At 43.3% G+C, this 115,790-nt stretch overlaps 3 protein-coding genes across 11 annotated transcripts; all 3 read right to left on the reverse strand.

Moving 5' to 3' along the window:
* Positions 1-17,270: 17,270 nt before the first annotated feature.
* tet3 (tet methylcytosine dioxygenase 3) lies at positions 17,271-58,444 on the reverse strand. 5 transcript variants are annotated; one of them, XM_071482068.1, is made up of 11 exons: positions 51,706-52,206; positions 50,937-50,996; positions 34,020-36,975; positions 31,301-31,391; positions 28,449-28,542; positions 26,953-27,161; positions 26,109-26,259; positions 25,838-25,927; positions 25,366-25,503; positions 24,831-25,185; positions 17,271-24,614 (listed from the first exon to the last, which is right to left on the reverse strand). In XM_071482068.1, exons 3-11 carry the CDS (start codon positions 36,925-36,927, stop codon positions 22,801-22,803), a joined length of 5,850 nt encoding a protein of 1,949 aa, XP_071338169.1. In that variant the 5' UTR covers positions 36,928-36,975; positions 50,937-50,996; positions 51,706-52,206; the 3' UTR covers positions 17,271-22,800. The 5 variants fall into 5 exon arrangements, with proteins under 5 accessions (XP_071338169.1, XP_071338166.1, XP_071338170.1 ...); XM_071482065.1 differs by lacking the exons at positions 50,937-50,996; positions 51,706-52,206 and adding an exon at positions 57,786-58,444; XM_071482069.1 differs by lacking the exon at positions 50,937-50,996 and having other exon boundaries at positions 51,706-52,205.
* A 3,490-nt stretch (positions 58,445-61,934) lies between these two features.
* Positions 61,935-69,631, reverse strand: ap3m2 (adaptor related protein complex 3 subunit mu 2). Of its 2 annotated transcripts, none has more exons than XM_071482070.1 (9): positions 69,472-69,631; positions 67,665-67,957; positions 67,380-67,551; positions 66,345-66,482; positions 66,087-66,172; positions 65,447-65,580; positions 65,021-65,228; positions 64,633-64,777; positions 61,935-64,094 (listed from the first exon to the last, which is right to left on the reverse strand). In XM_071482070.1, exons 2-9 carry the CDS (start codon positions 67,935-67,937, stop codon positions 63,994-63,996), a joined length of 1,257 nt encoding a protein of 418 aa, XP_071338171.1. In that variant the 5' UTR covers positions 67,938-67,957; positions 69,472-69,631; the 3' UTR covers positions 61,935-63,993. The 2 variants fall into 2 exon arrangements, with proteins under 2 accessions (XP_071338171.1, XP_071338173.1); XM_071482072.1 differs by having other exon boundaries at positions 67,665-67,949; positions 69,472-69,594.
* A 2,809-nt stretch (positions 69,632-72,440) lies between these two features.
* Positions 72,441-102,531, reverse strand: kat6a (K(lysine) acetyltransferase 6A). 4 transcript variants are annotated; one of them, XM_071482076.1, is made up of 17 exons: positions 102,393-102,531; positions 99,358-100,944; positions 89,617-89,725; positions 88,300-88,415; positions 87,647-87,728; positions 87,233-87,347; positions 86,708-86,982; positions 85,633-85,745; positions 83,458-83,573; positions 82,534-82,675; positions 81,686-81,847; positions 81,129-81,222; positions 80,741-80,972; positions 79,463-79,661; positions 78,667-79,362; positions 78,260-78,521; positions 72,441-78,156 (listed from the first exon to the last, which is right to left on the reverse strand). In XM_071482076.1, the coding sequence occupies exons 2-17, from the start codon at positions 100,150-100,152 to the stop codon at positions 74,768-74,770; spliced, it is 6,897 nt and encodes a 2,298-aa protein (XP_071338177.1). In that variant the 5' UTR covers positions 100,153-100,944; positions 102,393-102,531; the 3' UTR covers positions 72,441-74,767. The 4 variants fall into 4 exon arrangements, with proteins under 4 accessions (XP_071338177.1, XP_071338176.1, XP_071338174.1 ...); XM_071482075.1 differs by having other exon boundaries at positions 78,260-78,518; positions 86,666-86,982; XM_071482073.1 differs by having other exon boundaries at positions 86,666-86,982.
* Between the last annotated feature and the right edge of the window lie 13,259 nt (positions 102,532-115,790).

The following is a 115,790-nucleotide window of genomic DNA, read 5'->3' on the forward strand; positions in this document are numbered from 1 at the left end:
CTGGATCGCCTATGGTCAAATCCTGGTATAACTATGACAACGTCTGACAAAATCACCAAACACATAAATTAAAGACGACTGTGCTGTGATTTCACCCATATATACTAATAAAATGATCAGCTCAGACAGAAAGTTAGAAGAGAGAGACTATCTTTCTCTTTAAAGTTATTTTTTCAGGCTTGACTTCTCTCTCTCCTGCTTTCTCTGCTCGTGTTTCATGGTTAGTTCATGGTTAGTTCTTCTTCTGCCTCCCTCAGTTATAATGATACTTGTAATGAAAGTAGTTTATTTGCCATAATGGAGGCTAGACTCAGTTTATTAGAAGGGCTCCTCCACTTGCCTGCAGTTCCTGAGCAGCCAGGAAACCACTGTCCGTAAAAAGAAGTGTAGCCCTAAGGCCCTGGTCGGCATCCATACACGGTTCAGTCATGTGCCAGGTTTGTACTCTGTTTTTTTTTTTAATTCTCTAAATGTAGTGAAAGTGTGCTAAGTTGGGAACGCTGCAGGCTATAAACACCCCACTAACAGAACCTAAACAACACACTCAGCTGTCCAGTGGAAATCAGTCAGTCAGTCAGAGTCCAGATCATGGGGCTTCCCCCCTGTTGTGGTCCAGCCAAAAACTTATCAAGGTTATGATATGGTAGCGGAACACGGCCTCATAATTAAACAACACATTTAATGGTTTAAACGTGGATGTGTTGTCTGATTGATCACCCCCATTGACATCATTTATCTGTGCCTTCCAAAATGTGTTGATCACTTTTAGTTAATACTATAACATACAAATCTGTTTTATGATCTGACAGCATGATGGTTAATGTTTGATTTCACTTATGTGGTTTGAAGAAAAACAAAAAAATAAATATTCATAGCTTGGGCTAAATTTAAATTTGGGATAAAATATGTTGTCATGATTACAATAACACACATGTGGTTAAGGTTAGGGGATGGTGATTTAATAGAGAAGTGTTAGCTGGACTTTAGTCTTGTTGAAGTATTGGTTGTCCTCTTTAGAGGATGAAGATGGAGGTTAATGTTGTGTTTGCTGTGGTCGTCGCTGTTGCAATGTAAAACAACATCTCCTTGACCAAGATGAGGGCTTGGGGGGCAGCACATTTCACATTTCATTAAGCACAAATTAATAATTGTGGAGCAAATAACAAGTGCATTACAGTTTCAGTGCTCTGTTCTTATATACAGAATATACATATACATATATTGCCCACACCATGCCTGTAAATCTGTGTCTATGGAGATTTGTTGTGCAATGACTGTAATACATATTCACAGCTATAAAAAAGAAGCAACAATGCAGTAAATATATGTTGGAAGTGTGGTACAAGTGTATTCTAAATGGCTTGAGCCTGTTTCGAGCATCAGTTTGCTCTCTAGTTTTCCTCTGTGTTTGTCTCCCCCTTCCTGTGTTTCTGTGTGTTTCAGTGTCCGCTCTTGGGTCCTAACCTGAAAATTCTCACCGATCATAACACTAAATGCCTTTCCAATCCATTATACTTTTGTTTATTTTGATAATATGTCACCAGTTGCATCTGACCTATTCTATATTCAGTACTGTACTTCAGTCACTGTGTACTGTCCTAACTCCATTTAATGCAACGTGCACTGTGTCTGACATTGGGTCACAATCACATGTACAGGTCTGTGCTTCTCCTCATGTTCTGCCTTTTAGTTGCTGTTATGGATGGATTAGCATGATTTGGTGCACACATTCCCAGACAAGACGTTGGGGCTCCAGACTGCGATCCAAATTTTGTGCACGAGTTAAAATTTCGCCTAGTTACGAGCACATAATCATTATTAATCAAGTTGTTTTTGTGCCCTGTTTAGTGAGTTGAAGTTGAAAGCAGTAATTATTCGGTCTAACTACCTGCACTCTCCCTGCCTGCACTTTCATCAGCTACATATACACACATGGAGCACTGATGAAACAATCCAGTCACTGTGTTCCAAAGATGAAGCGGTCTATAGCCAATTATTTTTAAAACACAAGATGAGGATAAAAAAGAGGAGGCAGGTGGAGAGGGGAAGCCAAGGAGAGGCCCCGACTCAGACACAACCGATGATGAGAGTGCAGGCTGCAGGGAGAGTGGAGGTGCAGACTGCAAGAGTCGCTGAGGCAGATAATAGTACCTGTGGTTGCACTGCGATATGCTATGTTGTGTGTGTGTACTGAAAGCAATGTGGCAAGTCCATACGGGTGGTGTTTGAGGCAAAAAAGTGGCCTGGGAATTTGTCCTTGGTCAGGTCGGGGTTTGGAGCTAATTAACATCTGTTCACATGGAGGGTGATATCCTGCCATGGGGGAAGCTGCTGCTCTCCGAAAAAAAAAAAAAAAAATCCACCTCCAAATTTTGCCAAAGAGCACCTTGACACTCCACCATGGAGTGTCATGACTTATGTATTAATGAAACTAAGGTCGAATTGTTTTGGAAGAACATGCAGCACCATGTGTTGTGTAAAAAGGGCACTGCATACCAACATCAAAACATCATCCCAGCAGTAAAGCATCAGGATTTGAGGCTTTGTTGCCTCTGGGTCTGGACATCATCAAGGGGAAAATGAATTCCCAAGTTTATTCAGGTCTCTTACAGGATAATATCCAGGTGGCTGTCCGCCTGCTGAAGCTTGGTGATGCAGCAGGACAATGACCCTGAACGTCAAAGTAAATTGACCTCATGTAACATAAGACAGAGACAGGGACTTCAATGAAGAGGCCACAGCAGAGTACCTCTCATGTGGAGCTTCAATCAGGAAAATGTTAAGCACAAAGGTGAAGTCAAGGTTTGGGTCCATTGATTGGACTTAGGCATAGGTCTTTCAAAGTGAATGGAAGTTGCCAGGAGAAGTCACTGTTGTGTGTGGTGCAGTAATGCCAGTGCCTCTGAATAGAAAACTTGACCAGCCTCCCATCATCTACTTGTCTCTGAACTCTCGTTTGATACAGCAGAGCTATTTTTCAAAACTCGCTCTTCAAACCTAAGGTTACATTACCTAACTTAGTCAATGGCCTTAAGTTACAGTAACAGAACCTACTGTTGGTTAACTGTTGCTGTTGGAGCCAGCAGATCAGTAGAAGATGAATTCATTTACACCACAGAACATAATTACACATTAACATGTAGTTCAATGAGTGAATTACTGGTTAATGTTATGTGAGTGTTTCTTAACAGCTGTGGGTCGTGTTCATGTCATTGTTGTTGACAGGAATGAAAACATCTGTTAATGATTCTTCGTCTTTCTTTCAGAATAAGAAACATAACTGAGAGCTGGGCTCGATCAGGACATGTGTACCCACACAATGTCACCAAATTAAGTATCAGTTACTTTTCTTTTGCTATTTAATGTGGAGAATAATAAAGCAATAATAAAGTTATTTTTTTAACTAAGCTGAGGAAATGATGTATTTTCAGATAACTGTGTGGAGCTCATCTAATCAGAGAGCTGTTTATTTAGCTTTTTCTCTGCAGTCTACGACATGATGCCTTTCTCACTATTACAGTGTCCATCCAGCTCCAGTAATAGTCTGGATCACTGGGGACAGCTACAACCCTGTCACAGCAGTGGAGAGTGACCTTCCCCACCTCCACCTGCAGTATCCATATATGCAGATCATCTTCTCTGGCATCACCCAAGAGATGCAGGCAGATGCTGATGACTGACAAAGCACAGTTTAGCGTTCTCATATGTTCCCTGTTCAGACATCACCCTCACATAAGGTTTGATATTCCTGCATGGGCTATTTTTTTAATCATGGAGTTCAGGGGAAATTATATTTTTAATTTACAGGCCAACTTCAGCAAAGATGAAATATTGTGACAGTTTGGTTGAGTCTTAATGGATTTTTTAAGCCTCAAACAGCCCACAGTGCCTTATGTGATGAGTGTTGTTTTTTTTAATACAGTTTTTTTTATTTAACACTTGTGGCCATAACACTGCTCTGTTTAGTCAGTCTTATCAACTATGCTCTTCCTTGTTTTCCTTATTCCTTTACCACCAGTCTTACCACCTCATGGTCTTTGACACTCTCTGACTGTCTGAGGCTCAAAGTTTTGGACCCCACATATTTTAAATTACTGTAGTTAATATCAGTGTGCTGTTCCAAGAGCATGATTTATTCATTTATTGTTTACTCTACTTTTACGTTGCATTCATACGTCAGTGCTCATGCTCATTTAAAGTTATGATATAGAACTTTTCCACATTACAATGTCCAGAAAGAACTAGATCTATGTATTTGTTTAATTGTGTACTTACATTACCCCAGATGTTTTCATTAATTCTCAAACCTAGTGAAAATATGTGATCTTACTCATGGTAACGGTCTGTTTCATTTGGTCGCCTGTCAATGATGTCACACCCCTTATGCTCATGCGTCAGTGTTGTGGTTGCCTGTCAGAAGCTCTAAATTGACTTTTAGGCCTCATTTTTAAGAAACGTTATTTTTACACCTTGGTCATCTTCAACTATGTATTTTAAACGGATGAAGGGTTTTAGTCATCGGACGACTGGATGTTACGTTATCAGAGAAAAAAGCTGAGCCACCCACTCAGAGTGTCACTGATTTTTAAAGTGAAACAGCTTTATTTGTTTTTTGTACTGGACATCTCTGAGGAGTGTTTGACTGCTAGTAAAAACCTCCCAAACATCTGGTCTATAAGTTATCAGAGAAACAATCGTAACAAAGCAGCAATCTCATGTCTGCTTTATTTAGTGCTTTTAACGGCTATTATCACCAGGTCTGTTTGTTATGGAGAGGAGGAGACCTCTGTAGATAATTCAGCTCCAGATAAAAACCTCCAGAACAACTGACACTGAAGGACTCCAAACTAGGAGAAGCTTACAGCAACGGTGGAGAAGACAACAACTCCCATGATTCCACGCTATTTTATGATGTCATCCAATGTCATCTTTTGTTTTTGTTTTGATTGAGAGACTCCTAGTGGTAGATGTTTTATACTGTGCTTTTAAGAAGGGCAGGTAAGTATCAACTAGTGTGACTCAGGTCAACTCAGCTTTTGAAAAATTATAATAAAGTGCATATTTTACAAAATAAAATAAAAAAGCATGGCTCTACTTTCCGTTTTTCTTCTCCTTGGTTAACCCCAACAGTTTATCAGGGGTCTATTCCAGAGAGCAGGTCGCACGTCAGTTCAATCAATTCAACTCTATGTTCACTGAACCACATGCACGAGGAATATAAAAAGTCGTCATCAATGGAGCTCCAACTCAACAATTCAACATAGTACCACGTCATTGAAGAGCAGAGCCTCTATTTCAATCCAATAGAGCCAGAAAGATTAATGCGTGAGATTAAAGTACATTTATCTTTTAAAAAAAACAGCAGCAGTGAAAGAGTCTGAGCTGGAGAAAAGAGTCAATACGTTCAAACCATTACATTTCATTCAGCCTCAGTAGACCACATTATTTATCAGATTTTTATTTCTGTAGTGAATATTGTGCTGGAATCTACAGTTTGTTAGATTAAATGTTTCAATATATTTATTCAGCTGGGACCTGATGGGAAAAAGTTCTGCTGCAGCACAAGATGAAAATATAAATGAAACAGACCAGACAGATGTGTAGGAGCCATGAATGGTTTTCAGATAGGAATGGATTATATGATTTATATGTTGGTGTTGTTATTTATTAGTGTTTGTGATAACAGTCATTCATGTTATCGTCTTTTTGTGCAATCATGGTAATTAATGGAAAATTGGGTCACATGGACATGTGTGGTGCTATGGACATTTGTAGTTAATGTTGGCACCTATTCATCTGTGTGTTGCAGGTGGAGAGAGGGTGAGGGGGTCATTTCATTTTTCTCTACTTTCTTTTGATCGCGGTGATTATTTCTTTAATTTTTTCATGTTATAATAAGTTGATTTTCTTTTATTAATAAAAGTTTTTCCTCACGTATTTTGGACTGCGAGCTGATCCTTTTTTGTTGGCATGTCAGACAAAGCAAATCAGACCCAACATCAGCCTCTCAGCAACTTTAAGTTTGTTTCCTGAGGTCGCAAGATTTTGTCCAAAAAACAAACAAAAAAATTAAGCCTATTAAGCTCCACATGAAAAGGAAAGAATAAGTCAAATAATTGCTGGAGTTGCTGAAGTGGAGTGTGGTAAAAGAGAAACTAAACTCTCTGCCAAGGCCTTGGTGAATAAAATTGAAAAACTTAAGAGGGAAGGTAAAACCATTGTGAATAAATGAAAAGGATCTGAGGAAACACTGCACAATGACTCACCTGATTTTGCTCCAATTAAGGAAGGAGTGCCTTATTTTCCAAGCATGGATGAACCTCACAGCAGAAGAGATACATATGAGGTAGAACCAAGTGACAGTTTATCAAATGTGTGCAGCAGGTCAATCAGAAGGATTTTCTTCAGCTGCTGGAAGAAAATCTACTGCTTCTTCTACTTCTACAGCACATCTTAAGGCAGAGGCCAACTTGGCAGCATTAATGGCAAGGCGGAGATTGTTTAAGGATAAACATGAACTGGGAAAAGAGGAGGAATGACTGAAGAGAAAGAAGGAGCAGCTTCAATTGCAGGAGGAAATTGCAGCGCCTGTGGCTAAATTGGATGTATAGTGATCTCAGAGCATTTTGAGTGGAATAAAATCTGTAACAAATGCATTCAGGTGGAATGAACTCTTATTTGGAAAAGGAAAGATTAAAACCACAAGCTCTCAATTCGGATGCCAATTGATTTGTTTGACAAATGTTAATAAAACAAAACAAAATCAATCATCCAACGACAAGGCCCAAGGAGAAGACTGAACCTCAGTTCATCGATTCTGTGCCTGTGTCATTTCATCAACCTAAACAACATGCAGTGTTATTGAATGGCTAATGAGAAAACACAAAGGCAGCTTAAAGATGTTTTAAATTCTGAGTCAGAAAGTCAGAAGCAGAACATTATCGGCATTATGAGAAAGCAAAATGAAATAACTATGCTCTTAATACAACAACAAAGCCTCTCATCTTTGCCAAAGAGAGAGATTCCAATTTCTGATGGTGACCCATTAGTAGCTTTTCTCAGCATGTTAATGAACCCACTCACTCTTTTAACCATACCCTTGATCTGGTTCTGACTTATGGGATTGACATTGAATATCTAACAGTTTCTCCCAGAACCCCTCTTTTATCTGACCATTTTCTGTTAACATTTGAGTTTTCAGTCATGGACTACACAGCATCTGGGAAAAAAGTCCATTACAGCAGGTGTCTGTCTGACAATACCATTAGCAAATTTAAAGAAAGAATCCCATCAGTACTTAGCCCACTGCCATGTATCAATGCAGTAGGGAACAGCTCTCTTAACTTCACATCCACACAGGTTGATGATTTTGTTGATAGTACTGTAGCCTCACTGCGTGCAACTCTAGACACTGTAGCCCCTCTGAGGAAGAAGGTAGTGAGTCAGAGAAGGCTAGCTCCATGGTACAACTCAGAAACACGAGTTTTAAAGCAAAACTCAAGGAAGCTAGAAAGAAGGTGGCGTTCTACTAACCTGGAAGAATCTCTAAAGGCTTGGAAAGACAGCCTATTGGCGTATAAAAAAAGTCTCCGTAAAGCCAGAACATCCTATTACTCATCACTGATAGAAGAAAACAAGAATAATCCCAGGTTTCTGTTCAGGCTGACAGACAGCCACAGCTCTGTTGATCCATATATTCCTTTAGCCCTGAGTTGTAATGACTTTATGAGCTTCTTTACAAATAAAATTGTCTCTGTTAGAGAAAAAATTCACTATCTCCTCCCCACAGCTGACTCAGATGTACTGTCCAGTTCAGCAGCCTCAGAGTCCACTGTAACTGGTTTATATTTTGACTGTTTCTCTCCTGTACATCTCCCTGAGCTCGCTTCAACAGTTTCTTCATCTAAACCATCGACTTGTCTTCTAGACCCCGTTCCAACAAGGCTGTTCACAGATGTTTTTCCTTTAATCGACACCTCTATATTAAGTCTGATTAACTTATCTTTATCAACTGGTTATGTACCGCAGGCTTTTAAAGTTGCAGTAATTAAACCTCTACTTAAAAAGCCTACTCTTGATCCAGATGTTTGAGCCAATTATAGACCTATATCCAACCTCCCCTTTATTTCCAAAATCCTTGAGAAGGTTGTTGCAAACCAGTTATGTGATTATTTGCACAGAAATGGTTTGTTTGAAGATTTTCAGTCAGGTTTTAGAGTCCATCACAGCACAGACACAGCTCTGGTTAAGGTTACCAATGATCTCCTCATAGCCTCAGACAATGGACTTGTCTCTGTACTTGTCCTACTAGATCTTAGTGCCGCATTTGACACCATCGATCATAAGATTTTATTACAGAGACTAGAACATATGGTCGGCATCAAAGGAACCGCACTAAGCTGGTTTAAGTCATATCTGTCAGATAGACTCCAGTTTGTTCATGTTAATAATGACTCCTCTATCATAACTAAAGTCAGTCATGGAGTTCCACAAGGTTCTGTGCTAGGACCAATGCTCTTCAGTCTATATATGCTTCCTCTGGGAAACATTATTAGGAGGCACCAGATGAATTTTCATTGTTACGCAAAACACCTCAGAGATACACTATGTGATAATATACTGACTCTGGATGACATCACCTTGGCCTCCAGTGCTACAGTCAGAAACCTTGGTGTCATTTTTGACCAGGACTTGTCCTTTACTTCACATATAAAGCAAGTCTCTAGGACAGCCTTCTTCCACCTGCGCAATATTGCTAAAATCAGACCCATTCTGTGTCTAAAGGATGCTGAAAAGCTAGTTCATGCATTTGTTACCTCAAGACTGGACTACTGTAACTCTTTATTGTCAGGATGTCCCAAAAATGCAGTAAAAGGCCTCCAATTGATCCAGAATGCGGCAGCACAAGTAGTGACAGGAACTAGGAAACGAGATCACGTCTCTCCTGTGTTAGCCTCTCTGCATTGGCTCCCTGTAAACTCCAGGATAGAATTTAAAATCCTCCTCCTCACCTACAAAGCCATTAATGGTCAGGCACCATCGTACCTTGAGGAGCTGATAGTTCCCTATTTTCCCAATAGGACACTTCGCTCTCTGAATGCAGGTCTACTTGTGGTTCCCAGAGTTTGTAAGAGTAGAATGGGGGGCAGAGCCTTCAGCTATCAGGCTCCTCTCCTGTGGAACCAGCTCCCAGTGTGGGTTCGGGAGGCAGACACCCTCTCTACCTTTAAGATCAGGCTTAAAACTGTCCTGTTTAGTAAAGCTTATAGTTAGGGCTGGCTCGGGTATGTCCTGACCCATCCCTTAGTTATGCTGCTACAGAGCTAGACTGCTGGGGGATTCCCATGATTCACTGGGCGCTCTCTCTCTCTATTTCTGTCTCTCTCCCTCTCTCTCTCTCGATGACTTCATGCCATTAACTTTGTATTTTTTTCTCTCCCGTAGTTTGTGCTTCTCCTCTCTCTCCCTCTCTCTGTCCTCATTCTGCAGGTCTCTCTACCTCGGGAGAAGCAGGATCCAGATCCACCACTACTAATCTTTACTATTAACCACTGTTACCTGTCATTATTATTGATAACACCATTACCTACACAGCTGTTCCTGGTCTCTCTCTCTCTCTCTTCTCTCATCTCTCCTCCCTCCATCCCCTCTTTTTATCTTCTCCTAAACCCAACCGGTCGAGGCAGACGGCCCCCACCCTGAGCCTGGTTCTGTTGGAGGTTTCTTCCTGTTAAAAGGGAGTTTTTCCTCCCCCCTGTCGCCAAGCGCTGCTCGTTGTGGGAACTGTTGGGTTTTTCTCTTTAACAAAGTAAGGTCTTGACCTTACCCTGTAAAGTGCCTTGAGATAATGTATATTATGATTTGGCGCTATACAAGTAAAATTGAATTGAATTGAATTGAATTAAGATATTGTACATTTATGAATGCTTTTTAAATGGTGTTGAAAGTAACTCTGACAGCTGCAGTGAGAGATTATATTTTTTGGAGCAGCACACTAAAGGTCATCCAAAGGAACTGGTTAGAAGCTGCCAGCACATTGACCCGGGGAGGGGCTATGTGGAGACTAAAGCTTTGTTAAGGGAGCAGTTTGGAAATGAGCAGAAAGTTGCATCTGCATATATGAAAAGAGCTTTTTCATGGCCTCTCATCAAAGCAGAAGATGTAAAAGAGAAAATCACAAGTTTATGGAATTGGTCACAAACTCAGCAGAAAGTGAATGGTCTCTACCAGAGTGTCATGCCATTGAGGAAAAGGGAACTTAGCATGTCAAACAACAAGATAATTATTGAGCGGTGTGCTTTGCATTTGAAGAAAAGACTTCAGAAGGATTCATCATATCATGTGGATTACATCGCTTTCATGAATGATCTTGTTGCAAATGTTATGCTGAAAGAGTACCTGAAGATGAAGTGGAACGTAGCGATGGCAAGGTCTGGTACATCCCGCACCATGGTGTCTACCACCCTACAAAAGGGAAGATCAGGGTTGTTTTTGACTGTGGGGAAAGTTTCCAGGGAACGTCTCTTAATGCTCAGCTCCAACAGGGACCAGATCGTACCAGTTCATTGATTGGAGTGGTGACCAGATTCAGGAAAGAACCTGTTGTGATTATGGCAGATGTTGAATACATGTTTCATCAGGTGAAGGTACCAGGTGAAGATGCAGACTTGTTGAGGTTTCTATGGTGGCCCAGTGGAGATTTAAATCAAGACCTCACTGACTTTAGGACTTGGATCTCTTTGGGGCAACATCATCTCTCAGCTGTGCCAATTTTTAATTACATTTATTTACAGTAACTGACTATCAGACTATCTGCAGCCTATATCCAAAATGTTAAAGAACTTTCAGCTGTAATCCTCACTCAGAAATATCACATCATCGACAATATGAGATGACAGCCATGATAGGTCTGTTCATCAGTGAGACCAATCAGAATATGACTATTATTATTATTCATAGATCAGAGTTTTGCGTGTCTAAAGCTTGACACAGGTTTTTGTTCACAGTGATGGATGCATAATAAATGTTTCAGTGCAGAGGAGCTGAGACAACCTGACAGATGTGTTAATGCAAGTCTCAGCATTATAAAATCCATATTTGATTTAATGATGAAGCTGTCTCTGTCCTCATGCCATCATCATCATCGATGATGTTAGTGAAGGCAGGTCTCAGGTATCAGGATTAACATAAATTCTTTATATGAATGTGCTCTGATCTGCACATTGATCTAGACGGACTGACAGAATGTGACATACAGAAGCTCAGGGTTTATTGAAGAAAATCTGCCAGCAAGCATGTTAGCCTCACAGAAGTTACCATGGCAACTGAATCATACGCCTTGTTCAGAGCTGCTATTAACATCCATCCTGAGTGCTCTGATCTCAAGTGGACAGCTCTAAGTACAGGTGTGAATGCGCCCAGGACACATTCAGGTTGACCTGTGGACTGCAGGTCTCCCAACTGGAGCAGGGGCTCCATCGAACAACTCACAACTCATGTAATTAGTTGGCTAAAGTCAATCACACCGCAAATTGCTTCCAAATAAAGCACATTTCATTCATAATATTGTGAATACAGGCCTATAGTGTGCAATTTAATTTGTGTGTTTCTTATTCAAAGTGCAATATTGTAATAATTAGATTCTCTTAAGTGTGTTATTCTATTTGTGTGATGAAGAATTTGTGCAATTTAGACATTTCATTCTCTATTTTATTTGTATTTTATCTTATTACACTAGTTTATTTCTATTCTTGTTAGTTTTTGTATTTATAATTGTATATATATTGTATAACTGTACATGTTGTTGTGTCTTTGTGGTTCTCTAAGTTCTGATGTATAATAAAAAGTTAATATGTGCGGAATGGTGTTTTTTGTTGGGGTAAAACAGTAAACCATAACAATGTGAATATTCTTTCCACAATGAAACCTGTGGTGCAGAACTTCTGTCTCCCTCTTCTGGCACTGAGAGTAATTTCACAAACAGCGCGAGCCAACAACAAAAAGCCACACCAATGGTAACTCTTTGTTTGTCTTTGCTGTTGACCACTTTGTTTTTTAGACTGCAATTCTTCCTCTGAATGCTGAGATTCTTTCCTTGGACACTTCCTAGTTTTTGACTCCACTTTCTCCTTGTTGCTGTTGCCTACTCTGTCTCCATCACCTCTGTGTTTCTCCATTCTTCAGCTCTGGCACACTAATCATTGCTGGTTGATGTAAAACACATTGCAACTGGTGTGCTGGCGTGGGAAAGTTTCCACAGACACCAGCTTTAAAACTCCAGTATACTGTGAAATACAGAGATTTCTATTTCACAGTATACTGCTGATTGGCTCAATCAGCATTGTGTGGACTGAACTTTGACAAGTCCTGCACCCCAGCTTTAATATGTAATTTGGAGAAGGGACATATAAAGAGCACTTAGGTACCACTGTTGTTTGAGTCCTTGCCCACCTGCCCTGGAAGAGCCGATTTAATAGGCAGACTGTAAAAACAATTTGATGAATTGTATTATTATGATTATTATGATTATTATTATTGGAGTTGTATTTTTTTAAATCCTACGAAATGTGCATCACCTTGACCAGTTGCACCCGTTGAATTCTGCAGCAGAGCTGCTTTACAACTTGACAGGACTCAGTAACTTGTTTTGATGGTGTTATGATCACTAGTTGAATATTAACGGGTTGACGACTTACATCACTAAAGAGTAACTACATCCTGTTGTTTATTGTGCTGTACACACTATCATATTGATGTCATATCATATTTGTTGGCATATGGTGTTGATACAGTCAAACTTTCCAACAAAATTCATATTGTGCCTAAAAAGTGGTTTGGCTAGTTTGTGTTGTTTGGATTTAAAGGTTTGGTTCAGCCAAACCCTCTGGTGTCTCCTTAAGCAATCAGTCAGCGTCCTGTGTGTCCCCTGACCCACCACATCATACACTGTATCGCCTCAAAGCCTTGTGTCCTACAGTTGTTGCTCCTTTAAGCTGAAAACACACAGGCGCCACAGTGCCATGGCGTGTCATATGTCCAGTGATGAGTTCCCCCTCCAGGACCAATACAAGGCATCATGCTGCAGTGTGCAGTATTTCTATATCAATAAAACGTCTAGCATAAAAATGTTTTCAACCTGCAGACATTAACTTACATTTACATTTAGATTTGGCTGCAACTTGCAAGTGAGGCAACTTGGGGTTCAGTGTCTTTCCCAAAGACACTTGAGCACGTGGACAGAAGGAGCTGCCCTTTAAAACCTAAAACACGTAACAATATGAGTGGACACCCACTGTTCGCCAGACGGGCCCTTTTTTTTCCTTTATAATTTTGTCTTTATAATAACGTGATTGTGGGTTGTATGGCTTTTTATGTTTCGTGAACTCAACAAGTAGCTTCTCCTCATCTATTATATGCAACACACACAAGAGACAATAATAGAAACTGGAAGAGGTGAGGAGAGGAAAGTCAAGCTGGGAGCCAAGAAATACAAAACATTCATTTTCTCTGTATAAAAGGTTTTTTAGTTGCAGTGAGGCTGAAAATACAACTGACGCGAGGTGTCTCAGGGCAGTGCATGTGCATGTACCTGCCACTGGTGTGGGGGTTGTAAATAGAAAATAATAGGGGCAACTGTTTTCATGCATTTTTCAAATATGGTGTGAGGGAGGCCTGAAGAGTATAGTTATAATTAAAATAAATAAATAAAACACACCAACAACCAATTAATCAATCCAATCAAGGGTGCATGGGAGGACCATGGGCCCCAGGACAACAATTCATTCAGTCTCTGATCCTACTTCTTCTTCTCTAATCTTAAATTGGAAACTGCTAAATGATTTTTTTTTGTGCATCTTTCCCTACTGTGCAACAATCCACTGTTTTCAACAATACAAATACAAAAAAAAGAAAAAAATCATGTCCTTCTGAGTATGTTGTAAAAGTGTCAAAATAGCAGTGGATCAGAACAAAGATGTGTGAACTAATCATATAAATACTGACTTGATCATGTTATTGTGAGCAACATGCTACACCCGCAGTAATTCATCCACTAAGTGAAACCATCCTGAATCATAGCATTACTAAAGTATGTGTATTAATGCATGATCTAATATATCTATCATATCTAATGCTAGGCAGCTAGGTTGTGACTGTGTGTCTGGGATGCTTTTACATAACATTTGTTAGCTTTGCATGAGCTAATGTTAAAGCTCAAACTATCTGGAATTGTGCGTGATAACATTAAGTAGTTTTTCATCATTTGTTTGCTAAACTTGCTAAGGTTGTAGAGTTAGATTAGGTTACCTACCGAAAACCCCGCCTGCTCATCTTTTGAAGCAGGTGTCTCATCAATGTTGTTGTTTCACTCACACTCTGCTGCTGCTAGAGGGTTTTCAGCGCAGCCTTGAAATATCCTTTCAGTTTGGGGATTTTTGCTAAAAGCTGTGACACCCACTCTCTGTGTTTTTTGTTTTTTCACACCAATTCCTGGTGTGAATTTCAATTTCAATTCACACCAGGAATCGGTGACATTTAACAAAATGAACTTCACTGAAGACTTTCCACAGTGTCTATTTTTTTGACAATGATTTAAGCATTTCATGTTTTTTGATTTTCAGATGACAGCAAAGACGAGAAGAAGAAGAAGAAGAAAAAGAAGAAGAAGAAGAAAAATAGCTGAGGGACAGGATTGTGTCGAGCCACAGATCTGGGGAGGGCAACTAAAATCTGCTGCATTTAAAGTTCCCAAGAGCACGGTGGCCTCCAGGTCTAGGTTCTATATTAATACTGTGAAAGTGTCTAAGCCTCAGTCCACAGAGAAATGCACACAACCTGTATTCAGAAACTGAGCCTTAAAACGAATCGTTTTAAAGCTCAATAATGAGTAACTTTGTGATGTCACAATAAAGCGGTCACTGCTCTCAGCCATGCCTCACGCCTGGACCCACCATCCAACCCTGCAGGATTTGGTTTCTCTGAGTATTTACCTGAAACCTGCTATATTTTTATTTGATCACTCAAAAAACCAGTAAATTGATTGGCCAGCCTAACTGCTGTTAATAAAGCTCCTGAGAGAGGAGACGCAGAGCTACACTGAGGCCCCTTTTCCACTGGTCAAAAAAACCCACTAACATTGGGCTTTTGGTGGCAACGAAAAAGGGTTCAATCGGCATTCACACCCAGGTCAAATGACTCTGCAGTACACGCCGGTATTTATCAGCTCCGGCTTCGCTTGGCTTCTATCAGCATTGATGTAAACACATAATTTTCAGCCTTTTGCAGCTGCACCGTCTTTCAGAGCACAGTCACTGTAGAATGACCTGTCACCTGTCCAGGTGCTGTTAAATCAGAAACACCGTGGCAATTCTGTGCACAGGGAGGAAATAGTGAGAGCAGTTTCAAAATAAGTTTTAAAAACACGCAGTCACTGACCGAAGTATCTCACACCAAGGCTCCAACACTTTTACAGAACCACTAATCTGGGGATGAGATGTGACAGATTCGTTTTCAAGTTTGCACGGCGGCTAGCAGCTCACTCTCTCTCCACTGCCTCTCTCTCTCTCTCCGTGTGTGTGTGTGTGTGTGTGTGTGTGTGCTCTGTAACTGCATGTGTGTCCTCAGTCCGAACAGACAGGCAAACTCGACTTGCAGTGGAAAAGGGGTCATCAGCTTTTATTAGCGATTAATGGTTTAAAAAGCCCGTTTATACATGCTAATGTAGGTGGGAAAAGGGTGAGCTTGTTTTTGGTACTTCAAACCACAAATATATCTTCTTATGGATATCAAAACTTCAAATAACACAACAGAAAAACGTCAAAGGCAAGTCATTTGCCTTTGGGATGGAGCAATCATCCCCTAGAAAACTACTAATGGGACAATTATGGCTCAAACACTTAATTATATTATTCTTTACTTTGAACATTTGATCCCATCACACCATGTATATTAATATTGCAGTATTGTGAATTATTTTATACATGTCTCAAACACTCACCCTAACTTTTTAAATATCTTGACTCTTGACAAGTGTTGAGGATCAGTAAAGCTGAGATTTGAGACGTAGGGCTCTAAAAACACAGTTTTTATGCAATTTTCCTCTGGTCTTTTTCTTTCAGTTTCTCATACATTTGCATAAACTGCTCAATTGTTTGCCCTATGGAGATGTCACATTTCCTGTTATCATTACTGACTCATTATACATGTTATTTAGCTCATGAATTTGGAATGATGTAGACACAAAAGGTTTTTGATCAGATATGGCATTTTCCTAAAACACAAACACAGAATGGATATCTGACCTTTTAGAAGCATTGCTCCAACCAACATATACTCACAAACCCACACATAATTAGATATGACAATCAGCCGTCTTCTTATTTCAAAGTAGTGCATGAGCTGATAACTGCACAAAAACTCCTTTTGGTTCAGTGTGTGCAAACCAAAATCTGCAGGTAAGTACTACATATGCAGTGACAATGACACCAGTTTGCACAAGCTCACACAGTCTGACCACTGACACACACTATAATACCACTGGAAATTAACATCCATAAATCTGCTCAGAAATCAGAGAAAAAAGAAGCTCCTTAATAAGAAATGGAGTGATAGTTGTCAGTACATTCATTGGTACATAACAAACAGGAACTTAAAATAGCTAATTTGATACTCGGAATTTTCTGAAATGTAAACAAACATGGGCTGTGTTGCCTAAAGTTTGTACTAGGCATCCATGGTTTGTTCACACTATATTCTCTGAACCTTTGGGTGAGCTACTCTGAAACAGGGGCAACAGGTAGCTTGTGAGCCACCTGTTGAAGACCCCAGATGTAGGCTGTTCCTACCCTCATATAAACCACAGGAGTGTCTCATCTTGTCACTGCACATTCTTTTGTGATACTGCACTTAAAATAAATTCTAACTCAAACAGAGAGCGGAGTCTTTCAGGACAGGAAACAGCCCTTTCACACTAAAGATCTTCACACTGTTTGAACGCACTGTTAATGGGGCATATTTATAGAAACCTTTTAAACAGCAGCTTCCATTTCTTCTCTTCACTGTATTCTTTTCTCACTGACAGGTGAAAGGTGTGGTGGTGGCAGAAACCCGGGACTCAATGGTCACAGTAATTTATAAGCATAAAACTGATGGAATGAATCAGTGACATTATGTGAGTTTGTCCCCCACTGGACAAAGTGCAGAGCTCCGCAGCTCTAAATCAGCCATCACTGAAATGTTATCCCTGCTGGAAATAAAGTCAGTTACCACATCGGTTTCCACTTCAATGTTTTTATTTATCGCGCAACATAAAACAATATTGTGGGCTTTTTTACCACATACACTATGTATTCACATAATACACCATACAGCTACAAAGAGAGAGAGACTGAACAAAAACACTTTTTTTACATACTGCATCCTTGACATGAAAAATAAAGAACCAAGAACAATCCCCAAACTCAAAAAGGAATGTAGCTGCCAGTTGTGTAGGTCTGTTTTCTTTTCTTTCTTTTCTTTCTTTTTTTTTCTTTGTATGGGCCAGGGTCCAAGTCTCTATCCCAAATTTGGAGAGTGTTCATTAAATTAGGTGTTCATAGATGTCTAAAAGTGGGCCATACACAGTGAGATGCATATGTATATATCTATGTTTGTGTGTGTGTGAGAAAAGACAAAATATACAAGGTGCTAAGAGAAAGAGAGGGGTTCAGTAAAGGAAGTGCGTGACTAGGCAGGAGGAAGAGGGAGGCAGTACACAATTGCTATTCTTGAATTGTTCACATATCTTAGCATTCATTTAACATGAACATATACAACATACTCAAAAGATAATTTCAATAGCCTTTGGTACTTGCGCTGTACCAAATGTCAACCCCAGATAACAGTCTTCATATAATATGATTTCTATATCTCATCCTAGTTTAAATGACTTCAAGTACAATATGGAATGAATATTGATAGAGGACGTGATCAACTGTTTGAGTGCCCCCCTGCCCTCAAAAAAGAGATGTAAATCTGTAGCGTTGTAACAAAAGACTTTTCGTAAAGTCAGCACCAGGGCAGCTCCCCATCCTATGAAACTGCCTGAATCAAAAGTATAGTTCTCTTGACATTCGAAGAGCTCAGAAAAATATTTGTGGTAATCATTTATCCCTCACATTTTTTTTTTAACACAGTGAATTTAAGGTGTAGCATCGTCATAGCACCAGCTGACCCACCTCTGCATCTTTGTGATTGGGAGGTGGCGCCTCACACGAGAGCAATCCACTAAACTTGTGAGACATTTAGAAATTTACAGTTATTAAGTTATTAAGAGATCATATACACTGTTATCTTCAGCACCGTTCCTTAGGCATGTGTGTATGTGTGTGTAATGTGGGCCATGCATCATAGTTTAAAAATTAAACGGGCCCTGTCCCAGCCCCTGCATCAATCCAACTACTGTTAGCCATGATGTGTGTGCCATATTGTTACCGTTACAAACTAAACACCTGGTGTCTTTCCACAGGGACATTGTGACTTTTATGCCAAGTGCAAACTTACTATCATGAGAACTAGATTAGATAATTATGACAGATACATCTAAACAAGCAGGGAAGCAACCTCTTACCTGATAGTCTAACACAACTGACAAAGATTGCGGTTGTTTTATTACTTGCTAAAACATCGCCCGCTGATTCACTTTAAACTGGCTCTGCAACTACCAGTATGCTCCTAAACATCCAGAACACGTGGCTCTGGTGGTTCAGCTATCGAGGGCAACTCTATTAAGAATACTTCAACATTTTAGGAAACAAGCTAATTTGAAGATTGATTGCACTTTCATGTTTGATAAATATGAAGCTTAACTAAAAATTGAAAAGGTGGAAACAGCTACCTTCCCTTTGTCCGAACATAAGAAAATCAACCTATGAGCCCCTCTACAGCTTACTAATGAACACACTATAGCTCATTGGTTTGATTCATAAAGTGTTAAAACAACATGTTGGGGTTTCAAGGGGGTTATGTGCTGAACTATTTTCTGGCCAGAAGCAGTAACTTCCCAAAGTATGTAATGTGTTAACCAGTGAGCTTTTGAGGCTACCTCTTTTCCTCTGTTTCTAGAACTTATGCTGGCTCTAGCTTGAGAGTGGTATCAATCTTCCCATTTGCAAGTAGGCAAATAAGTGTATTTCCCCAAATGTTGAACTATCCCTTTAAACAACAAAATGCACATACCAGGTTTATGGCTACCTATTTAGATTTGTCCTTAGCTTACTGACAAGAGACCATTGTTGAGTACCATATACTTGCAGTTTTTATATTCTTTAGCCTTAAATTTAAATATTTCTCTGGGGCTGTCGACCCCTGCTGTAAAATGTTAAAACAAATTCATTAATGTCAAGGAGACAAGCTTTTCTAAAACCACAATTCATACTCTATTCAGAGGTTTTCGTCAGACAATTGCAACGATGGAGATCTTGTAGTTGTTTAGAGTGTTGTAAATGAGTAAATCAAGCGCGGTGTCATGTTAGATACGTGGGCTAATGAATTTGTTTTAAGAAAGCGTCGGGTCTCTGTCAGTTACATGCTGACATGGGGTACAGTACTTCAGAAAGCAAAACAGCAGTGTTACTAAGCACACATTTACACACAACACATTGGGATCGAGTGTTGTTTCCTGTTGTTAAGGGCTGTCAGAGACTTAAAATACCCCCTTGTCATTCATGGTTTAGTTACTATCCTCACCAGTTAAATAATCTTACCTAAATATTTTAATATTTACATTTTTTCATCTCTCTCTTGAGAAAAATTAAAAAAAAAACAAAAAAACAAAAAAACAAAAACAAAAACCTAAGCTTCAAGTTGTCAATAATCGGCTCTTTCTTTTTGTCATTAAAATCAAGATTAAAAGTGCTTTTATAAATCTTTTCTTCTGTATGTACAATTTGTATTAGCTATATAAAAAAAGATGAAAAAAACCCATCAAAGACAATCATTATCATCATCACCATGTAGTAATAAATAAGAGTTTAAAAAAAAAAAAAAGCAGGTTAAAATGAGTGTGGAGATCTAGAGCACACAAAGGGACATGTGTATGATTCTCTGCCCTCAGTAGCAAGTTGTGATTGTGACCAGTGTCTCTACAGCGTGAGGTAGAGAGCTGGAGACCCTCAGGAGAGGTAACAGGGTCTTTCACAGATGACCAGGGCCTTGACCCAAACAACCACCCAGTAGCCAGGAGTCAGCCTGTGTTCATTTCTACCAGTCGCTCATTTTCATTTTCATCACATGTTGTAAGTGAAACACCTGAACTGATCAAATACTCACATGGTTTATGGAGAGAAAATAAAAATGACTGACTCTATCCAGGCTATCAAATAGTCTCTCTCTTTGGCTCTTCTCTTTCATGCACCCATGCATTTGTCATTTTTAGACACATACACACACACACACACACACACACACACACACACACACACAAACACACACAAAGTGAGAGATCAATTGACTCAATGCATTTGCATTAGGTGCCAACTCCCAGAGGCTACAGTGATTTTCTAAGATCTCCCTTTATCTCTTAGCACTATTGTTTTCTCTGTAAGTGAGTTACCAAGAACGACTGTGCTTTCTCTGCCCTGTACAGTGTACTTTGTTTGAGACAAAACCACTTTGCCACAGTAAACTGCAATAGCACCTCAAAAGGAACCAGTTCAGTTCTCAAGCCCAGTGACAGAGCTGCAACCATAGTGTGGCCGCTTTGATTGGCTACCTCTGTGGTGACAAGGTGCCTGTGGAAGGACCCACCTAGCTCTGCTCGAGGATGACAGCACCATGCAGAGGAAGGAGTGGGCCCTTCACAGTAAATCAAGTGTAATAGGAGAGCACCAGAGTGTGTCTAGGAGCACCGAAAGCACTGCTATCCCAAAACTGTTTCCTTCTTCTCTAACCCCGGACGGCTTCTCAAAGGCATCTCCAGGCTTCGTTCACATTTGTGCCACAATAGGACAAAGATCAACTTCGCCTTGAGCTGCTTTGGCGAGGCCCATCAATAGTCTGCAAACAGGGCGTGAGACCCCCCTCTACTGGCTATTGATGGTTAAAGCAGAAAGCTGAGGCTCCGCTGGCTTCTGCATGGATCTCAAGTGCTTGTGGGTTTGTTAGTACACACCACTTTGAAACGGCAGTCGCTGCTGCCCTCTAGAGTTTACACTGGGAAGTGCTCACCCCTACTTGAATGTGATAGGAAGATAAAGAGTGCCACCTGTTACATCTCTCTGTGGTAATAGCTGATCTGGGTCAAATGGCATTTGAAAATAATATCACTTATTTTAGCCTTAAGCCTTTATACCAAATGTGCAGTTCTCCACATAGGAAAACAAAGCATGTAACATAATTCATTACACTTGCATGACAAATTTCTTGCAGTTGTTTTGAAACAATAATTCTCATCACTCTGGTACGCTGACGTCAGCCAAAACAAAAAATATTTAACTTGCAAATGCTACTTGAGCCAGATTTGAGCACCTAAGTACAGCATCAAGTGCAATGAATAGTAGTGGAATGAAAATCAATCAGAGCTGGAAGTTGAGCACCAGTCGAAAGCTGGAGGGGTGTAAAGAGGAAGAGGAGCACATCGTCTGATGACATGAGCAGCAGCAACGTTTCATTGGGGTTAAAGTGTAATGTTGATTATTTTTATTATCCTACATTTTGCATCCGAATGATTGGATTAGTTTATAACTTTGGAGCTCGGTTTCAGCCTCTGCTCGTCTGCTGTTTTCAGTTTGGAAGAGTTTTTTTAATGTATGCTCTGCTTGTTACTGTAGCCGGATAAAAAATATATGATGTATTGTATCAGCACAAATACTACTGATAATTTGGACATACACCACACTACACTGTCTTTCCTTCCTTCCCTCTTCTTGTTTTACCATGTGTGTAGACATTTTTCATACTAGAAAAGTAGACTGTGGCTTGTGCATTAGGCAGCAGTGGTGTTTGTAAACCAGTCTTCAAGCAGAGCACAATCCTCATAATGGCCAAATTTAGGAAATTGAGGTCCACATTTATAATAATTGGAATTACCCTTTATGAAAACCTAAACTGGCCTATATAAAATTAAAGATATGTATCTGTATATGGCCAATATACAGATGGCCACATATGGAAAGCCTGCTGGAAAAGCTTTATAGATACACTCATATGGTTACTGTAATATTGATTTGCTGTCTTGCCAGGCAGACAATGGCTCCTCCTCTAAGCACAGCTGGAAAATTGACAAGAACAAAAAAAAAAAAAATCAAACAGAAGGTAGGGTACACATTTTCCAAACATGGAAAAAGCAACTGTTTGAGTCTGACTGACTCAGACTGATTGATTTAAAAAAATATATAACCAAAAACAATCACATCATTAATAACATTAATGAAAACAGCAATAATAAAAAAACAAACAAGTCTTCATTATAATAATACCTGTAATAACAACATTGACAGTAACAATAGCAATCATAATAATATTGATAATAATAGCAATAATTAGAATCATTAAAATTCTATAAACAAGAAAAAGCAATGGAGTTCCTCTCCAGGGAAGAGAGAGGAAGAGCACCACAGGCAGTGTGTCTGAAGCCCAAACCACTGCCTGACATGAGGTAAAAAACAATAAAAATGTCCCCTCCTCCAAGTGGACTGTGGAGGGGGCAGGATGGAGAGATGCCAGACTGCAAGACAGCTGAGAGACATTCATCCTGCTCACCGCTCTCTCCAGCCCTTCACTGCACCACCACTCTGTAGCTATCAGTCTGTTTGTTTCTGTCTGACCTCAGACAAAGTGGCTGTAGGGCCCAGTGAGGCGGGTGAAGGCATAGGGAGACACAGTAACCATAGAGGTGGTCTGGAACGTGGGGGCTAACCGCGTCACTGGCCCCTCCCTCTTGTCTTTAGATTGTCCAGGTCCTGGACTGGCACCAGCCACCGTAGCCCCCCACTTGCGTTTCTTCCCTAGGGCCTTGATGTCTTCCTGGGAGAGGCCAAGGAGAGCTGCTTCCTGCTGCCTCTGCAGCGCTCGCTCTGCCAGCAGCTTCATTTTGGCCTCCCACAGAGCCAGGCCATGCATGGGCTGGTTGAGGTTCTTGTGCTGGTAGAAGACCAGGGAGATGCGGGTGGGGTGGGAGCGATCTGGCCTTTTGAGTGGGGTGGTGGCATGAAGTTCCCGACGGGCACATTCAATCAGGATGGAGCCATGGGCTGGTGCAACCGCTACACCACCAATATTGGGATCCAGGAAGTTGTGCTCGCTGTCGGACCACACCTCATCCTCATCATCTTCCCGACCCTTGATGCTCTCTACGTCGCTGTCAGCTCGCCTGGGACCCCAGCAGGCCTGGTTTGACTGTTGCAGGGCATCAGGGAAGAGCCGGCCCTCAGGGGCAGGGGACGGGGTACTACCTGCCACTGAACCTCCACAAGACTTCCAAGCCTTCTCTTGGAGCCCAAGGGGAGTGGAACACCGACTCTCCCCGGTCTTGGACCAGATTTTGTCAGGGTAGGCTCCTGCAGGATTGCTGTGCTTCAAACCAGGGCTATATGCAGCAGGCCTCATGGCCCAGGGATTTGGCTGAGGACTAGGAGCAGGGCTGGCCCAGTGCCTCGGGGTGCTTGGGCCTGGAGTACCTGGCCGTGGTGTAACTGAGCCTGAGTGAGAGGTGCCAGGCTGTGGTGTTCCTGGGTGAGGGGTGCTTGGGCGTGGGGTGGCAGGGCATGTGGAGCCTTGGTATATGTTACCCGGGTGCGCTGTGCCTGGGTGAGGGGACGGAGATGGTGAGGGAGGTACCTGGAGTGATGGTGATGGGGCAGGGGAGACCATCAAGGCATTTGAGCCAGGGTAGGATGTCCACTGCTGGGGATAAGGAGAGGACTGCTGCTGCTGGGGGTGCTGGTGAAACTGCTGCTCCGGGTTCAAGGACGAGGCTTCAGGACTTTGCTTATGGTTTTGATGGATGTCCCAGTTTGTGGGAACGATACTTCCATTAAGCTTGTGCCCTGGCCAGGCAGCCGGCTGGGGGGTGGTGCTAGGTGTGTTGGGCCCAGCCTGGCTCGGCACTGTGCCTTCATAGACTGGCACATCCATAGGCTCCTGTTTGATTATTGGTGTGCCTCTGTTGGAGGGCTCAGAGGAGACTGAGGAGGGACGGGACTGGTTGTAATCTGCAGGCTGGGTATAAGCGCCGTGGTTTGGTTGGTTGGTTTGCTCTGGTTGGCCAGAGTAGGACTGGGCCAGTCTGGCCTGAAAGCTCTGAATATCAGGCTTTATGTCTACTTGGACGACCTTACTGCCTGCTTTGGGCAAAGAGCCATTTCGACCCTCATAGGTCCTCATCTTAGGGGGGAAAAGTGCATTGGGGGTGTAGCTGTAGTAGCCATAGTGCACTGCAGGCATATTAGGTGGTGGATGGTAACCGTTTACTGGGTCTGGTGCAGAGGGCTGGCCAGTTGGGGGGAGGCCTCCCCTTGCATAGAAGGCAGGGTGTTGATAAATGTTACTGAATGGGTCTGCTGCCTGCACTGGGTATCCATCTATTGACCCGTTGAAGGGCTCCTTCTTGATGTTGGGCTTCATCTCTTGTTTTATAATTGCTGAATGTTTGAAACAAATGAAAGGCAAATTAACTTCACAAATCAAGGCATTTTATTTTATTTTTTTTTTTTTTACCTTTATTTTGGAGATCTGTTACATATTGGTTGCAGGTTAAGGTAAATGCATTGCAGGCTACCAGACAATCTGGACATCTATTGAACACAATCAAAGTGTTTTAGGAGTGACACAAAAATAAACACAAAATAACAACTAACCTTTATTGCCTTGGGGTTGAGGGGATCCAGTGATGCAGACCTCAGCCTTGACCATTGTTTTCTCCGGCGTGTCCCCTGCTTGCTGCATGAGTTTACTTTTCTTCTTCTCTGAGGCGGCCTTCTTGGCCTCCAGTCGGCGCTGTCGGCAAGATTTGGCAGGTTCAGGCAACTTGCGCACTTCACGGCGGAAAGCCTGAAGTACCTGGATTGCTCCAGTCTGCATCTTGAGGCGCTGAGCCTCCTCACTGCCGAACTCATCAGTCGGGGAGATCTTGTATAGAGGCAACACATGAAGCTGCTCATCCTCAGGGATCTTTCCCACTGCCCGGTTGTCTTCTTTAGTTAAAGTGCACACCTAACAGAGAGAGACATGGAGAGCGAGGTGAAATATGAACTGTGCCAAGCTACAGAACATCAACACTTTTCATTAAGCTTATTTAGCTTCGCACACACACATGAAAAAACCAAACATTTCCTTTATTCACCTCAAGTTAGCCACAAAACACAAATTTAATATGATAGTGAGAGATCTTACCACTGTGCAGCCATTATGGAGGTTGTGCTGGTCCTTATGAGCATGGGCACAGAAGTCCATGCAAGCAGTGACTCCAGAAAACGGCCGGCCCTCCTTTAAGCCCAGCCTGCACTCTGGAGCTCTGAGCTCCGACTGGCACTGAGGGAGAGGACAGTGACAGGAGGGAGGTAATGTTTTTATGTCCTTACTTTCATCCGGGAGAGATACACACAGTAGTAAAGTTTGTTTGCTTTTGCCATTCCACCATTTCTCAGAGGCAGCACTTCAAGGGTGTCATACTGTAATAAAGCTCAGATCAGATCTGAGGCACTCTCCGCCAGTACATTTTTCTCAGTCCGCTTGTTAAGAAGAACTACAGAACCACTCATTGTAAATAAATTGAACTGAATTGCATTGCATGTGAAAAAGATGAGGTGTAGTTGGTGGTGGCATGAGGTTGTTATTGTGTTAAGACTTTGCTAGTACAACAGACCTGGTTGCTGTATGCCTGTGGGGCCAGCTTTTTGTACAAAGGAGCCACCTCAGTTGCCAGATGCTGAAAGTTATCCCTGAGTTTGTCCTCCTGCCGAGAAAAAACATGGATCACAGGTCAGAACAAAACACAGAGACACAGACCCATAAAATGGAGGCGTAAAATCACTCAAGATTACAAGAGTGAGTTAACTCTAAAATTAAAAAAAGAGCTAGTTCCTAGTTCCTAAACCCTAGTTCATTATTACAAGTGGCTTTGATGTAATGAGTACCTCTTCAGGGTGATCTCCTTGTAGCCTGAACTTGCGCGGCATTTTGCTTCGGGCGTACTTACAGCCATTAAAGTACATACTCCAGGAACAGCCGAAGGAGAAGGAAGCACCACAACTTTCGGGATCCTTGCCTTGACACGCGCAGGTACGACTGCAGGGGGAGACAGCGAGTGTGCTCTCAGTTTCATGTATAAATGATGTGTACCCCATGCATGTTTTTCATCATGTGAACACTGTGTCTCAACTGAGCTGAGTGGGATATGGAAACATGAATGAGAATGAGAGAAATGAGAACGAGGATATTTGGTGTGTTAATGTTACAGCACATTATATTCACCACATGGAACAAATATTCATTTTGTTTTACATTTATACTGTGTGTGTGTGTGTGTAATATGCACATACTGGGTCATGAATTGGTCAGTAGGCCTAAACTCTTAAAAGTACATGTGCACACATGTGGTGAGGACAATGCATAAAAAAAAGGAATTGTTGATTTTAGCTTCATGCCTGGAGTTTAATATTTTCCATATGAGCACAGATTAGGTCATGGACGCCCAGTTTATAGGATTTTGTGCATAAACCCAGCAGCATTTTTTATCATAGATTCCTTGGTCACATGGGTCGTCCTCAAACTACTGATAAAGTTGACTTAAGATAAAATAGTCTATCACAGGCTTTAAAAATAACTCCTTCTCCATGACAACAATACCAGGCACAAATGCATCAAAGGTGCGAAAATGCAACATAATGATGACAGACAATACGGACAGCCTGTTGTTTGCACATTCACAAACCTGTAAGTTAGAAAACCAGTGTCAAAGATCGCCGATCAGCTACTCACTCATCATTGAGGCCGCAGCGTCGGCTGGTGGGGTTGCCATATTTGGTGAGGGTGTCACTGAGCTCACGGTACAGCTTGTCAGCCAGCATCTTTGGGACACCTTCCCAGGCCATGATGAGGATGATGATGACAGCGTTGGCACAGTGGTGGCCTGCACGATGCCGCACCAGACAAAGCAGCTTCTCTGTCTCACTGCCACGACGGATCACCTGAAAGGAAACAGAGCTTATCGTTATTTTAGCTTTCACTTACACAGGAACACAGGTGAACACCCTGTTTCTTTATCAGAAATAGAATTTCTTAGCAGTAAACATTTGTGCTTACAGCGCAATCACCTTTAGATGTGAGGTTCACATACTCGGTTTTCAAATACTGTGCAAGACACAATCCAGTAAATGCTGCTTACACTGCATTTTGGATTATATTTAATACCTGTGCTGAAATCTGATCTGCTTTGGTTAAAACTACCAGCCCTAATTCTCCTGAAAATGCTATAGGTTCAATTCCTTCAGCTGGAGTCACTTCACATTCTACATACATATGTAGAAAATATGTATATAGAATATAAATATCCAACTATTACCTCCCACACCTTTCTGGTTTTTGTGACCAGAAAAAATACATATTGACAGGTACAAGCCTCTTTCACTTATACCCTTATTACACCAAAATTAGCAGGTATAAGAGGGTTCTGTTAAATGCTAAAAAAGGTGATTAGCACCTTTAACATTGCCGCACAAGTTTGCCTTTCTGTTCAGACTGAGGACACACACACGACTGCTGGGATGTCATCACATGCAGTTACAGAGCACAGAGACACAGTGAGCTCTGTATGAGATGCTTTGACTGGTGTGTTTTTTTTAAACTTATTTTGGGGCTGCAGCTCACTCTTGCAGGCCTGAGGGCAGTGTAGCCATGGTGTTTGTGGTTTAACAGCACCATGCTGGGCAGGAGACAGGTTAAATTAGCATGTTCTCACCCTGCTGTTAAATTTACATCATTGCTGATCGGAGTCAGAGCTGATAAATATCCACAGAGTCATTTTTCCGTGGGAGTGAATGCTGATTGAATGCTTTTCCATTGCTGACAGAAGCCCGATGTTAGTAGGTTTTAGCTGTTTTTTTGACCAGTGGAAAAGGGGCTTTATATTATCTCTGCAATTGCCCTTTCTCTCTCTGTCTCCAACACACACACATCCAAACACACCCTCCTTCAGTAGATAAAGCCATTAGCAGGATGTGTCAGGGGTGACATGGGGAGGAAGGACAGGCAGTTGTTACAGAGTGAGACCTCCTACTGATTTACTTACTGTGGGTAACAAACTTGGCTGAATGTCTCCCCTCGTTATAGACACACACACACACACACTGCATAAATCTGTTGTTGATTACCAAAGGTACTGACTGTTTTCCCATTGCAGTCACCTACTTGTACTGTAATGCTTTTCGTCACCTCCGCCATGTGATTAAGGCTTTTTCAAACATGATGCTACTTACCCACTTTGCAATAGGACATCCTCTTGAGCTCTTTCCCTCTTTGCCTGTGTACATCACCTTCTCAATCCGAATGGCATCCCCTTTCTCTCCATACCTACATAGAGAGAAAGAATTTAGTTATTCATCCAGTTCAGCACTTGGTGTTGCTTGGTGTTGCTAACTTTAAAGTTAGGCCCTGAAACCTGACTTTAAAGCTCTGACAAACCAAGCTGACATTCAAGTGTTACTACACTTGAAACACACACTCTACTCTTTTCTATGTGTCAGGGTCCTATGGGCCAAAAAAGCAACCTCAAAGAACTGATGCTGACAAAAATGCTTTGCATTGTTTCTTATGGCCTCGTGTGTTGAAAGTTGCACTGGAACACATCACAAAGGCCTGAAACACCTGAAAGCCAGCTGAGCACCAGTCTGGATGTGTGTTCTGTGCATGTGTTCACAATCCAAACACATCAAAAAGACAAGCAAAACTAGCCATTTTCATGCTTTCACATTTTCAAATTACTAATTTACTGGTGTGAACGAACTACTTCCAATACCACTTTGCAAAAACTATGGGCAACACATGGCCAGATATTCTCAGCCTCAGCAACTGCTGACTGTTGGGTGCATCAGTAGGTGTGTTTTCTTTAACCTGTTTAATGCATAATTTGAAATTTCAAACTTAAAAACATGCAATGGAGAGATGTTAATTTTGAAGAAACCCTCAAATAATGCAAAAAAAATGTATAAGCATGAGGCGGTTATTCAGAGTATTCAAGAAAACAATGTTTCGCAAAATTGAAATGGAAACACTTTTTTTGCATTCAAGTCGTGGCACCTGCCATATCATGCCCCAGGGATCCAGTTCCAGCCGAGAGGCAGACTGCTGGAAATCCATCATCATATTTAATTGGAATGATATTGCGAGAGGAGAAACCCAGCTTTATTCAAACATTATCAGTAAATGGAGACACAGACCACTCACATTTGTGTTTGTTCGACTTTTCTAAAAAAATTCTTGTATTTTGAGTAAAACTGTAATGGAAACCCAACTAGTGCTGTAATAGGAGACACAATCTTGTTTTGCAGTAATTAATAAATTATTTATTTTTGTCATGAGTGACCTCAAGAGATTTTGTGATTTTTTTGCCTGCTATTGCTTTTGCCTGTGTTTTTCTGGACCTGTGGTATTTTTTTGTGTGCCCACAGAAGTCTAATGGAGTAGCAATAACTGTCAACTCTAACAAAGACAGGCCAACCTCAGCAGTTCTGGCTGGAGAGGAGTGTTCACAAAGCTCTGCTGAGATTCACACAAGCACGTCAGTGTAAACCAGAACCCACTAGCATCTGCACAATGCCAGCCACGAGCTTCTCTTGGAGATATTACTCTGCTGGAGTTGTGTCCACATGTGCAAGCATGAAGTTATTTCCTGTTCACATTTTTGTGTCTGTTCTGTGTTTATGTGTATGTGTCTGCAAACAGAGTGCTGGGAGTGGTAGACTGCCCTTCTTTTGGTAGAGTGTGGAGGTGTATAGGAGAACGGAGGGGTCAGAGGTTGTGTTTGGGTGGGGGTGTGCCATCACAACTTGTCAGATGCCATATCAGGTCGCCTGGCTGCTTGATACCTGCCATTGTGAAAACTTCAGCCCTGAGAAGATTTGGCATGACAGCGAACACAAGGGGCTCTTGCTGAATAGGAATCACCCTGAGGGGGGGTAGGAGAGTGGGAGGGGAGTAGGCTTTAGCACCACAGGGGTGGCCTGCTGGGGTCAGAGGTGGGTCAAAGGTCAGCTAGGGACTATGGAGTCTCCACATCTTACATCATCTCTCAAATAACAAAAGGTGGTCTCTGGCCTAACATCCCCCCTCAACCTGCTCTCTCCCGGGACTAATGACTCATTGGTCTTATTGAAAACCAGCCTTTCAGTGAAGAACAGCCTAATATGATGCTCAGTGAGGCATCCACTTATAGACGGTTACTACACTCAGTCTATATTCACCATTCACATTCAATCAGTGGTATATTTTAGTAAGGCTGTAGCTGCACTTTGGTTATTAAAATCACCAGCAGGGGAGCTTCCTGGTGCTCCTTCCTGAACTGACTAAACAGTAATCCTGTGAACATCAAACTGCTGAGCTCAATCTGTCTTTTTATAACAGTGTCTACTGATGCATTGCAGACAAAGCAACACCAGTTTATTGATTAGTTTGGTGAGGCTGTATTGCTGTGATGCTGCAGGTCATCCGTTTCTGTATCTTACCTTCAGTTTGACTATGAGATTGAAGGCAGATTTGTATGTGCATTAACTGCATGAAAAGAGTTATCAGCCTTAATTAATAGTAGAAGGCTGTTATATAATACAAATGACTGAACTCAATCTTAGAGCACAAAAAATACTTTCTTCTAAAATTTTACTTTTTTTTATTCTTCCCTCCTGCCATCTTTCTCTGTTTCCTCTCTCTGTGATTGAATTTCTATCCTCCCTCATTCTTTTCATTCTCAGCTATCATCTGCTGCTACTCCTGTGCTTCTCACTGCCTCTGATATGCTGATGATGCTGATATTTCCTGTTCCTCCTACTGGATTCTGGGTCACAGATTCCCTAAGGACAAAATGTGAGGAGGAGGGAAGGTGGTGAGAGTGAGGGAAGGAGGAGGAGGAGGAGGAGGGAGAGGCATGGGAGAGGGAACGCAAGAACATGTGGGAGGAAGAGAAGAGAAGAGAAGAGGAGAGGAGAGGAGAGGAGAGAAGAGAAGAGAAGAGAAGAGAAGAGAAGAGAAGAGAAGAGAAGAGAAGAGAAGAGAAGAGAAGAGAAGAGAAGAGAAGAGAAGAGAAGAGAAGAGAAGAGAAGAGAGGAGAAGAGCTCACCTTGTCTCCATCAGATTTCGTATGGAGGCTACAGTAGGTCCAGATCCCAGGTGGTTGTAGTAGGGGCCTTCATCTTTCTCCACGATTTGTTCTAGAAAAAGAGACAGTACAGAGTGAGGACACAACACATGACTGGACCTGAAAAGCCCCATGATAAATTAGACATTGAAATGTAAACATTTATTCTGGGTCCCAAGAAACAATTCAATTTGGTATTGACAACTTACTCATTCTCTTACCAATCATGTATTACATAATATAACCACTCTGTGACAGACACTTTAGTCTGGTTGGTCTATTATTGTGGGCTAATATCAGAGGTAATACTACACTTTATGATTCATTTTCAGCTTCCTTATCTCACTGTCATAAGGGAAGTCACGTACAATTTGACTGACTACACTTGCATGAGTTTAGTTGCTAGGTTCAAACATTATTGACATAATAAAGAGGTAATGGTCACAGCCATTATGATGTGCTGTCTCTTCCTAAAATCTCTGAACAACACCGAAGAGATTATTTGAAACTACACTTCCACATTAAATAGATAATTTTTGTGTCAAAATTACGGCAGCACAAAAAAAACTCCTCTGTGGTGGATACTACTTAGGTTTTATAAATGTTCTTGCAAATTGCATTTATCAAATAAATAATTTCTCTGCCTTTTACCAGTGTGTCGATAAAGTGCTGCTTGAAGCTAATGGGTGTTCGCCTCATTAAAGTGAGTAATGTCTCACTCAAGCTGCAAACATTTAACAATAAAAGTCTGTTTACTCCAGTAAAGACTGAAGCCATGTCTTGGCATGTTACATCTCAGTTTCTGTATATTTTTGTACAAGGTCACAAGTACAGCTGATGTGTTTTGATGCATTTTTAGAAAAAAACATATACACTCACATAAGTGCAGGAATGCGCTACTGATTGCAACATCTAGTTCCCACAAACAAATGAAAACACACATCCCCTCCCGGCACACAGACAGTGGGCTGTGACTTCAGGGTGTGGAGATACTTTGCAAAGCAGAAGATTTTTGAGGTAGGCATGAATGACTCAGTTTATGTGAGTGTTAAGAGGGACTGAGGGTGTGTCTGAGTGCACTGTGTACATCTGTGTTTATGTTGCATGACCATTGTCCAACATGAATCTTCAATGCTAATCTGTGTGTGTAACACAGTGAGCTGTATGTATGCTACTATACTTAGACTGTATGGTCTGTGCACTGTGTAGCTCTGTAACATCTTGCTCTGTGTCTCATAGGGTTAGGGTTAGGCATGATTGTTTGGCAGCTAAAACTGTGTTGCTCTTGCTTTCTTTTCATGGCACCTCTGTATCATCTCTAGTGGATAACATAATTAGCTAAATGTTCACTACACAATCAGCTGATTATCTGAAATGTGGACATACACTCAGTACTGAGTGTGTGTCTCTGGCTCAAAGGCAATATGAGGTCACATTCCCCTGTTGGTGCAGGGAGGCACCAGGGCGTGGCTCAGGGCAGGAAGTGGAGGAGTTGTACTAAATTTGTGCGTGGGAATTTTGGGCTTGTTTTTATATCCCGAATACACACTAACCCAAGAGGACTCATGTCACCATGGGGACAAACATTGAGGTTCCCACAGGTAGAGACTTCTGTTTGGGGGTTAGTGTTTGTGTGTGTCTGTGTGTGTGTGTGTGTGTGTGTGTATGTACATGGTTGGATATTGTGTTGGAGGCAGTCTCATTCCAGTGTGGTAGTGTTCCAACAGGAGTTGACAGGACAAGTGTGTAACCAAGCTTTGCCATGAAGGCTGTTGTGCCTTAACAGCACACAGCTAGCAAGTGTTTCGCTGCAGCTGCTCTGCCCCTGCTGTGCACTCTCTTCAGTGTTTAGGGATAGCTCGGGTCTATTTACCAGGCCTCAACCCTTCATTGTCCTGCAGTAAACATCCAGTGATTACAGGAAAATGTTGGTAAATTCTTAACAGCTTCTCTGAGAATTAAATATTTCATTATTTCAGTTGTTGCACAAAGTCAATGAACTGTTACCAAGAGCAGCTACAGCAGCAGTATATTCTGATTTACTCAGTTATTAATTAATGGCTTAATGGACAGAGACAGACTGGGTCTTTTTAAATAATAAAGACCCAACCTTTCACACTGTAATAATGTGGGTGTAAATCCACTTATTCTAACTTTATCTACCTGTGGAGGCTGACAAACATCCATATCTGAGGATTTATTTCCTCATTTATTTTAAATATATAGTATATAATTTGGTCAATACATTTCCATAAACTTCTACTGTGGGACCACCTACTGTAAGTAAATACCCTGAGCACCCTGAGTTCTACCCAAACCACAGGACTGAACCCTTTCTGTCAAACAAAGAGTCTGTTCTGCCAGACCCAAACCCACTTTTGTGTGGCACTGTGTGTGTCACGACGCCATTGTTTGTTCTTGCTGCCTTTATTGCCTCATACTGTGGCTGTATGGACGGTCACAGCCACACAACCCGGCTGCTATAGGGTACTTTGCAAAAAAGCCTTTAATACTGGTAAGAGTTACTGTACTTTGAATTTATCTCCACTCAGAGATGAATAAGTACTGTTTGGAGTTGTGTGATATTTGTTTGAACATTACTGAAATTGTGTCTGAAAAGTGCTGCTGCAGTTTGTGGACTGACAACCACCTCATCCTGCTGCATACACACAGGCAGTGACAGGCGAACCCACTGACTTACCCACACAGGTGCAGGTAGGGAACTCTGGCTGTACATCCTTGGAAGGAGTATCCAGCAAGCTCTTGGTGGGGCTGTCCAGGTAGCGCAGAGGAGACTCTAGGAAGCCTCTGAGAGACGGAGAAGAGGGCAGACTGTCCTTCGTGGGCGTGTCCTCCTCAGAATAGCACGTGGTGGACAGAACTGCAATATCACCCGAGGCTTCAAGCTTCATGCGTTTAGGCATCGGGGAACATGGCATGCTGAAGTTATCCTCCAACATACTGGGCTGCTGCTGCTTGTCCACAACGCCTCCCTGATGCAGAGAGACACGGAGGGGCCCCTCATGCTGTTCCTCCACAGGGCTTTCTGTGGATGCCTGGTTCAAGGTTGCTTCACTTTGGGTCCCTGACTCATCCCTGTCAACCTCTATCTCCTGATCGTTTGGATGAGGTGTGGAGCTGGCTTGAGTGGTGAGACTTAAGGGAGCTGATGGGGAGGTGGATGATGATGTGGGACTGAGGTCCTGAGGACTGGTCTGGGACTGATTCCCCAGCTGAGGGGCTGTAGCAGTCGCCTCTATGGACTGACTGGCAGATGCATCTGGGGCTGAATCCCCAAATTCGGCCTCAAACTGGCGGATCAGCTCTTCATACTTCGGGTCTATGTTGATAAGACTCGGTAACTGTGAGGTGCTGGATGGAAATGTGGAGGTCAGAGGTATGGTGGTGCTGGTGTTACTGGAGGCTAGGCTGCCCGCTCCTTCTGACTTAGCATGGGCTACAGGGGCCACAGGTTGGGGCAGAAAGCCCATAAGGGCTGGAGTGTTTTCTGACAAAGCAGAAACAGTGGAAGAGGGAGTAATTGAGGAGTTGGAAATGGATACCTGAGATTGGGCTGGGGCAGGGAGGCCTGCAGCAGCAGCCTGAGTGGAGTTACTGTGGAGGGGCAGAGAGGGGAGGCCTGCTTGCAGGCTGGTCAGGGCCGGGGCTCTGTCCATCATGAGGACTGGTGGTTTTTGTATGCTGATCTGAGTCTGAGGCAGGAAGGTTGGCATGGAGGCTTTCTGCTTTGTCTTCTTGATGATTATCTGTTTGGGTTTGGGCAGGGGAGGGCCTGTAAGCATCCCACTCATAGCTTTTATGACAGGAGATCCCTGGCTGCTTTTTTTCTTCTTGGGTTCCTTAGGTTCCTGTTTGATGGCCAGATGTGGCAAACCTTCTGCCTCCATCTGTGGCCACCATTTTTTCAAGTTTTGGCAAGCCAGAGGTGGACGTGGGCCTGGTGCTCCAAAGCCAGGGGAGTGGTTAGAGAAGAGGTTCCTCTTGTAGTGAAGGTGCTGTTGCAGAGCTGCCTGAGTGGAGTGGCTGATGGCTGCTTGGCCAGGTGACAGGGGAGTGCCAGGGTAGTGCTGACCCTGCTGCTGACCATTAACCATGCCATAATGTCCCATGGAGGCAGTGTGATGGTAGTGCTCACCAGAGTCTGGCTCTTGCTTTACTCTGGGCAGTGCTGGGTTATCCTGGGCCTGGATACCTCCATTCTGGTTCAAGCTGAGCTGCTGTGTGACTGGAAGCTTGAAATAAGCAGTGCTGAATTTGCCACTGGTGTCACCAAGGAGCTGTTTGAGCTCTGACATAGGGTCTGAGCTATTGTGAGGTGCAGCGGCGAAGTGAGACTGGGGCTCAGACTTCACACACATCCATGGGTTCCTCTGTTCAGAGCCTCTGCCTGAGCTCTGTTGCCATTGCTGGGGATTGGGACTGAAGCCTGGAGGTCTTCCCTGACCTAGGAAGGGAGAGGTAGAGGAAGGGAGAGGCGTAGCATGGGGCGGCTGGCCCTGGGACTGGGGCCTGTGGTGCTCACAGGACACTGGGGCCTGCTGGCTGGTGTGTAGTCCTGGTGGGACGGACTGAGAGCGTGAGGAAGATGAGTGGGTTCCAGGAGAGGGAGAAATCAAGCCAGAGCCATTGGGGGACTGGGGTGGGAGGTTCTGGGTATGTTGGTGGTGATGGAGGTTACTGTTGTAGGGGGTTTGACCTGGAGAGCCAGTAGCTTGTGGACTGGTACCAGATAACTGGGTCAGGGCTTCTATGGCAATGGCTGTCTGAAGACTGATGTTCTTTTCCTTGGCTATGGAAAGCACCTGGGGAGAGCAAGGAATTGGGGGTTTGGAGCAGGGCACTTGGTCTCGGTGAGGGCCTTGAGTTCCCTGTTGCTGCTGTGAGTATGAAGCAGATAGATGGGGGCCACCGTTCACCTGGGGGTAGGGCTGAGGGTGATGCTGCAAAGGAGGTTGCTGTAGATGAGGCTGTAAGCGTGGGGGAGCTTCCGCCATCTTGCTGTCACCTTGATCCTCAGTGGTTGCCAACTTAATCTTCTTCTCCAGCCACTCAAGGTAGTCTGGACAGTCAGGCCCATCACAGTTGCAGTTAGGGGGCTTGTGTCCATGTTTGGCTTGGCTCAGTGCTGTCTGTAGGGTGTTCAGGTCTTCCGGAGGTTGGCGGCTTTCCTCAGGAGCCCCTGCAGAGAGTCTGGCCTGAGTTACCTCAGTACCCATCTCCTGGGTGAATCTCTCATATAGCTGGGCTGTGTTGGGCTGCACAAGAAGGCAGGAAGAGGAGGAAGAAGGAGGCAAGGAGCCGGCAATAGCAGAAAAAGCCACCAGATTGTGGGCATCCTCCACGTTTGCATGGTGGACAGGTTCGCCAGGGGTTGCACCACTCCTAATGTTCCAACATGGCTGCTGTTGTTGGGTGTCACTGACCTTGCCATGTCCTGTCACCCAGCACTGCCTTGGAGGCATGCTTCCTGCCCTCTGCTGCTCTGTTTCCATAGATGCCTCATCATCTTTATGGTAGCGATTCACCCCATTGGCCAGTTCCAGGCTCAGCGCGCCTTCCTGGAGGCGGTCATGTGACCCAATTTCCATCTGGCCTCCACTTCTGGGGCCATCCACTGAAGTGACTTCGCGAACAGTCTGAAAGACACATATGAAGAAAGGTCAGTAAGGTTAAACAAAATCAATAAATCCAGGACTGATTTACAAAAAAACATTATACATGATCACCCAGTGTTGCCCATGTGTATTTAATAATCATTGTAAATGAATGAAAAAAAATTCGCATGAATAATTTCACAGAGTATAAACCATCAAAGTCAGACTCCGTTCCCATATTCCAAGCTCTTTTCCAGGGTTTCCCTCCCACCTCTCACACATACAGAACATACAGTGCTGCAGGGTCAGGTCAGTAAGGCTAAGGAGAACTGAATTAACTATGGCTTCAATGAAGTGATTTCACAACAGGCATGTTTTGTCAAGCAAGTCACAGATCAGGTGACACAGTCTGACTGTTATCTATAAATGGACACTACTCCAGTTGGGCTATGCAAAGCAGGCAGTTGGGAGTTAAAACATGTGACCCATGGTATTGGGAGACTATGTGTGTGCTACATTTGGAGCATTAAAAACGGAAACATACTGCATCAGATTACAACATGTACATGCTCATAATACACTTTGAATTACTTTCAAGCCAAAACTAGATATTGATTTAGTTATTATGGTCTTTGTGGAGGTATTGTTGCAATCACTGCTGATTTAACTTTGAAAGAGAACTTCTGCTATTTTTTTTTTTTCATAATGGGCTTGTTGATTTTAATATGAAAAATTATTTTAGCAGCAAACTGCAGTGAAACTGAAAATGTACTCTCATGCACTGGAGCGATTATCATAAACCCAAGACATTTTCATCCAAAGCAAGACCTTAAATGGCAAACCTAAAATGACCTGAATATTTGAAGAACAGTATGTAATGCTAAGATAATCTGTAGCCTAGCAGACAGCACCTCATCTAATCAACTCAACAGAAACCCAGAAACCATGCCATGATTGGTAAAAGTACAGTCATAAGATCCTTTAGAGAACTGCACCAAGTGTAGAGCTAGAAATACTGAAGTTCTTCATCAAAAGACTGAAAGAAAATCTTGTTTGAACATGTGTTGGAACATTACTTATTTGGCCAGGACACTCTCACAGAGGGTTCAACCATGAATTGCAAGAGAATGAAATAGAGTTTGGTGGTGTGACTCTGCTCACATGGTGCTCTACAACAATGTGAGAAAATCCTCCAGCAAAGCCTGAGATACACAACATCTGATGAACATGAACACTTAGAGAGGAATTAAACATTTACAACCACATGCTTATATAAGAGGAGCCGGGGGGTAGAGAGACTTAAACTGCTGCAGAGAAGATGCAGAACTCATAGCTGGTGTGCACAGACAGTGTGAACATCTATATGGAAAGTTCTGATGTTGTGGACATGTATGACTTGAGGGTAAATGAAACACATGACTATAAAAAAAACTTGTGCTCCTGCATGAGCGTTAAGTGAAGAAAATTCTTCAACTTTTTTGAAAACATTTGAGGAAGGGGAAACACACTATAACACAAGACACCCTGTGGGATGTTCTGGCCCCTTTGTTAACCTTACTCTAGTCCTCATTTTAACTTACTTTGTATTAGTGAAGTGTAATCTTAAGAAACACAATTTGACAAAACATTCCTTTGTTTTCAATGATGAAACAAAAGAGCTCTTTGAAGAGTATGGCCCATGGAGGCCTCTTTCAGTACAAATGTTGTGGCCTGACAAACAATTCATATCTTTAAAATAATGCATCCAAACAAATATTTATCTTTCCTATTGTTGCTCCTTGCTCCTGATATTTGACAAAGGCTCACATTTTCCCACCCCATACCACCTGCTTTACAACAGGACAGGTAACTGCACCTGTTATAAATGGACACAGATGGTCATTATTAACCTGCAGTACTCTGTGCAGCCATTGCATCCCATAATACAATATCAGAAAATATAAAATACATAAATATTTTTATAAACACACTGTTTAAGTGTGTCACAAATGAGGGAGGAATTCTTTCATTTGCCTTTTTCATACAATGCACTTTATTATCAGCCATTTTAGTACATTTTCAGACTTTCTCAGACATGTGGTGACAGTAATCAGGAGCTGATCAGTGCAGCCACATACATGTATCTCACTTCCTCTCTCAGTCAGAATTGGGACAGTTTACCCATTCGTAGTTATACTGAAATAAATCACCTGACCCTGTGTCAAATTACATTTTCCAACAGTTCTGTTTACATAAGTCTGCTTGAAGCACCAGTTGGGTGACTATAATCACAATTGTGTAAAAAAGGTGTGGACAGTGACAAATATATTTTGCTACATTTGTCTAAATGAACACTAATCTGAGTTATCTTGGTACGTTAAAGTTAACTATGTGACATCAGTTCATCTGAATTCTGAGATGTTACTCATAAACAGTATTTAGCCCAGGTTAGCTCCTCATAGATTATAATTAAATGAGTCTAGAGAAGAACAGCAAACAAAGATAATCCAAGGGCAGGCTGAGAAATCATTGACAGAGTTCATGTTGTGGCTGAACATGCATATTCCAACATGTCTAATTGCACTTGTGAGAGGAAAACAATGGCAGACACACTACATAAATACATTTTCTGTAGAAGCCAACACTCTATTAATAACCTTTTTAGTGTCAAAGTCTTCTATCTTTGCTTTACTATAAAGAGAAAAGACACCCTGAACGAGCATCAACCACATGCTTCTGCAAAGGAAACTTCCCTCCATCAAGCACTACCCGTCCCTGCAAGAAGACATAACAAACACTGCACTACAATAATGTGATGGAGATATAAATAATCTCTCACACATACACACAACTCACACTAAAGTCAAGCCAGCTGACAGTCTCACACCCCAGCTTAAATGTGAACTAGTTCCTGATTTGGATCGACGTGAACCATCCAGTATTCCATCATCTCCAGCCAGGACAAAAAAAAGAAGATGGCTTCTGTTTGTAGATCCATCAGTGTGTGACAGTAGAAGTGAGCCTGACGTCCAGCTTCCCCATCATTTGAATATCATTGAAATGAGCCTTTGAAGTGGCTAATTACTGGCCAGGCAGTGTGCTCGGTGCTTTTCAATCCACCTTCTGCGCCGGGTGTCTGATGGGAGTCCCAGGGGGTGGCGGTAGTATTGATGAGAGGTGGTGTGGGGCTGGGGTCGGGGGGTGGTGGTAGTGAACAGCCGGCATGCAATACGTGAGAGGCCCCATGTCTGCACTATCAGTGGCATCAGACGAGAAAGAGGAAGGGTGGGGGGGGTGGGGGGGGGGGTAGCTCTGCACGGCAGTTATGAGAACTGCAGTGTTGAAACAGAGTGACTGCAACACTGCACAACCAAACATCCCACAATCATGCACTGTCAGTCACAGAGGCACTCTCTTTTCCTCTTTTTTCTCACAGTTACTTATACGAAACACAACAACAGACAAAAGTCACATGGGTTTAAAGCACCTCATGGTCAACATTTAGAACAAATTGATTTTTCTCAGCTGTGCCGGTGCAGATAACAACTACTACACCACACACAAAATGATGTTTCTTTGAATCCTCACATAATCTGAGCTTTGATTAACCTTGATTGTTTTGTTTGCGAGTCTATATACTGACCCCAGCTACGCTCACACCTGCAGCGCGCAACACCTATCCGGGTGCCTCGGACAGTACAGACCACGTGCTTTGACAAATATTTACACCGTGACAGACCCTACTCTCTTGCAAGGACTCTGTTCGTGACGTCTCGCTAACTATGTCACTCTTATTTCACACACAAACACACACATTTGTGCAAGCTTGACACAATACAAGTGTGTCAAAAAACATCTACACAACTAACTGGACCAGATCTTGCAAAACCTGCTAGACCAGGCACATGAGTCTGGGAGCCCTTTAAACAAGATAAGCCTTTACAGCTCTGTGTGTGAGCAAAGCAAGTGCCATTCAACACTGACACTGCGAAAAAAAACAACTGGAGGAGGAGATAAAGTGTGTAAGGATACTACTGGTGGTGGTGGTGGTGAGGGGGTTAAGTTCAGCTTGTGAACAGACAGCTGAACCTAAATCCTAAATACACAACACTCCCCATCCTCCCTCTTGTCCTCCTCCCTCTCCCCCCACCCCTTCCTTTGCTGCCGTGCTGAGCAGGAACATGAAGCAGAGACACTGACAATATGAAGCCGGCTGAGGGCTCGAGGAGCAGCGACGCATACTTACGTGATCCTAGACGTCCAGACGGAGCTGCCGGTCGGAGAGCGGAAAGCAGAAGAGGAGACAGAGAGGAGCATGAGACTTGCTTGCCGGCACAGCAGCCTACAAGCAGTCCAGCCTTGTTGGGTTGTTCCTTTTTATTTCTTCCAGTCTGTGCAGCGCACAGACAGAGCGAGTGCCGAAATACACATGCATGCATTCACACACGCACACACTGCCGGCCGCACACACACAACACACCTCCCCCCAGCACAGCACGCACGTTTCTCATTCTCTTGCCTCTTCTTATGGCCGATGCTTTCTGTTCTCTCCTTTTTCCTTTCTCATTATCTCTGTCTGCTCCTCCCTTCCCTTTTTCAATATCCTCTTTCTTTCTCTCGGCTACACATGCAGTCGGCTTCTCTTCGCAGCCCCCACCTTCCCCTCTCTCTCTCTCTCTCTCTCCCTCCCTCCCTCCATTCCCCTCCCTCTCACGCAGCCTCTCCCTCCATCTCCTCGCCTCTCTCTCTTCAGTGTGTGCAGAGCGAGAGGCCATTATCTGAGCCACAGCGGGCACGTACGATGGAATGGAGGAGTGTGCAGTGAGCAGAAACAGAGAGGGCTGTGAGGGATAGTCACTAGTAGCGGCAGCCTAGGAAACAGCACAATGCAGCATGGGGGAATGGGAATGGAAAAGCCTCTCTCTGTCTCTATCCACACCCTTCACCACTATTTGCTCTACTACATTCGATGATGTTACGTATAACGTCATCTAGAAATGCAGTGTCACTGTTTATCCACAAAAGCCAAAAGCCAAAGTATTGGCAATTTCAGCTATGACAGAGCTTGTCTGCTTTTGAGTGCAGAGGCGAACCAGCGGCTGCCAAGCGAATATACAATCTCAACTCACAACGGCATCATCGGGAAAAAGAAAAAAAGGACAAGCAACGTTACATTGCTTATTTATTCCTTCTGCAAACGGCATCTGCTTTTCTTTATGGAGATTTTGTTCCATGTCTGAGCATCTAGATTCGGCGCAGCCCTGGGCCAAAGGAGAAGCCACCGATAATGGTTCCTCAATGTCCATTTTCTTCCTCATCTACATTTACATCGGTTGCCCATTCATCGCATCAAACAAGAAGCTTCAATCTCACACCTGGGCTGACAATAGCTCCTCTAGCAAGGCTGCATGCACAAGAAAGGGAAAGGTTGGTAGATGGAGAGGGAGCTGGCTTGCTGGCGGTCTTGCTGGCCCTTCCTCCAAGATCCAAAGGATACAGGCGAGGTGGAAGGTTTCTGACTGGAGGAGGCTGAGGGTCACTTGATACACAATCATTCAATGAAACTCTATAATGACAACTCACTCACATACAAGTGGGGAGCAAATGGAACAATGATGGCAATATGGTTGCAACAGAGGTAAAAGAGCAAGACAACTACACCAGGCAATGGAGAGAGAACAGCGGATGACACTTCGACATCAGCAAGCAAGAGTGGCAGGATGAAGAGAAGGGAATGGAAGAGGATGCTGAGGAGGGGGACGACAACGAGAGGGAAGTCTGTGGAGATAACAGTTAAAAGCAAGAGTGAGTCGCTCAGAGTCGCTCATTTTACTGATTCTGTAACGGGAGGGAAGATGATGAAGAAGAGGAACAGGGTACAATCAGAAAGACGGTAGGCAGTTTGTTGCCAAACGAAGACAGCAACCACAACTAATCAACCCATAACAGTTCGCTGAGGATGTCAGACTTCTCTCTTCTCCTACGACAACGTCCTCTTGTTGTTCCTTCCTCACCGTTGTTCTGCCTTGGCATCACTGCCATTATCATCATCAACGTCATCATGATCGCTGGATGTTTCCTCTCACCCACTTGCTGGCTGATCGGCCTTGTGGTGTCTCCTCTCTTCTCTCCAACATTGCTGGAGTTTTGGAGCAGATTTAACCATGGAAGAGGAGGGGGGGGGGCATGGCTGTCTCCCCCATGCAGATCGCTGTCAGCTCCTGCGTAGTATTTTTCTGTTATATTTCTGAGCATGTGCCGGCTACACTGCGCTATGGCTGAATTAACTTCAGTAACCTTTCGCTGCTTCTCTTACTTTGGCTCTCCCTGTTTCTCTTGATGTCTCATTTTCTCTGGCTTTCTCAATCTGCCTCTGCCTCCCTCTCTCGATGTGCCTCTCTGTTTTGTTTCCTTTCCCCTCCTAGCATAGCTCATTGCTTTACCGTTCCAACACTTTCTGACGCACCCGCTCTCTGGTCCTGCAAATTGTACACTGTCTGTCTCTCTGTTGCCACACATATTCATATATACACACACACAGATGAGTGTCAATTCCAAAGAGAAACACAGCGCAGCCTAAGCTGTCTAAGGGAAGGAGAGGAGAAGTAGAGCATTAGGTCACATGACCAGGGAGTGCCAATGAGTGAGAGTGAGAGCAGTGAGCAAGAGAGGTAGGAAACACATGTGGCGATGACGTAGCTGCATCGTCATCATCATCAGTGGCTCCCACCAGGACGCTTGCCTCCACCACTGGGTGGGCACATGTATCATCTGACACATGCCCGCTCTCTACTATCACCACCACCACACACCAACGGGCACTCGAAAACATGCTCTTTCATTCACCCGACTGACTTGAGCTCGCGTACTCCCCTGGCTGCAGTGACACTGCATTTGTAGCTCAAGCCTCGACTTAACCCCTGAGTCACATGCTCTCCACGCACAGTTCCTCATTTCAAAGACTGAACAGAAGAGACTTTTCTGTCCTTTGTTCGCAGAAAAGTTCAACCATTCAGTCGAAGGAGTTCTTGAAGAAATACCAGCGATAGGACACTTGCCAAAAGAAATAATTTTTCAAAGCTAACGTGGTCATTGGGCTAAAAGAGATCTTTGCAGACTGGCAGTTATCACAGCTATATCTAACCTAAACAGTGTTACACAGAAATGACACAATATGGCTATAACACGTTCACACTTATTGAGTGAACATCAAGAAAACAGAACAGAAACAGAAGCTGAACTTGTGACCTAGAGACAGTACCGTACTTCAGCACAATACATTAACTCACTCACACAGTCCTGTTGTGAAAACAAGATCTCTGAGTGAGTTTGCCCCCTGTCCACGTACACAGCTGAGTAAAACAAAAAGTACAATTTGACCAAAACGTCAACACAGAAGAGGGAACCTCCACGGTAACAAATTCAGCTGTTTGACACATGACACTGTAGATACACTATATGACACACTTAACTGTAGTAGATAAAACCAAAATACAGTAACACTACTCTAGATTGAAAATACACAGTCTTCTTCTTTGATGAATAGTGAATTTAAATAAGAACCAATGACAGAAAAAGGACATTAAGTGTGTTCTTGGCTTCAAGATCTTTCTGTGTGATTAAAGAAGCAACAGCATGCTGCTACCATTCAGGTTTACCCAGGAGAGCTGTCCTGAAATCACCTCCTGAACACAATGAGTTACTTGTCAACTAGATAACAGAAAGAGACATGTTACATTATAACTGGAAGGCATACAGTCTGTAGCTGTGTCCTAGTTAACTTCTAATTCAACTCTTTCCTCACAGGACATTGAGACCTCAAGAAATTACAACAGCAGTACAAGTATGTTAACCTTTAAGTGAAAATGAAATAAAAAACACAACACTTACAGTAAACCTGCTGTAACCAGGCATTGAGGCAGACAGAGAGAGAGAAAGGAACAACAGAGACTCCAATTCTCACATCGATCACTTCATCTCACAATGTAGTCAAATTATCATCCAAATGAGTTGTTTCACGCCCTCGTCTCTCTCTTTCTCTCTCCATTTCTCTCTCTCTCCCCATCTCTCTCACTTCTCTGTCGCTTGCTCACTGTTTCTCAGCAGCACAGAGGAAAGGTCTTGTAGGAGGGATGACTGACAACAAAAGTTCGTCCTCAGCAGTGTGTGTTGGGTTGGCTTGCATATGACTAAGCCTGAGTCATCTTCGTCTTTTCTTCTCAACAAAGTCCTGACATAAAACCCTCACACACTGAAACAAGCTTTTTAAATCTTTACCAGCACATCGGTAGTGGGAGGTCCATGTGTGAAACACAAAACACAAAAGCCGGTGAAGAGCAAACTGTTTGGTTTCAAGGGCTCAGTGGGTGAACTGATGTGATTTCACTATCTCTGCATCTCCATCACCTTTAATTAGCAGGGAGATTTGTGCCATTTAGGGTAAAAAAAACAAAACACTTTCTCCAGCAGCCATTAAACAACTCACATGAGCATCACGGTCATGACATGAGGGTCCTTTCCCCTCCTCCCATCTCTTCCTGTCAGCTGACTCCACCTCTCTCCAACACTGCTCCCATACACACACACCCCCCCCCCTTTTACCCTGCAGTCTAATGGCATCAAGGTCATCTGATCTGACACGCTTACGCTCTCCTTCCCCCTCTCCGACTCTTTTCGCTTACTGTCTCTTTATCTTTCACTTTCTTTCTCTCTTCCTGCCCCCCCACTGTAACACACATGCATGTTTCTCTCACATGCTCACAGAGGCAAAAACACCAAAGACTCCTGCAAATGCAGAGGCAAACTAATGCTTTTTTCACCACACAAACATGCTAGCATGCATACAGTATTGGATTGTTCACTGAGGGTCATTGGGTTTAATGGTGGGCGGGACAAGAGGCTGCAGGGCTGCAATGAGCACATTAGAGTTAACAGAGTAGAAGCAACACAAAGTGTTTGAGCCTTGTTGAACAGATTAGGCAAATACCTCACTGAAATCTCTTTTTATTATGATTATTGTTATTTTTTAGCCTGGTTTGGTCTTTTTATGAACAAACCAGGCACAAAAGAGCTTTATTTTGGAAATAACTAATTTCATAGCAAAACTACTGACAGTGACTTTTTTGTACAGGTATGATCTGTATGAACTGTATCTTTCCTGTATCTGTGTCTCTATAATGAGTAACAGACTGTTAGCATTTATATATTCAAGCCATCACTTTATTAATTCATTGTTGTGTCTTTTTGTTTGGCTGTTTTTTTCATTTTGTCCTTTATCACTACCCCTAACACACACACACACATAAACACACACTTCTCAGGCAGGATGGTGTTAGGTTCGGGGTGTGTTTGGGTGTGGATCGTAGTAATGAGTGTAGGGTATCCAGTCTGAGTCATACCTCCTGACATTCGGCACGTGCAAGTCAGCACGAACAGCCCAGCTGGGGGAAGGCCTATCCCGCTCTACCACCCCCTCCCTCACCACTCTTCACAAAGAGAAAGGGAGGAGTGGTTTGGGAGGGAGAGGAGGGAAAAAAATGGAAAGGTAGTAATGGGTGGGGGTCTGTTGGGCAGGGTGGAGCTGCTAAAAAATAGCAAGGAGGGGGCAGAAGAGAAGAGGGGGGCGCTGTTTTTGAGAGGCGACTCTTTGTGCTTGAGGTTTGGGAAATGAAAAGAAGGAGAGGAATGTAATCAGTCTACAGATTATGTTAGAAAACGTTGGTTCTGAGACAAAGAGAGTGGGCAACACACACAAGGGAAATGGATAGGAAACAGGCAAGTTTAAAAACAATAAAAGAACACAGTGTACTACTACCTGCCAGGTGACTGTGTGCCAAGTCATTGAAAAGAGCTGAGCAGTCAAATCTGATTGGACAATGATGTAATGATTGACAGAAAACAGTTTTTTTAAACACTCGAGCAATTTTTGTGTAGGTGAAACACATCACAGTCTGAATGCCTCATGTGGTGAGTTCTTGGTAATAATATTTTGGGGTTAAATCATAAATTGCTCAGACTTGAGACAGAAAAAACACAGATAGAGAGAAAGCAAGAGAAACCTTCCCCAGCCCTGCACAGTGGCTGGTTGCCAGCCTTGTCTCTCTCAGGACTTGGGCTAAGATTAGCTTCCCATATGTTCAAGTCAGGCGTAGCCGGGCTTAAAGGGCCAGTACTCAATGTGGCAAAACAGAAAACCTCCATTGTGCACTGTGGAGCCATGTAGTGCTTTATATACACTAAACAATCTGGATTTAGAGTCAAGGTCAAAATGTATTTTTAATCATTAAATTAAAGGCAGGTTCCTAGAAGATGGTGGTTAGATGAGGTTTTGTCCTTTTAATAAGTACATGCCATACATTTCTGCCTTGCCTTACATCACAATCAGTCCAATCCTACATCTTTTTTATGAAGAAATCAGCCTCCACTGAATTCACATAAATATACTTCAGAAATCAATATTTTCATGAGCATGTTTCAATAGTGTGTGGTGAAAACTCTAACAGCTGTGGTGCTGCGTTACATAAAACCTGGCAGCGTCTGGCAGCAGTGGGATTCAGGACTGAATAAACTGCGTGCCCAGTGGAAGCAGCAGAGGAGCCGCCAGAGAGGTGAGAGTTAAAGAGCTCCAGCAACAGCTGAGGGCTCCTCCCCCTTCTCTTTCCATTCATTTTTTATTAACTGCGGCACCAGGCGGCTGACAACCTCCCTCCGACATCAAACACACATACCACCAACGATGCCAACAAGCCACCAACCACAACTCATTGTGCCACGCAGGTTATCGATCCAGGCAGAGAATCGATGTAGACTACAGCCACGCTCAGCGGTACATGAACACAGTGCAGCAGGACAGAGATGAACATCTGCTAATTGTTGTTAATTAGAAATGAAACATGACAACACTAAAGAGCTTATCAAGTCCCCATATATTACTGATTGCATATCAGTGAGGCTATTGTTAGTGACTGTATACTGTGCTTTAAAGTGTCACGTGGAATCCCACAAGGTTTTATGTATGCTGTTTTCAAGTCCTCGGCAGTGCCTTTAATAAAATTGTTCTTTTACAACTTTTAAAGGAAGCCTGAGTGGCAATCACTTGCACTTGTACACATGACTCACTGTTGTAAAAACAGTTGTTCATTGCCTGGTAGCAGCTGACTCTTCCTGGGTTTGCATGGGGGGTTGGAGAGGACGGTTAATAGGGAAATGTAGTTATTCACCTTTTTAATTGCAGACAGTGAGTCAGCTTAAACTGAATTCATATAGTAGGAATTATGAGGCTGAAGGATACAGTACTGTCACCAAGTGAGGGACATACAACAAATTAATGCTTTTCAGGACATAGAATTAACCTCTGTTCATATTTTTGTCAGTGTTGTGGTCAAGACAACACAGAGACATACTGTATAATACATTATTATTATTGTATTTTATTATATTCTTATCTTATCTTATGTTGTTATTTTATCACTTTTTTTGTTTGTTGATGTTATTATAACTTTTAAAATCTATTTTATTGTATCTCATTGTCAGCCTTCTTATTTGATTAGTCATCTGTGAAGCACTTTGAACTGCACTAACCTGTATGAAAAGTGCTATACAAATAAAGTTTGATTGATTGTAGATTATATTGTATAAGTGTATTTTTGATTTCACTTGTTCAGTTCTATTAGAGATCTCTAAATACCTTTCATTATAATCCAGTATCCTTAAACAAGAAGTAATATAGGAGCCTGAGATCTGACCCTCATTTTCAAAAAACATTTGAAGCCGAGCCCAAAGGAGGACCAAGAGATGAAGACCACATTACTCAAGATCATTTTGAGAACCAAAAAACCTGACTAATTGTTAACTGTATGTTACAGTGTCTCCACATATGGGTAGCGGAGCTGCAGTTCTTTACTGACTGAGTGGAAACCTTACAGAGCAGTAAATACATCGAAAGCCAACACTGAATGGAAGAGGTGATGTCAAACCCTCCACTTCCTGAGTCTGTACTATATATCAAACCACACATTCACACACACTTGTGTATGTGGTGCCGACAAGTTAGTCATGTGACCAACCTTGGATGCCGGACTTGGGCTAAAATTAAAGCAATGATGTCATCAGACATTCAGTGTTGCCACGGAAACTAGGTCAGTGTTAACCCTTTGCGAGTAAGGCTGGGGATTCCACGCAAGGCTGAACATATGATTAACAAACGTTCCATCTGCTGTCACGCACTCAGTGGTTTCAGTGTTTCTACCCCACTTCTGACTCTTTCCCACCAGTGCGCTGTGTGAAGTGCACCTCACGCATAAAGAGGAAATCCTGTGTATGGGCGTGGAAAAAAAAATCACGCGAGTGCAGTTTGTGTGTCTTGTGAGCTGTTGTGGCAATCTCTTCATTCCGTTTCGTGTCCTGAACAGAGAAGAAAACTACCAAACACTCTGCTGCTGTAAAACAGAAATAAATCATTCAAAGTGCTGCCGGACTCGCTTTTAACCATGTGTATTGTTACACCATGTTTTTATGTTGGACATCTTTGAAGCTGTTGCGTGGGTCCTGGAAATACTTAATGATACTGTATAACTGCTTATTTAAAATGTCAAAATAATGCCCTCAGTGTGTTGGGTGTAGACTGTGTTTGTCTTTGTGTAACCAGGGAAATGACTGACAAGGAAACAGATCTTCACGAGATAAACACTCCACTAAGGACACGCACAGCAACCAGGACCCTCTACAAACAGGAGCTTAGGAGAGCCACAAAGAAAAACAAACTTGTTAAACACAGTCAACAGCTTCTCTCACAAATGGACAGTTCAATGATTTTTTTCTCCCTGTGACCCAGATGGTCATATATACCTTGTGGATAAAGAGACTGTCTACACATGGCTGGGGATTAGAGCAGGCTTAGAGGTAAGCTTCAGCGTGTCAGTAGAACTGAGCTAAACCCATTCATGACATTTGAAACTGATTGACTAACCCATATTTCCTATCACTGTAGTGACGCAGGCGAATGGATATGTTATCATGTATCATCAAAGTCTTCAAGTCATGACTTGTCACTTCTGCTTGGTTAACAATACTGAAATGTTTCACTATGCATTTGACGGTAAGTCAAATCAAAGCTTTTTTCTCCCACTCGAAGAGGACATCACAAGATTCTTATAACATTACAATTCATATAATACTGAAACCTCGCCACCTCAAGCTTCCTTTCCACATAAACACACAAGTGTGCCCCGACTCGGCAAGCTGTAGAACAGCAGCTCTCAGCGGCCACACGCCACAGGTTACTACGCCCGACAATCAAACACGTACGCATGCGTGACCCACTAACTTTTACTCCCTTTACCTCATTTGACTCCAGAACCTAGGAGAAGAAGGACGGCCCCCTGGCTCCTGAGCCAGCGCATAGGGTTCCTCCTCCTCCCTCCTCCTCCCTCCTCCTCTCCCTGGTCTCTTGCATCTACACATGCCCGGCTCTGGCACCAATCAGTGGGCAGCGTGGGACGCTTTAAACTGAGGATGCCGCCACTGCATCACCAAGGCGCTCAGCTCACCGCGGCTTGGAGATAAAGCCGAAGTAGCTGACTTAATATTGTCAGCTTCCGATCACGGCAATTTGGATATGAAAGACTGATGCTGAAAGGTGACTAATGTACCTTTATTCCATCCTGCGATCACATCAGGGCTGCTATAATAAGTTAACGTCTCTGCTGGAGAGAACAGCAAATAGTCTGGGGTGTATCGACTACACAGAGGTGACAGGTGTCGATGGTAAAAAGCACCCACACAAATACATACAAACAAACATACATGAAAACAATAGTCACATTTGTAAAAATGCGAATAAATGCAGAGGACCTGGTCGCCGTGTTGACTAACCACCATGTTTACAACTTCCAAGAGCCTCACTGCACTGATGAAGCAACAGCTGAGAGTAAAAACAACATGGACAGAGATCACGCACGGATGACGAGGATGACACACAAACGCACACAACAACGCGCAAACACCAACCCGGTGTCCTCTCTTACCTCAGCTGCCAGTTTAGGGTTTCCCAAACAGCCTCAACTGTTGTCTTCAAAATATTCCACCTTTACAGCCATTCAACAGAGCAAGAGAGGGGGGAGTGGGAGGGAGACAGAGAGAGATGGGAGGGGGAGAGAATAACAATCAATAGAATAATGCGACAAGGGCCTGTTCAAAAAGACTCGTTATTAAGTACAGTGTGACGACCAGGTGAAACGTGCATGCCAGTCTATGTGCAATCTACTTATCATTCCTGTCATCCCCAGCAACCATCAAAAAGCAGCTGTGCACGCAAATCTCTTTTCTTTGATTTGTGCTCAAACAGTGAGCCGGCACTTCCCTCTACTGCTGGGACAGAGAATGAGAGACAGCAAAGCAAGGATTCAATTTCAATTATAGAATTATGTAATGTCTGTGTCCCGACCTGGCGCAGCCTCCCTAATATATGCATTAGACAAGTCGGCATAACCCATTTTTTTTTAAAGGGCAACTTGGCAAAACACACACAAGTGTCGATGGCTACGTTAGTTGAGAGTAAGATGTAATAGATTGAAGTGGTTCATCAAAGCAGGGCTGATAATTGTAAAGCAATAGCATTTTCTTATTTGGCACAGCATGTACCCCTTGTCTACATGGCACTGGCTGTCTCAATGTTAAATGATGTGTTTTGTCTTCGAGCTGTTCCCCAGTCCCGCCAATCTCATCTCCCACCCCCTCCACCCGCCACCCACCCACCTATCAATCTTAAAATAGTCTGGAGTGATGAATATTTACCCTCCAAGCCTCTGAGCTGCCTTGGTTTGTACTCCTCCGTCCGCTGGCCGAATCCCCATCAGAAGAGTCCGGCTCCCTCTCGTCTTCACCTCTGTCCTTCTACCCCTTTCTTCTCTCTCTCTCTCTCTCTCTCTTTCTCTCTATCTCCACTCTTCTTTCTCAGTCTCTCTCTCTCGTCTGTGTTCCAGCAGCCCATTCAGGAAGCCATCTTGTGTTTTTAATCTGGTTTTACATGAGCCCTCGTACGCACGTTCTCTCTCTCTCTCTGTCGCTTACTCTCTTGCTCTATCCCCCTCCCTCACTCGCTCTCTCTCTCCTGCTAGTATGCCAATAGGTCTACCGCACACACACACACGAGGGATTTTTTTTCTCTGTGATCACTATCACTCCTTCCTCCCACTCGTTCATTTTTTTTCTCTTCTCCTTCTGCATACATGCACGCGAATGCCCCTTCAACCGCCCCCTCCCCCCTTCTCTGTCTCTTCAAACATATACACTCATGAACAAATGTACACACACACACACACACACATACACACACACACACACAGCTTGCCGGAGAGACGTCACGCTAGAGATAGCACACAAAGGCAGTCCGTCCACCAATCAGAGGCCAGGCTGGGCTCTGCTGCTAGGGTGAAATTGAAGGAGAGCAAGTGAGGGCGGTGAGGGAGAGAGAGAGAGAGAGAGAGAGAGAAAGAGGAGAGTGTGTGTGTTAAAAGAGGAGGTTAAAATACAAAAAGAAAAAGACTGAGTTTGTTTTGCGAGTGTGTGTGTAGAACAATAAAAAAGAGAAAAAGAGGCTGACATAAAGAGAGTGGTGGTGGACAGGAGGTGTGCGTGTGTGCGTGTGTGTGTGTTGGGGGGATGGGTCCTCTCTATGCCTGTCAATTATCTCCTCGAACTCGCCTTCCCTAAACAATGCCTCTGGTATGTGGTATCGCTGAGCACCATCTGTGTCAGGGCTGCCTGCAATAACTGGACTGGACTGGACTGCACAGCACGCACACACACACACACATACACACACACAGAGTGAGAGACCCTCTCAAACAGCCATACAACCCCCCATCTGACAAGCAATACGCACAATTACACAGCAGAGCGAAACATGCTGACTCAAAGAAAGTGGAGACACTGAAAGTGAGCACTGTCCCACCGATATACATCAAAGCCACATAAGTTGTCGTGTTGTCACAAGATCAAATAATCATCAGCTGTGATTGTGTTCACGTGTGCAAATCAGCGATCTGCAAAGCAAACACATGCAAACACTACCTCAACTTTTCACTTAAAGGAAAAAGCTGCTGGGGGCTTTCCCTTGGATTTCCTTTGGACTCCATCTCTGCAAGAATGAACATACCAAGCATGTTTTGGAAGCTTGTGTTTATAGTGTTAATAGTGTGAGAGTGAAAGATCATCTCCAGCTTGTACCTTGTTAAAGCAGACAAGCGTACGTTCTTGCCAGACTGCTGCACATAACCACTAGAGCCAGAGGGGATATGTTACTGTCCAAATCAGCAACTGCATACAACTGCAAAAACACATTTACCTTTTTTAACGAAACCCTCTAAAAAAAAAGCTGTCACTGATCAGCTTATCTCAAATGAGAAGTTTAACAAAAAAAACAAATGGTGAAGTGAAGCATGTGAAAGAAAGCAAAAAAAAAACGTGCAAGAGTAAAATCGGTTGCTGAATGAGAAACCTCAAAAAAAAAAAACAAAACAAAACAAAGTCAGCGAAAGTTCAGGCAGCCCGGCGAAGACACAGCGGATCGAGACGAAAAAGACAGAAAGCGAGAGGCAGACAGAGACACAGAGAGGGAAACGAAAGGAGAGAGGGAGCTGAAGTGTGGCGTGGGGAGGTGAGGCAGCCGCACAGTGACACAGCATTTCTAGTGTCTGTCTGACGCTCTCATGTGGCATGGGAAATCCCCTCTGCTGACGTCAGATGGACCACGTGCGTGTATGAATGTGTGTGAATGTGTGTGTTTATGTGTGAGCGGAGGCGTGTTTGTGGTACGCTGGACAGCGAGAACTACTGCTAGGCTTCAGTGTGCTTCGTTACAGGTGGATGGGGTAGTTGCAGTACTTGAGGCAGTGGTCGTACTACTACTACTGTCGTCGTGGTACAAGCGTTTTAGTGAAGGCAGCAGTGATATTACGAATATCTGTGATTATGATATAAGAACTGGTGATAAAATTATATAATACTGTAAGTAAGAACAATAGAGATAGAAACACGGTGGTTGTAGTAGGACTATAAATAATAACAGTGACAGAAGAGGAAACAACACTTCCTCTGCTATATATTTATCTCACGCTGATATAATTGCCAAATAGCGGCTGTCAAGAGAGGGGTGCTAGAAATATCTACAATGTTAAGAGGAAGACACATAATCTAGCAATCTTCCATTTGATCAAACCTCCCTTACCCCCTCAGACTTTCCCAGTCTTCAACACACACCTGCCAAATTACTCACAGAACATAATCACACGCAGATGCAAATCCTGTCTACTCACAGGCAGCGTCATAATCCTGGTGTACACACTCCTTCATTTCATTTCAGTTCAGTCACACGTGTCCCATCTGTTGCTGTTACCCACTCACATTTAAGAAGAGATTAGGGGTCTCCAGAGCCCTGCAAAACCTGTAACAAACGCTTCCTCCTGCTCACCGTCACAATCAAACACACACACTACACTCAGACACAGGAGAGGGGGCTCCTTACAGCCTTTCTGATAGCAGGTTGTAAAAATTTGCATTTGGCTGCAGGAGGATGGACAGAGGAAGAAGAGGGTGCTGGGTTAGTTCGCCTGCAATTAGACTCATTGGTGTAATTAATGGTATTAATTAAGCTAGTCTGCACAGACCTACTCTCTATTTTACACATGTGGACACGCACAGTACTCACAGTATGGAATCTCAACCAGTCTGTTAAGTAAGAGAATGTTATGTGAATGCAAAGCCTCTTGGGTAAAACAAGCTCCAGTTAAGCTGCACCTTCAGTAGGTCGTTTGAAGTTGGATAGTTGTATATTTTGAACAGCCAGAGGTTAAAAGCTGCTGTGGTGCGGTTCTCAAAGGAGAAGATGGAGGATGTGGTTGCCAGGCAATAAGGGACTCAGCTGCTGCATCGATACAGAGGGAGAGATTGTGGGGGAGGGATATGGCTGGATGGATGATGGATGGATGGATGGATGGATGGATGGATGGACGGATGGATGGATGGATGGGTGGATGGATGGAAAGACATAGTATACCAATTAAGGTCTTTGAGGGCCAGTAGTAGTAGTTAGGAATGAAGCCATATGTTGTTATCATTCTGTAGCAATATTGAACAGCTGATTGATTATCAGTATCGACAGTGTTAAAGGCAGAGAGAAGCCACAGCATCTGCAATAACCTGTATTCTAACAGTTGGACAATATCACTGCGCAGTGTGAGCCTTGTGACCTTAGCTTTATGAATTGTTGGCATTTAATATCAATAAGAAAATTCGATTTTTCTCATAAATTGTTTTAACTAAGAAGTGACAGACAAGCTACATTACATTCAAAATGATTATTACTGGCCTGCTAACTATGTGACTGCATGGCCAAATGGATCTAGTTGGCTCAATTAGGACCTTTTTTCCTCATGTTACATTTCAGTTTATTTATTTATCTGAAATCCACAGCCCAACTTGATAGCAAGAGTGGAAAATCAACAACACACAATCAACATGAGTCAGAGCTACCCATACAATGGCTACAATAATATTCCTGTGTCACAATGTTCATAATAGATACTGGAGCTACTGGATAAAGAACTAAGAGGAAAGCGGGAAAAGTTTGGCTGAACAGGGAAAGAGTTCCCTCGGAGGTCAGGGGTTTTTAAATATGGAGGCTGTAAATTTCTATTACCCCTCAGCAACAAGAGAGCTTTGAAAAAGACAATGGTTACAATTAGGAACCCTCTTCAAACAAGACTGTTTCCCTCTCCCTAACCTTCCTAACCCTTCCCAATTTTTGTCCCATTAAACACTAAGTCAATTTGTTTTTGTTGAGTTATTACTGAATTGCATGACTTTAAATTGTGCTTCTTTTGCAGACCCCCATGTGTTGTGCTCTCACTTTAGAAGTCTCTAACCAGACAGGACAGGACAGGCCTGGAGTGTGCTGATGGAAACCCTGATTTCCTGTTTGTGGCTAAACAAACCTTAGGCATTTTCCTGTAGACTTCAGCTTTGTGCTCTACAACACCTACATGTCCTTGTCTGCAAAGGCATCTACTCCTCTGATCTACAACTGTAGACACGCTGGGTGGTGGGGGGGGTGTTGTCTATTGTTTTAGTCATGCAAACAGTATCTTCACAGCAGTTATGAAGTCATGCTTAGGTAGCCCATTCTGGTTTTTCCTGCTTCTCCTCCTCCAATAGTGCCGAACATTTACTGCGTCTTCCCATCCTCCTCCTTGACTTGCCCATCCCCCCCTCCTGTTTAAGACTCTGATGCAAGTACAAACGCACACATACACACTTCCATTAACACACGAGTGCACACTTTAAAAACATGCACTCTTTCTCTTTCTTCTCACACCTACACACACGCACACACACACACACACACAAAATGGCCAAAGGTTAACCCCCACTAACCCCAACTCTCATTCGAAGCCTCAGAGGTCAGAGGACAAAGCTCAGGCAACTGCAGGAATTCTTCACTGCTGCTGTTTGGTAGCCATCGCAGCCTCTAAGCCATGCAAATACACACACACACAGTCCACACACAACGTCTGTTAAAACAAAGTAAAACTTTTCACTGGTTTGGAATATTTAAGCAACTAACTATTTAAACAGCTCGCTTCAGTTCAAGAAACACATCTGTGTCCTCAGCAAACATACACAAGCATACACTCACATTAATTAACTATATTTAAGGTGAATGAATATATGTGGGTGCGTCTCTGTTTTTCTGACTATTAAAGGAAAAGTACATATTAGCTGCTTGAATTAGTAACTGAGCACTTTCAACAATGCTTTATAATCGGATATTCTAATATACTATAAGTTTTAATAGTTATAGTGGTTGTTTTATCATGTACGTAAAGCATACAGCATTGAGTCTTTGTATGAGGTGCTCTCTATAAAAATATTTCAGTTGGCAGAAAAATGACTTCATCAGGTCTGGCTCTGTTGCAGTGATTAATGTTCACAAGGAGACGCTGAGACACAAGTGGAGTTGTCATGAGAAGAATTACATATTAAACTGTCAGTTACAGTTAGGGAATTTAATTCCTAGTACGAGTGCCACAGGTGTTCACGTTATAGTGTCTGTCACTGGCTAATTGGCTTTAACATATAAACGCTTATGGCATATATGGCACATGTAAACTAACTATCTGTCTGAACACAGCCTAACAAGAGGCAGGTCTAGATCTGACAGTTAAGGAACGCCAACAGTAGCACCAGAGGCTGCAAAGCTTCAAGCAATCTGTCTGAATGGACATCCCCAAAAAGATGTTTGTGATTGATGGATGGATGGGTGGAGGGAGGCTTCAGCCCAAGTACCTTGATCGTGGGACTCCAATACCACAACCAGAACTTACTCTGCCTTAAATCAATCTGACTGTGTAACCTAACAACATGAGTGCGTTTCAGGTGGACACAAAGTACAAGCAAAGATTCTCTGGGTAAATAATGGTTTAAATAATAAATCACTTTGGGAGCAAAACTCTAAAGAAGTTGTCGGTAAACCTCCAACGTTAGCTGTCCAATCAACAGCATGTGGAATTCCTCTCTGCATTCATCAGTCAACGATAAACAAACAGACATAACAACAAACTGTGTTAGCTTAACATTTGTGAGAAGTCACTTGTCCAGGGTGTTGTCCTACTTTTTGTCTAATGAATGCTTCCATGTGACAGTAATGAGCAGGCACTGAAATGGTTGCAGGGATGGATGAGAATAGATGGCTGGATGTTTGTTTTTAAAGAATAAATAGGACCTACCATTAACAAATAAGAGTACAGCATAGCCCAGGCAATAACTGTAATATTATCAGACAATAAACACATTAGTGCCTCACTCGCCTCACTCACCTCCCACTCGCTCCGTCTCCTCTTCAGCTGTTCACATTTGCGCAGCTTGCAGATCTGCTTGCCCGTCTTGCGGTTCAGACAGTTTGCGCAGTCACCGCAGTTCTCTCTGCGCAGACAGGGAGTGCAGGTGCCGCACTTCTTCCTCCGTTTCTTCTGAGGGTCAAAAGCGGCATCAAGGGAGGCATCAGTGGGAGAAAGAGAGAAGAGCCCTGCTTGCTGGTGCTCAGTCTCAATGTATTTGCTGAGAGGAGATGTCTTCTCTAAGGATTTTCTGTACAAGTGGAGAGACTGAGCCTCGTCTGCATCCATAGAGAATTCATAAATGTCCTCAGGTGGCGGACTAGGCCCTGCTCTTGGCCTGGGCATGGTGACTGTCCTGCCTTATGCCTATTCTGTCTCTTGACAAACACCAATAAACACGTACGTTTAAAAAGTAGAGTTTAAAATCAACATCAGATACCATCCAAATGTAACATGAATACTGGGCTGGATTGAAGTTTGTCGGGTCCTACAGTTTAGCAGGTAGGTAACATGTCTTGGATCAGTCTATGCTAATGACTTTGTTTATCTAGATAGTAAGCCTGCTGGACAAAGCTTTAACTCTCTGGGCTGTTGCCAAAAAAGTTAGCTTTCTGTTCATCTTGTCTTCTAGCCCTCCATGGAAAACTTAATTGTTATTCTGTGCTCTTGGTCACCCGGGCGGCCCTGGAGAATCCAGGCGGCAACTTCCAGTATGGAGTCCATCTTTCCCAACTACCCTGAGGGATGGTTGGCGGTCCACCACAATCTGAGCAGCGTAGCTGGAGCCGGGATAGCCATGGCAGTGTCTGCCCAGTCTGGGCACAGTCTGGAGGAGTCAGAGACAGATAAGAGGGATAAGACAAAACATCTTAATTAAACCGAGAATACAAAAAAAATGTGTACCATTTTTTTTCAAGATTTACAGAGGGGCCTCTGTATGTTAATATCTATATCTCATGGTTAAATGTTGGTGTCAGTTAAATAAAGTGAGCCTAATGAGGTTAATTAAGAAACAAAGACAAAGCAAAAAATTGTGGATAAGTAATATGAAGCCATTAGCTTTCCTTATTAAAAAAAAACATTTGGTGACACTTCAGGTAATAGTTTAGACTAAAGTTAATAATTTGACTTGACCAAACATTATCTTGTCAGGTTTCAGACACTGCTCCAAATCACTGGAAATGTTTTTGCACAGTTAGTGAAACTCACTGTCTGTCAATAAATGACATTAAATGGTTTGCCCTACGTTAGTGTTCAGTCTGACACTCCTGATTGCTGTCTGGATACTGTCTGGTTTCCAAACACAGCTGTCAGCACTGTGCATCCAGCTGGCTCATAGCCATACAGGCTCACATGAGCAGGGGACTGTGTTCAATGGCAGGCCTGATATGGATGAGGTGTGGGGGTGGGGGGTGTTTGTGTCAGCCTGAATAAAAGAAGGGGGGTGATAAGTTGATGCCAGGGACAGTCCTCTTTGTCTTGCGGTCGCACGCTCCAGTCAACAGTCAATGAAGCGGATTGTGCTGAGAAAACCCAATGTTTCTTTGCTGCTGCCTGGTTTCACAGCCATGCTGTTTTTAGATATTGACTGCAAGGGTTAAATCCACCTACATTTGGTGCACCTTAGGCTACTTCAGTGTAGTTTAACAGAACCTGTTGCTCTGACAGGGCTTTTTGCAGCAGGGAAATCACAAACTGACTGTTATTTTGCTTTTTGCATAAGACCAACTGCTACTTTGTAAAAATAAATAAGAGACTTGTTCAGTAACAAAGCACTTGAATATAACAAAGTAGCTACACACTTTAAACTTTTAGAATTTATAAGTAGCCTAAAATTAAACGTTACAACTTTTAGCTTGTTTGCTAGGTTGCTAACGCACAACCTACATTTGACATTTAGCATTAGCAAAACAGCACTGCTTCCTTTCTGCTTATTATTATTGTACATTAGTATAATGCAAGCTACCAAACTCCTTTGAATAGTTCAGAACAAAAACCTTACCAAATGGGCGTCCATGGTGTAGGTTAGTTAGTCTGAAGTATTTGGTGCAACCAAGAAACTTACACCTGTGTGTCAGTGTAGATTCAAGGCTCAGGTGATGTGGGGTAGAAGACCGACATCCTCAGTAAATATAATGGTTCTCCCTCCACCTGTTAGCTAACTGCAAAACTGGAGCAGTGCATCAAGCATTAATTTTAAAGTGGTGTGGGATTAGCTGCCCTGTAACATAACATATAATAAATGATAATAAATGCCTATAACATGATAAACAGGTCCGACCCGTCACCAAACACGTGTTTAAACGAGGCGTCAGGTCCTCACTTGGGTGTGAGCCAGAGCCAGGGCTGTCCCACACGAGCCGGCTCCTCTCTGCTGCCGGTGTTGTTTCTGTTACTGTAAACACGTGGGTCTCCACGGTGGGTCCCCGCAGGAGCCCACTCACCATCACTGAGGTGCGGGGTCTGGCCAGCCCACACCGCTCAAAGCCATCAGATAAAAACTAACAGGCATCCGTAGATTTACATGGAGATAATGCTCGCTGTCAACAGTAGGATACACAAAGCCCATTAGGGGTGTGAGTTAGGGCACTCAGCTAATTGCCTTGGGTGACAAAAACAGCACTTTCCCCGGGTGTGACTCTGATTTACATCCAGGCGACAGTCTGAAACTCCGATGCACCGGCAAACAGCCTCAGTGATTAGGGCCACCAATAAAAGTATCAATATTTCATTTCAGTAAAAGCATTACTGATCGTCAAATGCAATATCTTCACACAACTTTCAGCTGTTTGATCATTCACTGAATAACGCGGCTGAGAAACATGTGTTACTCACAGATGTGCATGTGCATGAAAGCGGGACTTCGCTTGCCCCCCACCGCTGCATCCACATGTGCACAATAAGTGTGAAGAGAGACCACATACCTGAACGGACCTTTAAATGCCTCGATATTCCTCTGCACTTCCTGAAAACGCTTGCAAAATTAAAAAAAAAGAGAAAATCTAACAAAAGTCTTTAGACAGCATAATGAAAGGGTCTTAACTTGAGAGCAGGAATGCGCCTAGAAAAACTTTTCCTCTTTATAAAATAGTCGCGCACAAAAGGGGAGAGGGAGGAAAAAGTTTTGAGCCTAATGACCCAATGACACAACTTTAACTTCAGGCTGCTGAGTCTGGTCCATGGTGCTTTAGGTGAAGACAAGAGAGAGAGAGAGCGAAAGAGGAAAGTCTTGGTGAAGGGGTTAAAGTGATCAGTAAATTATGGAGTGGAGTCCTGCCAGCTGGAGCCAGGGGGAGGGGTGACGTCACACAGTGAAGATGAAGGGGTTAAAACTCGCCGTCATGCTCTGTGGTTTTATGAGATGATCTAAAAAAAAAAAACCTTTTAAAGACTCCACTGTGACATTTTAATTGGTAGCTCTGATGTCAAAGAGTGGGGTGTAAATAGGCTGATGTCACGAGTGGGTTTTAAACCAGATGTTGTGACGTCATGAAGGGAATGAGGATCGGGACCTTTTACGTCTGAAGCCCTCTGCCACCCTCCTGGACATATTTGGCCTGTTCTGTTCACATGAGGGGCAGCAGCGGCCCCAGCTGACAGAGTTTAGGTGTCTCATGATCCAGACCATCCTCAGCTGGTGGTGATGTCAGATGTAATCATCCCCTCCATCTAACAAAAGGAGAAGGAGAACTGCAGCTACTGCAGTTTGCTGTACATGAAGTTCAAAGAGTTTGACTGAAATAGAAACAACTTCTGTGGTTTCACTCATCCCATAACCATGATACAGACCGTTTTATAATGCTGTATAAAATCAAAATTTCCAGATGGTGGCGACCACAACGTCACCTAACTGATGTTGTTTCCCACTGTGCATCTGTTTGTGGTTCTTTGACATGAAAACATTGGTTTTCATTTGCAGTAAAGCATCTCACCATGTCTCCGTGTAATAAAGTACTAATAAATTACATAGCAAGAGACTTGTGTGACAATACACTTAAAAATGCTATAATGAATCAAAAATGTTTAAATGTTGAGAGCTGAAATTAACAGAAGTAATCATTTCCAAAGCACCTTTTAACAGAGAGCACACTATTTAACACGCAATTTGTAATCAGTGTTATCACTCAGTTATAACACATCAAATCTTTATTTTTACACCAGTATAACACTCCATTGGAGGCTGTTTAACAAACACACAAACAAAAGTCCATAAACACAAAATGCAAACCTTCAACATACTTCTGAGATACCTGGTACATAGCTTTATATATTCTTTTTATTTTGAGTTGTTAACACCACGTTCTGTTTCCAACCATGCCATGCACCTCTGTGCCATGAAATCAGAGGTGTGAATATGACATTGAGAGTATGTAAGCATCACACCTCCTGCTGGTTTACCCAGATCAACCCAGTTGGCATGGTGACATTCATAATGCTATGTTGGCATGGTGTACACAAATAGATATTAAGATGCAGGTTATACAGTTTCTCTGACTGGGAAGTGTTGTAATGCACTGAGGAAGTTCTTTATAATGTGGATCACAGCTATAGACTGCGACAGGGTCAAAAATCTATCTGTTGAAAACCCATCCTGTTTGGCCTTAGCATGTAGTTAAATACCAAGCTTCTCTAGAGTTAAAGCCTTTAAGGATTTAATGACAGGATGCAGGAATGGAAAACATTATACACAAAACATTTCTTCAGCAAATCCTGTTTTTTTGTTTAATAAATAATTATTTCAGTTGAATAAAACAGGTGAATATGTAACCTGAAACCGAGATGCTAATAAACAGCTTGAACAGCATCTCACTTGCATTAAAAGGAAATGTTTGTACCAGCAGATGTGAAAGTGCATGACTGAGGACGGCTCCAGTGTCATATTCTCATACATCAGTGTGTTGACTCCAGTGCTGCCGACAAAATCATCAAATTATTGCAACGAAGAGAAGGAGCACAAGAACAGGGCAAACACTGGACAGATGAATTCTGGAGAAGGAATTAGACTGGACTATAGGAAATACATTAGTCATTTCACGAGGAGTTCACAATGGGAAGACTTATTATTAAAGCAGTTCTGTCCTATAAAAGTTCGGGAGAAAAAAAAAACATTTCAATTTTAATTTAGAGCCTGACCTGCTGTTACAGCACATCCACCTCATCACTTGTTTGACTCTTAGTTTAATGTGTTGCTGTGCTGTAAGACAATGATATTGTTTCGTCTTGCAGAGGTCCTTTGACATGGGAAAGCACCGAGCTATTGATTTACAATTGGTCCAATATCCAATATCTAATATGTGGAAAAGTGGAGGACAAATCACCTTCAAAGCCGAGGCTACATACAGACTACTACGTTTTCATTTAAAACGATCTCCATCCAGAATCATCAGAAATAATCTCCATCCATACTAACACAGCTGAAAACGCATATCACAAGACCACTCACATACACTGGACACACATGTGCCGGTGTAAACAGGAACCAGATTGTCCACTCTGTTGTTGGGTGGTTGCAGAAAATAATACGAATGAAAAATCAGTGTAGCTTGTATTCTGTGACCACTAAGACCCAATCAGGGAGCGACTGTACGGGTCTGTGTCATCGTTTCCAAAGGTCTCTGTTTCTGCCCATCCAGACTACAGTGCAACCCTGGAGTTTTCAAAATAAAACTAAAAATGATGCGTTTTAGAACTAAAATGTAGTAGTGTGGACGAAGCCTGATACCTATAGGTGAAACACTACAGCATCAGATTGTGGCCTGTTGTTTATTTATTTGTTACATCTTAAATTTGATGTCTGAACTTGATGGAGCCTGAATTGACACAAACTAGCAAACTGCTTTTTATGAAACTGGGTTTGATTTGGGCTCAGGATTAAAATTATGAATTTTCATATAGGAAGCAGTTTACATTGGGACCAGCTGGGTTTGACCTGGGTTCAGCTTAGATAGAGATGAAAAGGTTTTGTTGGTTCAAACTCAGATTCGCTCAAAGCTCCAACCTGCTGACTGGACCTTTGATGTTTTTAATTTGACAGAGAAATGGTCCATTTTCAACTGCTACAAGCAGCCTCCAGTTTGTGTAGATCCTCAAATGCATATACACAGGGAATGTACCAACTCCCCTTCCCCCATCACATCACCCCTCAGTCTCATCGTGGTTTGGTCCAGTAGTCACAGAGCAGCAGTCTTCATGTCCGGACCTGGAACTTGCCAGCCTTTGTCATGTACTTGATGCCTTTGAAAGGTTTATACTTCTCCCCATACATGTCCAGTCGATTCACCTTCAGCCCTGTTAAAGGACACAAATATCATTCATTCATCAAAACACTAAAAACCACAATCATAACTGTCTGGCATGAATGTTAAAGGATGGTGGGTGGGGGTCAGAGTGGGCATGCTGACGAATCTACGAATTTAGTCAGTGTATTACCAGCAGTAGATTCAGATCCGTGTGCTCCCAGTTTAGAGAAGCAGACCATAGAAGCTGCACAGTTTACCCTCTGATATCATGTTCTCAGAGGTGTATTTATTGCATTTGGCACCATCTAGTGGTCATTGTGTCACTGTGCTCAGAGAATGGGACAGTCAGGTGGTTATCAGCTGAGCAGGCTGTCATGAAAACCTCTTTGTGTTTCTCAGTTGAATTGAGAATAACAACAACAGTCATTAATTATTGATAAAATGTGTGAGAGTTTAGTAGGAGGGTAAACAAAGTGTTGTTTGACAGAGAATCTCGACAATGAAACACTATTCCTACAAAAAACTGTGACTGCATTAGGATAAGTGGTATAGATGCCGTGTGTGTGTGTGTGTGTGTGTGTGTGTACCTGAGATGGCCATCTGTTGGATCTTGAATTGGATGTTGATGGTGGGGTTCTCGTCAGGTTTGGAGGCCCCGGCCTGCAGGCTCATGGTACCTTTCAGACTGGGAAGCTTCTGTGGGTTGATCTTACCGACATCCCATGACAACAACTGGATAAACATAAGATATCAAGACGCAAGTGTGAGGCCACCACTTCCTAAAAAGTCCCTTCCTCTCCAACACAATGACGACACAGAGTGAAAACAAGTAGTGGTGTCTTTGTTTTTAGAGAGGACTGGTGTGATTTAAGACTTTTTAAGACCTCCAGCCATAAGTTTTCATTCCTATGTACATGTACGCTCTTCACCCGTCTTTTAGGTGTATAAACAACCTTGGACACAATTTCTAAGTACCTTTGTGACTGGGTCAAAGGTGTATGTTCCCTGGGAGGGGTTGAGGTTGGCGTTGAGGACGCCACGGGGCAGCTGGCTGCTGACCAGGACCGACTCCACAGCTTTGCCCATGGTCTGTTTGGGGCCCAGAGTCAAGTCAAAACGTCCCTGAGAGCTTCCCTCACGGAAGGTGATGTTGTGTTTGACGTACACTGGGATCGCCACCAGGCTGAGAGAGAAGCAGGCCAACAAACGCCAGAGGTCAGAATCACATGCGCCAGTGGAAGAATATTGTTTGCTATGTTTAATGATGTTTGTTTTCTAATATTAAGACGCTGCTTGGTCAGACAGAACACATATGGTATATTAGATAAATAACACATGGATGATATGCTGAATTAGTGAGAAGCGTGACACGAACAGATCCTGACTGAAAAAACCACTGACTTCTGAGAGCTGACGTGGTAGGAGAGCAACCGGAAGTTTCCATCAGGCGGGATGAAGGAGAGGATCCGCTCGGCTTCCCAGCGCTTGAACCGAACACACGGATGGAAACTGACATCGTCAAGCAGCCGAGGATTCTGGGAGATGGAGACAGAGATCATTGAGTGGCAGGTAAAACAAAATATGTTTACTTGTAGCCGTTTCAGTAATTTTATTTTCACTGCTTGAGCTCAGTCAAACCCTTTCAAACCGCATCTTGGCTAAAGCAACAAGTGTTACAACAACTTGATAGGAAAAAGTCTCGTTTTCAAATGTGCAAATGTACATTGATCTTTGCCATTTTAGATCATTTTCAACCATTTTTAAATACATGAGGCTGATGTTGAACTCTCTGCTTTTCATTTCTCAGTTCCCATAAAATGAGGCACTTTCTTTAATAATTCATAGATGTAGAGACTAAGCTGAGGCAGAGCACCAGCTGGTCTCTGTCACAGCTGGTCTTTGTCTGCGTTTGTCATGTAATCTTTTGTACTACTTTCTTATGGACTATATTAGTCTGATAGTATGAATCCACTAAGAGCTGGCTTGTTGAAAATCCACAAGAGGCTTAAAAAAGGTTTGAAAAAACGAGTTGTGAACTCACCATAAAGGATAGGGTGAGGTCAGGCATGCCTGTCAGTTTTACACAGGCATCAATTACTCCCTGGATTTCTGCTGTAATAGTGGAGCCTGAGGAGACAACAACAAAGCATAACATTGCTTTACAAACAAGGATTTGACCAAAACTCATTCTAAAGACCAACACTGTTATTTGTAAGATGCTAGTAGCTCATATTTTATGCTGATGTCCAAAATATGTCTATATACAATATATGTCTATGTAAATAATGCAGAGCCATACCTGATTTATCAATGATAGCATCGATCTCCTCCACCACATCAAAATAAGCTTCGTTGTTGGTGTATTTGACCCCGGTGCGTCGCCATGGCACCACTGACAGCTGGCCTGTAGGGAGCTGTTCACCCACATTGGTGCTGCCTGGAAAACACACAATGAACTGAAATAACATGCATTTTCACAAAAACACAGAAATCTCATGTTATTATATTCTATGCTGTAACTCTGGATGATGAGTTTTAATTTGATGTACAGTGGGGTCCAAACAGCAAAACCAAAAAGTGAAAATGTTTTCCAAGCTACAACCTCTGGGGCTAAAAAATGAAGCCAACACTAAACTGCCAAAAACTGCAGTTCCTCAAACGACCACTTGAGGCTCAAAAGGTGAGTCAATCCCCATTGACTCCCATGTTAAAATGCCCCACTTTACAATAGAAATAAACATGTTTACAGCTTGATACAAAAAAGTTTTTGGTCTCTATATCTAATTCCCTCCTTCATGACAGCGCAGGGGTTGAATTTTATTTTAACCCATTCACATTTTATTCAGGCTTTAAGTTATACATGCTTGAGGACATTGTCCATTTGAGTGACAGGTGGGTGGACGTATGCTTGCCACAAACCGGCATGCAATGAAGCCCGGGCTGAAAACAAGCTCCACCTCTTTGCCAGTTTTGGGATCAGCAGGAGTTAGGCAGAGACAGGCTCCGGCAGAGCGGCCCCCTCTAAACCTCAAAACTGCTCTTAAGAAACCTATGAGTGACATCACAGAGGCTACATCCATCTTTCCATACAGTCTATGGTTTTTCCCCACGCAGTGTGACATCACCATGAACACATTTCCTTATGAAAGGCAGATGGGAGATAATATGTTCCATAAATCCATAATAACACCAATAACTGTACAACTTGACTAAATAACTTTTCATCTATGGGTTAATAGATCCCTTTAAATAGGCTTTAAAAACAAATAACCTGCACAGTACCAGGCCAATATATTGTGTATCATATCTGCATTTTGATTTAATGTGATCGTACCTGTGATGGTGTTGACCATTGTGCGGAGGATGGTGGGCGGCTTAATGAGCTCTTTGAGGATGTTGGACTCTGTGGCCAGTGGAAAGCCGTTATCCAGCATCTCCTCCAGCAGTTCATAGACCACTACCACATTGTCCTTGATGGCAGCCTCTGTACACACTCCAAAATAGTCCTGAGATCACAGAAAACAGGCAGGATATGAGAAGTTAAAGTCACATATGAGTCATTAAAATAAGCTAAAAGGGGACCAAAAAAACCCCCCAAAAAAAACAGGTGAGCAAGAACCTGGAACGTGTCGACAACCCTGTGCAGAAACTCAATGACGAAGAGCGGCGGCACCTCACTCTGGATGACTGCCACAAAGTAGATGCGATGCCTGAGCACACTGATAAGATAGTGGTGCGGCGTGGGGATCACTGGCGGGACGTTCTCTGGCTCAGTGGCACGCTCCTGTGCCTCAAAGAAGTAGTCACACACTGAGCGGCTGACCACACTCTTCCAATGCTTCTCCAGGAAAATGTCCCCCGAGGCGTTTACTAGGAACAGGCTGTGGATCATTTTTGCTGGAGGCTGAGAGGCTAACGACATAAAACAGAAAAGGTTTAATTTCAAACTGTACTGTAAGAATGTGTTTGCAGAGTTCAATCAGACACTTAAGTAAATGTCACTGGTTTATACTTATTTTAAGACTGTGAGGATTGAGGATACAAAAAGCCCAAATAATACAAAATATTGAGTGTTTGGTTACAAATATATACAAATATGATATAACAATAAGATTTATTTTAGTCCACCCTGAAACTGTAGCAGCCACATGTTACTCCGCCATCATGAATTATATCATTTACATCTGAGGTTCTACTGTTGTGATAACAAAGCACCTACTCTATGAGCTGCTGCTACAATAATAATAATAATAATGTTATTATCATTATTACAATCATCATCATTTTTATAGTTGCTGTTACTGTCACTACTATCATTATCATCGCATGGTGATCCGTCCCCGCCCCCCCCTCTCTCTCTGACTATTGCCCTTCTTTAACGCATTGTTCTAATAGGATTACAGTACCACACACAAGAGTATTTAACTATAACTGATTAACTATAACTAATAATTTGTGTGTAGTTATAGAGTTATTTAGTCATTCAGGGAGTTTGAACACTTAAACAATCTTTGAATAAAGTCTGACAAAGGAAAAGAAAGAAAGAAGAAAGTTAGGATACCATGCCCCCTACTGAAAGACAGCCCTTCCTCCCCTCACATGACAAGGTTTACGCTCTGGATAGGGCACAGACATTGGTCAGCAGAGAATACTGTTAAGTCTGTGTGTCAATGTAACTACAGTCTTGATTTTTGTGTGTTGAAGAATAAAGCATGTTTTCACATTTTTGGATCCATCAACTCAGTCCCCACTCGTTTAACCCACAGCTATCAAAAGACTAATATATATATAAAATTTACATTTAAACGTTATTTCTTAGTTAAACTCACGGAGTACACAAACTTTTTCACAGCAGTGCATGAATGAATGCCTCATGAACGCATACAATTTAAGTGTGACATGTCAGCTTGAAGGTCTCAACAATACATTTCTACTTTTGTGAAAGGAGTTTGGTGCACCGCTCTCTCCAGGCAAACAGGACATCTGCCAGCGTAGCAGGTTTGGACTTGATACAGCAGCATCACGTCCTCTCAAGTAAACCGATGAGGAGACTGACGGTGGCTCAGGAAATATGACACCGGAATATTCATTAAATATGCGACAAAGCTATCAAGTTTGAAACGGATATAGCTCAGCGCTACAAAAGCACAGTGCAGCTACGTGTAATTATTACCGTACAACATTTACAACGAGCAACATTTACGACTAGCAACATTTACGACTAGCAACCTATCGCACAGCGGTTGAAGGCCTCCATCTCCACACAAGATGCTACATCAGTCCCTCCTCCTGCCTCAGTCTCATGACAGAGGAAAAGCCCCGTCACCCGGTACAGAAGGTGGAAATACATTTAAATAACCATACTATTCTTGGCTGAAATTTCCATACTTGCTTCTCGAGTCATTCATAAATTGCAACCGACTTACCGAAGACAATTTCTTTACGTTTTCGTCTCGCCTTTCACCTTTTTCTTCCCAATGAAAGATCAGGCTGCCGTCGTTGCTTCCCGTTTGGTGGAGCAGATCCTGATGCGAGAAGTCTAGCGGATCAGAGCGAACCAATCAGAAGCCAAGGAGACTATACAAGCCCGCCTACCCAATACAGTCATTGGCCAATAATACGGAAGTTGAGGACTTGTGACTTGGCTGTGATTGGACCGTGGGGGAAAAGCTACAGTAAACACCAGTAAAGCAGCCCGCTGATTGGCTGTAAGATGGAGCTGGTCTGACATTTTGTTTCAGTATCAGATTTCATCTTGTGGAGTTTCTCTCCATTCAAGACACAGTTAGACGAGGGGACACAGCAGAGTTGAATCAGTCGGCTTCATTGTACTTCTTATTATGTGTTGTACAAATAAACACTACCTTTGCATTATACCACAAAACAAAGTGAAATAGTACAGGAAAAGATAAAAATTGAACAGATTACAATCTAACATCCATAAAGAGGCTGCTGATGCTGGAGAAAAGCCTGAAGATATCTGTTTATGCATGATAAAATTATATACACAGTATGTCGCATTTTTCTTGCTGACCACCTTAGAAACAGTTGCATCAAGATCAATGTGTCATTTAGACAACAAATAAATACACAGTGCATAGATGTGAGATACACAGGGCTTAACTCTCTAAAGCTTTTTCCAGTTGAAACAAAGTTATAATATTTCAAACAAACAACATGCACCTTTATTTTCTTTAAAGTGACCTATGAGGAATATATTGAATGTTCTGTTTATGGGGCAATGACAGTTAACACTAGCATCCTCTTCACCACAACCTGTTGTGTCATATGTCTCCCCTGATATGATTTACAAGCAGCATTGACCAGTAGGAGCTCATTTGATTTTTAAGAGCTCCACAATGTTCACGGGGGAATGAGAACTGCATTCACAGTCTTCCTCTTATTCAGTTCTGCTTTCTTTACAAGTGCAGCCAACACCCTGAAGACAAAGTTTAAACATGTGCGAACAATGAATACACGACGAATCATAGCCTCAAAATCAGTCAGTTAAAACCTTCCAGTAAATGTTAGGAGAAGAGAAGAACACAGACGTCAGAACAAATATGAAACTAAGACATCAGCTTTTCCTGTTCACAGCTTTATCCTTCTGTTATGATCATAAAGAAAAAGCTGAATCTCTGGTGACTGATGGTGATCGTGAAAATGAAGTAAAACAAACAGGTCGTTTTCACATGCACTCCAGCAGTTAGCAGTTACTCCCTCCATATCTTCACTCTCTGTTATCTCTGTGACAAAGATAAGAAAAACAGTGATCAGTTACTTGTTGATATGTGTGGACCCACATCATGATGATCTTCATTATGATTCATATACTCTGAGCTGCTGCGTCCTCTGAGGTATCCTACTTGGTGGGACAACAGTCTTACCAAGGACCTGATTCCCAGTCTTGTCCATCAGGCAGAAGCTACGGTATCACATATTTACACCGACATTGAGCAAGCAGGGATCTCCGTCATTAAGCAGGACAAAATTGTAATATGTTACTGTAAGCCATTGGTGATTGTGCTTCATATGGAAACCAAACGTGTTCAGAGGCATTCACTAACTGCACTGAGATCAGACATTGAGCGTTTACATCATGTGGGTCTGACAAATGTGACTCCTGTGTGTTTAGACATACATGTATTACATCGAGAGCGAGACCCTGTCACTCACCACCCAGAAAAATTCAAAGAGGCAATTTTGATGAAGATGGAAGTGGGCCAGGAGATGATGCTCCCGTTTTCACATCAGGGCTTCTTGACATGACATGTCCATGTTTTACAGGGACATCTAGTGGCCAGAGGTCATCAAAGGAATTCCTTAAGTGACTGAGGTAAAGCCAGGAGCCCATTATCAGTGTGGTCTAACTTTGTACAACTGATTCCCAGTAGTGTGAAGTGTTGTGAAACAATTTTTTTTTTTAAATAAATGAACCTGTCATAACCAAAGCTCAGGTAGAAGTCTGTTGTGATGAAGCTCTGCATAATCGGATGATTTACAACAAAGCATTTTTCATATGAATTCTGATGATCTACTAAAATTTCAACTTGGAACACAAATGTGGAAAACAGTGTTTAAAGACCAAAAACCGTTTTCTCAGTCAGCTTTTTACTATGAGAGATGGAATCCTGCATGAAAACACAATTTCATGTCAAAGTTGGAACAGTTTTGGTTGAGATTTACCACCGTCATGTCTGGTGTATGTAAAGCTGTCACAAATTGTCCCGTAGCTGATGTGCAAAACTTCTTTCTTGTACTTAAAACTTAAAGGTCCCATATTGTATAAAGTGAGATCTCCATGTGTTTGTGATTATAAAGCAGGTCTAGGTTCTATATTAATACTGTGAAAGTGTCAAAGCCTCAGTCCACAGAGAAATGCACACAGCCTGTATTCAGAAACTGAGCCTTAAAACCAGCTGTCAGGACTTCTGGAAACAACAAAGCAGCCACCACTCTCAGCCACGCCATAAGCCCAGCCCCCCAGGACCTACCATTCAACTTTTCAGGATTTGGAGTGTTTACCTGAAATCTGCTTTATTTTTCAGGCACACAGAAAACAGTCAATCTCACCGACCTGTTGTCAGAGCTTCAGAGAGAAGCCTCAGAGAAAAGCTGTGAAACTACATTAAAATGCTTTTTTAAACCACAAATATATCTTCTTATGGATTTCAAAACTTCAAATAAAACACTGTTAACATGCAAAATATTAAAAGCAATTCAAATTCAAATTATTAGGTTCATAGAAGAGATTTGATTATTTTAGAAAATGTGCATTGTACTGAGCATAATGAAGCAGTAGAATTTGAAGCAAACCTGGAAGGACTGTGATAACAACTACAACATTTCAATTGCACTGAAACATCAATTATAAAAAGTTCAAGGGAAACATGAATGGCTCAACATAATTTATTTTCATTTTATGTTAAAATGTACAGAGTTCTTTGAAAGTACTTGCTAAGAAAGAAAAAAAAAACGAATAAATGGAAATACATACAAGGACAGAGTAGAGAGTTGAGGCTGCTGGGCGCAAATCAACCTTCACTGTGTGCCCAGCTGTCACTCCTCTCTTTATTTTGCGCCATCTCTTAGCATACAACGCAACATGTACAATTACAAAGGATACAAAAAGGGAAGCGATATAAACAGACAGAAATATACTGAGCTCATTTTTACATGCCTCTTAAATGTAAGGAAGTCATCCTATACACACACAAGAAGTAAAAAAAAAGAAAAGAATGCCAAGTGACCTTTAGATATTTGTAGTCCTTTTGTTTAAAATAGCATTATATACTACACAAAGATAGAAAAACTCTAGAGATGAGATGGAATGGAGAGGTTAAAGGCATCTTAAAGTCACTAAAAGTGAGTGGTAATTTTTTTAAATTTTGAATTTCTTAGTAATTATTACCCAAGAGGCGAGCTAAAAAATATGTATTGTTTTTTTTCCTGAAACAGAAGTGAAAAAAATGACAGTACCAATATCAATGTCAGAATTTCCTTTTATATTATAGAAAAAACATTTTCTCTACAATAGGTTTTCTAAAGTCAAAAAGAGTCAGCTTGTGTCATAAAAGAAAGCTGCCCAGTCTGATAAAATTCAGAAAGAAACAAAACAAAAAATAAATACAGAACAGAACAATACACACAAAGTATGCAATGTCAGGTCTGTAAGAAAATGAAAACTCCTCTTTTGACTTTGAATACTGGTACATGGAGCAACAAGGTCAACCGTTTCACCACTGCCAGTTGAACGCCATAGCCAACAGGACCTCAAACACTAACTCACCTTTGACCCTGCTTTTATGAGTGTGCCTCTAGGTGAGGGCCAAACCGTGCACTGGATCTGGCATTTAGGCACACCTTTTACAAAGGCTTACTGTCTTCTGCCATATTTCTAGCCAATGGGAGTGCAGAGTTTTGCAGAAAAAAATGAAATAAAAAACCAAACAAAAAAAACCAAACAAAAACGGTTTTAACAGAATACACCATTCAAAAGCAGACTCCTCGACCTCTTTGGGTCACTAACACTTAAGGAGGGGCAGTCAGCTATAGTTAACTGACTTTCTTTAAAGCAGTTAAATGGAAATCCCACCGTTTGTTCTGCATTCCCTAAACTGCTAAAAAAGGCTGACATTGTACACCGTCTGTCAGTGGAGTGTGGAACAGCTGAATGTTTCCTGAGCCAGCCACCAACTGGTGACAGCTAGCCAGTGTGTGTGTGTTGGTGTTTGTGTGCGAGTGCGTGTGCGTGTGTTTGTGTGTGCTAGATATTGGGAAGTACCAGAATATTTACATCTAAACATTTCAGAGAGGCGGCAAACTGGAAAATAACGCTACTTGTTTCATTTATGGACATATAATAGACAGTAATGCGCTCGTCCCTTCGGTGTCTTTGCTGTGTTTTTGGTTCAACACCGTCCATCCAGGAAGACAGAGACTCTGGAAACAGCTCAGCACCTCAAACACCGGAGGCCCCGCTCCTATGCTTTTCTGGAACCGGGTGAAAAGCTGTCTGACCAAGTGACCACAGAGATGTTTCTGAGAGAGCAAGAGGGTGTATCACTTTTTCAGAATGCCACACATATAAAGACCAAAGCATATAAGAGGTTGGACTGCACACAAGTATTTCAAAAAACAGTCAACAAAAACAACGACAACAAAAATAAGATTCAACATTATGTTTAACAAAACAAAACGAGAGTCCGCCTACTATGTTTCACTGTCTCTTTTTTCAAGGTAAGGCTTCCTATATCAATTAAAAGATTGTGTGCATGGTTGAATATATTCAGTTTTCATTCGCAGTCTGACAAAGCAAGGTACTCCTGTATTGTCTTTATCTTCCCCTTTGTTCTTGTTCTCCCCTACTCTCCTCCTGCACATGAGGAGGAGGAGACTCCTGGGTCTGTGTGAACCCACATTAGAGGACTGTGTAGGCCAGGCCCGAAGCAGCATGGCACGGCTGCGGTCCATTTACACACCCCCACCCTGAATCCTACCGACTTGCTCCCATACACGGCCAGCTGGGGAGGGGAAATGAGCCCAAATAAAAAGGGACAAAATGACAACGTAGAAAAACAGGAACCCCAAAGACCCTCTCTGTCTCCATCACCTACACTCCCTGGTGCCGGCCGAGGCACTGGAGAAGGTAAACGGGTAACGGACATTTAGAGTACAGCGAGTATCAGCTCTAGCCTCATGTCACCTTTTTCAGTTCTCGGCTCATCTGCTCATGTAAGGTGACTGTTTTGGGACACCAGCGTAGCTGTGATGGGAGGGGCCAGTGTACATCATGTTGCCGTGGTGATTGGGCTGCATAGGCTGCTGTGGGTAACCCTGTCCTCCCATCATGCCCATCTGCATCTGCATGGGGTACTGAGCTGGCTGGTTCATGTAAGGGGGATTGCCGTGGTAACCGCTGTTCATCATGGGTTGGGGCATTCGGTAGCCGGCTGACATGGCATTGAGGGGCGTCATGTTCATGGAATTGTACGGTGCCGGCGTTGGCATGAGGTTTGGCATCATACCGCGCTGCACGGCCAGGGTGCGCGGCGTGCCCTGCATGGTCACAGCCCCTGAGCTGCGGCCATAGAGCTGCTGCTGGTGTGGGGCGGGGGCCAGCTGCTGAGTGGCTTTGGACCGGATTGAAATATGGCCTTTGACTGTCGCCATCTGGCCCTGGAGCCTCTGTGTGTGCGGCGGGGGTCCCAGGCCAATGTTGGTGGTGGGCATGTTGCACTGCAGCTGCAGGGATCCTAGGTTCATTGAGCCAGAGCTCAGGTTAGGAGGTGGGGTCATAGTGGGCTGGCCCTGAGGGAGGGGAGTGTGGGGTGAGGGGGCCAGCCCAGGATTGGAGAGAGAAACACTGGTGGCATAGGAGGTGACAGAGGCTGAGTGAGAGTAGGGCATGGCATGGGGGTCCATGATGGTGTTGGTGAGCTGCTGGAGTTTGGCCAGGCTGAACGTTGCTGAGGGCTGGGGGTAGCCCCCTGTGCCAAAATCCTGACCCATGCGTTCATAGATGGTGCGGCCCCCTCCTCCACCTCCACTCTCTGGGATCTCCATGATCATGGGTGTAGAGGCAAAACCATTGCCCATGCTACACTGGGACAGCGCTTGCTGTTGTTGCTGCGGTGGTGGTGGTGGTGCTGAGGGCGGAGGCTGAGGGTTGGGGGCTTGCTGCTGGGGAGGCTGCTGAGGAACCTTTTTTTGGGACTGTTGCTGCTGCTGGTTGGTGCTGGGGGGCCTTTCAATCACACCACAGCTCTGAGGAGACTTAATGCCACAGCTGGGGGTGTTGGACGGTGGTGGGGGCGGTGGAGGCTGGGGCACACCACTGCCTACATTACTGGCACCTGGCCCACTGTTGGGCCCTGGTCCGGTCTGCTGAATAAGGCTGCAACTGCCCATCGCAAGCTGGGATCCTCCAGTTCCTGTGGAAGATGTGAGGCTGGGGGCTGGCACAAAGGAGCAGCTGTTGGACTGTGAGGAGGAGGACGGGGTCACCGAGCTGGAGGATGAGGAGGCTGACGAAGAGGATGCTGTGGAAGCTCCTGCAACTACAGCAGCTGACATTCCCCCTCCGTTCCCCCCGTTCCCTGTTCCATTGCCCCCTCCGCCCATGGTGGAGTCATAGCTGCTGGGGTTGTCGTAGTTCTCTGTAGTGCTCTCGATGCTGCCCAGGTCACTGAAGCCGCTGTCCACCACCTGCTGCGAGTGGTCTGACACGGACGGTACATCCATCATTGGCGACGTCTCCATGTTCTGCTGTGAAGGAGCAGACAGAGAACTGGGATGCTCCGGTGTGATCTGGGTGTACCCTGCTCCAGCACCTCCACCGTTGCCCCCTGCTCCAGGGGGGCCAGGCGTCCCTCCCCTCTGCCCTGCTGATGTTGTGTCCATGATTCCTGAGGGCAACCCTGGACTGTTCACCGAGCGCACAGACTGACTGGGTAGGGGTGGCACTGGGGGATTGGGGAGGGGGCTGCTGTGCTGGGAGGCCCCACACTCCTCCACTAAGGCCAGAGCCTCCTCCTCTGCCTCCCCTGTGTGGCTGTAGCTCTGCAGGGTCCGGCAGGCAGCTAGGGTCTCCTCACAGTCCTGGTAAGCCCCGTGGTGTGGCTGGGGTTCAGTCTCTTCGTCCTGGGCTTCCCCCTGTGTCAAGGACTGAACGGCCTGCATAGTCTCCAGGTCCAGCTCATTGGAGTGGTGATGGGGGTGGTGTGGGTGATGGTGGCCCAGCTCCTCTTTGAAGTCAGAGTGCTGGTGAGGGTGGGAGTGTGGATGTGTGTGCTGGGGTTCCATCAACAGCGTGACGTCCTTGTCGTCCGGGTGCAGAGGCTGCAGCTCCATGGGCTCAGAGGGAACAGACATGGCCGTGACTGTTTCCACTGCGGCCGCTGCAGCAGCAGACTCCTCCTGCTCCCTGCGCCGCCTCTCCTCCTGCTGCACGTCGGCTGAGGAGGGCCGACACTTGGCCTCCGGCACCTCCTCCTCAGCCTCCTCCTCCTCCTCTTCTTCCTCCTCCTGCTTGCTGACATAGTCCCGCGTCACGCTGTTCTCCATGTCTAAAAAAGCCTCTCCACCTTGGGGTTCTTCTTTGACTGGAGGAGAGTTTGCACGGGAGGCGGGCTCCTCCTCCTCGTCTTCGTCGTCATCTTCATCTTCAGAGTCCTGACTTTTTCTCTTCTTGCTGCTGTTGTTGCTGCTGCTGTTCTTGTCCTCTAAGTGTCCGTCACCTTCGTCATCTGCATCATGGTCTTCACTGCGCCTGCTTCCTGAACCTGGTGTGACTGCTGTTCTCCTGTTGATACTACCGCCACCGCTGCCCATGCTGCCACATTCCTCTTCCTCTCTCTCGTCATCGTCATCGTCTTCCTCCCTGTCACCCATATCTGTGTCCTGAGGCCGGGACTGTGGGGCCCGGGGCCCTGAGGTGCAAGAGGAGGATGAAGGGGAAAGCAGGGGACGGGACGGTGGACGGCTGGGTTTGTCCTCCTCCCAAGCTCTTTCAGTTTCCTCCTCCTCGTCCTCGTCCTCTTCCTCCTCTGGCTCAGAAGTGGGAGGTGGTTTGGGGGCAGGCTGTGGTGGCTGGCAGAGTGCACGGTTCTTGGGCGGCCTCCCTCGCCTCTTGGGCACCTTCTGCTCAACAGGCTTAGGGAGATAATCGTCTTCTTCGTCTGAGTCTTTCTGTTTGCTGTCCCTGTCGGTGTTGGTTCTGCAGACTCTCTTACTGTTACGATCGTCTTTCTGGAGCATCTGAGGATCTTTGTCCAGCTGCTGCTCCAACAGCCGTTGTCGCTCCTGCTCCTGCCTCTCCGCCTCCTCCTGGGCCCGCTGCAGGTACCAGCTGCGCGGCTTGCGGCCAGGCTTCATCTTGATTTTGGGAGGTGGGGGATCCCCACCCTGGGCCTGACTGTCTGCTGCAGTTCGCTGGTTGGGCCCACTGCCCGGTGGTTTACCAGGTCCCCGTTTCTTCCAGTGCAGTGGTTTGCGGCTCTTCCCCTTGGGCCAGCCTTTCTTCTTCTTGACTGGGACCTCAGGGTTGGCTGCGAGGGTCTTAGATGGAGTTGCTGGCAGAGCAGCCACAGGCTTCAGCACAGGCGTTAGCTCTGAGTGGAGATAAGAAGATGAGCCAGTTAGATAAAGCTGCACACACATACCTGTGCATATATAACCAACAATCACTAAATCCTGCATCAATACTTTGCTCACCGTCTTCCTCTGAATCTGAGAGGTTGGAGTGCCGACCCCTTTTGGGTGCTGGGTCTGACAACCTCAGAGCAGAGCGGGCTGGGGGGTAACGGCGCAGTGGGTGGCCCAGGGGCGTCTCCTCCTCCAACCTGGGCATAGGCCTCTCTGAGTCCGAGTCTACAAAGGGCTCATCCAGGACCTCTGTGGTTTCAGAAATCGTCTCTGTCACCACGCTGCTGTGAGGGTGGCTGCGCTGGCGAAAGCGGCGTTTCCTCAGGGGCTTCTAGGGAGAAACGGGGCGGAGAATTAGGCGTGCCTTTGAATTTAGTCTAAAATGACGACTACAGAGCTGCAGGATCAAGAATCAATTTTAACTCTGAGATTTTAAAATTATTACAGTATCCATAAATCTGAACACTGATTCTTACCTTGCATTTGAGCCCCATGGCAGGCTTAGTGAGGATGGGTGGGGAGCACGCCCTCCTCTCTTCATCATCCTCGTCATCGTCATCTTCCTCCTCTTCACTGCTTTCACTGAAGCAGCTCTTCCTAACAGGTGGAGACTCATTCAACCTGGAAACTAGAGGAAGCTGTGCCAGCCCCTCTCCAGGCCCCTCAGTCAGTCTGGGCTTAGGGCCTCTCTTTTTCCTTGGGGGCCGCCCTCTTCGTGTGGGGGTTATGGAGGGGTGCCTGGCCATGTCCAGTGAGTGAAGGGGTGTGGACTCTGCTTGTCTGTCCAAAGAGAAAAGAGAGGGGGGGCCGCTGGCACAGCCTGTGGTTTTTCCTCCCTCTGTTCTCTCCTCATCGTCATCGTCCTCATCCTCCACAGGGCGGATCTTAGGTGGCCGTACCACCCGCGCGCTGTCCTTCACTTTGCCCCAAGGCCAGTTTTTGGGTGGGCGGCCCCGTGGCCTGCGTTCTCCGTTTGTTGGGGGTGGGGGTCGGGGCGGTTCTGGGACAGGGAGTGGACAGCGGACGGGAGGGGAAGTTGGAGAGCTTTGGCTGATGGGAAACCCCAAGAAGACCTTCCTTTCCTCTTCCTCGTCCTCCTCGTCGTCATCCTCTTCATCCCTCCTCTTCCCTTGGTGCATGTGCCATGGCGGGACCTTGTGACTTTGTTTGATCTATTCACAGATAAAGTAAAATAAAATCACTGAGAATCTGCAGCAACTTTAATATCAATCTGTTATCTCCACTTACAGCATATAAATCCATTTCATTTACCTCTTTGTGGTTGTCTTTCTCTGGTTCTTCATCCTCCTCGTCATCATCCTCGTCTCCATCAGCGTCAGAGACCACAGTGTTGGTAACAATGACGGGAGTCCAGCGGAGACACTCGGGGTCGACGTCCAGCTGCCGTGGCCGGGCCTTCAGACGAGCCATGTGCGTAGTCACCAGCTTCTCCCTTCGCACCAGGACGAGTCTGACGAAGCCCAGCACAGAGAGACGAGTGTTACAGCTCTGCATGCATGAGTCTCTACAGACGAGTGTGGATAAATTAGGTGACTGTGTGTGTGTATCCACAGCTATGTGTCTATGTTAGCTTGTAACATCCATGTGAAATATTGTGTGTATGTGTATGGTTGTTTGTATTTGTGCAAACTACATATTTGCACATTTAGAAGAGGTTTGCCAAAGTGTACCCACGTCAGGCTGGTCAGTGTGTTTGTTTTTTTTTTTGGGCAGTTTATTATGATAGAGACTGTGAGAGAGTGACATGCAGCAAAGGGCCCAGGCTGGATTTGGACCCAGACCGCTGCGGTAAGGACTAAGCTTAAGTGGTATGCACTCTACCCGGTGAGCCCCAGTGTGTGTGTGTGTGTTTTACAACAACGCTTCACTATGTCACCATTAGGTGACATATTGCCACTGACCCTGCTCTTTGTTCACAACATGACACAAAATCCTGGTTCATAGGTCAATCCAGTCAATGACAGAACACTACTCACTGGCATTAACTGAACCACAGCTAATTAGACTTCACCAGCTGCCCACCAGCTTCTCTTTCAGTCCTTCTATCCTTGCTGAAACTTAGGTGGAATATTGTGTCCAATGAATTGTGTGACATGACCATGCAGCAAAATCTTGATTTCATTGTAATTAGCAGGAGGTAACCTAACAAATACTGATGGACGGTGAAATTTAAACACACGAGAGTGCACTCACACATAGGGACAATGTAAACAATGAGCCTTCTAAAGTCTATTTTAAAGGCTGGCTTTGTTTACATGCAATGTGTAACGTGGCTACTGAGCAAGTTCTGTGTCACCTGGGTTTAACTTTACAAATGCCTGTAGTACAACGTGACCAAGTACTGTTTGGCAGATTATACAGTATACTAACGTAGGGGTTAATAATGAAAATCATAAAGCAGGTACAGCTCATTGAGAGGGTCCATCTACATGGGACTACAGCGTGAACCACTGGAGTGCGCCTTTGACCCATTTATGGGACTGAATAATTTGGAGTGTTTCGGTGTGTGTGCTGTGTCTCGTCTCTGACCTGTCTCCTCGCTGCTCCAGCATGTTGAGGCTGTGCAGCGTGGTGGTGATGTCCTGTGGGCAGATCCCTGTCAGTTTGCTAAGCTGTCGTATGGTGATCTGCCGGTCCCGGACCTCATGGAGACACTCCAGAACCACACTGCGCCAGTAGGCCATATAGGACAGTCGACCTAGGTCCGACAGAGGCTTCTCTGGAGATCCTGGCTGTCCCTCACGCTTTGACAATAAGTAGCCTGCAGGGAGGGAAGAATAAACCAATGACACATACACCTTATTAGAGAACACAGATATACAACACAACATTTTTCTATTTCTGAATTCACCAATTTTGTCTATGAAAAGTAGGAAGAGTCTAAAGATGGATTTTTATGATTGGCTGAAGTTCTTACTGAAGTCGATGAGAAAGCGCCCATAGCCCCTGCGCTGGTACTGTGGAAGAATCATGATGCATGATACGTTGTATTTCTGTTGACAGTGCTTCTCCTGGAGAGCAGGGAAAGACAGACGCATCCCACCATTAGAAAAAAAAAAACATCATGGAACCACATTACAGAGCCGTGTTGGTGTACAGCCGGGAGATGATGGCAATGGTCCACTCACTAACTGCTGTATGTTGGCAGCGAGGTGGCGGCATGTTAATGGGAGCACCTGCAACTGCAAACTGCAGAGCTCACAGCACCCAGTGTTTATCTGAGACACAACATGAGCGTTTGTATGTTTGCAGGAATGTAGCAATGTGGGTGATGCCAATGCATTTCAATTTGGTTTCATTTGAATATGTTTTTCTCTCTATTGAGTTGTTTCAGTTAAGTTTGTACAGGGTGATTATATTTTACACAGCTATGTAGCCCTTGAAAAAGGAGATACAGTGGACGCTGAAAGTACAAAAAGGCTGTGGGAAGATGGATGCAGCACAGGAATGGTGCTGGGAGCACGGGGGCCATACCTTGGAGAAGTATCCGACGAGGTGGCAACCTTTGCTGTCGTTCTGGGTCAGGACGTAGAAAAGGAAGGGCTCCACATCATAGTAGAGGGTTTTGTGGTCCAGGAACAGCTTGGCCAACAGACACAGGTTCTGACAGTAGATTGTGCTCACATTCCCATCAACCTGTTGCGAGATAAGTGAAGAAATACGTGAGTATGAGTATCATCAGTCACAGTAATGTTCAGTCCCAGAAACAGTGCACAAGTACATCTTTAAGCTGCTGTTAGAGAGCCGGGGAGTAGAGTGAAAGTGAATGGACTAGAAGTTAGTGTCAAGCAATGATCTCAGCTGAGTCTCTTGAGACCCTGACAGATAGAGAGAGCAGAGCAGAGAAACAAAGAGCTGTGGAGAGAGGAGAGGGAGGCTCAGATTGGCAGCTCGCCAGTTATCTCTGCTCTCCTCCGAGCGGGGACAGACTACAGAGTGGGGAAACAGGAGCTGCAGCAGCCGTGGCCTGCAGGCAACGAATCCACTAAATCTGCTGCTGTGCTACGAGACCCAGAAGAACAGCTCAACTGTGCATTGGTAATTATGAATTATTCTCTTAATAACAAACTTTTACTGATGAAACAATATCCCACTGTAGTAGGCAGAGATGTCAATTAAACATCAGTCGGAATATGACTGATACACAAACTCTTTATTCATAAAGATGGAGGCAAAGTACAGATGTGCCACAAATATGATCAACCTGTGACCACTGCTCTGTACTGTGACTGTACTGATGACAGTGTCATCCTCTGTCTGCTGATCTTTCTCTTCATTAACGATCAGGATCATTTGGTCCATCTATCTGAACAGTTCCTCACCTCAAATACAGAGACGTCATCCTTCCTGTAGATCTCGTTGGCAGGGGGGTGGAACCAGTTGCACTTCTTCATGTGCTGGTAGAGGATGCTGCGACTCTTCATGTAGCGCAGGCAGAACTCACACAGGTACAGCTTGGGTAGTCTGGGAAGGGAAAAGGACGGGGAGCACAAAGATGCTTGTAAAAAAGGCACAGTTTGAGCTGAAATGAACAGCTGATCAACTCATTAGTTGATTGACAGAACATGTATCAACAACTGTTTTGCCAATTGAATCATTCGTCATTAATTCTAATTCTGTTTTCAGCCTCTCAGAATGAATATTTGCTGCTCTTCTTAGAGGCCTATGATAGTTTTACTGAATATGTTTGTGCTGATGCTGGGACAGAGCCAGCAAATGGAACAATAGAATTTGGGCTTTGGGAAACTGTAATGGCCATTGTTACTACTTTCTAACAACTAATGATTAATTGAGAAAATAATTGGCAGATTAAATAATTGCAACACCCTTCACAGCTCATGTTTTGAAAATTGCAAATATTTCTGATATGCCTGAGACGTATGTGAAACTAACAGGATTTGAACATTTTAAGGACATATATTATATAATATTTTTTTATTGTTTTTCTCTGCATGGGTTAGTAAGTTCAACAATTTTAAAAACACAATAAAAGCAAATTTAGTGGGAATAAATGGGTAGATTTTATTTAACAGTTACATCATTAAAAAAATACTCCACCTTACAGAAAATCAGAACCTGGCTGCCTCCCTGGCTCTCACTCTGGCTGAGTACCAACCAACGTAGGTGGTATTGTAAACAGCCTTATAATTGAGCTCCATTAACTGGTGGTAATTTCTACACCTACGAGCAGGACTGTGAGCTAAGTACATTATGCTGATGCACTTCATTATGTTGCATTAGCTTACCTGCTGTACTCCTGTGGGTAGGGAGATGAATACCACGTCTGGATTTCAAACTTCCCAAACTCGATGACTGACGGACAGCGCATCTGAGGGTCTGGTGGACCTGTCACCCCCACTTTCTGTGTGCGTGAACAACAAAGATGAAGGAAGAAAGGGAGGGAGAGACATGGACGGTATACTACAGGAGGGATTAGCAGCTCGTTGAGCAGACAGCTGAACCTTTACTGGCCTCAGATCCTACACTCAGTGCAACAGGTAGGGAAGAGACTGGGAGTCCATACAGGCACATAAACATATCAGCATCATAGGCAAATGACCAAAAGCAACAAAGTCCCATCGTGTTTGGATCATCAGAGAGTCCAGGCTACAGAGTTATCAGAGAAGCTGTCAAAGTGCATTGTGGGAGAATTGTAACAGGCTGGTTTGGATATCCCTGCCTGCAGTTTATGACAATCATGTACTCCACACCACTGCGACTCAGCCTCAATGAACACATCAGCCCTTTTCACACATCATTAACTCTTACAACTCTGCATGCCTCAAACACTTAAACATTGGTGTGGATGTTCCAGTCGGGATCCGTGACAGTGTTTCGTTACGACTCCCGTGACACTGGCTGAACAACCACCTGGTCACTCTGCTGCAGTAATGCCATCCAACAGGACTGATTTATGTTTCCTCTCTGTGACTACTGGATAACCAGAACACTGTCATTACTGTCATTGGTCAGTGTTCACTCTATCAAACACAAGATGTTTTGATACCAACACTAACTGTAAGTGTTGAACTGAAACTTGACAGAGGCCTTATACACTCCAATCTACTGAGTATAGTTACACTGACCAGACCAATGAAAGTGAAGTTCACGCAAATTTGACACTGTACTTCAATTACCTTGTAGTTAGGGATGCGCGCGCGCGCACACACACACACTCACACAGACAAAGACACAGACACAGACACACACAGACACACACACACACACACACACACCTCCATACAGTGAGTGTGCAAGCAGTAGTTTAAATGTCCTAGATCCATGGTGTGAAATATTCAGTCAGTGTTATGTGTTATCAGACTGAGCAGTGATGACTGTAACCTGCTATTGTTGTCAGCACACTGCTCACATTACGAGCTGTCGCTATGCTAGCTTAAACCCGCTAACTTTAGTCTTTGTGAACATTGTGTGTGCAGCATTGCTACAACACACACCACCTGTCACAGTACACAAACAATAACGGAAATGTATCAGGATGTGAGCATGTTGACGACATGTCGTTAATATAAAGTGAACTGAAACTCATTCAGCCTGAATCCTGCGCACAGATCTGGATGTCTGTCTTTCAGCTGCTTAGATACGTTTGAGGTGTTTCCTCCTTTTTATCTGAAATGCTCTGTGGCACTGCCTTTGTTTGTCTATAACTTCTCCCTGATGATGTGCATCAAATACAAAATATCTCCACACAACAGTCTTGACGTGTTTTTTTTCCACAAGTGGTGGTGGATCTGTTCCTGCAGTCATTGCACATGTTGTTGTTTTTGTTTACTGTGCCTGCTTTCTTCTATTTGAGTTAGATGTCAGACTGTGACTATGACTGTGCAGGGTTATTACACTGCCCTCGTCAGTCCCGACAGAATTTTGGCATCTACTTGTTATTTGCATCTACTGGTCATTTAAAACCAAACCTTTGATCCTTAAATGAATCCTACATTCATCACCCATGTCTGCCCCCTACGCCCTGCATCTACACTAATGGATGATTTTAATATACATGCTGAATCTGGCAGCTGCTCCGTGGCAAATTAATTTCTTTCAGTGCTGAGATACAATCAGTCTCTCGCAGCTCATTGACTTTTCCACCCACAGACGTGTCTCCATCCAGCAGACCTCATCTGAGCCAGTGACCAGATTTTACAACTCGGCTGCTGTTGACTCTGCTCTTTCTAACCACATTTTCATCACCAGTGAAATTCAGCTTCTCCTCTGCATACTGTACATTCACACAATATCACTTCTCACTCAGGCTCCGCGGCTGATGCTGGCTCCCTCTACAACTTGGCTCCTCTTCAGCTCCTCCCCTCCCTTTGCCCCATCTCTGTCTACTCACCAAATTTTAAAGACATTTAATATTTCATCTGTGTGTGTGTGTGTGTGTGTGTGTGTGTGTGTGTGTGTACCTGCAGTGCCAGCTCCTGGATGTGTCTGAAGAGTTCAATGTCTTTTTCTGTTAGGTTCTCGTGGCCAGGCAGTTTGTCATCGTCATCACGCCAGTCACTGCCTTCCTGATTGTCTGTGGATTGAAATACAGAGTCAACAATGCAAATCTAGTGAGAGGCTTCCTAGACACTGTGCAAAGAAGTCTGCTGATTGATTTTTATAATGGTGCTACTGCCACACAGTGCAGGCAGCAATGAGACGCTTATATATGGTTAATGGTTTTTTTTTTGTTTAAACTCTTCGCTGATTGAAGACCAGTGTACGGGTGCCACATGTCACAAGTTTAGTAAAGCGCAACTGATGTGTCTGCTCCGTCACATTTATTCTCCTCCACTGTGCCACACTGGAGACTGTGTTTTTGGCCTCAGAAACTTCAGTGGAAATAAAACTGCAGGTGGCTGCTTCGAATTAGACACCAATTTCTTTTAGTGCAAGAGCAACAATTTCCTCAGGCAGAAAAAAGACAAATCAATTCCGCACCATTTTTACCCCCGAGCTACAATTTCCCAATAAGTTACATCAGGGCTGGATCATTTTTAAAAAAGGACAAAGAACCGTGAAGCACTGCAGTCTGTGCATCACAATAACAGCTGGTAGTTCGGAGTCTGTTTGATATCAAACCTCCTACCTGACAACTCCTACTCTGAGTCTAGAAATGTTTTTCCCGACGGCTCATTAAAGTGTTAAATTATTTGTTGGAATTGACTGAGACAGTTCCATGTCATGTCGAGATCACTTATGACATTCATGTCAAATACATGAGCTTTATAGACTTATCAGTTTCCTATAACATGTTCTAAGCTGCTGATCTTAGAACTTTGTGTGGTAATAAAATACAAATTTTTATTTAAAAAAAAATGATTAGCTTTGTCTGCTGGACCAGTGAAAATCTAACACCTTGCATCAAGCAGAGCTGTTTGTTTTACTTAAACTGATCCTGTAACGACAGTGAAGAGCCGTGTATATGAGCAGAAAAACAAAGCTAATCCTTACCCCCCCTGTCATCTCCCTCTCCCTTGCGATTGGCTTTCTTACGGATGCGGCACTGCTGCGAGTAGTCCACCACTTCCTGTCGTGCCTTGCGGCCCTCGGGTGACGGCGTGAAGAACTTGGTGAGGGCGTCGATGAGGCCCTTGGTCTTGTTGTTGAAGCGCAGGCTGCCCTGTGACAGGTCATCGTCCTCCCGCATCGAGAAAAGCAGCCGGTCGTCACCAGGGTAACCCTCACAGGAGGAGCTGGAGGATGAGTTAGCCGAGGCTGAGCGCTTCCGCCGACCACGCCCGCCAAGCTTCTTGAAGGGCCGCCCTGGCCTGCGGAAGAGGTCATGAGTCGGGTTAGATAGAGCTGTATGGAACTACATATGTACATACTGAACTCCACATTATTTCTTTTTATAGATACATTCTAATAAACTGTGCAGGAAAGAGAAATGGCAATGAAAGCAAAGTAATTCTGGAAAGTCAACATTGTAGCTGTCTGATGATATACATGGCGTCTTGCTGCAGCGCTCCACCGGGCTGACACTGATGCAGACAGCATTAGCTGAAGACAGTTCTTTACCTGTTCTTGGGCCGTCCCAGCGGTGCGTTGTAGCGCCGTTTGATTTGTGCTGCCTTTTCATGTAAAAGCGTCTTTCCCTTTTTCCTGGGTTGGCAGATTTGACAAATCCACATACCTGTGAGAGAAAAAGCACAGGTTCACATACACTGAGGTGGATTAGACAAGACAGACCTCAGTGCAGGTGCTACCATGCTCTGGGACACAACTAATACATTACTGCTTAATGGTGAAGCATTAGATATTTCATTAGAGTTGGAGGCAGCAACAACAGATGGTTTAATCATGTACTGTGAATATAATGGTCATGGAGAGTAATAATGTATGAGTTGTGTGTACAGATACAAGCTGAATTCCTGGGGTGTCAGGTAATTAAGAGGCGGGGTATGAGTTAAAGGAGCACTCGGGTTTATTTACCTTTTGGCATCCGCGTGAGGGGGGGATCACAGCACTCCATGTGGAAGCCCCGGTCACAGGAGTCACAGAACAACATGTTGTCCTGCAGGGAACACGAACACGAACACGCACACACGCACAAACACACGATTATCAGTGATCTTATTGAATAGTGATGTGTAAGAACAACACCTAGAACAGGATACTGGACCAAACTTGTACCTGTATTAGGTCAACTACAGGTCAGTCAGTGTGATCTGTGTCCAAAAGGATGAATACAGAGCCACGGATCAAAGCTCCAGAGCTCGATGTCATTACACATTTTGATTAGATTCCCACATATTTATTTAAAACAAACCCATTAAAATATTTTGCATTTTATTAATTAGCCAATTAAAAATGAACCGCACTGATTTAAGCAACTACTGTGTTTCAAAAGATTCATTTTATCTGTGTATACTTGATAGTATATTGTGCATTTTGTCTCATAGTTAAACTTCACCTCCTACAAACATTTGAATAACAATGATTCCTAACTTGAGAGCCTGACTAAAATAGCTCAATCCCAGGACTGCAGATACGTCTATCAGCATCTCTATCTGGCACTTAAGCAGAGAAGAGAGTTCACAGACACTGTTCGGCTGCCAGTCCGCCATCTTTGCTCATCTACTTACCGCATTCTTTCCTTGATCTTGACAGCTGCTGCAAGTCTTGCATTCGATGCACTGCCACCACAGAGCCTTGACACGCGCTGTGAGCTCTGGGGAGAACTTGAGACAGGACGGGTGGCCTGCAGGTAGATAGACAGCCATGCACAAACAAGTGTGTCAATGTCACAGGCTTTCTTTTGTCGCTGCTGACTGACAGCGGTGACCCACTTGCATCATTATAAGTTTGGGGGGGGGGGGGGGGGGGGGGGGGGGCTTTTGGAATTAAAGCCCTCACTGAATCAAACCTGGCTGCAAAGAGAGTGTTCAAACATAAATGACAATCTGTCAGAGCTGTGCTTTTGCTCTGTTTGAAGAGCAGCAAACAAGACGGCCTTGTCTGGGACAGAACCCCACTGAGGAAAGAGGCAGAACACAATCTGTCCTCTGCTTTCAGCGATAGCAAGTGTTAGCAAGAATATTCTACAACTTGTTTGAGAAAACAAGATTTATATGAAACCAATCGTATCTCAACTTGACTGAAAACACTGCTCAGTGCTGGTATGTACGTTGAGTCACGGTGTTCATATTTCTCAGCTGTAAGTTTAAGTAGCTGGGAATGAAGTCAAAGAAAATCAACCAAAATAAGACAACAAAACTACTTAAGAGAATAATTCTAGAAAGAACTAAAAAAAAGAGTCCCTACAGCTAGAAATTTGCAGGTGAACCATTTGAATTCCTGAAAAAAGTGGCATGAAAATTAAATGGCTGAAACAATTAAAGTATTTGCCAAAAGATGCTCAAGTTTCAGTTTAAGTGTTTGCACTGATTGAAGCTGAAATTTTAATTTTAGTGTAAGTGAAGTTGAAGTAAAGCTGATGTAAATGTCAGTTGAAGAGTAATGAAGAAAGTGGAAATGTAAGTTGTCATGTGCCCACTGCAAGTAATTGAATTTTTGGAGTCAGGGATAAAAGCTGTTGTAAAATGTCACAAATTTACAAAAAACTAATTTCTACTGCTAATTTCTGTGAAACAAACACCAAAGATGCAGATAAAAACAGTTAAAATAAAGAAGTTCAGTGTGTTAAGTGTGTGCACTGTAAATAGTTAAAGTGTGCAGCTTCCTAACATTACACTTGATATTTTTTTTTATAGCCCCAGTCTAAAAAGGCTTGCTTCGTATTGTAAAAAGTGTATAACTGTATAATTAAAAATATTATAATATTATAAGTAACATAGTAATTGGATCTTCTTCTAGAAAAGTGTAAGCAAGTCAAAGGCTGAACTTGAGTTCAGATGCTTTTGAAAAAGCCCAGGTCTTATGGGTCACAAATAAACACTCACCACTGTTGCCACAGTCGGCGCAGGAGATGAGCTCCTCCGGCTTCTTGTCGCGATTCTGCTCCTTGGTGCCCAAACAGAAGCTGCAGATGGGGATGGGCTCTGCCACCGGCTGGCAGAGGGACAGAGCAGAAGGGGAAGGGGGATGCAAATTGAGACTGTCAGTCAACTTAACAGCTTCATTGTACAAATGAAGACAACAAAGTGGCCTTGTGTGTCGTGCCACAGTGGCGGACTGTTGCTGTGTGTTACTAACAAGCTAAGAGCGGACTGAAAACTACAATGACACCATGGAGCATGTGGATGTGTGAACAGAGAGTTAAGGTTAATGAAGAGCGTGAGAGCTACTGTAATGAGTGAGCTTGTATAATTTATGGGACATGTCAGGCTAGAGGCTGCCATCGCGTGCCAGTGTCTCTTGATGACTCCTGAGCTGTTTGATCAAAAGCTGTAGCTCTGTGCTTTTGGTTGTACTGGCAGTTTAATTCCACTGCGACATGTCCCAATCTGACACTGACTCTGGAACATGCCATCAGACATTCAGTTCTGGGGCTGCATGAATCTTTCAGTGTGTCCACAAAATCACAAAAAAAGTCAGCAGGTGTGTACTCAGACGCCTGAAATGAACACAAGCACAAACCTCAGCCAGGTTTGTGTCCAGGAAAACAAAAGTCTGGATAACACTTCACGTGTGTTACACATCAAATAGGACTTGTGCGAACAATAAAGCTGAAAAATCACATCCCTGAAGTGCAGGTGCACTTCACACAGACACACACACAGACACGGGAGGGGAGGGGCCGCAGGGGGGCTCTCCTTTAATGTTTGTGGAGCCTGGAAGCCCTTACTGCTGCCTCAGACTGAACCACAAGTAATTTTCAGCAAACACATTTTGTTTACTACTGAGCGCCATCCAACAGATATAAGCAAGTCAAATTTGTATTGCTGTCACTCTAACCATAAAAATCTTTATACTTTGGTTGGTATATTTACAACTCACATAAATGTCCTCTATACTAATGAATTTTGGTCTCAACACATGCCAGGAGAACTTTCTCTGTAACAGAGCTGCATGGTGATTTAAAGTGCCTGTAAAACATTTGACCTTTTCAAATTTTATCCTTTGTGTGATTTGCCAAGTGATCAAATAATCAAAATCTCTACACATTAATGCAACAGAATTTTAAAAATGTGAGAGAATCAAGGTAACCAGCTGTGTATGTGTTTACCATTTGTGCAGCCAATTGTTTTTAGAAGCCACATGCTGCTTTGAATGAAGAACATCTGTGTGCAACCAGGCTGAAATACACCCGTTTTACATGTGTCAATTACACTCAGTTTAGTAGCAAAAACAGTGTCATGAGGACGGTGCAGTGTGTTCATCAGAAACATGTGACCGTGTGTAACTGTGGCCTACAAGTGTGTGTGAGAAGAGCACAGGTGATGGACAGTGAAGGCTGGGATGGGACAGCGTCCCCCATTGCCTGACTGCTTCCATGTCTGAGCTTTATAGCAGAGTGGCAAGGAGAAAGGCACTATTGAAAACAACTCACATGACACCTGGACTGGTGTTTACCAGCAGGCATGTGGGAAAAACAGGACAAAGAAGCCTCTATGAGCCGATGACACCAAAGTGGAGCTTTCTGACTGTCATATTAAACTCTGTTTCATATGAATCACACTCTGCATGTCAGCACAAACACTGTGTATTAGCACCATGCTGTAGGGATACTTCTGTGCAGCACGCCACTGAAGGCAGGGGGTAACGCTCTGTCTGAGAACGACCGAGTGGGAGAAGACACATGTCCAGACATAAACAAAACGTCAAAACAACAATGTGCTGGAGTGGACGAGTGTGTATCCAGACCTCAGTCCAAATGACTTTAATTGTTCTTCAGAACTTGAGCAGCGTCACAACTCAACTTAAAACTGACATGAAGTGGATAAATAATCAGTAATTTCTGTTAATTAGGGTCAAAGAAGCCTAATTATCCCACTAACTATTGAACATTGTAACATTTCGGGGGGAAAATTAAAGTTTCTATGGAAAGCCAAATCTTTTCATATGAAACTTAAGACGCATCATAAAAAAAAAAACAAAACAGCTTTTGTATTATTCTTTGAACAGGTACGCTCAGGTATCTGAATGAGGAGAAACTATTATTCATTGTTCACACTTTAAGGACGTGCCTACAATATTATGAAGTAACATAACAGAGTGGCAACATGTGCTATTTTTAAAAAGCAAGATTTCACTTGAGCTGAGACTGTCACTGTCGGTCAGCTGTTGATGCAAATGCTCAAACCCATTTATGAGGCTGTAGCTTGTGTCACCCACTCACTGGTCAAGAAGGTAACTTAGCAGAAAATCTAATATTTAAAGAGGAAGATACCAAAGTTCATTTTCAGTAGAGCCTCAAATAACTCTCTGACATAGCCTCATACTTCCATAACTTCTATAACAAGGTGCTATGAATTAACAGACTGAAAAATTAAAAGGAGAAGGACTCTTAAGAGGAAGAGTTTATTCTCAAGCACATCCCTTATGACTGTGATGAATCGCTGTGAGATACTATGATCTGTCTGTGTTAGACAGTGATGTGCCTTGGAAACCATGAAAAAAGGATTTTTAACATCCAAGGTCATAACATCTCTCCCAACCCACAATAGAAAATCTAATCCTTTATTTAGCTTGAAAAAAAAACAACATGACATTCACTGAAGTTGGGGGTTACAAGGTTTCCTGCAGAACAGCGGTGTAAATGCACGTATCTGCAGAGAGCTGGGTAGGCACCAGGTCCTGGCAGGGAGGAGACAGGGACAAGAGCTTGATTTATTGGGTTCATTTCCTTCTGACTCAGGCTGATTCCAGTAGCCCCCACCCACACACCTCACACCCCCACATCACACAGCACAGGGACAGAGAGAGAAAGAGCAACAAAAGGTATGAAATGAGGGAGTAAGGGAAGAAAGAGGCAAACAGAGAGGGGAAGGTTGCAGAGAATGAGTGGTGAAGAGCGAGGTAGATAAGGAGAGACATGCAGGTTATTGAGAGGAAGATGGAGTTTTACTACCTCTCTATTTCTGAAGCCATTTCACAGTTCCACAGGTTAAAATAATAATCATTAATAATGGTGAATGCATGATAAACATAGCTATGCTGGACAACAGAGCAAACCAACCAAGTCAGTGAAAAGAAATGGTAGTCAGCAACGAGAAAGAAAGAAAAGAGGAGGAGTATGAAAAAGGCAGAGCACGGACAAAAATAAGAATCCAGAGGGCAAGAGAGCGAGGGAAATGGAAGGCGTAAAGAAAGAGAGAAAATCTGCAGCAGCAGTCCTCTGAGCAGCCTGCGTGCGACCAACACCTCAATCATTCCTGACGCTTAACCCCTTCCCTGCTGGAGGAGGTCAACTGCTCCCACTCGCCCTGGGAGCGCTCGAGTAAACACGAGCTGGGAGCGAGCGTTGCCTTTCACACAGGCGGACACCTTGTATAGAGATGTACGTTACAGTGGAGCTTCAGTTACTGGCTGCCACTGTAAATTAATCCCCAACAGATAGTAAAAAATGAAACGCTAATCCTCTTCCTTGACAGGGATATTGGAACAGTGAAATACAATCCTCAAACGCCTCCAGAGAGCTGGTGGTTTTCCTCCCTGTTTCAGCCTTTTCTAGCTCAGCCCCTGCTGTCTGCCAGGGCTGCATTTACACTACAGCAGCACACTAGAAATTTCTCACATCGACTGACTGTTTGAGTTAAGCGTCATGGCTGAAACTGGACTTCAAATGTGTGTATGTGTGTGGCTGTGTGCGTGTCTATTTTAAGCCAGTGTGTTCATGTTATGGCATGTGCTCTTCTTTTTTACAACATGAGGAGGATTCAGGAAGAAAATGTGTGTCCGAGCCACAAAGACACTCCTCTTGGCAACTGCTAGCAACTAGCTGCGTTAACTGGGTGGACCTGATGTGCCACCTGAAGTCCATCAAAACACGTTTTACAAGTTACAGGTTCCTTTATAAATACACGCCTACGCACAAATGGACAGGTGAAAGTACTCCACTATGACCCGGCTGACACACCCACCCATGCTTTATGGATCACTTAAGCACAATATTGTCAAACACATAGTACACATGTAGCTTCAGTGTTTGCCCAGCTCTTCATTTTGTTTTCAAAGAGTTCAAATTAATACTTGAGGCAACACGTAGCTTTGTCTGAGACCTCATACAGGGAGATAAAAGGAAATAGCAAACAACTAATGGTAGCCTGTTTTCCCCTTTACACACTGACTTCTGTTATCCAAAGACAGAGGACAGGAGAGTGAGACAGGAAGGAGAGAACAAAGGAGGAAGGACAAAAGGAGAAGCAGAAATGAAGGAGGAGGAGGGGAGAAAGGATAAAAGGCAATGGGAGAAAAGAGAAAGAGGGAAAAGCGTTACTGTTGTCCTTGTCTCATCTCAAGTCAAGGATCTCATTAACATGGCAGCCCGATCTCAGCAACCCCCCCACCACACTTCCCTTATGGCCACCCCCACCTCGAACACAAACTCATTGATCACTGTTACGGGACACGCCGTGCAAGCAAAGACAACAGGCAAACACATACACACTCTCTCCAAAAGTCATTACACGCACTAGAGCTAGCAGTCACGAGACGCACCTCGACATGCTATTGTTCCACTTTCAGTGATGAGCACACCCACATGTACGCATGGACCTCTACCTGACATCAGTTAACACATAGATGAGTATATGTGACATTGAAATGAGCCTTTCAGTATTTTCATGAGATATCTACAAGAGCCTGAGGAGGACCCTGAGCAGTGCCAGCTTGTCCTCCCTTCAGCCAAGCATCATCCTCCATTAAAAACTGAGGTTAGCCAGGGAGCACAAAGCTAAATCACTGCATCAAACGGAGCGGGGCTGGCCAGGCTCCAGCCGCCACTTCCACAGCTGCTCAACACATTGGCTCTATTTGAGGGGTGGTGAGGTTAGCCATACGCAAGGCCTCACACCGCTACACTTCTCTTGCCAAATGCCATTCACATCACAGTCACTGGTGAGCTCGAGGTAACTGCTCCCACCGGGCGCTGACGCCACTGCTAATGCTGTTTCTATAGACCTGGGGCCGACGCCGTCTGTTCTCAGTTGTTCTTATGCTTCCGATAGGTTCAAGTCAATGACAGACACATGATGACCAATGCTCAGGCTTTCAGGTATAAACACTATCCAATGTGTGTTAAGCATGTGACAGGAAGGACAGGCATTACTGCAGACGGTTTTGTTGACACTGACCTTTTATTTTTGACAAAAGAAACATGAAATCTGTTGACAGTGAGGTCTGTGGATTATCTTGAGTCACTGGGACACTGTTTCTGGAAAAAGACTTTGCTGGTGCATTTTTTTATTCTGATCCATTCGTATGACTGGCAATAGAAATATGAGAAGCAATAACAAACTGATGCCACATAAAACAAAAACTAACTGCATGGCTGTAGACCACCACAAGAACAGTAAATGAGGAACTGTTTCGTTAAGGTATTAGGCTGCAACTAATGACTATTTTCAATCTATCTGCAGATTAATTGATAAAACTGACTAAATAGTTGATCAATTATCAAATTGATAGTTGGCAGATAATCTTTTGCTCATCAACTAATTGTTGCAGTTCTGTTATGATTTGTTTGGACTGACCCTTTAAATAAATAATCACTTGTCAGTTTTTCCATTTCTCTGCTGGTGTGTTACTCTAAATGTCAAACAAGAGCAGAGTCTGTGGTAGCAGCACAGCTTGAGGTTAAAGCTAGTGTCAGAGAGTGGAGCCAGCCATTTTTAACTTTAAGCACTAATAATCGGTCGACTGAGGCCAGGGCTCTGGCAAAATGCAAACAATAGACGCCAGTCACAGAAATTGGTGGCAGAAATGAAAGATTTCTACAAGTTTCACCTCCTTCTTGAAAAATAGATCAGCCCGAAATCTGAAATTCAAGAAAAGTTGACAATAGAGTCAAGGGAGACCATTTCATGGCGCCCAACTTAGTCATTTTCCCAGCATTCCTGTGGTGTAGTGCTATAACCCTGGCAATGTTTCCATCCATCCATCCAGACACAAAATCCTCTCTTGTGGCTACATAACATGATGTAGGAGCAACAGGGGATGGGGGAGTAGAGAGAGAAGTGGATAGAAAAACAGATGAAGAGGCAGGTTGCACCCAAGGCATATAATCGATGTCTGGGGGCATTTTGCATTCACGGTCCTCTGAGTGACGATACATGATGTCTTCACCTTGAGCAAACACAAGCAGAGAGGTAATGTGTGTGATATTAGAAAGACAGGTGGGGGTTGATCCCGTACGGGCAAAGAGGAATGAATTACAGTGGATAAATATCTCCATTATGCTTCATAATAAGTGATGCCTAATGTAGCGGCTCCACAACCACTACCAGCAAAGGAACCATTAGATGTAGGACACTAGCATGAGCCAAGCCTGTTAAGGGGTCAGTGGAACGTTTTGGAGGGAAATCACCACAACACCAGTGTGTGTGATAATAGAAATGTGGCTCTGTGTGTATGTTGTTCACGAGTCACTTTTCACACGTCCTCGCCATGACACTGCACGTCGACATCGAGAACTCTGGTTCACCCCGCTCCAGCTGTTGAGGAGAGGGCAACCGCAGGGCAGGGAGATTGCTCTTGCCTATTATGACAGGATGATGATCTCTCTCACACACACACACACACACACACACACACACACACACACACACACACACACAAACTATATACCGAGACGGATGTACACACAAAAGCTCAGCATCAAGCCCATCCCACCTAATGGCTGTAGCCTCATACTGCTAACGGGTGCTCAGGGAGGCAATGAGGTTTGCCATCTATATCCATGACCCCTGGTTGACTTCGCTCCCCCATTCACCTCCCCCTTCATGACCTGGCAATGGCACCCTATTAGGGTGAGGGGGGGGACACTGAGAGACAGAAATAGGGTCTGGGATCCCGTTTGAATGGAGATCTGTGACACAAACATCAGCGTGTTGAGTACACAAATCTCCCTGCAAATGGGGTCAAAGCCAGTGCTTATCCGTTTGTTTTGATTTTCCTCCGCCCTCAGCCTTCACTCATACACACACGCTCTCTCTCCCCCTTTTCTTGGGAAATTGTAACCGTTAGCAATCAACCAGAGCAATATGGCAATGATGCACCAGCAGAAGAGTCGCAGAACAGAGGAGAGAGATCATGCAACGCACGTCTCCTGTCTTCCGTGAGCGCAGTTTCTCGCCACTTGCAAAGGCACAGACTAACATATTCATCAAGAACACACCAACAGTCAAACGTAAAACACATGACTGAGCAGCAATAAGGTTGATTCCTCTGGAGAGATATATCAAGGCAACAACAGGCTTGTCTGAATGCCAGATACAAATGTCAACATCCTCACTGCTGCAGCAGCTTCTTCATGACCTAACTAGCCTGAAGAGGAGCCTCACAAACAAACAACAAAACTCCCCGATGCATATTCACACATTTCATACATAAACTCAGATTGATGAGCGACTCCACTGATGCAACAGGGAGGCATTTTCAGGAGAATTGCTTGTGCTTAAATTCACTTTCTGCCAATAATTACTTTGAATTTACAGAAGTGATAAGAACTCCCTGGTGCATTATAAAATAACATAACATGTTCATTCACTTAAGTAGACGCATGCTTTCACTCTGAGGTGTGTGATTGTTCTTCTTTGTTTTGTTTTTTTTCTATTTGGTTCATTTGGAGAAGCAAGCTGATCAGTAGCTGAGTCACAGAGGAGGAAGTGGTTGATCTCTGTTTGTCTTAAGAGGTGGACCATCTGCAGCCAAGCAGGTCACTGTGCTAGGTGACCCCATGTGACTAGAGCCTGCTCTCTAGGCTAATCCTACTGTGTGTGAGTGTGAGTGAGTGTGTGCATGTATGTGTGTAAGTGAATGGTCATCCTTATCAGAGGCTTCTGTGGCTACACAGACACGTACACACACACCTACACAGGGGCCAGCTAAAGCCAGGAGCCAGTCAAAACAGTGTTTAGGAGCAGTGTGGCGGCCGATTGGCTGTGTGATAACCCGGCTGACACATGGCCAGATGGTGGGCCACTGTGTTGGCAGATAGTTCTGTGTAGTTCTTACAGGTTTATTTACATGATGGTTGTTAAAATACATGTTTGCATGTCTGCATGGATCTGAAGTAGAGGATTTATGACTTGTGAAACGTTTTGTTTACAGTCATGGTCAGAATGCATTTAGTTTGTGTTTATGTCTGTTTCTTTCTCTGCAGTAGTAACGTGTGTGTGTGTGTGTGTGTGTGTGTGTGTGTGTGTGTGTGTGTGTGTGTGTGTGTACATGTCCCTGGCCCTTACAAGCAGAGGTTAGCAGGCGGCTGCTCTCTCTGATCAGGTTACAAAAGTGGGTGTGTTCCCGCTCTCCTCTGTCGCCTGCATGTCTGCCTCTCCCTCTCTTTCTCTAACTCCTGTCTCGCTCGCTCTCTTCTCCCTCTGTCTTTCTGCCTCTCTCAGTCTTTCTGGTTACAGAGGCCTGAAGCTTGCGTCATCCAGGCTTCTTCCTCTGGCAGCACTACAGACCACCTCTCTCTCGCCTGTCTGTGCTCCTCCCCTTCCCTCTCTTCCTTTCTTTCTTTCTTTCTTCCTCCCATCTCCTGACAGCTCCTGACAGGGAGCAGCCCTGCAGCTGGTCCACACTCCCTGCAGGAGGCTGGGAGCCATGTGACTCTCTCCCTTGACCTCCTCCTCCTCTGCTGCTGAAAACTGGCCCACCAGCCGCCCACCCGGCATCACTCTAGTATTGCTAGCCTGGACCATAGCAGACACAAACACACCTGTGATTCTGTCACTCGCCACGCAACCAATGAAGCAATGTAATGCTGACAGCTGGGTTCAGTGACGTCTTTGTAACATGTATCCTGACCCGATAACCCTCATCTTCCAAACACACAATGAAAGCATTTTAAACACAAAGACACAAACTCCAGTTTTTGTGAAAAGATGCTCACGCTTGTTTGTGCCTGGTCTTATAACCCAGCCCTGCTGAGGCACCTCTAAAATAACTCTGCAACAACTGTAAACCGCTACACCATATGCTGGAGGAAAACTCACAACTGGCAGTCACACATTCAAAGACCTAACTATACTACAGGAAATTACAACCCTGTAGGCCATGACCAGTTTGAACAAGCAGACAAACACAGTGCCAGTGTCTCAGGCATTGCCAACTGATAGATCTGGACGATTCTGGATGTACAGCAACTATTATCTGAGTAGAAGTGTGTTTTCTACTTTCTCCACAGATCACACTCACTTTCTCTCTGTTGCTCAAAAATCTTTTAACGTAAGAGAACCGCAGATTTGTTGTCACAATTACATCTCAGCTAAAGTTGCTATTTCAACAGGATATCCGTGATGTTATCAGACACAGCTGATGGCAAAAGACCAAAGTGTTTTACATCTCTTTTGTCTTTTCACATATGTGTATGTATATACGCTCAAACCTCTGCTATCAACAGTGATCAGCAACATCCAAATGTTAAATCTCACTTCCATGTGAAAAGAAAAAATGCTAATAAACATGTGATCAGATGTTTGTTCTTATTGAAAGTATTATATCAACGTGTGTGAGTCTGAGTTGTATGCACATAGTTTTACATGTTTGTTTGTGGTGCATGTGTGCAGAGACATTACCTTGTCTTTCTCATGGGGCAGCAACCGAACAGGTGGCAGCGATTCCAGAGACACCGTCCCAGTCCCATCATCCTGGGAGCTGCTGCGGCTGATGAGCTGGAACAGTGGACCCTGTTTAGCCACACGTCCATGGGCCACTGCTCTCTTCAGGGCCACCCTCAGCTGCTGGTGGAAGAGGCCTGGCCCCATGGAGCCACTGCCCGACAAGTACGCCGCCACATCAGCCTGGCATTTGAGAAAGCGCTCAATGTTCTTTAAGCTGGAGCCACCAGGCTCATGGAGCCCCTCCAGTGCCCGCTTGATCAGCTTGTTCCAGTCAAGTCCCGGTTTCTTCCCTGAATGGGAGTGAGAGCTACCACCTCCACTGCTGCTGCTGCTGCCACATCCACCTCCACCTCCTCCTCCTCCTGCTCCTGCTCCTGCTCCTCCTCCTCCTCCACCACCTCCTCCTCCTCCTCCTCCTCCTCCTCCTCCACCTCCACCTCCACCTCCTCCTCCGCCGCCGCCGCCTCCACCTCCTCCAGAGCTGCCACTACCTTTGGGTTTGGGCAGAGCCAAGCGTCCAGGGTTATCAGGGTCCTTGTAGGAGTTTAGACCTTTGTTGGTGACCTTAAGGATCGTACCATCCTTGACACTGAGCTCTAACTGCTCCAGAACTGTTTTGCGGTCCAGACCATGAGACATGGAAACCGCATTGCAAATGCGCTCCTCTGAGGGTCGCTGCTTCTGCTTTTTCACCTTTTTGATGGCCTCTAGGATCCATTGGGTGTACATTGGGTTCGCCAGTTTCACCATGGCTAGGGTCTGGGTAGGTGCGGGGCCCTGGGGCACAATGACCGCTCAAAAAAATTAGGGACTTTAAGCCAAGGTAATACCTGGCCTGCGCCGTAGCGCCGCCTCCTCCTCCACTCCCGCTTTGCCCTCTGCCTGCTTACTATCCCTTGTCCTGGGGCCGCACAGAGAGTCCCTCAGAAGCTGAGTATGAGCAGCACGGAAGGGAGCAGCTAACCATAGCACAAACCCCCTGAGCCAAACCTCCACCCAGCAAAATCAGGTCCACCCACCCACCACCCACTCCCAACCAGGTGATGGTCCCTGGCGAGAAGCAGGGGGAGTGGAGGAAGTAACAGGTCGTTTAGCAACTTCAACTCCAACAAAATGCAATATAGGGTAGGGTAGATCTTGAAGAGGGGTGTGTTCAGAAAAATAAAGTGTTTCCCACTTTGCCTATCTCAAAATACCTTTACATGGACAATCAAACCTGTTCAGTCAGTTTCCTGTCGCTGGCAAATTAGCCAGTTCTCAATATGAGTTGTGAAAGATGATCATGGTCTCCAAGACATGAAATTAGTGTTTCAATCATGAAGGTGAGGGCAATACAGTAAATATGTTTTATGTGGATTATGACATTCCATAAGATGAGGATTTTCTCTGCATCCACCTTCCCTTGTCTTCACTTGCTCTCTCGTCGTCTTTCACTCTATCAGTCTGTGCTTCTCAGCTCTGGGACGGAACAGATATCTCACCCCAGGGAGTAGCCAGGGCTGATCACCTTCATGCCTATTGCACTTCGGTATCTGACAAACCCTGCAGAGAAAAAGGAAATAACACAGAGAGAAAGAGGTTAGCGCAACCCTGCAGAAAAAAGTGAAACATCTCTTGAACAAATTGTAAAAATTGTAAAAATTACAGCAACAAAGTTGAATCTTCAAAGAATGATGACATTGAGTGAGATGCAGAGAACTTTAGAGAGAGCACAGACTTTTAAACCACATGGGCACAGCGCCCTCACACAGATATATAAATAAAGCCATGCTTGCCTTTAGAAAGCACCATGAGGTTTGGCTATACACTACTAACAAAATTGGAAATAAGGACGAGACACTTTATCAATGCATGTTACCTCTAAACATCTTGCTCAACAGTTTTGTATGCAACCATGCGTTTCTCTTATTACATCCAAATCACTGCCACAGTCGGTATGACAGAAATCCTGTCAACAAACAAGCATGACTACAACCGCTGGTAGCTACTAGAAATTGCACAGATATGCAATTTAACGATGTAAATGATGATGTGTAAAAGGGGTAAACAACACCATCCTAAAAACTGCACGAGCAAGTTAACTGTTGGGCTAGTTGGGTTGCTAACGTAAACATGATGCAGTCAAAACAGAGACTGTTAGCAAACATTAGCCGAGACACTAGCTAAAAATCAAAGCCACGTTAATTGTCGCATTGAAAAACTGGTTCCTGTGGTGCTGATTACCCTCACTGATATGATATGAAGCAGCTTTGGATCTGACAACAACCCTTCCCGCTTACTGCTGTTGTTTAGCAAGCTAACGTTAGAAGCTAGCCAACGAGCTAACGTTACGATTATGTTACTAACGTTACTCGCTAACCCGAAACGTAAACAGCATGAAACGAGAGGTTAGCCAGCGCTCCTGCACAAATAGCCACATTTTCCAATTAGTCCGATATTTCAGACAATACAAACAATCACACCGCAATAAACACAGCGAATAATATAATTCTGAATGACATTCAGATATTAACGTGAGATCGCGGCCTTGCAAAAGGCACAATGCAACTTGCAGACGGCCATCTCGGCTAGCGGGCAAGTGCAAAAATGAAGATATGATAGCCGCGGATTCCGCAGTATTACATGTTCTGCGGCGTCCTTCTCAGCCCTCGGTGTGGGTGAGGAGTCTCTGTCCGCTCAGAGGCGCCCCTACAAGCGGTCCCCACCTCGCTGACTTCCTCCCTCGGCCAACCGCCCTCCCACGTAACGCTACAGCCTGCGGTACGGGGAAGACAAGGCCGCTAGAGCGGAGTAGCTAGGCCTCGGCTCCCCCCTCCATACCCCCCACCCACCTCCGCGATCATCATCCCTCCGTACCCCTCTCTTCCTCTACCTCTCGCGGTTCCCCAGAAAGCCCGAGCTGGTCCGGTTCTGGTTTCCGAGGGAAGCTCGAGTAAAGCGGACCGTGTGAAAAATCTCATATCCCCCATCCGGCTTCCGCTGCTACTCACCGGAATTTCGTGTCGAGCCGCCGAGGAGAAGGTGCCAAAACCGTGTGAAACGGAGACAACAACAAGCCTAAAAATGCAGCCAGAGACCAGGGGCTCTAGAGCCGACGCCATCTTTGAGTGAAACAGGAGCACGGCTGGTGGGGGAGGGGGGAACACTGAACCGTCAGGCTGGGCCAAGGGACCGTCTGCATGGTGCGAGGCGAAGATCCAGGGGAAGAAAAATTCACTGCAAGGCGCGGGGGGCGGCGGTGGCGTGCTGTTGCTATGAGAGGGGTGTGGATATTGCTTGAGGACATGAAATGGAAGAAAGGGACAGATGGTGGTGGTGTTGGAGGAAAAAAAATAAAAAGAGAGGATATGTGTTCTCGCATTCTCTGCTGCACTACAGCCAAATAGAGGGAGATTCAAGGGAGCGTCTGCATTTTGCCAAACAGTTGTAAAAAAAAAAAAAAAAAAAAAAAAAATTCAAAGCCAATGAGCATGCCTTAACGTTAGAGGGTATTTAAAGATCAAAGTGAGACACCCCTCCACACTGCAGTCTATTGTAGCAGATGTGTGTTTTTTAAGCTGAAGATGGGAAGCAAGCCACACAGATCCAGTCCCCAGAGATGATCAGATGTTGCAGTGTATAGCTATCCAGAGTATTACAGTACATGATAAAGCATGTTATTATCTGCCTATGCAGAGTAGTCTACTGATGCACTGCTCGTCCAACTGTGAAACAGAGTATTATCTTCCCACCATAGAAAATGATTATGTAAACTGTCTGCAGCAGACCCACTTTGTTACATTTCATTAAATGACAGCTGAGTCTAACACCTTTTCCTTATAATTTATGTTTGAAGAAAGGAGGGGCTTTTACAGCTCTCAGAGCAACATAAATTACAGCATCTGGTGACAGATGGAAGCAACATAATGTAAAGGTGTCACTCTCAGTACATTTCAAACTGCACTGTGCTCAATTTAAAAGTAATTTGCACTGAATATGCACAAGTAATGGATACTTTTAGTCCTAATGTGTTGTAGAAAATTAAAAACTATAACATTAAAAATGAGAGACTATTAATCATGGCTCAGAGAACATGCACTTCTGTATGGGGATTGAGTATCACATATTGCGCCGCAATTTGTGAATCTGCCTTTGGGAAGTTAGAACAACTTAAATACAGTCTTTTTATTATTCATAAGAAAAACAATCAATATAAAAAAAACTGATTCTGCTGCAACAAATTTCATGATCATAGTGATACAGAGGCACTTGTATTGGAAATCTGGCAGCAATCTTCCTTTTCTATTACAGTCTAATGCTGAAAGCTCCCAGGGTGGAAATTAAATTATCTGCAGCTTTGTGTAAAATGACGTGTACAGCAGTCCTGAGAGACAGATTATAGAGTGTCTTATAGGGAGCAATTAGACCTGAGGTTTTCCCATGTTAGAGGTGTCTTATGAGATGTTGAGCTGCACAGTGGTGATCAAATAAAATTGGTACGGCCACACTTTACTTGCTGTTTATCTTGTACTTCTTAAGGGATAGATAAATCACATTGCAACGACAGGGCACTAATTTTAATTAATGGTAGTGTTATTACACAGATAAATAGTGTGAAGCGTTAACACATGAACGGCTATTAGTACGCCTCCTGAGGACTCACATATTACATTAGTGTGTACAGTAGGCCTGCTAACAGATGGACAATACTCAGGAGAAGCTCGCACCACATCTATCGTTCCCGGCCATGAATAAATAATGTAGTGTGCCATGATCCACAGCAGAGGCCGTGTTCACCAATAGACAACAACAGAAACAAACTTATCAGGGTGGAGCGTGTGGGTGGAGCCTTAGGGAGTCATTTCACTGTAATTTCGATAAGATCATATTGATTTTCAGTCAGATAAATGGAGGCAGAGTCTCAACTTGAAAAATTTTACCTGTTCTAAATAAGTGCTGTTAACTTCCACAGTAATCTACAGTAATTGGAGGAATGAGCACACAGATGAGGTTAACATTCACAGAATCTATTTTACATAAATCTTTTGTGGAGTTGACTCAACTTTAAAATGTTACAAATGATTATGGGTGAAATAATGCAGCATACCCAATTATGCACAGTATAAAAGTCATGTAAACTGCCTAAAAGTATTTTCAAATAAGGAAAACTAACTCGAGCAGTAAAGATTAGTGATCAACTGATTAATTGATCAATAGAGATGGGAAACAATCCTGATAACTCATCCATTCATTATCCATACCACTTCTCCTTGTATGGGTCACTGGAGCCAATCCCAGCTGACCTTAGACATGTGGCCAGTCTATCACAGGGCTGACAAATGGAGACAAACAGCCATTCACGCTCACAGTCACACCTATGGATATTTCAGAGTTGCCAATAAACCTGCCTGTCTTTGGAGTGTGGGAGGAAGCTGGAGTACTTGGAGGACACCCATGCAGGCACAGGGAGAACATGCAAACTCCACACAGAAAGGCCTCAGCTGGCCAGCCGACAGGTTCAAACCCAGAACCTTATTGCTGTGTGGCAACAGTACTAACCGCTGCTCCACTGTGCTGCCACAATTCTAATAGCTGATTTTGAGAAATACCCTTATTTGCTTATTTGCTCTACAAACAATATGTAACATGTTAATTAGTTGGTGCCAGTTTCACCCTTTTCCAGGATTTATGCTAAGCTAAGCTAACCAGCTGCTGGCTCCAGCTACAAAATGAATGGAAAGATATATGATTGGCATCAATCTTTTTATCTAACTCTTGGCAAGAAAGTGAATAAGTGTATATTCCCAAAGTGTCCAACTTTATAAGACAAGTTATTAGGCGAAAATGGCAGCAGTTCTCCTGGTGCAGCTTTTCAAAACTGGTGAAACTTTTCTGCTTTTCTCATTGTAAATTATTTGTCTTTAGACTCCAGGTCAGATAAAACAAGCAATTTTGAAGAAGTCACCCTTGACTCTGAAAAACTGTGACAGATGTTTTTTACCGACTATACAATTGATTGACTCATCTAAGAAATAATTGATAGATGAATTGGTTATGAAAATGATAGATCTTTGCATCTATTAAACATGCATTTATATGACATCTTTGTCTAGTGACCTATTCACTTACCACTGCCACACTCCACAAAGTAAACTCTTACAACTATCAACTATCAACAAAAAGTGAACAATGTGATAAATTGCCGCTACCCACAAATGGATGTTTTGGTATGAGACCCCTGGCTTGTATTCTGTCTTCGGTGGAGAAAAGGAGACAAGTAATCCTTAGCTTCCTTTCATCCCCTTAATCCCTCTTTTTTAATTTCTGTTCTCTGTGCATCCACCTGCTAGGGGCCCTGAGGCCCCAGCAAGCTGCACCAGTGTCCACCTGCCCCCTGCTACCCTCCCCTCCCTGACACACAGACATAAATACACACACCCCGTCCACCTGATGCGCAGCAGCTCCTCCTGCTCTCCAGGCCTGCTGTCGGGCCTGCTGGCTCTTGCTCTGCTCCACTTTTTCCTGCCACCGGTTTATAAGCTGGACCTTTTCCAAGCCAAATAAATTTACAGCATCCCTCTAAGTCTAAAAAAACTTTTCACGCTACAATTACCATGCTTGTTTTGTAGTTGTTTTTTGTTACCAGATTTTTAATTGTGAGTTGGCCAGTTTCTATACAGCCTATAAAAAGGTTTTGCTGTTGTTTTTATTCTAAATCCTTAAGTGGATACATGTCAGATCCCCTGTTGTGAAATGTGCTTAAAATAGGATCTGATTGATTGCCTGTTCAGGTTCAGTAAATGAGGATGTTTACATATCGAGTCCAGCTGAGGCGACATTTTCCAAGTAAACATGGCCACTTGACACATGATTAATTTAATATAAACCCATGCTGATACCGTGGCAGCTTTGACTGCTTCTGCACAGTGGAGAAATCAGGTGGATTTTGATGAGACCTGAAGAATCGGACATTATCAGAAGTCTGGAAGTGACTCATCTAAAAGGAAAACTGCATCCGCTCTAGCTGATGCCTTTTACTTTGTCAACATGAAATAAGTAGATATGAATATTGAGTGCAGCTGTGAGTAAGTTGCAGTCAATCTGTGCCACCACCCGTGCCGACCACATTTCTGAGTTCCTGTTTTTGTGGGTGATAACTGAAGTGCTGCGCTCAGATAGCCAGGCAGTGTCCAAGGCTGCTTTTTTGTCCGTGTGAAACTAGCAAGCTTCCTGCTGTGGCTGGCTTGTTGCCAAGTCCCCAAACCCCAACCCAACCACCACCCCCCCCAACCCAAACTCAAACTCAAACTCAAACTCCAAACCCCTCCCATCCTGAAAAGAGCTGAAACATACAACGGAAATTTCCAGGGCCTGTCCACCCAAGAGCATGCCCCCACCCGTCCAGTAACCCTCACCGCCACCACCCAAACCCCTCCTCCCATCCTCCCTCCCTGTGGCCCCTGCTCCCTCCCCTGCCTTGAATCCAAAGGGACAGAGAGCAGCTGGAAGGTGAAGTGCAGCTTGTAGGCGCTGAGCTTTAAGTCAAGCCAGACACCTCTCGCGCTCCCTCCAACTCCTGCTGTCTGGAATCTCCCTGAAAACACCATCTCCTTCACTTGAAACCAGAAGTGCTTGAGAGGGCCTTAGAGTACACTTGTATGTCAGACATAAGCAGTGGAGAGGCAGGGAGGGAAATGTGGAGAACTACTGTGTTTGACAAATCAATTGTCCTGTGGTTAACAGTTGTTGTAAGTGTACGTACATTTCAAGCAGGGCCCTTGACAAGGCCATTAACATGCACAAATAGCTCTGACTAACAGTATTAAGCACAACAGAGGAGGGAAAATCACTGTAATAGATAGTGTTGAAGCAGGAAAACCCCTGACACACCTATTTCCTAATTTACATACTTTTAGAGGCAAGAGTCACAAGGTAACTATTTAATCTGGTGGTTTTATTGAGCTCAAGATTCAAGAGAGACCTGCGAACGGGAAACTCTCATAGCCAGACAAGGATGCAACCTACATACAAGAAAAACATGTCAATGACAATCAAGCAACAAGATATAATAAATAAAATTAATGACACAAACAAGACCACCAAAAATATCAAATAGTAAAACATGTAAATCTCAAAGGGTAATGAGTAGTGTGGGTAAGCAGATGTTTGTTACCTTTGACAGAGCCAGGCTAGATGTTTTCAGTCTTCAATGCTAAACCACACGAAACACCTGATGTGTCCATTTACATACTTACTGTACAGATATGAGAGTGGTGTCGATCTTCTCATCAAACTCTTGCCAAGGACGCAATTAAATGTATTTTCCCAAAATGTTGAACTATACCTTTAACTCTGTCAAGAAAGCACCTTTGATTTTAAGTTTTGGTCCAGTTGTTGAAGAGGAAGCTGAATAACACTCCACTGTCCAGCCAAATTCCCATGTGTTTGACTGGCTTGGCAAGAGTGGGATGGTTACCATTTAAAGTTGTGATAGCTGAATAGTGAGAGACAGAGGTGGATGTATCGAAAACCATGTGCCAATAAAACAAGTCTGATAATCAATAATGGAAAACAGCATCAAGGCAGACTGAGGATAAATCACAGCCATGGGCATATAAAATCGTATCATCTGCATAAAATGGACACTGACATACTCATTAGGAAGAATAATGTAATATGTATAGAAATCAATAAGGTCTGTAGCACTTCAAGCCTTGTTTGCTTGCAGTAGAGTCTGTTATGATTGGCTGTGGCTGTGTACAAGAACTGCCACTTTTTCTTCTTCTCTAGCTTGGGTTCTTTTTGGATATTTTTTTGGCCATCTAATGGCCAATTCCCAATGAAACATAAACTATGTAATTATTTTTTGATTTTCACAACTTAACAATTATTGTAATCTTCAAAATGATTTGAAAATGGCCTTGCTCATAGAAATACCTCACCCACTTACTGATGGCGAGGACTTGAATTAATAATTAGGTACAGATTAAACAAATGAAATATAACATGTTAATTAGTAATCTCTAAGATGCTGGAAGGTGGATTTTGCTTCCTTTAGATGATTTCCGGTTTTAATGCAGAGTTTAGTTAACTACATCTTTCATATTTAATGCACAAACATGAGAATAATATTGATCCTCTCATCTTATTCCTGGCAAGAAAGTGAATAAGTGTATTTCCCAGATGTTAAAGTTTACCTTTAAGAAGGGCAAAGCTGAATAAGCGATCTTTTTCAGTTTGGATTGTAGGGTTTCAGGTTCACTCTCTTTCTTCTTTTCCTGCTTCCAATACATCCCTACTCTTTTTGTAGTCTTGCTCACATCTCCAGTAATGTGAGCCATGTCTTTGCTTTAATATTCACCAGTGTTGTGTATGGCAGCCCGGCAGCCTTTCATCTCTGGTTATACTGGTTACACTATAGCTAGAAAACCACCAACAACCTTGACAAGTTGAGACAGTGCGGGGAGTGTATGCAAACCTAAAATGCCCTGCTTGATACAACGAAAGTGGAAATGATAAGATAGGAAGGAGGATAACTAAAAGACAGTGATAGCCATGGCCATGCCTTTTAGCCACTATTTGTTCCGGAGGTTTCTTGTGTTCACCCTGGTAAACCAGCATCAAAGCATTTTTTCCAAACAGTGAAAAAGTTCATCTGTGACTAAACAACTGTACCACAGAGAATTTTTTTGCTTTCACACAACAAACAGCAACTATATCACATGATGCCTTGTTTGGCTGTTTGGTATCCAGACCTCCCACATTACAGGCTCCTTCCCAAGTCCAAGCTTTGGAGTATAGCAGCTCTGCAGTGTTTGCAGAGCAGGATGCACCACAGACAACAATGCAGCCCACAGGACTCTCACACACACGCACACATTCCTGTGGGCCTGGTGTTGGGTTGGGTGGGGGGCTTAACCTCTGGAGCTCAGCGGGCTTTGTCTAATTCTCCCCCAACCTTGCCACCTCCATGCTACCCCCACCTTTTTTACGAAGTGCTCACTTACTTACACAACAAGATTTTCTCACATCAGAACATGAAGACCTCTTTAATCAATTCCATTAAGAATCAGGATTAAGATTTATGTCAAAAAGGATACGTTGGTTAATGGGCGAGTGAACACAGATGATGTGTGATTCCTTGATTTCATCAATATGAACCATGCAATATATATTAAAAGCCATTCAGTTTGCAGTCATTTATATTAATGATACCACTTTCAGATTACTGCAGGGTAATGGGGGCAAAAAAATGTACATTCCCATGAGTGATGAGCCCTCCACGGTCATCCTAAATTGCATTACAGAGGCAGAAATGATCAGTGTTGTTATTATGTAAACTGTGGTGAATCAGTTATTCATTCAATACGGTTCCTAATTGAATAATTAGATTCTTGCCTGTGTAAAGATATGCATGTTTGTCTTCCCCTGTGCTAGCAAGAGGCAACAGATGGAGCATGTTATGTAATGATATTGATGCAAATTAAAACTCACAGATTATCCAGAGAGACACGTAGCACTGTGACATGCTTTTATGTACCATGCTGAAGGTGATAAATACCTTCAGTCCATTTGGATAACAGTATCTAGCCCAGGTGACAGTGACAGAGGACTTGCTGTGTTTTTCATATGGAGAAAGACAACAGAAACTGCTGCTGAGAGTGATGATTATATCATGTCTCATCCATCCAGGTTTTGCTCATGCACATTTCCTGCCTGGAAACAGACGTCTACAAGGGCGGAGTATTGGGTAAACACATGTCAAATCAGATTTTATGTATGGAATATATATGAACCACTTTATAGTCTGATGTAAATCTTAAAAGGGGAAACATTTTAATTGATTTTTGATTATACTGATGGTTGTTTGTCTTGTGCAATTTGTCCAAAAACTGTGGCAATAGTATTAAACAGACTACCTGCAGACTAGACCAAAGTACATATCAGTATTTTAGTTATTATATATATTTATAATTTTGACATTTGGTGGCACCAACCATGATATTTGATGGCAACAGCAAACAAGACAGCTTCAGACAGTGTAGTAGAAAGCAAGGAGCGTACACACACTTAAAATGCATTGTCAGTCAATTGTTGGTCCATCCACCACTGTTTCATGAAACATTGTGAAGAGGTTCATGGTCCCCAGCAGATGAATCCTACAGCCTTTGGTGATCTGAGTCTTCTCCAGCTACACTATGACATTTTTTACTGAAATAACTTGAATTGTGGGATGGATTTTCAAGAAATTTGGTGCTGACATTCATGTCCACTTCAGAATGAAATGAAGTGAGGTTGGTAATCTCCTAATTTTTCTGCTGGCTCTAGCACCACCGTCAGATCAACAAGAACGTTTGTACCAAGTTCCACGTCAATCCATTGAATAGTTGTTAAGATTTTAGTCTGGACTGAGTGTAACAGTCACAATGTTACACTCAGTTGCACATATTTAGTTTTGATTTGAGTGCCACACATAGCTTTGTAACAAATAACAAAGAGAGTAAGAGAAAAAAGTTTAAACTTTCTCACCGCTGGCCAATCATATCACATGAAGGGTTTCCGAAGATATGATCACAATGACAATGCTGACATGCTGATGTTTAGCTGGTATAACGTTTACCATGATCACCATTTCACTTAAAATAACCAATGTCTGGGTGCTCAGGTAGCCTCATGGTTAAATTACATATCACATAACTGTAAATAATCTAATACTGTAATCTAAATAAATTGTAAATGTTGTAAATATGTAATATTTTGTATTTTGTATATTATTATTATTGTTATTATTAGTTGTCAAGATATTTCAGTTTGGATCAAACTTGTGGAAAAATAACTCACTGACACTGCCATCCCTAAAGTAATGTAAAAAAAAAAAATGAATGTAACTTTCAGCTTATCTTCATGACAGCAGCAAGTCACAGCCAGTCCACACAGAGCCTGCCACAGAGCTCCAGTGCCAGTGAACTTCCCTCTTTGAGGTCATCAGTCCAAGTAATTCAACTTAACCCTGCCATGGCAGACACTCCAGTCTGGCCCTGAGGCTGTGAGTCCTTCCCTGACCCACAGAATCACAACATCCCCTTTTACTAAAGCAGGGGCCTGGAAGTCATCATTGATACTGGCAACACACAGGGAGCACTGAGGTCATCAATAATGAGTCCATTTACTTAACACCAACCCAAACACCTGCTCATTTATCATGGCTGACACATGTCAGCCTGGCCCATTTCTCACAGAGGAGCCAGCCAGCCACTGCAGATCTTGATCAGGTCACTTTGGCTCTGAGAGGACTTAGATTAATACACAGAAGACATACAGAGTTAAGTGCAAATAGTTAAACAGTCATGCTTGTGCCATAACTGGCTTTTTATTGCAACATCCCAGACTCTGCCGGGAAACTGTGTGCATGAATTTTAGAAATTCTAATACTTTGATTATACATGGTAGATAGTGTTTCTGAATTTAGTTGCATTTGGCAGACCATTTGTGCGCTGATTATTTAACATTCTGTCCTATGTAAACATCAGTATGTGTAAAAGTCTGTCTTAATAACAGCCACACACTGTATGTGTATGTCTGTTTTTGTGCAAAAATATCTTGGGAGAAGCCCACTGAACTTTCACACTGGACCATGTACATTATCATTTACATTTACATTTACTCATTTGGCAGAAACTTTATCTAAGGTGACAAGTGAGGGCCATCACTAAAGCTTCTGTGCAGTAGGAGATGTTGGTGTAAGTACTAAGTAGTGCATCTAGTGCAAGGAGCTCAAGTAAAGAAGTGCACTGAAAGTGCATTCCTTTAAACTGAAGAAAAACAATGATTAAATGAGTGGAGGAACATCACAAATGCAGATATCTCTACACAGGGCACACAGGCTCACTCTCGGTTTGATGAGAATGGCAATGATGTGATTCATGTGCTGTGGTCCGCACAGCCACCAGCAGCCCAACTGAACACCTATGGGAGAGCTCATGGTGGACCTTCACCTACTGTAACGAATAGTCTTTCCACTTCAGAAACTCAGCAAAATATGACCTTATATGTGACCATTGTTACATGTCCTGCTTTTGTCTCACTGCTTTGTGGACAATGTAGTGTCACTAATTCTCTTCTCTGCCTGCTTAGACGGCAAGTTCCTGGAGCAAAGTTTTACTATGAAATCTTAATTGACCAGCTCAAAAAAATGCTTTAAAAAGACAGTATTTAAACTCTTGATGTTAGTTTTTCCTTTAATTAATCACCTATCTGTACTTGTAAAAGTGATATATAATATACGACATATACATCATATATACCTATGAGGGGATGTATAATTATGACATATATCCTCTAAATATAGAAAGATAAGAAAGATAAGTTTATAACATATATGAACTATATGAACTACTTAACGTACTTTTATATGGTGTAATATGTTGTGACCATATAGGTTGACCATATATATGTAATTTATATATGGAAGTTTTATTAAAACTTTCTATATGCTTATATATTTTTTTCCTCATAATTAACAATGATTTCTTATTCATTTTAAACATGTCTATCTCTTCCCACTCTGGAAAAGTGGTCTGTGACTTTTGGAACCCACTGTACATTTAAGGGAATATAAGCAATTATTGGTCAGTAAAACATTTATTGTAATTTGAGAATTAGTTAACGGGATTAAAGGGTCTGTTTATATGGAAGCTGAGAAAGGCCATACTCGCAAATATTTTTTTTATCCCATTGTCTCAAGATAACAAAGCTCATCATCTTGAGATATAGTCATATTATCAGGAGAAAACTATTTCTTGTTACTCTGAAATAATGAGATATTATCAGGAGAAAATTATTGTTTGTTATCCCGAAATAACAAGAGATACCGAGATAACCAAGCTGCTTATCTTGAGATAGCGGGATGAACATTTTTTGTATGGCTTTACTTGGCTACCCTAAGTTTAGATAAATTACAAAAAACATATTGTCTAACCATCCTCATGTATCCATGCAGACAATTTAGCTTTTCTAACCATGCAGATAATTCTGGTTATATTTAGTCTGCGTTATCCACAGAATTCATTGTAAAGTTTTCACTGGTGTTTCTTTAGTAAAAATGTAGTTTCAGTTAAAACTGCTCACAGCGAGATGTTAGCAAGAATCTACAGCCATGCTGGCTGATCTATGACGCTGAACTAAGCTACATGCTAATGCTAGCATGCTAATATGCTCACAGTTAGCTTGCATAATGCTTATCATGGTCACTATAGTTTAGCGTTTTGGCATGCTAATATATGCTAATAAGCACTAGATACAAAGTACAACAGAGGCTAAAGGGGAAGTTATGTTGCAAGTATTTGATCATAAACCAAATTAGTGGACAAGGTTGTGCCTGTTGAAAAGTGAGGGGATTACTTAAATTATTACAAATCATCCTGAAGGATGCATGACTGTCTACAATGTCACGATTTCTTCCAACAGACATTTCAAGACATTTCACTCATGGTGGCGCTACAGGAACTGACAGACTGACAAAATCATTTTTTAGCTCTTACAGTGTCTAAAAGATTTTCAGCATATTTATTGGCTTATTCTGTTCCTGTAAATTACAAAATAAATTTGTTTAAAATGAATGTTTTGTAACGATCGCTGGTCTGTGAGTGCAATATATTTTTCTTTACCAGGGCCGAGTGGGTCGCAGTTTCTAAGCTAATTCTCTGAGGGCCCTTTGCAGAACAAGAAGTAGCTGCCTTCAGTGGCCTTCAGCTCGATGCTCACAGAGTAGAACACAGAGTTGAAGATAGAGCTTGTCTTCAGGGATTTCTTCAAGAAACTGTTCTTGTAATCCAGACGACCTGTTTTCCCTGGACACATAATGTTGATGATGTTGGCTCTGCTGACTCCACCACCCAGGACTAGTATGTCTCAGGCAGACAAGATTTTGATACCATTGAGTATTTATGATTTAGGTCTGAAGTGCAGAAGTTTGTTCTTTTTTCAGATCTTTTCCTCCCATACCTGCTTCTACTAAACGCAGGCAGGGAGTGGACCTGGAACATTTCCCAGCATGCAACAAGAGGGGAGAGAACACCCTGGGCAGGTCACTGGTGCACAGCACATACAAAATGGGATAGCTCATATCCACGCCCGGAGGGAATGCATGTTTGTGGAATGTGGAGAAAACTCACATGAACACGAATTCAAACCCCACAGGACATCTCTGATGAGGATGCACCAGTTTCTCATTGTTTTATGCAGTGTCAGTGCATCTCTGTGGATATAAAATGGGTAATAATGAATGATAAAACTGGTGATGGAAAATATAAAATCAATTCAGACCAAACGCAATTTGATTGTTTTTAAGAGAAAAAAGTATCAGGTGTAAACAAGATGCATTAAATTTGACAGGTCCTCCTTACTGTCATGTCTGCAACTCGGGTGTTAGATAGCTCAGGAATTTAATTAATTCCATGTCTTTCTTGATATTCAATCAATACAAGAAAGATTCATATCATCATTAGAAGCTTTTTATTTTAGATTGGATAATAATTATTATATTATATTATATTATTTACATTTATGGTTATACTGAAAGAAGTTGATTTCTTGAGTGAAACATCTGCTGTTCTACAACACTGAGATGTTAATCAAACTGAGACATTAATCTCTAGTTATTTGTTTCAGGATGAGTGAATATGATGGAGGAGTTAACATTCAAGCTTTTCCTCATCTGAAAACCAAGTTTTCCACATTGGCTAGGTCCAGTTCAGACATGCCCAGGCATTGTGGAGATTTGTACGGGTATGTTACTGGACAGATGTCTGTGTCCTCTGTTCCACTGACAGTAGTTTGGCCTTTGTCCTTAAGTTTTTCAGACACATCTCAGATTGTTTCGTTAAATACATGATGTGATTACACTTAACTTTTAAATGTATCCTTGTTTTCTATAATGTGCCAATTAATGAATGGGTTTGTTGAAATTGCTCTTTTCAAACTGTTCAATGCAACCCTTTTAAAGATGTAATATATCAATGTCCAATTAGTCATATTGCACTGATACAGTACACACCTAATTTTCATAAACAATTAAGACTGTGGTCAAGATAATTAGTATCCTCCTCATATTTGCAATGTTGTCAGCCGGAATGCCAACAGTGCTGTTAGTCTTAATGTAAAAAAAAAATCCAATTTACCATAAATCCTGTTGCTTCCTGACACAAACAGGATGTTGCTTGTTGCCTCCATTTCCTCCTCTGGCCTCTGTGTGTGTTTACAGATAGAGAAGAAACATGGAGACAGTGACAGCACTTGGTAAAAACACAAAGTGGCTTCACAGTAAGGGTTCTCTTATTCTCCTTATTTATAGCTCAATTAAACAATTCTTCTGAGAAAAGGAATGTCTTTTGGGAGAAAATAGTGTTGAT

The sequence above is a fragment of the Trachinotus anak genome, unplaced genomic scaffold, assembly GCF_046630095.1.
Source record: "Trachinotus anak isolate AG129_WGS33_773 ecotype Australia unplaced genomic scaffold, CSIRO_AGI_Tana_v1 ptg000008l, whole genome shotgun sequence".
Classification (NCBI taxonomy): domain Eukaryota; kingdom Metazoa; phylum Chordata; class Actinopteri; order Carangiformes; family Carangidae; genus Trachinotus; species Trachinotus anak.

Coding starts and splice junctions, on each gene's coding strand:
- tet3 (XM_071482065.1), bottom strand. CDS start 58,151: ATGCCCAGGCCAAGAGCAGGGCCTAGTCCGCCACCTGAGGACATTTAT. Junction 25,186..25,365: donor TCCATAATGGCTGCACAGTG/GTAAGATCTCTC, acceptor TCTCTCTGTTAG/GTGTGCACTTTAACTAAAGA. Junction 24,615..24,830: donor TCAACCCCAAGGCAATAAAG/GTTAGTTGTTAT, acceptor TCAAACATTCAG/CAATTATAAAACAAGAGATG.
- ap3m2 (XM_071482070.1), bottom strand. CDS start 67,937: ATGATCCACAGCCTGTTCCTAGTAAACGCCTCGGGGGACATTTTCCTG. Junction 65,229..65,446: donor TACCACGTCAGCTCTCAGAA/GTCAGTGGTTTT, acceptor CTTCTCTCTCAG/CCTGGTGGCGATCCCAGTGT. Junction 64,095..64,632: donor CCAACAGATGGCCATCTCAG/GTACACACACAC, acceptor GTCCTTTAACAG/GGCTGAAGGTGAATCGACTG.
- kat6a (XM_071482073.1), bottom strand. CDS start 100,152: ATGGTGAAACTGGCGAACCCAATGTACACCCAATGGATCCTAGAGGCC. Junction 88,416..89,616: donor CGCCGACTGTGGCAACAGTG/GTGAGTGTTTAT, acceptor ATCTACCTGCAG/GCCACCCGTCCTGTCTCAAG. Junction 86,983..87,232: donor CTGGGACGGCCCAAGAACAG/GTAAAGAACTGT, acceptor CCTCTTCCGCAG/GCCAGGGCGGCCCTTCAAGA.